The 142,149-nt window shown below is 48.3% G+C and overlaps 5 protein-coding genes across 21 annotated transcripts in view; 3 read left to right on the top strand and 2 right to left on the bottom strand.

Annotated features, from left to right (window-relative positions):
- MYOCD (myocardin) overlaps positions 1–26,594 on the top strand; it is a 238,252-nt gene extending 211,658 nt beyond the window's left edge. For 6 of the 14 annotated variants that reach the window (XM_085077963.1, XM_085077966.1, XM_085077970.1 and 3 more), the window contains 11 exons: positions 3,959–4,014; positions 8,440–8,515; positions 10,723–10,884; positions 14,796–14,971; positions 16,394–16,519; positions 17,040–17,305; positions 17,654–17,807; positions 18,720–19,661; positions 22,273–22,386; positions 23,300–23,357; positions 23,963–26,594. In XM_085077963.1, coding sequence (XP_084934089.1) covers positions 3,959–4,014; positions 8,440–8,515; positions 10,723–10,884; positions 14,796–14,971; positions 16,394–16,519; positions 17,040–17,305; positions 17,654–17,807; positions 18,720–19,661; positions 22,273–22,386; positions 23,300–23,357; positions 23,963–24,531 — 2,699 coding nt within the window. In that variant the 3' untranslated portion in view covers positions 24,532–26,594. The remainder of the gene's footprint in view (positions 1–3,958; positions 4,015–8,439; positions 8,516–10,722; positions 10,885–14,795; positions 14,972–16,393; positions 16,520–17,039; positions 17,306–17,653; positions 17,808–18,719; positions 19,662–22,272; positions 22,387–23,299; positions 23,358–23,962) is intronic. The other 8 variants (XM_085077969.1, XM_085077974.1, XM_085077975.1 and 5 more) reach the window with 5 other exon arrangements.
- A 6,095-nt stretch (positions 26,595–32,689) lies between these two features.
- MAP2K4 (mitogen-activated protein kinase kinase 4) lies at positions 32,690–114,989 on the bottom strand. 2 transcript variants are annotated; one of them, XM_085077978.1, is made up of 12 exons: positions 114,783–114,989; positions 82,063–82,165; positions 69,790–69,885; positions 64,004–64,178; positions 54,415–54,534; positions 46,213–46,332; positions 44,880–44,931; positions 44,357–44,484; positions 37,792–37,869; positions 36,688–36,836; positions 34,615–34,660; positions 32,690–33,639 (listed from the first exon to the last, which is right to left on the bottom strand). In XM_085077978.1, the coding sequence occupies exons 1-12, from the start codon at positions 114,871–114,873 to the stop codon at positions 33,526–33,528; spliced, it is 1,272 nt and encodes a 423-aa protein (XP_084934104.1). In that variant the 5' UTR covers positions 114,874–114,989; the 3' UTR covers positions 32,690–33,525. The 2 variants fall into 2 exon arrangements, with proteins under 2 accessions (XP_084934104.1, XP_084934105.1); XM_085077979.1 differs by lacking the exon at positions 69,790–69,885.
- A 10,270-nt stretch (positions 114,990–125,259) lies between these two features.
- TMEM220 (transmembrane protein 220) lies at positions 125,260–131,117 on the top strand. Of its 3 annotated transcripts, XM_085077961.1 has the most exons (6): positions 125,272–125,375; positions 125,480–125,509; positions 126,392–126,452; positions 128,354–128,477; positions 129,299–129,358; positions 130,418–131,117. In XM_085077961.1, the coding sequence occupies exons 1-6, from the start codon at positions 125,304–125,306 to the stop codon at positions 130,548–130,550; spliced, it is 480 nt and encodes a 159-aa protein (XP_084934087.1). In that variant the 5' UTR covers positions 125,272–125,303; the 3' UTR covers positions 130,551–131,117. The 3 variants fall into 3 exon arrangements, 1 of the variants encoding a protein (XP_084934087.1); XR_014855648.1 differs by lacking the exons at positions 129,299–129,358; positions 130,418–131,117 and having other exon boundaries at positions 125,260–125,375; positions 125,633–126,452; positions 128,354–128,441; XR_014855649.1 differs by lacking the exons at positions 128,354–128,477; positions 129,299–129,358; positions 130,418–131,117 and adding an exon at positions 127,475–127,550 and having other exon boundaries at positions 125,260–125,375; positions 125,633–126,452.
- A 490-nt stretch (positions 131,118–131,607) lies between these two features.
- On the bottom strand, positions 131,608–133,667 carry ADPRM (ADP-ribose/CDP-alcohol diphosphatase, manganese dependent). Its single transcript, XM_085077959.1, has 3 exons — positions 133,115–133,667; positions 132,598–132,714; positions 131,608–132,261 (listed from the first exon to the last, which is right to left on the bottom strand). Exons 1-3 carry the CDS (start codon positions 133,665–133,667, stop codon positions 131,975–131,977), a joined length of 957 nt encoding a protein of 318 aa, XP_084934085.1. The 3' UTR covers positions 131,608–131,974.
- SCO1 (synthesis of cytochrome C oxidase 1) lies at positions 133,624–141,700 on the top strand. Its single transcript, XM_085077960.1, is given in 7 exon segments — positions 133,624–133,686; positions 133,689–133,889; positions 133,975–134,065; positions 134,784–134,981; positions 135,849–135,941; positions 136,055–136,170; positions 140,729–141,700. Coding segments are annotated over 7 exon segments (891 nt in total). The 3' UTR covers positions 140,858–141,700.
- The last annotated feature ends 449 nt before the right edge of the window (positions 141,701–142,149 follow it).

The raw sequence follows: 142,149 nt of genomic DNA, 5'->3' as shown, positions 1-142,149 counted from the left end.
AATTTTCCAGAGGCTGTGTCACTTCTGTCTCTTCTGGTTGCCCTTGAAGACTGTGATGGAGCTCTTGCCTAAACAGCAGAACACCACCTGTCTAAGAGCATGGCTCTAGCACTGCTTGCTGCACCCTGTCCATCCCCCTGCCCCCCTGGAGGACTGTGCCAAGCAACAGGCACCTTCTCAGGACATTCTTGTCAGCATCAACCATTAGGAAAACTCGAGCAGGATGACAAAAATCAGGACATCCAAAATGATCAACAGTTTTAAGATTGATAAATGCATTGTCTTTCCATTTTTCACCTGTGTATTTCTTTAAACATTCAGATTTTATGCTGCCTGCCACCAAAAGGCAGGCATTTTGATCACAAGACTCCAGGTGCTGAAACTTTAAACAAAATACTGTGACATTTGTTAGAGGTCTGCGAGAACTAAGAACACAGTCATTGGCCAAAAATACGTCTAACCTCTTCCAAATTGCAAAGTGCAGCCAGTAAAGGTGGGGACACTGGGACAAAGTACAGGACACCCCACTGCACACACATGGGGCAGCAGTGCCTCCTGAGGGGTTTGTGCACCTGGGGCTGCTCTGAGAGGCTGTGCTGTCACACCCAACATCTCAAACCTTACACATTGCAAAGTATTAAGCCAAATTTATGTGATGACAACTGAAGGGTATTTTCCTGTTACTTACAGCTTCTTTGCACTCTCAACTCCTAAGCTGACATTTTGCAGTCTGGTTTCTGTCCAAGAAGACCATTTTGGGAAACTCGAGCACAGTTCACTCACTGAAAGTAATAGAAGAAAAGGCACTTATGCCATTATAAAAACAAACATACAGAATTTAACTGACGAATTTGACATCAGGAGGAAGTTTCAGATGTTAGCATTTAATACGTGGGAGCCTCAGCCAGTTTCCCCATGGCTTGGGCATGTGCAGACACTCCTTATGGAAAACAAGTCTTTGTTAACCATATCTTCCTATGCCCTGCTGGTTCTGAGGAGCAGCAGGTAAGGTGGGCCCTGGGAGGTGCACCAGGACAGGATGTCACTTCACAGGTATTGCAGGAGAGTAAAAAATGGATCCATATTGCTCTCACAGAGGGGTGGAGAATCTTCTGGAAAGATGGGTGGTCTCCATGGTGAGAGGCAGGTTTGGGCTCAGGCTTGGAGCATGCACTTGGTCTCACATGGCACAGCAGATTTTGCACAAGGATTGATTCCAACGCATTGCATGCACTTTCTGCTCATATAATCCCAGGACAGAGAGACTTTGTTTTTCTAACTCATCCATTTCAGACAGAGACAAGAAAGACAGGTGGAAGGTCAGAGTGACAGAACCACATGTTGGATAAAGAAATTGAGGGTTTGTAGAAACCCTTGTAGAGAGAGAGATTTGCTGAGCACCCACAGAGCCTCCTCATCTGTTCAGCAGTGCAGCTATACACAGTGAGTGGGAAACACGGGAGAGAGTCCTAGAAATCTGGCTGGGTTTTGGTATCCAAGAGAATTGTGCAGGGAGAAGTATCAGTGTTACCTGAGCATAGCGCAGTGAGATGAACGTCCTTACCTCAATCTGTGCTTGATTTGATCGGGAAAGATTAATGTCATTGCATAGCTGAGCTTTGTTCACTCTTCCTTGGATGGTCCTTTAAGAAATGTGAAAGCTCAGGTGGCTCTGTCATTGGAGAAGGCAAGACCTGCCTAAAGGAGGATGCTCAGCAGCAGTGGCACTGCACAAGACTTCAGGTTCAAAGCTGCACTCATGGGCAGAGGTTGTCAGGCTGTAAATTGAACATTAAGCTGGCAAAACAAACAGAACTACTGAAACAGGCTCTACAAATTAAGACAGGCACAGACTGGTAGGCAACAGCAGCCTGTGAATTCGTTCAGCCCTGTGGCACTGGATATGGAGGATCCTCTGAAAGCAAGGGGAGATCCAGGGTTGTTGGGACCCAGCCATGCTCCTGATGCACAGGAGTGCAGGTGAGAGCAGAGCCTGCTCCATTCCTCAGCCTCACTGAGTAGGAGGTTTCCAGTTCATGCACCAACATATGCAGTTGTTTTATCCGAGTGAAACTGCTCCAGACCCAGCAAAAAGCACTGTAAACCAAAACCATGCAAGGTCACCTGCAGAAAGGCAGCTATAGCAATGAGCATGGGTAAATCCTCTTTAGACCTGCCCAGACTGTTGTCCTGGGGCAGATCCACCTCACTTGCCTGAAGGGAAGAGGAGGCAGATTGCAGGATTGAGGATTCACCAATACAAGGTTCCCCAGCTATGATGGGCTGCAAAAATAGTTGTGCTTGAAGGCCCTCCTGCTGTACACAGCCACCACCTCATCCTCTCACTGCAACCTTAAAGCAACTGTCCCATGGTTATCAGTGCCACAGACAGCAGCTCTGCCCCAGTGCTTCCAGACCCTCAGCCATTTCACACTGACATGTCATCCCCTGACGAATCCTCTGAACTAGCACTGTTAGCCATGTCTTTATTTGTTTTGCACACTAATACAAGCTGCAGCACCCACATAATCCCTCCAAAAATCTTGGTAAATTACTAAACTCTGCATCACTTTCCTCTTGAACAGCACGGTGCTTCGTCAGTGCCTGTAGGACACTGCCAACTCAGTACTTCACAGAAGCAGGGCTGGGAAAGTCATCTCTCTTGCTGACTTTATTTTCTCTTGTGCACTATTTGATTTTGCTTCTGATTAAGCCAGCTGTCACCAGTGCTGGTGGCTGCTCACCAGAGCATGGCACAGCAACACCAGCTTGTCTGTCTGTCTGCTTTCCAAATGTCAGGAGTAGGAATATGCCTTCTGTGTTTTTCTGTGATTCACTGGATGTTTCAGGGGTTGCCTGAGTGCTGACCACCAAAAGTCTGTTCAGAGGACTCCCAAACCTTTCCTGTTTCTCCCCAGTCTTCTTTTCATCTTCCTCTAGACTGACAGAGGATAACAAGATCTGCGTGAAAATAGTCTCTGTCTTTATTGGATCCCATTCAGAAGATGGAAAGAGAATTTCAGTTGCCAAACAAAGAGTTGCAGCAGACTGTTTTTGTGGGTCAGGACACCTTCCCCTTCCTTGTCCCAATGGGAACAGTTAGTTTTGTCTGCTTACACAGACAGAAAAGAATTTTTGTAAGATGTGAGAAGTATTGACCCCTTCACCATGCAAATTCTGCCTTGATTTCTACTGAACCACAGTAAACAAGGAAATGTGCAAAGTTCTCCATGACTCCAAAACAGACTGCTCCATGCGACTGGCTTTCACTGGTCCAAGAGCAAGGGATTATTGGCCTTTTTTTTGGGACCACTTCTAGGTTAATGCTCCTTGGAGTCAGGAGATGCTGAGGACATGGTCTGTTGCCTGCCTGCCCAGAGAGGTCCCACACAGCTGCTTCTGAGCAGGGGACAGGACAAATGTCCAGTCAGGGGCAGGGACAGAAGAGGGATAAAGGGTCATCTCACAGTGCCCTCACTGGAGGCTGCACCACAGACCCCAAGAGCTGAGACAGGTATTAGCTTTCCTGCTGACCTCAAATCTGTCACCTGTAGGTTTTACTTTCAGGTGAAATCCCTCACAGGTGTTTGCTCTTCCCAGATCTGTCTTCTGGAGCTGTGGTGCCTTCCATGACCTGCAGGGAAATGACAGGGACAAGATGTGTCTGCTCTCTGAGGTGTCCCACAGAGCACTGTGTTTCCAAGCCTGCACCCCTCCCTGCCCACGTGCCTCCTGCTCTCCCCATGCTCTCCGTCCCCCCTGCTCTCTTGCTGTGGACTGGCTGAGAGCATGGGATTTCCCAGAGCTTTCCTGAGTTATTTTTAGTCAGTGCAATAAAGAGAACAGCTAGTTTGTGTTGCTATTTTTATAGCACTCATTAAAATGCTGTTGCTGAATATCCTGGTAGCTGCTTGCTTCCACTCCTGTGCTGACTGCTCCTCTTTCTTTCCTGTTGCAGCACTGAAAAGCCCATCTGCATTCCATGAACAGCGAAAAAGTCTGGAGCGAGCCAAGGTAACTCCTGCAGCCATCCTGATGAGGGAACACATGGGCTTGCTTTGCATGAGTCACGGGGTTTGAAAGCACCTTCCACCACTGTCCCCTCCTCTGCACCCTCCATGCAGGCCTGGTGGCCAAGGATGATGAGCAGAGTGTCTGCCCTGCTTCCAGACATGCTGAGGCCAAGCCAGGGCTTACAAATGCTCTGGAGCACCCTTCTCCAAGCAGGGAAGGTTTAAAAAAAAGGGCAGAGAGGGCATCTGTGCCCTGAGCTGTGGGGTTTTACAGCAGCCCCAAGTTCTACAAAAGGCCCTGGGCAGGGCATTGTTCAGCATGGCTTTGTCAGTCCTTCCAGTAAACATCCAACCAAACATCCAACCAAAGTGGAATTGCTGCTTCCCCCTCCAGGTCACATCCACAGCCTGCTCCTGCTGCTCTGGCTGCTCTGCACTCCTGTCAGCCAGGCCTGAGGGAACATAGTCAGCAAGTGTGCAGGGGAAATGCAGGTGTCACCTGGAGCAAATCCCCAGGGAACTCACCTTGTCACCAGGCAGGAGCTCTGGCTTTCAGCTCGGCAGTGCAGCTTGACCATTGGGACACAACATCCAAGGGGGAAATGGCCCAGGCTCCCACCCACCCCAGTAACAGGTTTCCCTAAACACTGCCAAAGGCAGTAGCCATTTCCAGAACACATTGAAACTCTGTGATCTGATCACTTTTTGGGAAATCACATTGGTTTTCCAACAGCCCACAGTCCAAGCTGGTGAGATGATCCCAGGAAAGGGAGCAATTAGTCATGCAGGTTTTGCTTGAACACAAGAGTTTGGTTCATTAATCTGCAAAACGTGTTTGGAGTCACATGGGAAAGGACCTTTGCAAGGAAAAATGAATGTGAAATACAGGAAAGTGCTCTTCTGAACTTAAACAAACTCCAAATCACTTGCCCCAAGTCTCCTGTGATAATAAATGGTGAGTGTAAGAAACACAATATGACTCTGAAAAATTAGCATGCTTACAAAATTTCAAGCAATCCAAAGTATCCTTGAAGTGTCATATATTTTACAGTTAAAGTATACATTTGTGTCTCTTTCTTTTCAAAAGCTTTCACTGGCTAGTTGCCTGGAGAAAGGGGAAGGATGGTCTAGTCTATCCCTAACCACAGGCGTTTTTAGTGCTAATGAAGACACTGAGCACAGCCCATAGCAAACATAATTCCCATGCAAAGCTGTCCTCCTTAGACCTGGGACAGGGAAGATCAGCAGATGTTTCCAGTTAATTACTCAAAGGCATTTGCTGTTTAGCTGATATTCCTCCAAGCTGATGTTGTGCAAACAGAAAGCAGATAACTGTTTATACGTTCTGGAAGCTCTTCTGCTTCAGCTGATGTTAAAAAAGCTCCCACGTGAAGTCTTCATCATTTGCACCCCAGAGACACAAATGCAGCTTATTAACAGCCAGGGTCCCAAGGAACTGAAGTCACAGGAGAAACATGAGCAAAGCCACAGCTGTAGGACAGCAACTGGAGCTGAGCCCAATTCAGGACCTGATCTAAGGATTAGTTGGAAATGCATTACGTGAATTTAATTGCACTCAGGTGCAGACACCAGCTTGCTCTGTCCTGGCACAGGAACCAGGCAAACCTACACATGGTCCAAGCACGGGATTGTGTTGGTGGAAATAAGCTGGGAAAAAAAGTAGGGGGAAGGGTGAGGCGTTGTAAAGACTTCAGTAAATAAAATGTCTATTGTTTGTTTAAACATGTCACTGGCTATGTTAGAGGCTGGCATCAGGCCAGTACAGCAGACTTTGAAGTTGATGTCCTATAATAGATTTCTGGGGTGGAGGAAAGAGAGCAGGCTGGCTTTCCTGGGGCTGTCTGGCTCAGCAGGGCTTGAGCACTCACCCAGCACCCCAGCACAGAGGGGCTGCAGGGGTGCCTGTCCTGCCTCTGCCCCAGAGCAGAACAGCCCCACTGGGCCAGTCCTGAGTGATGTGTGAGCAACCACAGACACCCAGTGCCCAAAAACCTGTGAGCACCCACAGCCAGCCAGTGCCCAACAACCTGCTCTGATGTGTGAGCACCCACAGATACCCAGTGCCATGGCCTGCTCTGGTGTTCTGACCTGTGCTGTGAGCCCATGGCCTCTGATTTCCAGCCCAAGCTGTTCTGATGAAGTGCACATGCAGAACTGTGTCTCTTTTTTTCCTGCAGCACTTTTAAAAGCTGTTTTGCATCCTGTGTCCCAATAGCCATCTCACCTCTGGACTAACCAACCTCTCCTCCTCTCCCCTCAGCCCCCATCACCGATCATCACTGATCCCATCTCTGACTCAGTGGTGATGTCTGTAGCTGCCCAGACCCCTCCATGGACCCTTTCAGAACAGAGCCCAGCTGACACCCTGTGCTGTGTCTCTCTTGCTGGTTAGGGGTTGTGGTTCAGCTGCTGATCACTGGATTCTCCACAGCCTACTTTTCCTATGCATAGAGTAACCAATTTCTGCCTAAGGCCCTGTCCAGTGACCACTGCAAGGGCATCTCTGGTGCATTAAGTCTTCATCCAAAGCAGTGCTTAATCAGCTGGTTTAGCTGTGTCTGTGACCTGAGCACAGTCCTTCCCAAATGTCCTTCTGGAAACTGTAGCACATGTATTTCAGATCATCTGTTGCTCCAAATCATGGTGCACTGTAATCTGTTAACCTTGAATGATTCAGAATTAAGGAGTATGTCTTCTATCATTCAAGGCATTGATTCATATATTGGCTAGCAGGAAACATTGCTTTGTGACAGGATTTGTTATATTCTTCTGCTTAGACTGTGAGCCATTTCCAATTCCTCTGGTGATCCACAGCTATGCTTCTTTATTATATTAGTCTTATCCAGACCAAATTTCTCTGGCTTGCATGTGAGAAAGCCATGGGAGATAATGTCAAAATATGCTTTGAGTCAAGCTGCATGACATTCATTGTTTATTCCTGTAGCAGAAAACTGTCATCTCTCCATAGAAGGAATTTCAGTTTGTGTGATGCGATTTGTTCTTGATAAATTCATCTTGGCTGTTGCTCCCCTCCTTGCTATCTTCTAAATCCATTTATATAGATTGTTTGATTACTTGGTCCAATATCTTACTGTCTGCTTTATAATTTCGTGGTTTCTTCTCTCCATCTCTTTTAAAGCAAGAAATCATGCTCTCCTTTGCCCAGTTTCCTGGAGAACCACAGATAGTTGCTATTACTCTAGCCTCGTGTGTCTCAAACTGTTTGGGAACATTTAACTCCTCTGAGTACACTCTAACCTGTTCTCCAACATGATAACTGAAGCTTCTTCTCTTTTGTTGCTGAAGGTTCTTGGTTGAGCCACCAGATTGATAAAGAACCATTTATCTTTTTAGTGAGGATGGTTTTAAAAGGCATTAAATCCTGTTGCCATCTCAGCAGTATGCACAATTATTCCTCCTGTTTATGGAACACAGACAGGACTTTCCATTGCTTGATCCTAGCTGCAGAAGTCCCTATAAGATGTTTTTCTCATGATCCTGTACATTTCGTACTGTAGATTCCCAGTTTTGCTCCAGCTGCTTGCACTATTCTTTTAGAAATCCTTAAGATTTTAACCTCTTTGAACTAAGTTACAATTTTTGTACTATTTCTTCTTGCAGCACAGCTTAGCTAAGAGCCAATAACTTGCCTAAGTTGAGCTCTAATTTTTCTTCACCAGGGGATAAGCTTATATTTGTGTTCTTGAGGTCATCTGCCCTCAAGGCTGACTTTCTTGGCCCTAATGAATGGTGTTCCTGTACCTCTGTGTGCCTCTCTGTTCCTAAAGCCATGAGGGAGTTGGCACAAGGCTCCAGGACCGTGTCCATCACAAGCTCAGCTGCAGTGACTGCAAAGCAGATCTTCCCACCCCCATATCGAAGCTTAGGTGAGGAACCACAGAGCACAGGAACTGCAAGTCTGCAGGAAGGTTAAGCCTTGTGGCTGACCTGGGTGGAGAGTCTGAGTGGCTTCATGACTTGCTCCTCCTGATATCTCACCATGGAATGCTGGGCTTCCCACAGAAGCCACTGCTACCAGGACACTCCAGAGCTGCCTGGGTGCAGCTCTCAAAGGTGACATGGTGTGAAGGCCCACCACTCTCAGAGAATAGGTCTCACCCTTCCTATGAGTTCTCATTTCAGGCATCAGAAGCCCAATAGTGGTTGCAAAGGGTACACAGCAGTGGGTACAGTGAATAGTCAGCAGCCACATGCACACTGCTCCCTTTCTGAAGAACTTCTGCTCAAGAACAAGCCAGTGCCTAAGTGATGAAAAATGTCACTTAGGAGCTTACTCAACCTAGGTTGTTATAAATCCAAAAGAATCATGGGATGGCACAGGGGCAGGTGCTCTCACTACCTCATCACTGCTCTAGCCAGGTAACTTTGCATTTGTGTTCTGCAGACTGAAGATTATCTCAAGCACAAGATCAGAAGCAGGCCTGAGCGGTCAGACCTGGTCAATATGCACATTCTGCAAGGTAAGACTGCTCAAGATTCTCCCATGAACTCCTCGTGTCTCCTGCCCTGGGACTTGTGTTCCTTCAGGAATCTCACTGCTGTTAACTTTGTCCCAGGTGCTCATGGGGGGCAGACTCAACTGGGACATGTTGTATGAAATTCTGTCCAGACCTGATGTTCAGGAAGCAGGACACACATTTATTCCCTGACAGACACAGTCCCTAGGCATCCAGTCTTTCTCCCATCTCTAGCAGTGGGAGAGTGTAAGATGCTCTAGGGAACAGTGGGGTACAGAAAACTGTGAGAGAGAACTCTCTTAGACACTGGTGCTGATGTCTGATCATGAAGAGCAAACCCAGGGCATTTGTTGTCCAGGGTACTAACATTCCTATAGCAGGTCATCGTAACACCTTCCCAAAGCTGGACATGTTCTGTGCTTCTATAATTCTGGATATTCTGTGTGACAGCCCATGCAGTCATTGATCCCAGCACAGCTGTATGAAAAGCCCTGCTATCCATGAGCCACAGTAGCTCTCTCCTCTCCCATCCTGGTGTTCCCTCTCAGCCAGAGAGCTGGCAGGGCTGTATCCCATCACAGACAGCAGAGCACCACAGTGTCCCTCGTTATCTCCAGGGATAAGAAGATCCTTAGAGACAGAGAGGATGCACAGCCTCCCTCCCTCCCTCCCTCCCTCCTTCCCTCCTTGAGTCCTGTCTCTTGCCTGGAAGAAACAGATCACTCTCTGGCAGCTGTGAATGCTGCCCTCTGCTCTCAGCATGGATGCAATCTGTATTTCTCTCTTCCTCTGGCAGGCAGGAGGGCTGAGCCAGGGTCCCATGCTGGATCAGTATTGCTGCTTTGCATTTCCCTTGGGTTTCCATCCCTAAAATAAGCTAGCACCATTGCTTGTTTAGGAGTTGGAGAGCATCTTTCCCTTAGGTTAAATAATAGAAGCAATACGGACTGGAGCTGAGGGGTTGTTACCAGATGTGGAGGCAGCTGCAGTCCCCAAGCATGGACAGGGACAGGCAGAGCCAGCCAGGGGAGAGAGACTGCAGAGAACACAGTGTGCTTGGCTGTGCTCTGAGCAAGACGCACATGCTGCCCCATATTGCCCTTACCTTCAGCCTCTGCTCACACTCTGTCCATCCTGCTCTGCATTTCATGGAGCTGTGTCTTGGCATATCATAGACTTACAAATCCATTTTTTTCATAACAGGACCTAGAGGTGATTGAAACTGGCCAGGTGAGACACTTTGCATCATCCAAGGGTTTCACAGGCACCCCTTCTGTTACTGTTCACCTCAAGGAGCTCATTTGTGTTCACTGGTCTGTACAACCTGAAGGCTAGAAATGGCCCTAGACCAGCTCTCCTCCCCTCCTGCAGAGAATTTTCCACAGTATCAAGCCCTGTAGCTCATGTTGCCTACAGCAGCTCTTCCAGGCAGTGTCCAGTCTTTGAAGCTAGAACAACCTGCATGCAGCTGTTTAGACCCTCAAGGGTATAGAAATGGTCTAGTTTAGAATTCCACTCCCTCAGTACTCACACCTGTGCCAAGAGAGGAGCCAGAAAGCTTTGCTCAGGAAATCTTTCTGTTTAAGTTGCTATTCTTCTGTCACCCCTCAATATCTGGAATCTTCTCAGCTGACTTTCATAGGGCTGTAGTTTCCAGATCTACCTGCCTTTGCTCTTGTCCTCTCCAGCTCATTCTTCCCTGAAGGCATGGAGCACTGAAGTCCACAGCTCAAGACTCAGCAATCTTAATTCCCATGTAAGCCATTTACTCCAGCTGTCAAGCACAGCCAATGATTCTACAGATGTAGGGATCCATCTGCATGAGCCCACAAGGGGCCAGTGTGCTCCTGGCAGGCAGGAGCTGGAGACCCTTTCAGCCCGTTAGTGGCAGCTTGTTAATGAAGTTTCCATCACAGATCACTCCTGGGCGTTGCAGAGAATGGTCCAGCTGCAGGCTGGGTTTGCAAGTCCAGGCTGGTAGACAGAGGCTCTTCCTTGGAATGGAGAAGTTTGGCCTGAGGCTCAAAGAAGGACCCATGTCCCAAACCTCAGCAGCCCCATCCAGTGCAGCAGAGCAGATCCTGATAGTGCTGAGCCATGCTCAGGTGTTGGCCAGAGCCCCCAGAGGCTGTGCTGAAGGGCAGTGTGTTCTCACTGAGTGCTGCACCCACAGGAGCCCCTGGTCCTGATGCTTCTCTTTGGCCTTCTAGACTCGGCTGCAGAGGGATCCATTCAGTCTACTCAAATGAAGCTGAAAAGAGCCCGACTGGCAGATGACCTCAATGAGAAGATTGCACTCAGGCCGGGTCCTTTGGAGCTGGTGGAGAAGAATATAATTCCCGTTGACTCGGCTGTGAAAGAGGCCATAAAAGGTAGTGACAGCGAACGTGTGTGTTGTGTGTGCGTGTGGAACAGTGCAGGGGCTGCTGAGGGGACAAGGAGGTACCACAGTGACTGCAGGAAGGGTCCAGCCTGGATGTCAGAGCTGCATTTATTGCTTAAATTTCATTATTTTCACGGTGACCAGCCCAGTCCTGCACAGCCCGTGAGCACAGAGCTGTCAGCGCAGTGACACTGAAACGCACACAATTGCTCAGCCACATTCCCTCAGAAAGAACCTCCCTTCCTACACCCTTTCCCTCCCCAAGGCTTTGAGCACAGAAGTGATGCAGTTGGAGACAGGACACTCCTTCCTGCAGCATGGGAGAGAACATGAGTGCAGAGGTGTGGTTGTGCGACCAGCCCAGATTCTCCCCCTTGTGCCCTGCCAACCTCTCATATCCCACTAAATGGGCTGATATGGCCCCAGTTCAGCAATGCTGTGGTTCTCTATTTTTTTTTACCACTGGTGCTAGAGGTAAGCAGGACCCAACAGAGCAGGATGCTGCATCCCTGGGGTGTGGAAGCACCCTGGGGTGCTGAGTTGCTGGAGAATATGAGCAGGGCCTGCACCCCAAACAGGGTACACTCCCTTCCAGCTGGGACCCAGCACTTGCCTTATGCCTAAGCTTGGTTTCTCTCCATCACCTTCCCCCACCAGAAGAGGGAGGAAGAATCATCCACAATTATTTCCCCAACACTGCTGCAGGAAAGCTGGTGTGGGAGCCAACACAGAGCAAAAATGGTGACTCAAATTTCACCAGGGCCCAGTGCCAGGACAGGGAGGTCCAAAAGCAGAGGAAGGAGCAGGAAAGCTGGCAGGGTCCTGCAGTGACAGGACAGCAACCCGTATTTTTGAAGCCTGGGGCAACCTCCACATGTCCAAATTGGCACTCAGGTCTCCAATGAGGCACTGAGAGGTGCTCTGCCCCTGGAAGCTGCTTGTTCTGTTGCTCATGGTTCTTCAAGTCATGGATCATTTACATTGGTATAATCCCATTTAAAGGGTGTGTTCTGGAGCTCAGAGCAAGCTGGGGACAATGTCAGGGCTTTGGGACAGAAGGGGTCCTGAAATGATAGGATATGCCAAAAATGAGAGTTGAAACAGGAAGCACTTTGACTTTCATTTCATGTCAGAAACCATCATAAATGACATGAAATATTCCAGGCTCAGGTGCTGCTCTGTCCTGCCCTACAACTGTTCCTGCTCTGGGTTTGGGGGCTGTGAAATGCAGGTCGTGTATGTACAGCAGCTTCTCCAGCCTGGCCCTGGAAGCTGCTCTGTTCCCAGCATGTCGCAGCTCTCCTCTTTGAAGGTGAAATGTTCCAGGACTCTTCCTGAAGAGGAATTTTTAAGGAGAGTTCAAGTAAAATCTCCCCAGCCATTCATTGAAGGAGAGAACTGTGGGGGAAAAAAGTTTATAAAATCTCCCCCCTTTATTATAAACATTTGAGGCAGTTTGAGCATGACTTTATCCCCTGGAGCTGAGGTTTGGAGGCTGGGCAAATGAGCTTGAATCTTGAATAGAACAACTCTCCAGCTGCCTTATCAGGAGCTCGTGGTAAACAGATTTACAGGACCAAACTATTAAAAACAAAAAGTCTGGCTTAGAAATGATTTGTTCAGTTTTAAATTTCTCCCTTTCACAATGCCCTTCTGTCACATTGCTGGGGAAAAACATCTCCTTGTAAGCCAATTTCATCCCATTTAGGGTGAAACACAACAGCACATTAGGGTCCAACATGAAGTTGCTTAGTACCATAGGGTGCCATGAGAAGAAGGTGGTGCAGCTGCACCAGGAATACCATCCCAGCCCTCAGGTCTCTGCAGAAGAAAGGCTCAAGCAGAAGAATCCTCAAGCTCATTTTTGGAGTCAAAGGCACCTCATGATACTCATAGTTTGGGGCAAAGGGCTGAACACGGAGCAGAGATGAGCACTGGCACTTCTGAATGTTAAGCCTTTTGTTTTTGCAATACCAGAAAGATGACAGGGTTTAAAATCTTTTTACTTTAACCTTGGAATCTCAACTGTTTATACAGTGGAAAGTTCAGCTGACGTGTTCCTCTAATCACCTCTGGCAGGGTGAGCAGAAAGTGCCAGACCCCAACCGAAAGCCCAAACGTCCCAGTGACAGGAGCCTGCCAGTGCCCTGCATAGTTGAACAGTGATACAAGAACCCTTTTTTACCAGGTCCTTGTCATCACTTTGTCCAATGCACTCAAGAGGACAATACCCAGTGCATTAGAAACAGCCCAGAGCAAACACCATCCTGCCTGAGATTACAGCAGGGACACGGGATCAAGCAACAATATGCTCAGGCCGGGCTGGGTGAGAGCAGGACAGATAAGGGAAGCATTCCCCATTGGCACAGGCCTGTGGTATCAAGCAGCAGGATGCAGCACATTCCTGTCATGCTCTGGGCTGTTGCTGTGTCCTGAAGGTCCCTTAGGCTCCCAGCTTTGGTACCACTTCTCAACACACACTTCCGTGCCAGCTCAGCAGATCCACAAGCCCCCTTGCCTGGAGTAATTTTTCCCAAGAGGCCATGTCCATGCTGGCCTGCAGGCATGGGAAGCAGCTCCCATGCACCCAGGTGAACCATGCAATGCTGCAGTTCCTCAGGGACATGTTTGGCTGCTGCCTCTGATGGAGAGGATTCCATCAGAGGACGCATGGACACAGGGACGCATGAAGAGAGCAAGTTGGACATGGCTGATCTCACTTCCCCAAGCCCATGTCTGGGCAGCAGCTCAGGCAAGGAGCCAGGGCTCTGTCCTCGCCCAGCCTGGCACCAGCAGCTGCAGGGAGTGGAGATAACCCTTATCTCTCAGATAGGGGCAGGGGTCAGAGAAGGAGGTGCGTGTCAGTGAGAAGGTGCACATTGCTAGACCAGCAGCAGGGACAGGTGGAAGCTTGTTCCCAGGCCCTTCCTATTTCCCCATTTGTCACCTCGCTATCAGTGTGCCAAGCTGCCTGACAAATGCCAGACATGAGCACGAGGAGATTATGAGTGTGGCCACGCTGCTCCTTCCTCTACCCCCACCTGCAGATCTTCCGAGGCTCACATGAGACTTTTTTTTCTCAGCACTTTATTTATCATCAAAACCTCGGGGTCAAGAGCCCTTGCCCATCTGACTAGCAGATAACAGTGCAGGAGCTGTGCAGGCGGAGCAGCCTGGGACTGGCAGGCAGGCAGCAGCTGTGGTTTGAACCATGTCCTGTGGGTGAAACCTGTGGACAGAGACAGGATGTGGGAGCCTCTGTGCACCTGCAGACACATCCACCCTTCTTGGCTCTTGTGCCACGAGCAGGTGGATCACACTCTGAGCTGGTTTCAACCTCAGTCCTTCTGCTGAGGACAGGGTCCCATGTGTGGTGTGGGAGTTCAGCTGGGGTGCTTATCTGAGGGAGGGCAGCTCTCACCCCTGTTGCACCTCAGCCCAGCGGAGGGGCAGGATGGCAGAGCCCCTTCTGCACCTGTCCCACCTGTTTGCCCCAGCGCTGCTGTGCTGGCCAGCCGAGCTCCTCCAAACCCTCCTGTCTCCCTGTCCCAAGGAACACGGTCCATGGTCCTGGCTCCTCACACTGCTCTCCTCTCCCAAGGGACCGCTCTTCTCTCCATGGTCCCGATTCCTCACGCCCTTCATCCCTCCCTGTCCCACAGAACATGGTCCATGGTCTCTACTCCTCATACCCCTCCTCTCTCCCTCTCCCAAACGCCCGTACCCATGGCCCCGTTGCTCTGCCCCAGCCGCGGGGCAGCAGGCCCGGGAGATGGCCGAGCTCCCCGGACACCGCCTGTGCCCCTCGGCCCCGGGCTGGTGCCCCGGGTTGAGCCACCAACCATCCCGCCCCGCCGGCCCTCCCCGCGGGCTCTCACCGTCACCCCTCTGCCCCCGCAGGCACCCAGGGCGGCTTTACCCGCCCGGCCGACGCCTTTGCCTTCGAGGAGGACAGCAGCAACGACGGGCTGTCCCCGGAGCGGCCCCGCAGCCGCGGCTCCCCGGGACCCGCCGAGCCGCCCCCCGGCTCCAAGGCCCCAGAGCCGCCCCCCGCCGCCCCTGCCGGAGCCCCCCAGGTAGGACGAGCAGTCCTGGAGCCGGGGGGGACACGGGGGACAGGGGAGACGCGGGCGAACGGGGGTGGCACAGGGGAGGGAGCACAGGAGGGACAGGAGCGACAGGGGGGCACAGGAGGGACACGCGGGGTCCCGGGCCGAGGAAGCGACTCCTCCTCAATACCTGACACTGGTTAGGCTGCACCTTGTGTGCTGCTCCAGTTCTGGGGCCCCCAGAATTTAGAAAGAATGTGGAGATGCTGGAGCGTGTCCAGAGAAGGGCAACAAGGCTGTGAAGGGTCTGGAACACAAATCCTGTGAGGAGCGGCTGAGGAAACTGGGGGGGCTCAGCCTGGAGAAGAGAAATCTTAGGGGAGACCTCATCACTCTCTACACTCCCCGACAGGAGGGTGCAGCCAGGTGGGGGTTGGTCTTTTCTCCATGGCAGCGAGCAATAGGACAAGAGGACACAGCCTTAAGCTGCTCCAAGGGAGGTTTAGGTTGGACATCAGGAAGAATTTCTTCACACAAAGAGTGATTGGGCATTGGAATGAGCTGCCCAGAGAGGTGGTGGAGTCATTGTCCCTGGAGGTGTTTCAGAACAGACTGGATGTGGCACTCAGTGCCATGGTCTGGGTGACAAGGTGGTGTTGGGTCACAGGTTGGACTCAATGATCTCAAAGGTCTTTTCCAACCTGGTTAATTCTGTAATTCTGTGATTCTCTGTAATTCTGTGGTTCTCTGTGATTTTGTGACCCGCCCTGCGCAGGGCTGGCGCGCCCCCTGCCGGCCGGCACGGGCACTGCAGCGCCGGCAGCGCCGGGCTGGAGCGAGGAACTGGGGAACTGGGGGGACTGGGTGAGAATTGGAGGAACTGGGGGAACTGGAGGAACTGAGGGAGAATTGGGGGAACTGAGGGGAACTGGGGGAGAATTGGGGGAACTGGGGGAGAATTGGGGGAACTGGGGGCAGCTGGGGGAGAATTGGGGGAATGTGGAGGCTGAGGGGAATGAGGGAGCTAGGGGGAACTGGAGTAGACTGAGACAGACTGGGGGGGCTGGGATGGACGGAGGGGAGAGGAAGTGGGGCAGACTGGGGTGGGGGAATCGCAGAGTGATTGTGGCCACCCGCTGGTCACCTGGAGGACTGGGCTAGTCTGGGGGACACTGAGGGTCAAGCAGTGCCTCACGTATCAAGGATACAGGGCTTAGGTGAAACTGGGAGGGCTTGGAAACCAAGGAGGACTGTGGAGACAGAGGACTGGGAAAGGACTGGGATAGCTGGGGTCCGTGGGCGGGAGAGACATGAGGGGACTGGGATGCACTGAGGCATCCGTGGGGACTGGGAACAACATGGAATAAGGAAACAGAGTACCAGGTACCCCTGTCCAGGCTGGGCAGCTCTGGGTCCGGCCCCACAGCCCCTCTCACCTCTCCCTTGCAGGATCGTCCTCCCAGTGCCGATGGCCACGCTCCGGACACTGCCCCGGGGCAGGGCAGCCAGTGTGACAGCCCCAAGCAGACGGCGGGCCAGGAGAGCCCGACGCTCCCGGTGCCTTCCGCCGTGAAGGTAATGCCGGTGCCTCCGGGCTGCCCGGGAGAGGGACCAGCCCTGGGCACCCGGCTGCATCCAAGCCTGAAATGTCCATGTGCTGCACCCCAAATGTGTGGGAGCTCTGGGTGCCTGGCCTTAAAGGCTTTGAATAATGCAGGCAGACAAAGCTTGTGTCAAAAACTGATTTAATTCATTGTGTAATGGTACAGGATAGAGCAGTACAGCTTGCTAGAGGCAATTGCTTGAGTCCTGCACTGAGAACATCCCCTGGGGCCTGGAGCAGGAGGAGAAACAAGGAAACACTGGAATACCTTCCAGGCAGAGAGGGTCATTCTCCATCTCATGTGCTCTCCAGCACAGCTGAGATAGGATGCAGTGCTGAGGGAGTCCTCCACATCCAGGCTCAGCAGCTCTTGGAGCTGGAGTGTCAGGGTGCCAGTATGAGCTGTCCTTGTTCTGTCCCATGCCTCTGAGGTCCCATGGGGGTGGTAGGAGCTCTTCTCACACCTAATTCCTTTCCTTCTTGGACCAACAGTCCAAATCATCCAGTGACAGCAAGAACCGTCACAAAAAGCCCAAAGACACCAAGCCCAAAGTGAAGAAGCTCAAGTACCACCAGTACATCCCGCCAGACCAGAAAGCAGAGAAGTCCCCTCCACCCATGGATTCTGCATATGCCAGACTTCTCCAACAGCAGCAGCTCTTCCTGCAGCTCCAGATCCTCAGCCAGCAGCAGCAGCAGCAGCAGCAACAGCAGCAGCAGCATTTCAGTTACCCTGGGATGCACCAAGGACAGCTAAAGTGAGTGGCACTGTGCTAGCAGCAGTATTTAGTCCTGTCTCTCTCCAAACTTTCCCCCACTGTATCCATTTGTGCCAGAGCAAGGGGATAGAGGCATGCCAGTGAAACAGAAAAGCTTGGGAACAGCATAGACTCCTCCCAAGCCATTCTGACTGTGTGCATTGGCTGGGGCAACTGTGACCTGTTGGTGGGACACCAGCAATCTCCTACAGCCCAGCCTGGTTTTTCTTGGCCATCCTTAAGTCTCATATGGAGACAGCAGCCCCAAGGGAGCAGAGGGATGGGATGCTGGGCACAAAGACCCTGGAGGGACAGACAAGTTACCCCAAATCTCCTTTGTTATTGCAGGCAATCAAATGAGCAAATGGTCAAAAGTTCAAATTCTTCATCAGCTTCTGTCAACAACACCCCTCTTTCTCCAGTGAAAACCACCTTTTCAGGCCAGTCTTGTGTCTCGTCTATCAAGCCAGGCCCTCTGCCATCCAACTTGGATGATCTCAAAGTGAGTGCAAACTTCGTCACTGCAGGAGCAGAATGTCACAGCCTGAGTGCTATGCTGCCTCTGAGTGTGTCAGGGGAGTGCCACAGTCTGGGAGTGACCATGTCACAGATCAGCACACCTGAACCGCTGTGCTCTGAGCCACCCAGGAGTACATTACAGACCCTGGGGCAGGGCTTGGTCACTGTTGAGGGTCTGAACATGAGGGTTTGCTGCTCTGCAGGTGATGAGGGGGTGCACTGCTCCAGCCTGTGTATCAGCAAACCAAAGGTGTAGCCTGGGGAGACTTCAGGTCAGGCTAAAGGGTGATCTGAGCTGCTGCTCCTGCAGCTCCAGACTCCATTGCTCTGTGGTTTTATGGTGGTATTCTTTTATACTTTGCTAATGGACCCTTAGCCATGGGGAAGGCCAAATCCTTCTAGGAACAGAGACTTGTGGCCAGCCCAGAGTTAGAAATAACGAGTTTGCCCCAGCACAGGTGGCTGAATCATGTGCCTAAGCATAGAGCATCCTCCAAGGTATGTGTCACATTCTCTGAGCCATCAGCTGGGTCCTGGTCTGTGTCAAAGTCCTCTGCTCGTGGAGAAACCTACTGCTAGGAAGGGAATCTTGAGTTGCTTCCCTGACCCAAGGACCCCTGCTGGTTCATGGAGAGGAGTCACAGTTCCTGGAGGAAGGAGGAAGGTTTTCCTGTTAGGCAAGGTTGAGATTCTGCAGGATGTGCAGTGGTCAGGCCCGTGCATGGTGACTCTGGTGACTGCAGGTGAGGCAGGGAGCACCTAGGAGGTCAGAGCTTTAAAGCTTGAAACTGCAAGACTGTGATCTGAGACTGCCAGTTGGAAGCACTGGGTTAGAAGCCTTTAGAAAAAGGGCTTATGTGGCAGTGAGACTGATCACGAGTGACTTTCCTTGCAGGTGTCAGAGCTGAGGCAGCAGCTCCGAATACGAGGCCTGCCTGTGTCGGGAACCAAAACAGCGCTGATGGAGCGGCTGCGGCCCTTCCAGGAGTGCAGCAGCAACGCAGTCCCAAACTTCGGCGAGATCACCACTGTCACCTTCCCAGTCACTCCAACAAGCACCCTGTCGAGTTACCAATCACAGTCCTCCAGCAGCATGTTATCCAATGGCTTCTACCACTTTGGCAGCACCAGCTCCACCCCACCCATCTCACCTGCCTCCTCTGACCTCTCTGTGAGCGGCTCTTTGCCAGACACCTTCAACGACGGGCCCATGTCTTCTCCACAGTTTGGTCTCCAGCCATCTCCGGTTCATGGCAGCGCCGAGGAAAGCCTCATGAGCAGCATGAATGGAGGGAGCATCCAGCTGGAACTGGAAGGAATAGACACCGAGAAAGACAAGATGCTGGTGGAGAAGCAGAAGGTCATCAATGAACTGACGTGGAAGCTGCAGCAAGAGCAGAGGCAGGTGGAAGAGCTGCGGATGCAGCTGCAGAAGCGAAAGAGAAGCAATGGCCTTGAGGAGAAGCAGCAGCCTGCTCAGCATTTCTTTGGTGTCCCCATCAAACAAGAAAACACCGTGTCCAGCTGCCCCTTTGCATCCAAACAAATGGCCCTGAAAGGCCAGGCTGGCAGCTCGGATAAGCTGAGTAACTGTGGGGTGCCGCAGGTGCCCCACATTGTAAACAGCCACTGCTTGGAGCCCGCAGGGCAAAGCACCATCACCTCCTCGACATTCCTGAGCCCGCAGTGCTCCCCCCAGCACTCTCCCCTGGGGGCTGCAAAGAGCCCCCAGCACATCAGCCTGCCACCGTCCCCCAACAGCCACTACCTGCTCCCGGTGTCCCCCGAGGGCCGCAGTGGGTCCCCGCCGGGCAGCAGCTGCCTCCGCACAGCTCCGGTGAGTGCCAGCCTGGACCCCGCAGGGTCACACCGACAGGGGGGAGGCCTTTCCTCTTGGCCCGGGGCTGCTGGCACCGGGGTGGGCACCCAGGGGCTGTGGCAGCTTGTGAGGCTGCCTGCAAGGGCAGTGAGTATTCCAGATGGACAGTGGGTTAGCAGCTGGTAGCACTGCAGGGTCCTTTGCAGGGTGTCTCCCGGGGAGCCCTACCACCCGAGCCAGTTGCCCTGGGGGGACACAGAACAGCTCCCGTGCCCCATGGAGCCCTGGCACAGCTCCTGCTGCCCTGGGGAAGCCCTGGCACAGCTCCCCTCTTCCGCAGGGGACCCCAGCACAGGTCTCTCTGCCTCTAGGTGAGCACTGGCAAAGCTCCCGGTGTCATGGGAGAGTCCTGGCAGAGCATCCTCTGCCCTATGGAGTTCTGGCACAGTTCCTTCTGCCCTGGGGAGCCCTGGCACAGTTCCCTCTGCCCTGGGGAGCCCTGGCACAGCTCTCTCTGCCCCATGGAGCCCTGGCACAGCTCCCTCTGCCCATGGAGGGGTCCTGGCACAACTCCTTCTTCCCTGGGGGAGCACTGGCACAGCTGCTTCAGCCCTAAAAGATCCCAAACCCAGCTGCCTCTCCCCTCAGGGGGAGTCCTGGCACAGCTTGTGCTGCACCTGGGGGAGTTCTGGCTCAGCTGCCCATGCCCCATGGAGCCCTGGCACAGCTCTGTGCACACCAGGGAAGCACCAGCATGGATCCTTCAGCTCCTGGGAGAGCCCTGGCATAGTTCCTACACCCCTGGGAGAGCCCACTGCATGGCTGCAGGGTTTTCCAGCATCTTGCCAAGCCATTGTGGCTCCCTGCAGTGTGTGAGGGATTTTCACCACTGAGCTGGCGGAAAGCAGTTGCCCCAGGAAGCCTTTTCTCAGGAAGCTGGAACAGTGCTGGCAGATGGGGTCTGCAGTCAGAGCAAACTTGTGCCTCCCCACCAGGCCACCAGCCCAGCAGAGAGTTGTCTTCAGCAGCCACCACTTCTCACTCAGCCCCCTGGACAGGTGTGAATGTTTGAGGAGGGGGTTGTGCTACCAGAACTAAACAGCACAAGGTTCTGCTGATTGCAGTCCCAGTTCATCCAGTGCCCTCCCAGGGCTCCCCAGCAGCACCTTTCAGGGTGTCCCATGCACAGGGGTGCAAGGCATGCACACAGGGGTGCAGCAGGGGCAGGCTGGGTGTGCAGGGCAGCCAGAGCAGGGCCACTCTGAACCAACCTGTGGTGGCCCCAAGGAGGCACAAAGTGGGGCTCAGTGCTGTGTCCAGAGGACGGTGAGGTAGGTGCCATGAGAAGTTGGCAAACAGCACGGCCAGTGAGGTGGGAAAGGGCAGCAATTTCGGGTGAGGAGGGGCAGATACAGAGCTGCCAGTGGAATGGGCATGGTGGGCAGTGGAGTTGGGGTGAGGGAGGTAGTGGGGCTGGTGCAGGGGTGAGGAAGGTGATGTGAGCACTAGTTTGGATAAGCTGGGCAACGGGGAGCAGTGTCCTGGATGAGCTGGGCAATGGGGAGCAGAGAGCAGGGGATGCAGGGGTGACCCTGGCACTGGGGCTGTGGAGGTGAACTGGGCCCTGGAGCAGAGCTGTGGGTGCAATAGGCAGTGGGACACAGTGATGTGAGGTGATATCCAAGAGAGGCAGCAGGGCTGCTCTGGGCAGCTGGGCAGTGGTCAGTAAGGATCAGGAAGGAGCAGTGACACTGCAGGGGTATCTCCAACTCCTCTCTTGCTGCCCTAGAGCTGGGGTGTACAGAGGGGATGGTCCCATTGTGTCCTGCAGCTCATCCCAAGTCCAGCACCACCCATCCTGGGCATTCCTCTGCTGCCTGCAAGGGACTCCCAGGGGCAAGAGTACTTCTTCAGCAAGAATTCCTTCCCTGTGCCCATGAGCCAGAGGTAGTGTTCCTTCCAGCTGCTCTCCACAGAAAGGTGGCCAGGATGTGCATGGCCAGGCAGAGTGACCTCACAGCTGCCTTGGATCCACTCCTGGATACAGCCCACCTGAACAGGCAAGTGCCTGGTTTTTGTGGGACCAAAAGGCCACAGCCAGGCAGTGGGGAAGGACACACAAGGGCATACAGGTGATGGGGATGGCAGCTGGCAGGCACTGTCCTTCAAATGTGGTACATCCTGGAGGGGGAACCTGGCAAAAAGTTGGCAAAGTTCCGAAGGTGTTTGGCACAGGCAGAGGTTTCCCTCTTTCAGGTGATCTTCCATGGCCTGAGCTCTGTGAGAACCCCCAGGCAGGTGGTGATGGGGAGGGGCTGGGAGGAAGCTGGGGAAGTGACCCATCGTTGGCCAAGCACAGCCAAGCACCAGCAGCCCATCTCTGTCTTCTCTTTGTCCTGCATGTCCACAGCTGACCAAGCATCAGGATGCTCTGTGACACTGGGTCACAGAGCTAGGTCAGGGAGTGGTTTACCTGCCTCTATCCTGCTCAAAGGCCAGGCATTTTGTCTGAGTTTGTTTGACCCACAAAATCGTTATATTCCCTGGCACCACACCAACCTCAACAGGGATGAGAGAGCTGAGCCTCCCACCGTGCATTGACTCCATTTCCCTGTATTTCCCCATGCAGATGGCTGCGCAGTCAGGCCAAAAGTTTTCTATTCCATCCCCAAGTTTTTGTAAGTCAAGCCCAGCCCTGTCAGAGGTAAAGCAGCCTCCACCCTATGAGGATGCAGTGAAGCAGGTAACTGCATGGTTTTTGTTTTCTACAGGGCAAGGGCTGCCCATGATGTCCTTTTGCAGTTAGAGGGACTCAGCTGCAGGAGTTCCAACCCGTTCTGGGGTCTCTGGGTAGGACAGGCCTGTTTCCATGAGGAATGGGCTTTTTTGAAGGGTTCGTTGCTGACTGGCTGCCACAAAGCATCGGATACCCTGCTGGGCAGGATGGTGTCCCCTGTGCACACAGGGGTCCTGACACCCCCCAGGTCCCCTGGGGTGCCAGTGTACTCTCTTTGGATGCTCAGAGCTATGTGAGAAACAGAGCCTTGAGCATTCCCAAGTCACCAGGAAACCTCATCCTGCTCCGTGCCATCTGCCTCCCTGAGCCATACCCTGAGTGCTTTTCCCACAGGGAGGACTGTGCATCGCCCAGGAACACCTTCCTTTCCATGAGAGCCTGGCAGCAGCCTCAGTGCTGGGAGTGATGGTGCCTTTAGGAAAGTGGAATGATGCTGTTGCCAGGGGTGAAAATGGGTTTATGCCATCTTGCAGGAGATCCTTCCAGGTTCCAGTCAGGGAGAGGAGGGAGACTGGGCAGTGCAGGGAGCAGGGAGAGCAGGCAGGCAGGTGCCAGTGTGAGGTGCTGGGGCCAAAATATTGGTGTGTCCTGAGGGCTCTGGGACAGGGCAGGCTGTGGAGGGTTGGCAGCAGGGAAGGGTGCTCTGCTCCTTGGATCCACCATGATTGTCCCATGTCCCTGCAGTGCCCTGAATGCTGCTCCCAGCCCCGTGTTGGTATGGCCTCTCTTCTGCATGGGAGGAAGCCATCTGTGGGGTCTAAAGCCATCTTTTCTGGGGTCTAGAGCCATCTACCTGGCTTGTGGCTGGAGGGACTCTCCTCCTAACGCCCTCTACTCTCCTCTTTGTCGTTTGCTGCAGCAGATGACACGAAGTCAGCAGATGGACGAGCTCCTGGACGTGCTGATTGAGAGTGGAGGTATGCTCTGCTTCCTTGTTCTCCTCCAGGGCTTCCCCTCCAGACCAGCATGGGTCTGTGGGGCTCAGTGCACTCTGTGCACCCCAGCAGAGCTGCCTGAGTTGAGTACAGCTTTCACCTGCCCTCCCCGTGCCAGCAGCCACTGAAATTGAACCCCAAAGCACATTGGCCCTCCTGGAGCCTGCTCCTGCAGGTGCCAGTCCAGAAGGGACAGCAGGGCAGCAGCCCTGTGCACAGCACTGCCAGCCCCCTCCCCACACAGAGCCCCCAGTGTCCCCATTCCCAGTGCTGCCAGTGCCTTCTCCCACACAGAGCACTTCTGGTGACCTCCCCTGTGCCAAGTGCCCTTTCCCAGCCCCTTGGGGACAGCTGCCAGTGCTTGTGCCCTAGGGACTGTGTCTAAACCCAGGGGATCAATGTCAGAAAGCAGGAATGTGTGAGGCTTCCCACAGGGAGGGTGGACAAGCAATGCCAGTGGGATTGGGTGGGGAGCGAGTCTCCTTAGGGATGCCCAAGGGGTCAGCTGGAGGGCTGTGGTGGTGCCCCTGTGCCCAGCAGTGCTGGGCACTCTCAGAGCACCTCAAACCCCTCTTATTCATTGACAGAAATCCCAGCCAATGCCAAGGAAGACCGGTCCTGCCTCCAGAAAGTACCTCAGATAATGGTGTCTACAGGGAACTCCAGCGGCTCTCTGCCCAAGGGCTCTGCCCCGTTCGAGTCGGTGTCCTCAGCAGCTCTGCCCTTCGAGCACTGCCCAGGCAGCAGCGACACTCACCTCGAGGTGCTGCTCAATGCCCACAGCCCCCTGGGCAGGGTCAGTGACATGGCCCTGCTGAAGATGGGGGCAGAGGAGCCCCACTTCGAAGGGATGATGGAGGGCTTCTCTGGCAAAGCCGCAGATGAACTGCTCAACTCCCAGGAGATTTTACAGACTCCCCTGTCGCCCATGGAAACCCAGCTCTCCCCTTCCCCTGCTGAAGGCTCAGGTTTACAAATGAGTTTCACTGAGTCTCCATGGGAAACGATGGAGTGGCTAGACCTCACCCCCCCCAGCTCTGCCACCGGCTTCAGCTCGCTCACCCCTGCAGGCCCCAGCATCTTCAACATCGATTTCCTGGATGTTGCTGACCTCAACCTGAACACCAGCATGGACCTGCACCTGCAGCAGTGGTGAAGGGATGTGCTGGGGCAGGATGCTGTGAGCCTGCAGCAGGCAGTGCAGTGTTTCTGTCGTGCCAGAGAACATGCAGGGCTAACACGCCTCATCCAGGGGAAACTGGAGTCATTTTCCCAGCGTGTAAACTCGTTTGAATTTCCAGTCACTGAAAATTGACAACACAACAACTCTGGTACTTTGGTTTTCCTCCTTTGACACATCCCCACAGAGGGCACCAGTGCCTGAAACACTTTTTTTGATTGACAAGGACTTCAGTTTTCTTTCTTTAATCTTTCACCCCCAGTTTTAGCAGTCACTCTCGTGAGAACTGGAGCAGCTCATGACAAGACTGTATGGTGAGGTGACCTCACCTGGGTGGCAACAGGAAATCATGGAGAGGAGAGCCCACTGTTGCCTCCTCTCCTCTCCCAACTCCTCTCCTCTCCTCTCCTCTCCTCTCCTCTCCTCTCCTCTCCTCTCCTCTCCTCTCCTCTCCTCTCCTCTCCTCTCCTCTCCTCATCCAGTCCTTCAGGCAAACCTGTTGGGCTCATCTTGGCTGTGCCCATGCCAGGGTGAGGAGCGTGGGGCTATGCCCAGCCAGGTGCCAAGCACCCTTCTCTGGACAGCCAGGCTCTTGCTTCCCTCCTCCTGCCCAAAGCTGCATTGCCCCATCCCTGCACAGCTCTGCTCCAAATGGATGAGAGATGGAGATCACCATGTTCATGGTGGCACCATGGCATGTCCTGAGGGGCTGAAAGCCCAGGAGCCATCCTGGCTGCATTCTGAACTGGATCAGGCTGCTGCCTGTGACCTTGGAGCAGAAAGCTCTGGATGTTGGAGGCAGATGTTCAGCATGCAGGCGCAGGAACGGCAGGGATGTGGCATCCCAGTGGAGCAGCTGTGTCCCTGCTAGCATGGTGCACACAAAGAGATGTGGGATGTGTTTTGGCCAAGGCAGGAGCAAGTTGTATGAAAGAACCAGCTGGGCTATGGAGGGGCTGTTCTCTGCACAGCCAGGTCAGGATGATCTCCAGCCCCTTGCATGATCCGAGAGCAGAGGAAGCCAGGCAGGGTCACTCAGCAATCACTCATGGCAGAGCCGAACGGGCTCTGGGTGTGGCTGCAGGTTTGTGTGAGCGCCTGCTTGTGCTGCCATCCTCCCCTCCATCCTTCTGCCCATCCCTCCTCGATCCTCAGCAGCCATCCCTTCCTCCCTGAGTTTCCTCCAGCATCACTGCTCCCTCAGCCCAGAGCAAGGCTACCGGAGAACAGCTGTGAATCACCGAGCCTGGAGGAGCCCGTTCTCCCGAAGCCGGCAGAGAAGGAAGCTCTCCCGCAGTGATGCTCCCGTTTGGAATCACCAGCATTTCTCCTATGAGTCTCTGTGCAATATTCTTCCTCAGGCTCTAGCAAGAAGGAGCCTTTGCTTCTTGGCTTCCACCAAAGAACTTGCTGCAGACTATGCGATGGACACATCTGTTCATTGCAATTCTGGTTTTGCCAAAGTAAATATTGTTGCTGACAAAGATTGTTAAACTATTTACAGACTGAGTGTATTTAATATTTGTGTTACTGGAAGGACAGCACACGGAGAGGAAGCTGCTGGGAGGAGGTCCAGCCTGGCCGTGGCTCCCGTGGCGCTTCCCCAGGGATGCTGGAGCTGTCAGAGGCAGCTCTGCAGCCCCGGCAGTGTCCCCAGTCCCTGGCATTGTTGCATGCTGTATAAAGCACGTGGCAGTAGCTTTCAGGTCACTATTTAAAGCATCACTTTTCTATTGTACAAATGTCACAGGGCACTGCTAGGATAGACAATCACAGGTTGCATTTTTTAAAAAGAATTTCTTTTTCTAAGTGAGAGATTTTTCAAAGCCAGTCCGTGGAGAATAATCAGAGCACTTGAACCAGAGTAGTGTTAGCTGCTCCACTGCGGCCTTGTACAGAGCTTTCCAGGTAACTTTCTCCTCTCAGAAAATGTATTTCCTTATTTAAAGGGATGCTGTCAGCTTCAAACCTGTAAGCAAGCACATTTCCTTACCTATGTTACCAGCAACACCTTCATTATTAAAACCCTTGTCTTGCCACTCTCTCTGCTCATAGTTTGCTGTTTGATTTCACCACTAGGACAGCCACAGTCATCCCAGCTGCCACCAGCTGGTACCAGCTCCATGCCCTGGGACAGCTACAGTCCTTCACGGCCAGAAGTATTTCATTTATGGCAGCAGCTTCTCCTGGAAGATTTCTCAACACACCAGCCAGAGTCTCCTGTTTCTGCTGACTTTTTCTTCTGTTGGCTCTGGGTTTGCTTTGTTTGCCCACAGACCCTGCTCCTTGGGTCAGGTCCCCCTTGAAAGGCAGAGCTGACCCCCTGCCCAAACCCCTTGGTACTTTTGTCAGCACTGGGCTGGTGGCTGCAGGGTGCTAGGTACAGGCAGAGCTCTCCCACTGTCCACAGGTACAGCAGGCTGGGACCTCTCCTTGGGGGACCTTGGATCCTTCTCCACAGCAGCCTTAGTGTCTGTTTCCAGATTTGTCATCTTTCCTTTGATTAGAGAAGGTTCCCTGGGTATTTGCCCACCTGGGTGCAAGGAGGGACTGCCCAGGTGGGCTAAAGGTGAAATGTTCCTGAGACATTGCTCAAGTGAATCTGAAAAGACATGGACAAACAAATAATCAGTTCCTGTGAACATCTTTTAATGTCTAACCCCCACCCTGCAGCCAGGTGAGCTGTGATAAACTGCCTGGGCTGAGCCAGGTCATGGTTACTCAGAGAATGAGGAGACAAACCTCGGCCTAGGATTATTTCAGAAGTATTGATAGACTGGAGCACTCCCCTGCCCCATCTGCTTGCTGAGGAGAGCCTGCCTGTGCCAGGACAAGAGGACACAACTGCCAGTGAGTCACAGCAGGTGTCTGGTGTCTAATGAGATGCTAGGTCACACAAGGCACCTTCTCCAATGGTTTTTAGTGTAGCTCTGATTCTGCATCCACAGGCCCAGCAAGGACACCCCCACAGATACCACAGGCTTTCCCACACAGCACACAGTCCTGCAAGCCAGCAAATCTTCTCAGTGTGAGTAGCTGCCTTCCTATACACAGCAAACCCTCCCAGTCTTCTCAAACCTGTGTGCTTTTGGCTGTTGGCACAGCTACACCTGCAGGGTGACACCCCTGCACCCAGCTCTTCTGGTCACTTGAGCAGGGGTTTGCTCTTTGGACATGCCACGTTCTCCTGATGGGAGGCATGGGATTTATGCCAAGACAAAAGCTGTCTGGCAGGTGCCCCCCAGAGAAGCCCACAGACTGCCCTGCTGCTCTATTTCCCATACAACAGTGCTGTGTGTCTCCAGGAGAGGGAGTTTGTACTTCATCCTGTTCTCCAAGCACTTGCTCAGCTTTAAACCTAAAGGAAAAATACAACAGCTGTTTCCTTTTCTTTTTCCTCAGAGCAGTCACTCCATCTTTCCGTGCGCCCTTACCATACTCATACTAATGGCCACATGTGATTTGTGTCAGGAATCAAAGGGAAAATGGAGTAGTTGTAAAAAGCAGCACCTATGTGTTAACAGAATCATGGAATCATTGAGGTTGGAAAAGACCTTCAAGGCCATTGAGTCCAACCCGTGCTCAATGCCCACCTTGTCCCCAGCCCAGAGCACTGAGTGCCACCTCCAGCCCTTCCTTGGGCACCTCCGGGGATGGGGACTCCAAACCTTCCTGGGCAGCTCCTGCCGAGGCCTGACCACCCTTTCCATGGAGAAATCCCTCTTAATATCTAGTCTCAACCTCCCCTGGCCCAGCCTGAGGCTGTTCCCTCTCCTCCTGTCCCTGTTCCCTGGAGCACAGCCTGACCCCCCGGCTGTCCCCTCCTGTCAGCAGCTGTGCAGAGCCACAAGGTCCCCCTGAGCCTCCTTTGCTCCAGGCTGAGCTCCTTTCCAGCTCCCTCAGCCTCTCCTGGTGCTCGAGCCCCTTCCCAGCTCTGTTCCCTTCCCTGGACATCTCCAGCCCCTCCATGTCTTGCCATGAGGGGCCCAGATGTGTCCCGAAGCCTGGAGGTGCCTCAGCAGTGCCAGCACAGGGGAAACCCCCTGTAACACAGGCCTGAGCCCTTCATTTATACTTACCTGGCCCCCAAAGGAGAGACAGGGCTGGGATGAAGGCCAGGGGAAGACATGCCAGAATATTAATTCTCAGCAATTCTAAGCCCACGCAACTCAAAGTGCTCCTGACAGAACAGGTAATGGTGCACATCTGCCCTCTGCCTGCTTGGGTCCAGGCAGGGATGTGTTTGAGCTCATCCAAACCTCAAAGCTGGTCCTGGAGCTTCCCAGACACATCATAACCATAACAGAACCCAGTGGGATTTTCTGGATGCTGTATGATGCTTGGCAAAGACCTAAGAAGCACCTCGGCCACGCCAGTGAGCACAAAGGTGTGAGGAATTTGTGTGAGGTGCCAGTGTGGGCCACTGAGCACAGACAGTGGCCAATGGCTCCAAGTCTTCTGGGAGGCTCGTCCAAACCTTGGCTTCTGAGCCTTGGCATTGAGCAGGGAAACCAGGGCAGCCTCAGAGCCCATGGGCTGTCAGAGGGAGAGCCAAGATTGAGCCATGAGGACCTGGCTATGATGTCCAAAGGAAAACTCCCAGCCCCAGGGCTGGAGAAAGCCATCACACATCACTCAAACAAAGGAGTGTTGGAATTGTCCAAGGGCTCTCAGGAACAGTAGCAGTGGCACTGTGCAGGAAGAGATCCTGTTGGAGACACCAGCAGCATCTGGGATGTGGTTGGAGTTTTTCTGTGCTGCCTCAGCAGTGACACAGGGATTCCCAGTGAAGGCAGGGAAGTGCCCACAGGCAGGAAAAGAGTCCAGAGGAAGAATGGAGCATGAGTTCAACAAGGAGCAGGTGAGAGGGACTCAAATGTCCACAAATACATTCCCCCATCTGCCACAGTCACAGGGGAACAGAGCTGAGGGATCCTCTCCCTCCTGCAGAGAATGGGACTAATCCAGTGCAGAGATGGGCAGATGGACTCACATGCAGCCACCAGTGCCTGTGAGCTCCTTCAGCTTCCTCAGGGCAAATCCCAGGATGCAAAGGCAGGTGGCAGTGCCAAAGGAACAGAATCCCAGAGCATTCCCTGTTCATGGAACACAGGGCTATAAAGTGAAGAGCTGTGTTCTCTCGTGGCTGCCCAGCCAGGAAGGACCCTCCCTGGTGTGTGCTCAGATTTTGTCTTCTTCCTTCACCAAATGAGGCATCTTGGATTCTGACTGAAGAGTGAGGATAGCAGGCGACCCAAAAAAGTCTGAAGTATTGTGCTGGCAACAAAAAGCTCCAGAAAAGGGCTTGGTGTGGTGGAAACACAGAATTTAGGCACACTGACAGGCTTGAGCTATGCGAACCTTTCACACTGTGGATCTCTTCACAGCATGACCTTCTTCAGCTCCATTTGCCTTCCCTGCCTTCCCTTCTCTCAGATGTCACCCTCCAAGTGATGAGACCCTCCAAGAGCTGGTGTCCAGTCATCCACCCATTCCCAGCTATTTCTGATCCTGAGCTATGCCATGACCAGTGACTCCTGCAGGATGCTCTGGCTCTCCCCTCTCCAGGCTGGGCACTCCTGGCACTGTCCCATGAACCCACTGGAGCAGGACAGGCCCTTTTCCCCACCATTCTCCTTTCCCAGTGGGGCTGCTGGGGTGCAGTTCTGTCCACTTTACTGGGCAGATTCCAAGCCCTCCATGGCTTCCAGGCAGAAGAGAAACATCCCAGCACCAAGCTATAGGAATTACCCAGGACTCTGAGATCATCTGGGTTTTGCAGACCTTGATTGCTCTGGCAAAACTAAAGAGCCATCACAGCTGGGAGCACCAGCTGCCCTTTCCCTGAAGTGTGGGCATGGCCACCTGCCCTCCTCACAGGGACAAGGTGTCCTGAGCCACCAGAGCCTCCCTGTGCTGCAAACAGTGCTCGCCTGAGAGGGACCCAAACACACCGAGGGCCCAGCAGTCTTCCAGAGATAGAAAACACATCCAGGGCTCCCTACATGTCTCATTTGGCACAAGCAGATCTGAAGGTTGCTTTCCTCTTCCACCTGGAGGACAGGCCTGGAACACAGGTATTCCACAGCTCTTAGTGAACCTTCCCATTCATGTCCGACCTTACAAAATGAAAATAACAAGGTCACAGTCGCATCTTAGTTTTATTACAACTGACCTGCAGGCAAAAGGATAGAACTATTACATAAACACTCTGATCCATGTATAATAGCTTAAATAGAGGAGGAAGTCAAACCAGGATACTGGATAAAATATTCGGAAGCTCTTTGAAGCAGTTATGTTCCTGAGCTTCATTTTACAGACAATAAGGCAACATCCCTGCACATCAGCTTTTTGATATTTTTATACATTTTTTCTATGGTACAAGAAAAAAAATAACCAGGATTCACAATGTACAGTTCTTACACTATTTTCACAGCTTCTGAACACTATACACTTTTTTTTTTTTAAATAAAGATACATTGCAATAAATGGTGCACTCATAATAATTTATAATAATCTATGTTGAATAGGCTAAACCTGTCCTGTACAGCCACCCAGACAACAGCAACTTACCCCTGTCTGTCACTGGCAGCTCAAAGCTTTTCATTTCCATTCCCAGCAAACTGGTCCTGCTGCTAGAGATGGGTTCAGCACTATAGCACAGACTCAGTCATCCTGACAGGGCAGAGCAAGGCAGTCGTGTGTTTTGGGAGGATCCATCCGTGCTGGCCCTCTGAAAGGTTTTTGGGTTCCCTGTCACCAGGGAGAAGTGTCAGACTTTAACAAATGAAGGGAGCAGCAGCCCTTCCTGGATCTGGGTCTCTTCAGACCCCCCAGCCAGCACCCCTCATGACCTGGAGCATCTGTGGTCCCAGTCTGGGGGCGGAAGGGTGGAGAGAGGAATCACAGCTCCCTGGGTATTTGCCTGAGAAAGGCCCTCAGGGTGGGGACAGAATGACTGCTTTAGACACACAATGTATGGGTCTAACTGATCCTTCCACAGGATGCACCAGAGCTGTCAGGAACGAGCTGTTACTGCAGAAACCTCTGCCTTGGCTGTTTTGGGAAGGCTTTGGTGGCTGCTGTGCCTGATGAGCAGCCCAACAGGAACACAATCCAGGAAGGGCAGGACCACAGGATCCCATGGGCTCACACCAGTGCCAGCCTTGGTGCCAGCAGAAGCAGCTCTGGCAGCCACCAGGATGTGTCACCTTTGCAGCCAGCAAACCCCAGCTGTGTCCCAGAGCATGGCCTCGGCTCTCCTTCCTGGCTGGACATGCTGGTCTTCAGTGCTCTGCCTTGGTTTGCAGATGGTAGCTTTGGTTGGATGTGGGAAGCCATTTCCTGGGTATCCTGCCAGCACCACAGCATTTTCATTCCCACTGCATCCAGATCCAGGCTTGTGGCCGAGCTCTGGCAGGAGCTGCTCTAACGCTGATGAAATCCTACTGAACACCTAAACCAAACAGCTCAAAATGGAAAGCAGAGACCCTGCAGCCTCCATTTTATCCCTGGTGCGCTACTAAACACCTCAAAACTGCAATATTTGGGGGAAAAAAGTTTTCAGGAAAAATTAATCTTTGAAAAATGTCAGTTAAACAAACAGAAAAGCCTGATGCGCCGTTTCACTTACAACTGGAGCAGAAGATGACAGTTTCCCTGGCTTTGCTGGGCAGGCTGAGAGGAGTTAGATGCTCTTTCATCTCCACCTCATCTCCTTCTGCACCCAACAGTCTCACAGAGGCTTGCTCCAGGTGCAGCACCAGGAGCTATGGAGGCCACAGAAGAGGTTCAATATCCAGGTGGTGGTGAATAATCTCCAGCAAGCTCAGCAGGGCGTGACAGGCACAGAGCCCCGTGGCAGCCAGGGCCACCCCTCCATCCTGCTTGCAGTGGTGACAAGGAAGAGGTTTGACTCGTGAGGGACACGGGGCTGGGAGGGCTGGGCTGGGCCAAAGGCAGGAGCACCAGGGCTGGGGACAGCAGGAACATGAGAAACACTGGCCAGAACTCACAGCCAGTGGCTGGTGGACCATGAATGCAGCAGCAGCCTCTGTGGACGGCACTGGGTGAAGGCAAAGCAAAGCCAGTGGGTGGTGAGCACTGTGCACTATAAACCAGGTCAACAAGCAGGTTAAATTCAATCAAGTAGTTTAATAATTCTTCAGGTCAAAGGTCTTATCTTACCAGGTAACAATTTACAGGACACCTAGTTAAGAGTGAAGAGTGGCTGGCTTGGTAAAAGGAGGAAGAATACATTATGTCCCATCTCAATAGTTTAATGTTAGCCTCTTTCAACACAACATATTTTTGGTAAAGACATATTCACTATATTTAACATGATCTCTCTTTAACAGGAAGTTCAGCTGAGCACACTGTCCCCAGAAAGTACACTGCGACTGTAAAGCAACAGAATTTCATAGCAGTAAATCTATTGCACTTTGTGAAGAATAAAATTCTCCTTTGCCTTTCCAGCTCCAGAAGGCAAAGCATCTTGTTGGTTAAGCAAGTTCTTCTCCCTCCAGGCAAAGTCTCTTAATGTTCAGACAGACAACGCCTAACTTTTGTTTGTTTGCTTTTTATTATTACTTGAAACAACAATTGGAAGAGTTTGAGAGAAAAATCTTTCCAGTAGCTGCTGAGAAGTCTCCAAGTTTTGAGTCTAGAAATGAATTTTAGGTGCTATCCAATCACGGTCAACAAATAAATGTACTTATTTCCACATTTCATGAATATGTCCACAAAAGAGCAAGATGAGGTCTCTCTGTGACCAACACTAACACTGTGTGATCAGGTATTACAAGGATGCACTTTATATGTGACAACAGTATACAGACAGGATGGAAATAACACCAATATTATTGCACATGGTGTCTGGGCGAGCATTAAAAACACTGCAATATGTGATGAAAATCCTTTACAGCTTGTTTTCTCTCAGCCCTTTTTCTAGAGTTTGATGTAGCAGCAGTATCAATCCACGTACATTGGAGAGCTGGGAGTTGCTGGCATTTGATCCAGGATTTTACAAACATAGCATGCAACATCCACTGTGCGTTCCTCATACATCAGGATGAAGGGATGTTTCTGGAATCAGATAAAAAACAGCAAAGTTATGGCCACTCTCCTGGCATGAGCTCGTCAGATAAAAGCTGAGCAGGTGAATTTGCCTAGTGCAAGAACACGGTTTGTGGTGGCTGTAGGACACCAGGACACAGCCTGGTCCATGGCTTTTCCACACTGGGAATCCATCTCTTTAACATGGGGTGGGAGGTTACTGAGGTAGGACAGGAGGCAGTGAGGGTGCAGAATCAGCAGCTCCTCTGTAGCATTGACATTTACTGAAATACTCAAGAGAGTTTTCATCATCAGCCTTGTCACAGTGGGGAGAGTGACAGGGGTGACAGGGGGTGGCTTGCAGAGGTCAAACCCAAGCCCCACTCTCCTGAGCTCTGACCCTCTGCCTTGCCTGGCCAGACCCAAATGAGAGCAGCTGGGATTTAACATCAGGGAGGTTCTGGAGAACACCAGGAAGGTTCCTTTCACATCAGGTGATGTGAAACCCCACCAGACCCAGGGCTGGCTGTGGAACCACAGCCTCTGAAGAGGTGCCTTCCAGGTGCCCAGAACTCCTTGACGGTGCACAGTTGCCACATGTGACTGATCCAAGCCAAAAGCATTGCTGCCCTCTCTCCTTTAGCACCCCCACCAGAGGCAGGCCCTGCTGCTGCCCTACTCGAAGGCTCTGCTCCTTCAGATCTCACTTCTGCCTGAGCCCAGCCCTGTGCAGGCTGTGCTGGAGGCACTGACAGATGACAGTGCTGGCCAGCAACCTGGCAGGGCTCTGGCATGGGATCAGGACCTTGAGTAAAGGGAGAATTTCCATGGTGCCACTGCACCACTGATCCACTGCCACTGGGCACATCCCCTGCTGACTCCCTGCCTTGCTGTACAGACACCCAGAATCTTGGCCATCACCACAGGCCAGCAGCAGTGGCATGGAGGTGGTGCTCCTCCAGCTGTGTGACCAGCAGAGCCACCCAGCCAGTGCTGAGAACTCACCAGAAGCTCTTTGTACTTTGGCCTTTTGGACTCGTCCTTTGTAAGGCTAAAGAAAGCATAAAGAGAATTAGGAGAACGTGGGATCAGGGAAATTGTTACAGACATCAAAAACGAACTGTTAGAGGACATGATCCTGTCACAGTGAGACTCACCACCTTTGGTTTTCTGGAAACCCCATCCCTGCCCTGTGAGTGAGCACAGGAACAACCTCCCTCCCTCCTTCCCTCACAGCCATCCCAGCTGTGCAGGCAGTGGCTGAGGTTGTGCCTGACAGCAGACAGCCAAACCCCTCCTGGCTCATCCCCAGCACTGGTGGCACATCCAGCACCAAACAGGCCAGAGCCATTGGGAAGGAACAGAGAGGTAACATGGCTGCCCAAGGGCAGCTGAAAGTGTCCCCTCCTGTGAGGCTCTGCTGGCACCTGGACACTCACTGATACCTGGCCCAGCACAGTGCAGGGACAGTGAGTGGCAGCAAAGGCCACCAAAGCCCTGTCACAGAGACATGGCAGGGGAGAGGAGACGGGCTGGGCGAGGGTGACACTGCAGCCCCTGCCCCGAGAGCCACTGGGAAGAGAATGGGTGGATGTGGCACCTTTCCCAAACTAGGGGAGATACTCTTATTCCCAACAGCTGCATTTCCATCCCCAGGGGCTCCAGCTGGGTCTTTCTCCAGCTCCAGCACCACCACAGTGTGGCCTCCAGCCATCAGAGCAGCCAAGGTCAGCCCTGCCCATGACCTGCCCACAGAGCCTGCAGGGCAGAGAGAGCACAAACACAGTGACTGGGCACACACAGCCCTCTCCAGGCTTCTGCCACCCAACAGCAACTCCTGATCCCAGTGAGGCTCTCTGGGGGATCCAATCTGCTCCTCCAATGTTCATAAGGCAACTAGGCAGGACTGGAGCTCACAGACAGAGCTCTGCTCTGAAATGCCAATTAATGCCTTCCTAAAACACTACATGCCTGGTGCAGCCACCAGCAGCACCAGAAGCACTACAGCTCCTGTGTAGGAACTCTGGCTCCCAGGATCCTGGTGCTCAGGAGCTCAGGACTGACAGCTGGAGCCAGGCACAGCACTGGAGATTCTGGAGCCTAAAGCTGAACCACTGTAAGCAGCAGCACCAGGAAAGGGACTCCAGAGAAACTTCTAACGTAGGAAGGCAGACTGAAGGGGAAAAATGTTCAACCAAGGCATTCACAGCGCTGAAAGAAATACCAGAAATTTTTTAACATTATTGACATGTTTGAATGTCTCTTGCCCAGAGAAGCTGTGGTGCTCCATCCCTGTAAGTGTCCAAGGCCAGGCTGGACAGGGCTTTGAGCAACCTGGGATAGTGGAAGGTGTCCCTGCCCATGACAGGAATGAGATTTAAGGTCTCTTCCAACCCAAACCAGTCTGTGATTTTGTGACTGCCCTGAGCCCCTTGTGCAGCACCACACACTCTCCACCTGGGGCTGACTGTACTGCAGAGGTCCTGCCTGTGGGAAGCCATCTCCAGCCTTGATCTCAACATATGATTGACACAAGACATGAACCCAACAATTCAGCACAGGTCCTGGAAGTCTCTGTGCTGAGCAGCACTGGGCAAGAAGGCTCCTGGCCTCATCAGGAAAAAGGCAGGACAGTACAGATCCTCTCTGCCCAACCATGGGACAATACTGCCAGGTGTCTCTGGTTTCTGCCTGCAGAAGAAAGGGCAAAGAGCAGGTCTGTTCCAAGCCTGTGTCACATCAAGGAATGGGATGCACAGGCCAGGCCCTTACACAGTCACACAAACTTCCTGCTGTGGAAACCCCCATCCTTACCATGCCTCTGTCTAGCACAGCCTCTCAGAGGTTTTCTTCTAATTCCTCTCCTGAAGAGCAGTTTCCAAGGTCTGCCCTTCAGTCCCAACCCAGACAAAGCCCCCATCACCTCCAGATCACTAAAATGTGAGAGGTCCTCACCATTCTGCTTGTGCACAAATGTGAAAAAAAGCCAGAAGTGCTGGACACATGACCCTTGCTGAATACCACCCAACAAAACAAGCCAACTCCAAATGCTTTCAGCATCACTTTCAGCACGCTTACCACAAGTTGACGAAGTTGATGAAACTTGGGGAAAACTCCCTTTCCTCTGAGTTACTCAGCTGTGGTGGGTCTCCTTTCACTACTTGTGTCAACTGGTCAAATACACTGTTCCACTTGGGGTAGGGGAATCGCCCCGTGGCCAGCTCATACTGCAGGGAGACAGCAACAGCACCAGGCAAGTTTACATCAGGTAAGTTCAGTCAGGGCAAGAAAATGTCTGCAACGACCTTGAACCCCCCAGAAGACTGAGATGAGATTCTTCATCCTGTTCCCTATATGATTCTAAGCAGACAGAAGGTTTTACCCAGCAGTAAGTTCTGCAGCTTGTGTGAGGAGCATGGCGAAATTTACCCTGACCAGGCCACGTTTCCATGCTGGCCATGTCTGCTCCTCCACTGACTATAAAACAAACCAGTGTAAGAGGGTAAAATCCTTCCCAAGCATCCTAACAACCACTAGAGAAAATGGATAATGAGAGTAACAGAAGCATGCAATATCTCAAGTTGGAGAGGACCCTTAAGGATCTCCAAACCCAACTCCCTGCTCCTCACAGGATAATGAAAATTATTTTTTTTTTAAACATCAGTGGTTAAAATAGAAGCTACTGGTTCATACTTATTGCTTCTACTTTCTCTTCTGCTTCACAGCCTGGAGAAAGTAAGAGCTTCTCACTGTAGCAATGTGTGCAGCTAGCACGGCTGTGATTAAGCCAGTGAGGAATCAGAATTCCAGAATCCAGGGTTAACTGAAGTCTCTGTGCAGCCACAGCACAGCAGCTGCCAGGGCTGTCAGAGGCTTATTCACACAGGCAGGTTGCTCTGCTCTGCACCCCTCCTCATCTCAGATTTTGAACACAAAATTAATTTGCAATCCAACTTCATTTACAGCCCTCTTCCCTGCTCACATCTTTGCTCTCTACAAAACCCAGCTGCAGCCAAACCCATCTGCAGGAGCTCAGGACAATCATCTACCTGGAAAGCATTCAGATTGTTGCTGAGCCAGGGAGAGCCACATCAATCACAGCACACAAAGGAGCTGGGCTGTGCTGCCCACGTGTGACACCTCCACACTGCACAGTGCACCCAGGCAAAGCCCCTCACTTACCAATGTAATCCCCAAGCTCCAGACATCTGAGCGAACGTCGTAGCCTTGCCGGGATGCGCTGGGATCTATCCTTTCCGGCTGAAACGGCAACAAGGACCAGTCAAGCTCTGTGCCATGCAAGAAGCAACGAGAAGCATCTGCAAACTTACTAAGAACTCTGAGTCTGTCCTGAGGGGCAGAGCCTGGCACAGCTCCAGAGGCAAACTTGTGGTCAGGGTAACCATCCACCCCAGCAGAGAAACAGCTTGAGGAATCACTTAAAACACTGATTTTACAGAGGTATAGTGTAAAAGGTGATCAGAAATGGCAACTTATCACAGTCCAATGCTTTGAGTTTTTTCCTTTTGCACAAACACCTTGAATAATTATGACTGTCTTATTTATTTAGTTTTGTTCAGCTTTGGGATCTCTTTAACCCAAAGCCTCACTTTCTCTGTTTTCACAGCCAAATTGTTCCTAAGGGATCATAAGAACTGGAATCAACATCTCATCCACCACCCTGGGGAAGTGAGGCTTAGCAGCATCTACCAGAACTGCTCTCCCCAACCAGCTGCTGACTGCCAAACCTAAGAAACTATCAAAAACAATGTGCTTTAACAAAGCTCCTCTTAACAAGGTTTTGGTCATCCCTTGAAGGCAACTATTATGTTACAAGGCTTTAAACCATCCAGAATGTCTTTCATAGAAAGCAATATTGAGCCAGACATGAGTGATTCAAACTTTAGAGCAGGTTATCCAGAGAGGTAAATCAGCAAAAAAAACCAAAAAACATCTTTATGTCTTGCAGGTCATCTTTACGAGAAACCTCAGTCTGCCTTCTTTAGTTAAAAATAAAATAATTAATATGTCAAAAGAAACAGTCTCGTTCAATTTTGACTACAACAATAATAAAGATACCTGAATTACAATAAATTCTAAATTACAGGGAATACTCTGAAAGCTCTGGTTACTTTGTAGGCTACATTTTAATACAATTTCATGGCAGATCAAGCTGGAAAGTGCCATGCAATGAACCTTCAGTGCAGCCTCAGCACTCCAGTGGACCACCACACGGGCAGACTACCACATTCCCAGGATACCTCCCAGTCCCCATGGGAATGCCTCAGGGCATTCCTGGTTATTCTGCCGTGCTACCAGCTCTCCTCCTTGAAAACACCACCCACACGTGGCTGCCCAAGCTGTGGCTGCTTCCAGACCTCTCCTTTTCCCTCAGCCACCAGCACAAGCACCTTCTCCAAGGAAACTTACCCAGGCCATGCCAGGCCTCCACAGACAGCAGGGAGAAGCAGCATCTGCCAAGCTTCAGTGGTTCTGAAGCTTCTCCTAGAGCCTCCCTGTATCCATTACTCAATACATGGGATATCACCTTCCCAGGGACACTAATAAGTTTTACCACACTCACTCTCAGTTAAAATATCTGCTTTGAACCAAGGTGGCTTCCAAGGCCATACCCAGAACATTCTGCCTATCCCACCCTCCTAGCTCTGCCCTTTCCTTTGCTCTTTTATCCTTTGGTTGTGGTTTCCATTCAGCTTAAGCTCACACATTAGTTATTCCTCTCATGACTTGGATGGATGTCTCAATACTTCTGATGGGAGGGGCAAAATAATAAAATTACTAAAATTCAACTCTCTTAAACCTACCATCAGCTCTTCACATGCTCTTTTTGTAACTCAGTCAAAAGCTATTACATCTGTGCTGCTGCCTGCTCCCAGCCAGCTCCTGCCTTCACTGGGCTGTCCAGACTTCCCATACTGGGTACAACAGACTGCCAGAGCAGCTGGGGAGGAAGCAAGAGCTATTAGAGCATCCATGCCTTTATATATTGGGAGCAGAAACACAATGACAACTTCCCCACGACTTTGCAGGAGAATCTGAATGGAAAATGTATATTCCCAGTCCCTGCTACTTGCTTATTTGAAGGAGAGATGATTTGATAAGCAGCAAACACTCAGAATGTGAATGTCCTTGGATGTTCAGATTACTGGTCAACTCAGCAGCCTTGTTTGCCTACAGATTCTCCAACATTCCTGGGATTCAGGACCCAGGTAATGGGGTTCTCTCCCTACCATTCTGCTGGGACTGCAGCCCTGCAACACCCATCCTGCCTCCCCTCAGGGCAGAGCTCTCAGTGCATCCTCTCACCTCCAGGCAGGAGCAGCTCCTCCTGCCTTCCTGGCTCCAGCAGCTCCTGGGTGTGGCACATGAAGCTACTTCTTCCAGCTCTAGGGCCCCAGCACAAGCAGGGTGTGGAGCTGCTGGAGCGAGTCCAGAGAAGGGAACAGAAATTATTCAAGGCCTTGAGCCCCTCAGCTATGGAGACAGAGACCTGGGACTGTTCAGCCTGGAGAAGATTCTGGGGAGAATTTATTCTGGCCTTGCAGTATTTAAAAGGGGCTTATAAGAAAGGCAGAAAGACTGTTCAGCAGGGCCTGGAGTGACAGGACAAAGGGACTGGTGGGATGGGTGGCACCAGTGAGACAGAGCTGCTTTGTCCCAGGCACCCATGAGGGGCACCCTGCTCCTGTGACTGAGCAGAGCAACAGCGATTTGGCCCTAGACCATGGTGGCACAGCTAAAGGGAAAGCAGGACAGACCAAAATAAATCCCATCTAAATACAGAGCAGGAAGAATGCTGAGAATTTTCCATGTAGATGACATGGGAGCAATTAACACCAAGGAAGGAAGAGTCACCATGTCACACTCTGGGGACCTGGAGCGAGGGCTGCAGACAAAGCCTGGCTCAGGCCAGGTGCCCTTCTGATGCCAAGTGAAGCAGGAAAGGAAATGGCTGAAGTGGAGACCCATACCTGGATGTGCTGATGGGGTGAAGAGACAGCCTATGGATGCACCAGAGAAGGGCACAGGCTGCCACAGGGCTTCTCTCTAGTTCAGTGTCTACCTGAGCACCAGTATATTGACTGAAAAATGAGCAGTGGACAGCACAGATCCTCCCTCTCCTCCAGACCCCAGCTACAAACACAGCCAGGGGTGTGACACAAGAGTAACTCTCCGTATGCCTGAGCTGTTTCATGTTGCTAAAGAGCCAAGTGGCATTTCAAAACACCCAATTCTTGCAGCTGAGATCTGAGTTTTCACCAGTTACGTATCAGGCAATTTTACCCCACATGCACCACAAATTCAAAACTGCCCCTACATGGCATTAAAATGTACATAACAAACTCTTATTTGTTACTTAGGTCAATGCATCCCTAAACTAAAAAGAAAGTTTCAGAGGCAAGAGGAAAAAAATGAAATGTCCAACATATAGTAATATTCAGGGGCATCCAAGAGGATGACTTCAAACCCACAGCCTGCCTGTGCAGATAAATAACTGACTGAGCCTGATGAAAGCCTGGACATTGGGTCAGGAATGCAAAGCTCAAACAGGCAGTGGCTCTGCTTGGGAAAAGGAGCCAGAGAACTCCTGTATCCCTATTGCCTTCCCCGCCATGGCTGGGAGAGAGGGATCAGAGCTGTCACTGTCACCTGCCTTAGGAAAATTTCCTTTTCCATACATGGCCTGATCTCTGCCTGAACCATCTGAACAAGAGGACAACCAGTGGGCCTGACACCAATGCCAGCTGTGACTGTCCACCTTCACCAGGAAGAAGGGTTTTGCACCCAGTGGCTCCAAGGTGACCTGGGAAAAGGACCTGAGTGACCAAGGATGCTGGTGACACCCTCACATTCTGATCCTGGAGGCTCTGAAGGAGCGGGGCAGGACATCCATCCTCCCACTGGCTATGTCTGCCCCTCCACCCCTGCCTAAACCAAGCACTTCCAGTCTCACCCTTCCTCTCCCACACAGGCACTGGGTGCACTTGAGCGTTCAGAAGGCAAAATGCAGTCATGTCACAAAGGCCACCAGCTCCAGAGTGGCACACAGAGCGCTCTCTCAGCAGCACCCACACAGCCAGAGGCAAGGTAGGGATCACACAGGGAGGATGCAGGGCTGGCCAGGAGCAACCCCAGCCCACTGCTGGGTGAAAGCTGTGGAACCTCACCTGGAGCAAACCACCAGCACTGGTACCAGCACAGGGCATGGGTCAGGAGGCTCAGAACAGCCTGAGCTGCTCCAGGGGCCAGCAGCTGCCTGGGAACTCAGTCCTGCCTTTCTTTCCTTCAGAGAACATGAGGCACCAACACACAGGTCTTTGCTCACTGTAACAATTGCTGGGGAACTGAAAGCCAAAAGCAAAACAACCTCTCAGCACTGCAGCTCCAAGGCTGAGGCGCCACTCACTGTGACAGCTCCAGAAATCTTGGTTCAAGCACACAGCATTGCTTGGCAGCTGGATGTGGCTCCTGCTGCCTCCTCAGAGCCCTCACAGCCAGACTGGCTGACATCCAGTGTCATTGTCACCAACTGCTATGTGGGGACCAGCCCCAGGGAACAGAGTGTTACAGCTTCCTTCAGGAGGCAAGTGCCATGGGGCTGGTGAGCCATGCAAAACAGGACACTGTCATCAGGGAGAAGCATCCAGCAGCCCTTAGCAGAGCCTCCCTGGCTGAACACAGCTACTATTCTTGGCCTATTTTACACTAAAAAAATACTGTTTTCCTTTTGAGAGGAGTGTGTTGGCCTGACTCCTTCCCAGGTATATCCAGCGTTGATCACAGTATCCCTTCAGACATTTGCCTCTCCTGGCTTAAAGAAATAGCTGGCAGAAGTGCCTGCACACTGGGGGCCTCTCCCCATTTCCCAGGCTTCCTGGTACGTGGAAATGCTCATGTACTTGGAAAGGAGTCACTGAGGCTGGAGAGCAGCAGGGAAGAGGCCAATCGTCTCCCACATCACTTGCCAGCTGCTGGCTGCCCCACAAACCCTGTGCCATGCCAAGGCTCTGAAAAACACAAACTGAACTGCAACACTTTTGCTCACTTAAAAGTCCACCCAAGTCTGGAGCTGCTGATGGAGCTGCACAAATCACAGCGTGCCCGTGGACTGAAACACAGGAAAAAGGAAACCAAGGGGCTGTGGAAGCACTCACCCACCCACATCCCAGGGGAAAGGAAGCACTGCAGCTATCTACACACGTGTCAGAAACTGTCGTGGCATAACTATATCAACAGCCTGAGCAGAGCTAACCACCTACCCACGGCTCAAAGAAAAGGTGGGAACATTAATTCCTGTAATTATCACTCACTGAACTTGAGAGGGGAATAGGTGACAGCCATTTTTCAAGAGCTCTGTTGCCAGACACGACACACACCTCAGAGCACAGGGAACAAGCAAGAACAGCCCTAAGTGCATAGAGTGATGCTATCCCAGTGCCTGTGGCCTGGGGTGCAAACACACAGCCTCAGTCAGACCAGCTCACACTGCTCTGGCTCCCACCCCTCCCCAGCATCCCTCCTGCTGCTGCCCTCAGCATCACCCACCCCATTAACATCCCAAACTGGGCAGCTCTAACCCAGCCTCTTCCCTGCAGGGAGCTCCAAGCACCTGCCAAGAGCACTGAGAGCAGACACATGCCTCTGCCTCCCCTCCAGCCTCACAAGGTCTTTATTTAACAAACTGCCCCATTTCACCATGTTTTGTGGGCCTGGGGCTTGCACAGAACTTCGCTGTACCACAGCACTGGACTGCAAGAACAGATCTCATCCATACTATCCTGTTCAGCTCAGTAAGTAACTACCTCTGCTAGGAGGACAGTGAGAGGAAAAGGTCCAATGCCCTGAAATACAGACTCTATGCTTGCATAGCTCAGAGTCAGGACAGGCAGGTTTTGCCTTTGACACCACAGTCAGACAAAAGCCATCTGAGAGCCATGGCCAGGGCCAGATGGGCACTGTACCTTAAAAGACAGATATTTTCCTTTTTTCTCCTCAGTGGTAGATAAAAAAAGAGTTCAGAAAACAGTGTTTTTCAGCATACAGAGCCATAAATATATAACAAAAATGAAATACAGGCACTAAAGTTATATGAACAGCAGCAGGCACACAGCACAAGGTACCCTCAGTTCACGTGAGAGCAGAGATGCATTTTCCAAGTACTCTGAAGCACTGAAGTGTTTAAAACCCTCAGACGGTTCAAAAATCACCACTACAGCTTTTCTCTCTGGGAGGGGGAGGGCAGCAAACAAGCAGGACAGACTCCCAGGAGCCACAACTCAGCCCCTGCAATTTCCACACAGCTGCTCCGCTACTGCCGCTCTCCAGAATCACATTCTCCTGGAATGAAGTTCTGGCACACTTTGGAATTAGAGTGGTTTACAAAAATCACTATAATTCTGCTCTGCAATAACTCCCGTGACATAATCTTAGCAGAGCAAATGGATTTCTTGCAGACCAAGACAAACCCACACTCTGACAGCCCTGCTTCCCCTGGCGCTGGTTTTTTTTGAGCTTCTGGAAGCCACAGAGCTCCTCTCCAGCACCACAGCCCTGGCAGCAGCAGAGGAACCCAGCAAAAGCAGGAATTCAGTCACTTTGCCACAGCAGCACTCGATCCAGAGTTCAGTTTCACCCGGGAAGGTGGTATTCATCCCACAGGAAACAGGCTGATGACAGCCTGCTGCAGAGGTGAGATCCCACAGAGCCCAGGGCTCATCCCACTCACCGCCATGTACGGCCGGCACCCTGCATCCCGCGTTTTGGCAATGGAGTCCACGAGCTGTCCGCTAATGCCAAAGTCACAGAGTTTAATATTTCCATTTCTGTCCAGAAGAATATTGGAAGGTTTGATGTCTGCAGGGGCAAGAAATGAAAACCAGTAAGTCACGGCTGGAGGTTTCAGTTTCAAGCAGAGCAGCTGCAAGGATTGAGGCCGGCAGTGCCGCGCCGTCGCCGTCACCCCTTGGCACTGGATCCTGCGAGGGAGCACGAGGGGATGGAGCCAGCCCTGGAGATGCCATGTGTCCAAGGGCAGAGGCAGATGCCCAACCGCCCTGAAATGACACTTAGGTGGATAAAGCACAGGCTGAAGGGGCAGCAGAACAGGCACTGGGGACACTTGTTCAAAACCTGCACTCAGACTCATGCTATTTACACTTTGAGTGAAGCAAAGGCCACTAACAGTTCTTGCAATAATTTCAATACATAAGAAGAAGACATGAACTTAAGAAAAGACATGAAGAACTCACCTCTGTGAATGATTTTCAAGTTTTCTTTTAAGTGGTTTAGTGCTTTCACAGTCTAGGAAAGAAATACAGACGACAAATAAGCAGATGTCCTAAGAGTCCTGTGATTTTTAAATACTTGGAACTCCAAGAACATGGGGAAAAAGCATTTAATACACTGAGATATCAATGCTGTAATATACCACATAATAGAAGCACTTTTCTCTGAACCTTTCCTGCAAACAGAAAGTGATGCAAGAGAGGGTATGTGTTTAAGTGGACACACATTCCCTGTGATCTGGAAAGACTATACTCTGGGAGAAAGGAGTAAGAGATGGAGCAAAAGTAATCTCTGATGTTAATTATCCTGACAATAACTTATTTCAAGCCCTATGCTGTATTTTTTTTCAGAAGATCACAACTGTTTCAATTACGTGACTTTTCATTAGGCCAGAACTTCCAGGTTAAATCAAGAAAACATCAGCCAGGTTCTCCAGTGCTTTTGAAAGCCTTTGCACAAGACTGCCAGAAGCTTCTCTGGACTGGAGGGGCCTGGCATCCCCTGCAGAAATCCAGTGGAACTGACAGATTTTTATGGGCAGCAGAAGGAGATTTTTCAGGACTCTTTCAACAGCCCTCCCTCCCCAGACCCAATCCACAAGATTGTTTTGCAGGGCCAGACCTCACCCTTGTGTTGAGCCAACCAAGGGTTCATTTTGGCACATCCAAGGGTAATTTTACAGGGATCTTCAAAGGGAGAAAGTGAACTCAGTGTAGCAGGGCTGCACTTGGATACCCTGGGTGAGATTCCTCTCCCTTCACCACCTCAGGCACCAGGAGGTGGGACCTCAGCCCCCATACAACCTGCTCCCTGTCACTTGAGAGTGGAGGTGGGCAACTCCCTGAAACTGGAGACTGTAGGGTTCACCTGCCCTCGTTATAAATGCCCAATTCCTTGTTCCCTTTAAAACAAGGGAAGGGGAGACAGTTCATCCCTTTTAGGCACCTTCCTTGGGAGGAGACAGGTGACTCCCAGTGATGGCAGCCCCAGCACACGAAGCAATCCCTGCAGAGGGCTGGTGCCCGTGCTGCTGGTGCCCACATTCAAGCAGACAGAGCAGGAAGCTGGACCTGGGGTGTCTTTGTGAACTAATTACTGACCCCAGGACCTCCTTTTACACCATGCAACATACTGCTGAAAAGTCATGAACACCCTTAAGAACTGTTCCCAGTGTGATGCAAACAGCAGCAGCAGTTCTGCTCCACAGACCAACCAGCTTTTCACATGGACTTTGATCTGAACAAGGATTTGAATTTTTCAATTATCTTCAACAAAAAGGCTTAACAAAATACTCACAGCTAAAGTGATTTTGCCTAAGATTTCTTCTGGAATAACATCATCTAATACACTATATACATATTTGTAAAACTTATCAAACGAGGTAGACATGAGCTCCATACAGATCCAACAGTCACCCTGGAAAGAGAAAAGAATCTCTGTTACCATTGAAATAAAAATGAGAAATACAAATCCAGATAGCATACAGAGATCCCTTGAATCCAATGAAATACATTAACAGCAACATACATTTGACAGAAATGATGGAATTCAGCTTTGTGAGTTTTAGCAAACAAAGATTGCTTGCTCCTAACTCCATTCACAGCAGAGGCATCTACCTGCTCAGCTCACACCTGACACTATACTTCAGATGCTTGAACCTAGATGAATCCAAGCCTCACACACTATTTTGCTCTCCAGAGGCTGCAGGCACAGTGGAATACCAGCAGGCACAGTAAGTCTAAAGACACAGTAAGTCCAAAAAAAATCCCTTCAGTTTATGGCAACCCTGCAGAGGACAGAAGACATTCCACACAACATTTGGAGATACCGTGTAGGCAAGAGAAAATGAAAATAAGCCCAAGCATGGGAAAGTTGTTGATTTGCATCTAACAAAGTGCACCTTAAGTGCAAGAAATTGTAAAACATACCAGAATATGTGTTAAACCAAACCAAGCTGAGCTTCCAGAGGAGAATAATGTGCTTTCATCAAACACTCTCCTGAGACCTGTAAATCAACCTGCTCACATGGATTTGCTGGAGATGGCAAATGGATCCCAACAACACAGGAGGACTTCACCTTTTGCTTTAGTGTGTATCTGCCCTATGTGACAGAGAGCCTAGCCATGAACTGATCACAGTTATTTCCATTTTTTTAATATTGTAGCCCCATTGAGGAGAACAGGATACTTTCCATGAGCTATTTCTGTAGACTGTAGTGCACCTGAGGCAATTCTTCATTGCAGAAATACTAAGCCACTAGAACTAGAGCTGCCCTCATCAGAAAGGCCACCCTCACACCTATCTCCTACAGACTACACCACAGGGAGTGTCCAGACTGCATCAGCTGGCAAAATCTATGTGCAGAACAGTCTGGGTACCCCATCTGCCTAAAGAGCACCCACAAAACCACTTTTGAGGAGCAGCAGTGTGCAGGCAGTGCTGCCAAGGGGCTGCTCAGGACATGGGACAATGTGCTGGTTAGGACAACCTGCACACTCCTGTGATAAAAGCAACAAATAGAGGAGAAACTTCCCCAAGTCATTATCCTATTGAAGGCAAAATTTTCCTGGCCCAAGAAAACACAAACCAACCCAACTCTATGTTAATACATGGAAATAAAATTAGGAAAAAATCCCAGGAATTTTTCTGGAGGAGTAGCAGAGGCCCCTGCTGCATCCTGCACATCTAAATGACTTTGGTGGGAAACAAATCTCCTCACTCTCTCAAGTTCAGGAGAGTCAGGAGCAATTCTCCAGTTATATTTAGCTGGTGGAAAAGCTTGTAGAGACACATGTTTTAAGGCCAGAAAAGGCTTTCCTACCACTCAGAATGACCTCCTGTGGAACACACACCAACAAACTGCACCTGCCAAGTTGCTCCAGCCCAAAGGTTTGGGTTAGGGGGAACACAGGTGCTCAGTAAAGGTGTTGCCAAACACCATATGCTGGTGTGGGCAGAGGCAGCGGAGCTCTCCAGCTTAACCTTGGGCTGCTCACACATGTGTAAGGCCCTTTCCAGCAAACCAACAGCAAACTCCAGGAAGGATCCCAAGTGCCACCACTGTCACAAATACCTCCTGTGAGGCTGAGCCACCAGTGGGGCTGTCTGGCTGGGGAAGAAGAATTTGGTTTAGAGTCACAGGCAGCTCCAGTTTACACTGCTCATTTGGCATCAGGCTTTTCATATCAGCTCAAGGCAGAGCAGGAGCTGATGTCATCCACTCAAGGAAAAGGGCTGCTACAAGCCTGAGCCCAGAAAATACTCATTTCACTCCAAAAAAGCAGAAAGGGACTGATGGAATAAGCACTGTGACACACATGGAAGCAGACACATCACAGTGAAAGAGGACAGAGCAGAGCAGCAAGAGAAGGGCATGATGAGCACTTCAGGAGACCCGGAAAAAGGTGAACTTGGGCTTATAGAGAGCTGAGGTTGGCTATGGAGGAAGCTGGCAACGGAACTTTTCAGGTTTAAACTAAAACAGAAATGAAATTGGACAATACACGCAGAAAATTTCTCTTTTTCACACCAGCAACAACGGCAAAGTGCAGTTGAAGCACTTCCACGTGATGAACAGGGGCTCAGAGCAAGCAACATAGCTCCAGGGCCAGTGATGTGCATAAATCAAGTGAGAATAGAAGCCCAACAGAGCGTTACAAGCCATCTGTAGTGAGAGCAGCCTCTCTCTCACGGACTGTTTCTACTGGCCACAGGTTCATTCAAACACTGCTTCTGTTTTGATCAGCTTTTGGGACAGAGCTCTATTCCTGGGCTATTGTACTGAGACTGTGGGGGACTGGACTGGTTCTAGAAAGGCAGAATATCACTGACCACCTGTATTTATGTACAGTTGCACAGTACCATGAGTGGCTTCCATTGCCCAGGTTCCAACAGCTGGTGTTAGGACAGCAAAACAAACCAAGTGAGCAACACTTGAGCAGAGCTGTTATGGTAACAAGGGTTTCACATGTGTACTCTGTGTATCACAGGGTTGCGATGGTATTGAAACCTCAAGTAAGTACAACAAATTGCTACCCTGTGGTAATTTTTCAGTGTAAAAAAACTCCTTTATATAATCAAAAACACCAAGGGAAAGACCTTGCTTACTCATCTCCTGAAGTAGGTGCCATACAGAACTCCTGAATGGGGGCATTTATTGATCTGGTACTATAAAAACCTACCTGACGTACATAAATTCATGTCAGCAAGATCAATGGAAAAAGGTAACAGGCCTTTTCCACTATGCAGCTTCATTAAGGCTGGTGGCAAGATCCAAAACTCTTCCTGGGACTTGGACAGCCTTACCTGTTGGCAAACTGGTGAATTTTAATGGGAAGAAAAAGTAAGACTGTCGGGCAATGGGCACTCAGCCCCCTTCCAGACCAAATGCCAAGAAGTGCTGATGTGCATGGGTAAGTTCTACTCCACTGTGAACTGTGAGGACAAAACCACCCTAATGAAAGTTTCACTTTAAATTTTGCTCTTAGGTCAGGTTGACTTCTGATTGCAAAATGACAAAAGAAGAGCTTTAATTTTCTCTTCCTGTTAGAGCTGTTCTTCTAAAGAACGTATTTTAGTCCTTACTGGGTATTTGATTACCAGATGCTAATGCACATCTGGTAGACATTAAAAAAAAAAAGTCCAGGACATCCTTTGCATTTAATTCAAAATATCCCTGACCAGGACAGACACAAAAGCTACTTCACCAGCAACTGAGATGCTTCAGCTTCTCAATGCAGAGAATTCCAATCGACAAGGGAGCAGATATCATGAAGATGTCATCCATCCAGAGTACTGCTGGCCAGGAAAGGACCTGTGGGTCTAGCTGGATGCTGAGCTGAACATGAGCCAACAATGCATCTTTGCTGAGCAGAAGAATCAGAGCATGAGGCAAAGCATCACCAGCAGGTGGAGGGAAGTGATCCTTCCCCTCTGTCTGGCACTGGTGAGGCCACACCTGGAGTGCTGTGACCAGTGCCGGGCTCCCCAGTGCAAGAGGGATTCCAGCAAAGGGCCACTAAGATGACTGGGGAACAGGAGCATCTTTCCCATGAGAAAGGCTGATAAAGCCAGGACTGTTCAGCCTGGAGAAGGTTCAGGGGAATCTTATCAACATATGTAAGTACCTGAGGGGAAGCTGCACAGGGGATGGAGCCAGGCTCTTCTCAGGGGTGCCAAGAGACACAACCAGGGCACCACCTGACACGCAGGCGGTTCGCTTTTTGGGAGGGTGATTGATCACTGGCACAGGTTACCCCAGGAGACTGTGGAGACCCCATCCCTGGAGATATTCAAAAGCTATTTGGATACAGTCCTGGTCAAGTGGCCCTGCTTGATCATAGGTGGAAAAAGTGACCTCAGAGGTCCCTTCCAACACCCACCACTCTGTGATACAAACGCTGAAGGTTTATCACATCTGCTCACTGCAGGGACAGCCAGCTCTTTATGCAAGTTGCAGCTACACTAGTGAGAGAGACTGATGGATTTGTCACCACCACCACGTATCCCTACATGGCATACAGCACACTTTTCCTACGGACCAGGAATTGACTACAGGGACAGATACGTTGAGAAATGGCACCACAGTCAAGGATTTCCATAGAAACAGGGTGAGATGCATCAACAGCTGAGAGATCGAACAACTGAGAAAGGCTGTGTCAACAATTCACACCTGCACTGTGCTACCAACACATCCATCCCAGCTCTTCTCTCCTGCCAGGAGAAGTTCCCCACGGGCTGATTTACCAAGCTCCCCAGGCATGTTCTGCAACTTGCAATGAATTTTTCATTGACCAATTTTATCAAGTATTGAACTTGTTGGTTTAAACTTGGCTCAGCTACACTTGTACTGTGTAGGAGTCACTCCTGAGATTCCAAGTCAGATAAGGCTTCTTTCCCCTTCCCCTCTCAAAAAGAAAAACAACAGAACAGATACTTTGAAGAGCCACTAGTGTGGTCATGGTAACTACCAAACATTGCCAGCCTTACAGGTACATTTTCAAACCAGAGTGGCTGTAAAGCTTGTAGCAGACATGCAAGAAAAGACTTCTTTTTCTCAGACCTAAAACCTTTCTGAAACAGCTATGCCCAGGGCCAAAGTCTTGGGGTCCCCTGTGCAGCCCTGCGGGTTCAGCCCACAGCTCCTCTCTTCTCACAAGCAAAGACTAAAGTGAAATGTTTGCAGAACCCCTGTTAATAATTTTTTTCTCCCCTCACCTAGCAAGTACAGCCTTGAGAGGAAAGACATGAGCATGAGTGGCCATATCCTCTTCAATCAGATCTCTGATGGCCAATATGGACAGCTGTGTGTGCACTAGCAGGACTCCAGGCTCTCCTGGGTGCTGGTCTCCTGGGGCCAGTGGGAATCTCACAGAGTTCAACAAGTGTAAGATCCTGCACATGGGTCAGTATAAATGATGATGAAATTGAGAGCAGCCCTGAGGAGAAGGGCTGCGGGATATTGGTGGATGAAAAATTGGACACAAGCTGATAACATGTGCTTGCAGCCCAAAAGTCCAACCATGTCATGAGCATAGTGCACTGAAGCCCCTAATTCTGTGCAAAAGCTGAAACAGTGTCTTCTACTTTTTCAGGTTTGTTGTTTCACTGAACAAGCAATTTAAGCTCATCTAGCAAGTGCCAACAAGCTCAAACGAAGTCCTGTAGCTGGCAGTCAGCTCATGGTTTTTGCACTGTTACATGTTCCATCACATGCACAGACATACAGTAACAGAAGATGTCCCTTCTGACTGAAAAACGTGCTATAAACAATACAGGTTCGGGTGCTGCCTGCTGAGGGACAAGCAGGACCCAGAGAGGACTTTCCCTATCACAAAAAGCAGAACAAGCAAGACAAAATGTAACTATAGGGAGAAATATTTGTGCAGTAGTTTCTGCCTTTCCAAATCAAACTTCTAGTACTCAGAGGCCGCCACAGGAACTTGTGTTCACAGCTACTTCCCCGACTGCAAGCTGGGACACTTGTCTGGCTACAAAGTAAGACCTTGCATAGTTTTGTCCAATTTGGTTTAGTATTCCCAAACTGTCAGGATCCCAGAGCTCAGCTCTGCCTCTCCACATCAAACACTCACTGTTGTGGAAAGCTGCCTGCCTTCCCTTCATGCCAGCTGCCCTGCTGCTTCTCCTGGAGCTGCTCGGATCCTGCCAACCCTCTGACTGCACAAGCTGCCTATTCAGCATGTTAAACTCCTTTAAAGAGGCTCACACAGAAGTCTTTCACCTTTCAGGAGCAGGCAAAGAAGATTTCTCATCTGTCGCTCCATCCATACCCAGAGAACCTGAATCCCAGCTCAGAGTAGGTAATCCGAAAAGGATTTCCTTACTTTTCACCCTGAAATGCTGGAACAAAGAGCTTTGTTTAATATAGTTTGCCACAGATTTCCTGAAAGAGTTTTGGTCTTTAACAATGTCCCATGAACTCTTACACCCCAGGGGATGGTGCAGCAGTGACCTGGATCTTTCACAGTTATATGGAAACAAATTTGATAAGCAGTGAGGGCAGGTTAGACAGATCCAAACAGCCTGGTGAAATTCCTTCCTTCCCTTTCTGTGCTTCTCTGCAGTCATACTTTCCTACCTTTAAAAGATTAAAATTCTACTTAATATCGGAACATGTAATTAATAGAACAGACAGAAAACTTCATCCAATCCTCCCATCTTACCCTGTGTACCTGAGGTACATGACTTGGAACATCACCTAGGCAGTGAGGGACCAAGGAGAGGGGAAGGCTGCTTTTATCTCCAAAGCAAACACCACTTATGCTGAATGGGGAAAAGGGGATTTCACTCCAACAATGAAGCCTTTCCCAGACAGAGCATGCAAGGAGCCATGGGAGCCCTGCCTGGCTGCAGGATGATGAGATTTTTGGACAAGACAAAGACTGCAGCCAAGCTGGCATCTGGGTGCTGATTAAGGTAAGTTTTTATACTGTTTATGTATTTACATTTACATCCTGGGATGTGCCCAGAGCTGAAAGAAAGTGACAGGCTTGCACAGCTCTGAACATGTTGCTCATCAGTATCTGGCAAGACACTGTTTTGTCCACAGGCCTTTCCTCACACCAGCTGACAGCCTTGTCACCTACATTTCAGCAAAGCTGCAAATTTCCAGCCAAGCTGAGGGTCCTCACATGGCAGGAGCTTGTATTGTGTGAACGTGGATAATGCCTAGTGGCCCAAAATGGCTCTGTGTTCAAAAACATCAGAAAAAGCAAAGCATGGGAAAAGGAAGGATTATTATGCTTATTTTAGAAAATCAGATTTAAAGCCAGAGGAGTGACCTGGCAAAATTACAGAGGCAGACTCTCTAGAAGCAGGAATTGAACATTCAGACACAGTTTTGGGTTTTAACATTGACATTCTCTCTCTAAAAGCTGCACAGTAAAACCCCACAAGACTCTGCACAAGCTGCTAAACCTGATAATCCCCAAAGACCACCTGCAGGCCTTAGGTATCTATTTTCCTTCTTCCCTTGAGCAGAGGCACTGGATTTGTGCTGAAGTCGTGGCAAACAGGTAAGAGTTCCATGTCTGTCCCCCTATACTGTGGCAGTTTCAATAATGGAGCAATTACAGGAGTAGGGATAATCCAAGCCTGCAGAAGAGCTACAAGGAGGTAGAAGAAGCAGCAATCAGGTTTCAACATTCATCTTCTCCAAAACTCCTGTTCTTGCAAAAGGACCAACCAAATGGCTGCTCAGCAGTGCTCTATGGCTCCTTTCCTGCCTGTACTGAACAGACTCAGCTCAGGGAAGTTCCTCTCAGAGAGAGCCATGGATGCAAAATGTACATGTATTCAAGGGGAAACTGAACACTTTCATGGAAAAGAAATCCAGTAAGAGTCACTGAGCACACAGACAGCACATGTTGATCAGAAGCTTGGTTGCCTATGACTGGAGACTGAGGTGAAGTGTCACATTTCCTTCTGCAAGCAAATCCCAGGAGCCTCTGCCAGAGACAGAAGAGCCAGCCAGGGGTTTGATCAGAGCCAGCACACCTGCCTTTGTTTTCTTACATGTCTGTAGGTACAAACAGGACTTCAAGTCAGATGTGTGTCTGCTGAGAGCCTGACAGCCTGGATAATGAGTACACACACATCCATCAGGGAATGGGTGCTGAGAGTACCATCACAGCAGCCATCCTCCTTCCTGGGGTACAGGCCTTCCCCACAGTGACATCTCACAGCCAGCGACATAACCCACACCTGGGGGAGCCAGGGAGCTCACCAGGAGAGAAGGAAAGTAGGGAAGGAGAGACTGGAATATGCAGAAACACATAACACATGGGAACAGCATGTGTGTGCTCTGCAGCACCTGGGCCACCCAGCTAAATACCCTTGAGTGAAAGTGGAGAACCAAGAAACCTAACATAAATCAATATCTCCTCCGTAGCATGAGTTTGAAACTACAAAGGAAAAACAAAAAAAGGAAAAGGTAAAACCCAAACTCTGCTACAAATGAAGCAAGTTTGGGGTGCCCACCTCTCTGAAGAGCGCGCCATAAAACTGAACAATATACGGGCAGTCACTGCTTCGCATCACTACATCAAGGTCCATCAGAAGCTGCTTCTGTTCCTTTTCATCCACTGTCGACCGAATTCTCTGAAAGAGGAAGAGTGGCAGAGACTTCATCACTTACGTGCCGTTACTGTATCCTCAGCCCTGCTGATGGGGACACACAACAGAGACCCAAACCCAAGCAGAGCAGGCAATCCCCCAGGCATGCCAAAAAACACTCTAGAGAATCAAGCAGTGCTCTCAAATAAGAAATATAACTGGATACTTCTACAGCTGTTTAATTATACTATAAAACCCTCAGTCTTCACAAAAGCATCAACGTTTTCAGATGAAATGTCACAAAGAAATTAAAGAGCTGAAATTTCATTGAAAACTACAGCAAAACACCACATCCAGGCTTTCATTTCAAAACAAATTCCCACACAGTTCTTAGCCATGTTGGACAGGGCTTGAAGGCTGGTTTGAAATTTAACCAAGGAACATTATGTTTAAAATTTCTAAGCACAGAAGCCAAAAAGGCTTCTTCCATAGCCTCCCACCATGGCTGGGGAGAACGGACTGTCACATAATCCAGGGAACACATTTCTGATAATGCTAATGATGGGCAGCAGTCCTGTGAGCTCTTCTCATGAAACTCACAATCTTTTACCTAGTACTGGCCTAGGGCACATTAACACTGTATAAAAGGTATTTTATATATATACCCCATGTGTATATAGAGATACATATGTATACACACACTATACTTTATATATACACTATATATTATGAAAAGTCTCATTTGGGCTTGAAAGAACAATGCACATTTGAAAACAGAAAACTGTACATTTTCAAACATGAAACTGGTTAAATGAAGGATGGAGATGACCATCCAGAGTTTTTCATGTGATTTTACAGCTATATTTAAAATCTTGCAATAATTAATACATTCCCTGGATCACAAGTGGGGAAATCGTGATCCTGAAGCTGTGACTCATGTTGAAAAACCATTAAAAAAAAAAGAAAAAATATTTGGCAAGAAGTCCAAAGCAACACAGGTAGCCAGGACCCTCCTCAAGGACAAAAACTACTATCCAAGAAAGAAAAATTATTCAAGCTCATGGAAAAGATCTACAAGATACCAGCACCCATTTCACCAATACTATGGCGTCATGGGAAATTGCTGGTGCCATCAGGACCACACACATCAGCCAGCACAGGTCAGGTGTATGAAGGTACTTTCAAGGCTGGCCATTCATGTGAATGTGCACCACGAGTGAAACAGTGCACAATTATGTACTTTAGGACTTAATTTGTGATGACCCCCACAAAACAAGGACTGTATCAACACTGTAATTTTCCTTACCTGTAGTGTATCCTGGTATTTTGGTATTTAAGCACTCATTCTTAATGTTTTAGTACCTCTAGTTTGGCCTAGACCAGTAAATGCTATGTTTATATTGCCCTTTTCCCGCCCTGTGAATTCTAGAGTTGTTGAGGACCTGTCAGGAGACTTGTCCAGCACTCACAGTCTGTAATATCCATGATGTGCTGAGCAGATGGGGTTCTGTGTCACCAACAGAGCAGGAAGCAGCTCAGCGGGCCAGGAACAGAACTAAAGCACTTCACCTCCAGGTCACTGGTTCAGGTCTGTTTCACACAAGTTCAGACAGTCACTCTTTCCTAGTCTTGTGCCCTCACCATACAAAGCTCTGCAATCCCCCCAAAGGCCAAGCAGAGCAAATGTCTCTCTCCAGGTGACACACCAGCAGCGCTGTGTGAAATGGAAATGCCACTGCTGTGACCTCCACAGGATGTGATGGATGCAAAAGACATCATAGTGAGACCTACAACCAATAGCTCAGTCTCTCACTGAGACATGACCCACACTGAAAAGGTCACCTCTTCGGTGAGGAACCAAAATTAGCTTTTCTCCATATTGTAAATTGTATCTCCCTGTACCCACTCCATGCCTGTGTCCAAAAAGCCTCTCTCTTGGTCATCTGAGAGCTGTCCCAGCCCAGCTCTACATTCCCCTTGCACATGTACAATCCTGTCACAGCATCCTCCTCAAAGCTCCCAACTTCCCCTGAAAACCTCTTCCCACCTCTGGCATTCCTCCTCTGCTGTTACTTCCCCAACTCCAGAAACCATGTGAAATATATGCTCTATGGTGGAGATGATTTCAATGGCACTCCAGAAAAGCACTGAACCCAAACACTCCTCAAACACAAGCTCCCCAGCAAGAAAGGGCAGGCAGAGGACTCAGAGCACAGACAGGGGGGCAGTTACAGGGCAGAGGTCCAGGCAGACACAGGAGCCAAAGGACACCTTGAGAAGCCAACATGGACACTCCAACAAATACTGCTTCAGGGAGTGAAGGGAATAACGTGATAGAATACTGGGAGGTCTCATACAACAGTACTGGAGACTGGCAGTCAAGAGAAAGGAGAACTCTGAGGAGCAGCATGCAGTACAGCACACAGAGTTAGCCCAGGCTAGACAGGATGGCTCTGGCTAGCTGGAGTGTCCCAGGGAGCCAGCTGCAGCCCAGCACTCCCAGCTCACCAGCAGAACAGGGAAGATGAGTAAAGTCAGCAGCAGTCACTGCTCAAATAGCACATGAGCCATGATACAACCTGTTACCTACATCCAAGGCATAGTGCAAAGCACTGCAGCAGCTCCACCAGACACACTGCCCCAAGAACATGAGACATGGCAGGGAAGAAAGACACAAGGTGAGGGAGCTGCTTGAAGGCAGTATTTCAGACAGGGATGGACAGGGTCTGATGTCACTTCAGGCCTTACAGCACTCTGCCCAGCCACTCTCCTGCAGGTAGTCACTGACAAGTCACTGACAAGAGACCCCGTGGCCAAACAAGCCACGGATGGAAAAAGGGGAATTTGTAGTAGAAGCTTATGAAGCCTTGTTTTTAATAATTCTTTGTTAGTCCCAAATATAAACTGTATCATATCCTCTAGGAGAAAATTCTCCAGCCCTTTTAATTCAAACACAGGTTAGGACAAAGCCTTCCAACACCGGGAAGAAGAGTTCTGAAGCCATGCGCTGAGCAGCATCAACAGCAAAAGGACAGTCTGTGCTGTGGATTGTGACATTCTGAAACCTAAAACCAGGCAGATTCCAGAAACTGGACCCAAAACAGAAGAGACATCATTCAGCCCAATATGCACACAGAAAGATTCAGGTGCAATGTGAAGTGACTTAGAAGGGAAAAAAAAAAGGGAAAATAAGGGAAAAAATAAAGCTGTAAACATCAAACTGAAACTCAACTCCTTGAGCTGTGAGACAGCCCAGCACTGTTCTGAGCACGAAGCTCACCTGTGTCCTCAGCAGAAAGCTCAGCACAGCAGTGCCTGGCAGTGCCACCAAAGAATGTCCCAGTCCCATGGGACAGCAGGGATTTGGGACACCAAACCAGCAGGAAAAGGAGGGCTTCTCCAGCCACTGCTGAGGATGGGAGTATCTATATCCCCATCTGGAACACATTTACTGCTGCTGACTGAAGTAGATCACAACTAGTTTCCCACCTCCTGTGATGAGGTTCTAACTTTCTCTCACTATTTGTTTTCAGCTCTTACTCATCCACTCCCTCCCTAGCTACCCCACCAGCAGGGCTGGGAGCACTGGTTTCCCCAGCTCTCAGCCAGCAGACCCAAATAGATGACTGAAACAAAGTTCTGAAGTTGTTGATTTGTGAGAAGGAACTCAGTTGTGTGAAGAACTACAACAATGGTCTGGCAATAAAACCCCAAGACTTCTCTTCAGAAGTCATATGGGACATGGGAAAGACAGAGAAATTTGCCCCTGGATGGAGCTAAATACACTAATGTGTCATTCTGATGGGCCTTCATGGGCTATCAGGCATCCAGGTAAGGATGGATCATGTATGTTATAAATAAATGTTACATTTCTGCTCTCAGGGATATTTGATACTTAGCAAGCTCCTTCAGCTGTGAGACTGCCATCAAGACACCTGAGAAAGTCAGACAGGAACTTCTGGTTTAAAACTGTGGATGAGAGAACAAGAGCTGACCACAGGCAAAATGATGTACAGGAGACACTGTGTTGAGAAGAAGAAACAGCTCCATGGCTTACTGACATCTCCAGGAAGAACAGGGACCCACGGGTTTGACACCTGCAATTACCCAACTGATCTTGAAAATGCTTCTGATTTCCTTAGGACAAGTTTAGAGCAATAGAACACATCAAAAATATTGCTAAACTAAAGAGAAAACAGGAAACCAGCAACAATGGCTGAGAACACTGACTGGAACTGGAGGCTGGACTAGGCAATACTGCAGAGTGGGACTACACCAGCCAGGCTGAGGATACTGGAAGACATAAAAAATTTTGGCATACAGATGAAAATCACTTTCTTTTGGGGTGGGGGAAAACTGAACACTGTGGACAAAACCACCCTCTCCTCCAGCTGGGTTACTCTCCCAGCTGTAATCATTTCTGACAGAAAAATAATACAACTAAAAAGAAGTGCAAGGTATTTCCATGGGGCCATGATAAGAAGCTTGAAGGTCAACCAAAGCACAAACAGCTCCACTCATCTCTTGGTGATGTATTTCTCAGCCAGTTGAACTGGTTGAAACAAAACTGGCAGAAGCTGCTGATAGTGAACCCCAGATGTCTGAGGTGTTCCCTGCTGCAGGGCAGAAGAGGTGAGGAGCAGGAGGTGAATAGCTCCTGCCTGAGCCTGAGGCTCAGACATCACTGCCAGGAACATGAGTGGAGGCTCAGGACACCACTGCTGACCTGCACAGGAGCCACCCAACACATCAAAGGTTGGCTATTTAAAGTATTTGCTTATTTATTTTATGAACTCTTCGGACTAGCAGTTTTCCCAGACTTCCAGAGGCATTGTGAAGTATCCTGTCTAATAAAATCCACACCATGTACAGTATCTCAGGACAAAACAGAGCATCCTGCTCTACATGGAAGAATGCTCCCCAGCTTTCATTCCAGTTTGGGCTATTTTTTTTCTTGTTCATGTCTTTTTATATACATATTCCAGGGATCTTTTAAAGTATCCTTTTTGTGTGAACTATCACCAGGGCCAGAAAGAAACCTCAGGACAGAAATTACACCCCTCAGCAGCTGGGTAAGCTTCCCAAGAAAGTATTTTATCCAGATAAATGGGGTTTCTCCAATATGTCTCCAGTGTTCCTCCAATTTTCTTCATGGAACAAGGGGCACAGTCCCTGGAGCAGCTGGGACAACACCCTGTAGTGACGTTGGAGGGTAAATACAAAAAGGACTGAAGGATTGCACATACTGTGGAGCCTCTCAGCCAAAGCCAGGAGCAACAGCACTGGAGCAGATCCTGAGGAGGAACCAGGGCTCCCTGCAGAGTGGAGAAGCCCAGGACAATAGTCACAAGTCACTTATGGATGCCACAGACTGGGAAAAACCAGAGCACCACAAAAACAAGAAACCAGAAGCAAAATTAAAGGATAGTGGAAGCCCAACCAGGCAAGATCACAAACAGCTGGTGCAGCAGACAAACACCAGCCAGGAAAAGAGAATTCTTCAAGGAAAATGAGGAGCCAGGAAGAAACCTGATTAGGTGAGGATTTACCATACAAACCAGCCTTGCAATTCTTTGTTTGCATAGCCAGATCTGGCACTGAACAAAATTGGGCTGTTCTCTTCCCCACCTGGAAAAGTCTTGACCTCATATGCCACTAAATCCTCAAGAAAATGAAAAGGGTATTTTCAGTGACAGGAAGACTGACCCATGGCAGCTGAGCCATAGCAAAAAGGTGCATCTCCAGGAAGATCTGAAAGGAAGGGACCTAAAGAATGAAGGGATTATTTTTTATTTGGAAACAAAAATTTGAAAGATTTGGAACATTTTCCAGAGGCAAAATGAGAAAGGTTTGAACACAAATCCTCTTTCTTTCATCCTCTCCCCCTCCTCCTGATAGCTCTAGGAAGAGGCTCTCTATGGCTGAAAGCATAAGGGATGCACAAACAACTGCAGATGGCAGCAACAAGAGCACCAGGTCTGCACCAGGTCCCTGCTCCTGCAGCCCATTCCAGCCTTCAGCTCATTCCCAAAGAGGTACATAATGTCTTTTTGTCATTAAAATAGGTATTCACAGAGAATGACCAAGGCTAAAGGAGAGGGAAAAGCAGGACTCGAGACAAGAGCTCATCATCCCAGCCATGCTCCACCAGCTGAAGCTTTGCTGCAGTGGTTTTAGCCAAGAATACAACAAAGTTCATTTCAGGCTCATTTTCCTCCTTTGCTACTGACTCTGGAGCACAGATGAAAAGCCTCCTCACTCACCCAGGGCCTGGCAGACCTGCCCATGCCAGGAGACTCATTAAAGGTGCCAGGATTGCATCTGCCAGGACCCATGGGCTGATAGACCAAAATGCCTAACATGGAAAAATGAAAGAAAATGATGTCTCCACCTGCAGATCTCAAGCTATTTTGGTGATATTTCAGCCCTCAGGAATTATTTTCATTCAGTGGTAAGAAAAGCTGCCAGGACACACAGCAAAAAAAGGCTGTGCTGGGGGAGCCCTGGGGGCACAGGAGCCCATGCACTGGTGCCACAGACATCAAGCAGGGGAAAGCTTAGGAAGGCTCAAGGAACTGCTCCTTGGACAAAGGCATGACAGGCTACAAAAAGCCAGAGAAAGAAGCTGGGAACAGATTTGAAGACATGCTATGGCAGCCACACCTTTAATGGTCTGAGGGGAGCAGGATGAGTGCCCAGAGGTGCCCAGAGGTGCCCAGCTGGCCCAGCACAGCAGGAGCTGCCTTCAGCCAAAGGAAGACTCCAGCAAGTGGAAAATGAGTGATGTTTCAAGCTGCACACTTGCAGAACAAGGAGTATTTGAATCTCCCTGTGGTAGAATGGGGTGACAAGCCTGGTCACGGTAGCTGCAAACAGGACATGGCCCTTCCAGAAGTGGGGTAGGAATTTCCTGACTGCACTGGGAATTTGTAGCAACAGTAGTGGAAATCTGGGGAGCTGTGGAGAAGGATGGAAAAGCAGCTGGGACAGGCCTCTTATCCAATTTTCTCAGCATCTAGGGAACAGCTCAGAACAGCCAACTTTTGGCTTGCGGTCTCCATGAAGCTGTTTCCTTGTGCTGAATGTCTTTCCAGGGATTCTTGGCTTGTACAGGAGGGACAGCAGCCCAACCAAGCAGGCTTCACAATCCAGCTGTGAAGGGCCGTGCTCCTCATGCCTGCCCCCAGCACAGAGCTGCAGGTGTCACAGAGATCACAGTCAAGACCTCACTAAACTGACACATTTGCACAAAACACCCTTTCCCTTTTCAAACTTCTCTTACAGAACAGCTTCATGCTGAAGGAGAACACACTGCTGAAGGCAACAGTTCCACTGTCAAGAGACCACAGGCATGAGAGAAAGAGAGAGCAGGAGGGGAACAGCCCCCAGCAGAGACAGATTAAGATAGAGGAGGAGCAGGAAGATTAATGCACAACCATGGCTGCCCCAAAAGCATCAGGAGTCTGAGAAAGGAAAGTCTGAAGAGTGTGAGATGAACTAGCCACTAGTCCAAGCTCAGCCCCATCCTGAAACCCCATCTCAAAGAACTGCACCATCTGATCTGGGAATTGCTGCGGCTGCCTTGGAGGTCTCACTGACTGTTCCACCCACAGCTCTTCCTTTGCTCAATTTTGTGTTTTCTCCCCACTGGGACAAACAGAACAGTCTCTTACCAGTAGCATTTTACAGATGATGCTGCTGCCCAAACCCTCCAACCTTCCTTCCCCAGCAGGCCCATGTCCACCCAAAAGAAACAGGGTCAGAGAAAAGAAGATGGTACCAGCCCAGCCCGTAACTTTGACATTTCACAGTTTAGTCACTGTAAACAAATCATATTTACTTGTTTAAAAGTGAGCCCCCAAGCCCAGAATCCCCCTGAGGCTCAGAATACACCTCCTCCCTGGGCAAAGCCAGCTCAGCATGCTGTGCCACATCATCTCCAGCCATGTGCTTCAAGGACACACAACTGGTGCCTTCTGCCTCCCACACAGGAGCTGTACCTGCACCTTGGGCCTTCAACACTGACAAGCTTCACCTACAATGTTGAAAAGCACTTGTGTCAACAGTCTGGGACAAGGGAATCCCTGTGCCAGCAGACACATTTTCTCCACGACATGAACTAATCCAACAAAGTGCCCTTCTCTGCACGGCAGTAGCCACTGCAGAGCTCCAGGTGACAACCACTCAGCCCCTTCACACCCATGGCTACTCTGAGCAAAACTAGATACCCAGGTCATACACCCTGAGTTTGAGAAGATGGAGGTGTCCAGGAATCACTTCACTATACCACCATTTTTCAACCTGTCATCTGCAAACTACATCTATGAGTTCCACCAAAGGCAGCTGAAAGAAACCAACCTTTAGCTACAGGCAACCTCTAGCACCACTGGAGACTTTTAGCGTTGAAACCCAGGTTGAAACAGCACTGCATGGTGATCCAAAACACTCACAAGACCCAAGCAGTGATCCCATCACTGTGAAGAAGTCAGTATTTACTGGAGAAGAGCAAAGGATGGGGATTACTCCAGTAACCTGACACACTAGAAACAGGTATGAATTATATTCAGAGCAGCTGGAGCTGGGGCTGAGACATGAGAGACCAGCAGGGGCAAATGTTTCCAGATTAGATCAGGGAATATTCCAAAGACAGAGACTTGGAAAAGACAGCAACACAGACTCCTACATAACTCACTTCTGCTTTTTCCTGGGAGCCATGAGAGCACTTACAGTTGATATCATCGACAGAGTTGAAAGACAGATGTCATTAGCAACCTGCAGTGAGCAAAGGAAAGGACCAGAGAGAGAGAGAACAGCTGCTGCCCACCTCCATGGACAAGCAGCTCTTCAAAGATGGCCAGTGAGCAGCACTGCTGTGGCAAGACAGAACAGCCTCCTGGGAGAGGAGGCTGCTCCTGGTTCTAAAGTGAGTTCTTGGGTAGCATTAAGTAGAAAATGGGCAATCAAGAAAACTGCTACACTTTCCACCTCTAGGACAGTCTGACATGGTAAGAACAAAGCAGACACTCCATCATACATCAGCCAGAGCACAACATTCCTTAGAAGACATCCACTCCATTCCAGCTCCTGTTGGTGAGGCCACACCATGGCACATGCTGCCATAAATAGCTAATGTGAAGTCATCACCTTATTTCACAAAAGACACCAAGAAGCTATGAGATGTCAAGTTGTGCCTACCACCAGCCTAGGCTGTACCTGAACCAGTGACCCAGAGGTGAAAGGCCCGTGCCCCATCATGAGTCTCCAGAGACGTGTGATCCCCTCAGAACAGCAGGCTCCTGATTGACATTTTGAAAAGGGCACAGCAATTATGAGAACTTCACAAATCACCTGAAAACATGCCCATTATACACTGTATTTTCAGCAAACAGCAGCCTTTACACCAGAAATAAATAGAACAGAGCAGCAGATGGGTGCTAGATGGAAGAACCTTAATTCTCCATCACACTGCATCCCAACAGACTGAAGTACAAATGTAAGGATGGGCATCACCTACTTTAACTGCCATAATTTGCCCACTTGGTTTGTGGACCATTTTGTTGACAGAACCATAAGCGCCTCGTCCAATTTCTCCAAGGTCTTTCAAGTCCTCTGCTGTAAAATCCCAATGTTGTTCAGGGGAAATCTTCAATTTTCCTGATGATTCAATGCTGTGTGTTCTCAGTCTCTCTCTGTCAAAAATATTGGGAAGCAATTTTTCCACATTTTAAATAGTCTGTAAATGTCTCTTTTCAGCACTTGATTAAACATTAGAAGAGAGGGGTGCACAAAACTACAGCAACAATCTGATTCCAGGAAGGATTTTGGTTGGGGTAGGGGGTGGAGGGGTGAGGGAAAATGTTAAATCAAAAATGACATACACTTGCCCACAGCTTCAATTAAAGATAAGTTTCTCCAGCTGCAGCATAAAATTCAATATGTCTCATAGAGTCATTCTAAGCACTCATTTACACAGTTCTTTCTACTTTGCACAAAATACATCAGGCTGTGAGCAGGATCTGGTAACATGCAGCACCAAGAGCCTGAAGAGCACTCCCAGCCCCATCTCCCCAAAGCTCCTGCTGCTCTACACCACCACATCCCAGCACCTGCATCCCCTTCCAGCTGGGATTCTAGCAATATAGGCAAAGCTCTTCTGGCTGAACCAGTGAGACTTTAGGAAAACTTTGCCCTTAATGGAAAACTGCAAGTAAAAAAGAAAATAACCCAAAACACCAAACCCCAATACATTTAAATAAGCATTTAATTTATCCAAAACCACATGAAGAGCCAATCATTTATAAAAACCAAGACAAGTTCTTTGTGACACATGAAAACAAAATCTGTCTAAGTGTGTCTTCACCAAGTACCTAAATTAACTTTCTCAGGCAAACCCTGCTCCCACTGAAGGCACCAGGATTTGCCCAGGTAAGGAGCAGATGAATGTCCAAAATTTGTGAACAGAAGAGTTCAAAGGTGCCTCCAGTGGCTCATTCACACGCAGCAATACTACCACTCTATTAGTAGAAAATGCACAAGTATTTGCAACACTTTTCGTCTTAAAATGCCATACAAAATTTCAGTTTTTCATTAGTTAATTAGCTGATTCACACTTCTTGAGTCAAAGTAAGCCAAAGGCCCAAGTTTTCCACTTTCACAAGGCATTAAGAGCATTGCAGACAGGTCCCACTGCAGAGCACACTGATCTCACACAGATTTTAAAGCACACAAGTACTTGTGACCATTGTGTGTACAGGGGAGATCTATCAAACTCACTGGATATTTGATCTAGCTCCCCCTTACCTGCCCAGGGCCTGGCCCAACGAGAACACACATGGAAGATTCGACCAAACACACAGAACTTAGTGAGTTTATCAGCGAGGAATAAAGAGGTCACGGCTGATTCCACGCTGATAAATCCCGTTGGTCACCAGCAGCTGCAAACGCCACCCAGCTGGGGACCCAACCACAACCAGGTTTTATTGGGATCCCAGGTTCAGTGAGGGCAAAAGGCCAATTGACTGGAGCAGCTACAGCTCAAATGGCTTCCTCTGCTGCGCTTCAGCCTCTCTGCAGGCCTTTGGGTTGGTGCTGCCCACATCTGGAGCAGTTTGACCCATCTGATGAAAGCCTTTGGCAGCAGCTCCTCTCTCCACTGCTGGGCTGTGTCTGCCATGGTGTTTCCCGCTCTATAACCTGCCCAGCTCCAGATTTTGATCTGCTGTTCCCTACAGTGCCCCTAGACTGCGCTTAGGAATAATTTGGGAAACCACCTGACAGTGCTACAACACAGCACAGGTGGGATGGACACAGCATCACAGAGCTTCTGTGCATGATAAACCCTGCATCAAGTGGGGTTCTCCATGGCAGTTGCTTACGGAAAAGCAAGGAATGGAAAAAAAGGCAGCAAAATGACAAAAAAGAAAAGAACAGAGGAAAAAAGAAATTAAAAAAAAATTAAAGTAAACATGACCTCCACACATGCCAAGTGTCTCACAGACAGCTTCTGCTGGGAGCTCCTGAACTGGTTTCTGTCTAACTGCTCCACCATCCTGTTTTGTCAGTGCCATAAAAATAGCTCTTGTTTTGAGGGAGAAGGGGAGGTGAGAAGCACCATGCCAAGGAGGCAGAGGCAAATGGGCATTTCCTGCCTCACCTCCTGCCAGATGGTGGGCTGGCAATCTTTGAGAGCTAAATCCTCTTCATAAAAGCAGAGGAAAAACAACACAGAGGTGAAATTTGACAGAGCGTGAAATTTTGAGTTTTGACTGACTGAGCTCCTTTTCCAGCTCTTGTTTGAAAATAACATTTCCTATCAAACTTCTCAGGGAGTTAAAAATTTTAAACATTGAGGTAATTTATTCAAATAAGCAATTAAACCCTTCTCCTCTCTTCCCCGTTTTTCAGACTAGGAAACTTAGCTTTTCTAACTCTACATCAGAAGAGAAAGCGAATGGGAATTCATTATTTCCTTGTCACACAAGCAGCCTGTGTGTCCCCAGCTGTGGCATGAAAGCAGATCTGTGCCATTGTTCTGCAGCTGCAGGATGGTGCCTCGAGCTGCTGGGAAGAAGGTGGGAGCTCAGGAATATCCCCTGCCCAGGGCTGCACCGAGGGCTCTGCAGCTCTCCAGGGGTTTGGATCGAGACAAACCATTACAATCCTCCCCCAAACCCTCCTGCCTTGGAGCTTGGCTTCATTTCCATTACATATTTATGATGCCATCTGCCTTGTCTCGCAACCACAGCTCCTGCTTAGCTTTTCTCAAATACCCAGGGAAATGGTCAAATAACCAAATTACCAGTTTGACAGAGTGACAGATACTTGAATAGAGGTTTTGCTCACTTAGGTGCTTTGCCATATATAAGCAGGGCAGTTTTCCTTTAAGCAGCATGGCCCACCTCAAGAGCTGTGACTGGAATGCAATGATTGCTTTTAATGTCAGAAAACTACACTTTGTATCAGGAATTTTTCAGTGTAAATCAAAATCTCAAGGCATTCCCATGCCAAGAAAGCAGCTGAGAAATGCAAATCTAGAACACAGACTCTCTGCGTTGATCTAAATTGGGAATTTTTTGATGTAAATCTTGAGTGAGGCAATAAAAACTGAATCGCCAATGAGGGACATCTATCCATATGTTTATACTGCTGCAGATGTATGAGGACATAAATCCACAGGATGGACATGCCTCCAAATGCAAAAAAGCCTGCCTAAACCCTGTGCTACATCTTGGTGCTCTGGATCCCACAGCAGCCTGCTTCAGAGAATAGCAGGACAATCACACAGACCAGGGTCTAGTGAAGGTAAAAGCAGTTAGCACCCAGTCCCTGGGATTAGTGCACATCAGAGTTTGCACAAAAGTGAGCAGACATGTGACTTCTCTTACCATTTTGTTTTTAAGCTGAGCAATCCAACCTTCTCTAAGGCTGGGAATGTAGCGAAAAATTTGACATACATTCTCCAAATGCTCAGGATGTGTAAGATGGACTTGTGGGGCTTCATATACAATTTTAAAAAATAATATAAAGAGCTAAAGTGGGCTGAATAGTCCTCAAACAGTTAAAAGGAGCATTTCCAAAAGCACCTTAGAGTGACTACAGCTCCTGACAACTCATCCAGGGCTTGAGCTTCCAATTCCCCATCTTTCTTTTGAAAATTTTTGAAAAGACAAGAAGAAAGGGGCTGAGGAGGTGGTTGCGATCCCTGCACTTGAAAGGCACCAATGTGTCGGTCTCACTGCAGATGGTTACTATGCTTGTCACAGCAGTTATTCCAGGGATTAGGAGCACCAAGCAAGACAACAACTCCTCCAAACAGTTCTCCTTTGTCAGAGCTGTGTCCAGCTTGGCAGGAGGCAGGCAGGCACTGGCGCCAGGCACCGCCGAGCCCGGCACAGCCACGAGGCTGCTCGCCACAAGCTGCACAGCTGGACATGCACAGGAAGGTCTGCCACAGCTAGAGGACCCCAAAATCTCCTACAGAGACCCACGGAGACCCTGGGAAGCTCCCAGACACACTGTGTAAGTTCCTCGAGCCCTGCTGTTAACACCCAACTGCAGGGAGGCCAAAACTTTTTGAAACAAGCATTTCCTTGGCATGAAAAAGGACTGTTGAGAGAAGCGGAGAAAAGTTGGTGGGTTTTTCAAAGCAAAATTGAAAGCTAATAGACATGAAGCAAGGCCAGAAAGATGCTGCAGGTAGCTACCTATCTTCCTCTTCTACCTATACTCACTTTGTTCAGAGCTCTACAGGATTCAAAAAAGCCCGAAAGTTGGCATAGTTGATGGTACAGCTGACATGAATAAAATCCGCAGAAGCAAAAAGATCCAAGCAAACCAGCTCTGCTTCCCAAGCCTGCCTGGTGCTGGATTCTGCTCAGAAGTCTCTCATTAAAGCTTCTATTTACAGTAGGGTTAGTGAGAGAGTATATTCTACTTCTCCACAGGTTTGGTAAAAGAGCTGGAATTTTAAAAACTGATTCATAGTTCATCAGTCGAAGCTAAAACATAAATCCTAACAAAAACGCTTCCAGGCAAAACTGCAGGGTTCAAATGACACTATGCATCTTCAGAGTATAAACACTGTTTAGGACTATGGCTGACAACGTTCCTAGCAAGACTCTCAGACAGCCTGAAGAGCATCTAGAGAGCTTTGATTCTTCAATCTCAGTGTCTGTGTCACTTCTAAAACTGTTTTCAGACCCTGCAGGCAAATGCTATTACCAATATCAACCCTAGTTTGAATTTCACTGGAAAAAGTCTTCACAAGAAATGTTCCATTTGTTTTTTCTAGAGGGCAGGAAATGTTGGGGCTGTCACAAAATTTTTGCATTCACAAGAGAAGAAATTTTTGCTTTTCATAAACAAATAGCATCATTGCAAGAGGGGCAGAACTAATCTGGGTTTGCTCTGACCCACGTGAGCTGTCCTGAGGTTTCGTTATATTCAGTAACAGATTCCAAGACATAAAGAAGAGTACAAATACATACAGAAAATGTAGCAAAGAAAGGAAATAGTTTTGCACCTGTGACCTACTGAGACTAAAACAAAGCACAATTGCCCCCTTTCCTTGTGACCAAGAGGCTGCAATTCTCCTTAGCACTGCTCTGGCTTTCTATGCTCCTCCAAAACTTTAAAATAAAGATAACAAAAAGTGGGAGATTTTATAGCCCCTCCACAGCCCACATGTCTCAGCCCAGCACATGCTCAAGGCTGCTACGAGTCTCCCTGGCTTCAGTAGGGCTTGGCTGAGGCTCTTAAAATGTCAATATTTTGTATTAAGCTCCCCTGGTAAAGTACTGAGTTACAACGGATTTTAATTAACCCTGCCCTTAATATGGAGGATATTTCCACCCATGGTGGTGAAGACTGAACTGAATTTAACTGAGCACATTGATCTCGAACTCATTTTGACTTGGCCATGAGCCAGACTGCAGCACATTCACTGAACCCACCATAGCTGGGATTTTAAAGCTTACACTGGATTCAAGAATTTCAGGACAATACTGGAAAACCCTGAGCTAATTAAATTAAACAACTGTTCTGAGAGTGCTGATTCTTTTTATTTCCTCTCCTGGGTCATGGGCAGCTCCCTGAGAGAGAACAGCAAACAGAGACACAAGCACAACCATAAGAATAACAAAATAACCTCAATACAGATCATAAATAGTTTGCAAAATCATTATTACACAGCAATCACCCGATGGAATGACACTACTTCTGAGACAAGTTCATTACTTTAAGAGATGCCATTTTTGCGGGATGGAGAAGATTTGACAATGGCTAACAGACAGGAAAGCTTACTGTAGCCTGCTGGAAAGTTTCTGGATGAGGTCCGCTTCTCTCCTTTTGAAACTGAACGGGACAATGTGATTACTACTCAGGGTTGCTTGTGTGTCACTTCAGCGAGGAGAAGTTGTGGAAATGACAGGAAAACATGGTGCTGTTATCACATGACACAGTAACATACAACACAATACTCAGCTAGTCACACTGCCCACTGAGCACTGTCACAGATTAGTGAGCCAGACCTTTTCCTTCCAATTTCCACCTAAGCAACCTCCCCTCCTTGGGGGCAAAGCGACACCTGATGATTTTAATTAATTTTAACATATTAAGTCATAAGCAATTTGTTTTCTTACAGCAATGAGAATTATTTCCAACGGTATTATTACTACGATTAGAAACATGCATTAACTTATTAGCCAAATACCTGAGTGTTAGTGACATGCTACTTCCTCGAGGCACGTTGACCATCCCTGCTCTGCTTTTCTTGTGCTCAGGTAGATCTTACTAACAACTTTTTTTCCTTAAAAAAAATAAAAATCGAGCTTCTATCCTGAATCCACCAATCTAGGACTGGTGGTCTCTCCTAGGTGGGCTTGCCATTCATCAGATCCCCTCTCCCAAATACATTTGAATGAATTGAACAACTACATCCTTACTTATTCCCTCCAGAACCCTACAACTGGCAAGAGTTAACCATCACTCTACACTATAAGATTTCTCTAGGAACAGAAACTGTGTTCTGGATCTCTGAGTCCCTCAAGCTGTCCAGCTCTAGAAATCCTTCTCAACACAAGGATCTGTTATCTCGGAGCAGTTTGAGGAGCTTGGGTGAGATGGGCTCCTGCTAAGCACTGTGTAAAGAGCAAGCTCTGGATACTTGCACCCCTGACCACTGCAGCCACAGACACATCAAAGGTCAGCAAAGGAACTGGGGGCTCTGCTCAGCTCCTGTGGGAACCACCTCAGAGGGGCAGAAAATGAGCACTGCTAGTTCAACTACAAGAAATGGTTTAGTTTCAAATACCCTGAAGAAGTGGTTTTTCTAATTTAAACTTCCGTAGCTCACAAAATTACAACTCTAGTCTGAAAAAGTCTAACATCTCTTTTGGTATTTAAAAAAAATATAACCAAACAATATCCCACAAACCTTGGGCTGCATAACAGCCTGAAATAATCTGAAATTCACTGCCAAGAATGCACCTGGTCATGTATTGCTTTCTGTGGCAGATGAGGACAGATGGGAGACACAGAAAGCACCTGACTCCAAGACAGAGATTGCTTATTCAGAGATGCAGCTACTTCAAATGTAGTGACTAAAAGAGCTTGTAACAAGACCAAGTAGACTCCTCTGTGATGGCTGCTGAGGCACAGTGCTCTCACTGGACCCTCAGAGCCAAGAGCTGGTTAGAGTAAGCTCTCTAAGGATGCTTACAGAAACCTAAGGGTCTTTTAAGGAGTTAGACCAGTGTTCCCAGAGAATCACCTTTCCCCTCTTTCACTGGTATGAACTACCCACCTAGAATCTCAGAGAGAAAACACCACAAGCTGTGTTATAGCAAAGCCCCAATGCTCCTCAGAGAGGACAACCACCTTCACACCACTGGAGCAAGAGATATCAGAAACAATCACTTCCAACTGATCCACACTTGTCTCTGCAAAGGCACCAGTTCCGCCAGGCATGAAGGACCATTTGCTCACCTGGATTTATTCCAAGCATATCCTAGGAAGGAAGGAATTAAAACAGGCTTGATAAACACAATTGTTCAGCGTTGCCATAATCCACTGTAGACTGGTGTGGCCATTTAGGTTTAGCCTGGAGATCAGGAAAAGATTCTTCCCCCAGAGGGTGCTGGGCACTGAAGAGGCTGCCCAGGGAATGGGCACAACCTGAGGCTGCCAGAGGTCTGGGAACATTTGGACACTTCTACACAGAGGGTTGGATTCTTGCAGGGTGCAGGGCCAGGAGACTCAATGATCTTTGTGGGTCCTTTCCAACTCAGTTTATGCTGATTTTATGATTTGCTCTCTCTTTACTGAAGTTTCCCAAAATGGAGAGGTGTTCATGACATGAGGCAAGAACATCCACCTGCTATCATGGATGTCTGTACTTTTCACAGACACAGTACACCACAAACCCAGATAATTTAAGTCCCTTTTCAGAAGTCTGCTCCCCAAACATGCAGAATAACAAAACCAGTTCAGCCCCACAGGCCAACCCCCACCTCCATCACATCCATCCTGTCCACAAGGTACTTTGCATGACCACTTTGTAAAGCAGCTGATTTTCCTGTAGATTTCTTGTGCATCCTGTAGATTCAGACTTCTTGTTCTCCACGGCACACACTGAAGTCACTCATTTGTGCAAAGAATGAGGACGGAAGTTGTCAGCAAAGACCTGTGGGGTCAATGCAGGCTCTGAATCTGAAGACTCTTCTGTCTTTAGTCTCCAATCCTCGAAGCATACAGAAGACAAAAGCAGTAACTGATTCCTTCAGTTTGAATCCACTAAGCAGAAGAGTTCACTCACTTTTCCGTAGCCAGGGGAAAACACAAGACATTTCACTACAAGGTGATGATTAAAGTCTAAAGAGATAAAGGATGTGCCTGTCCTGCTCTGATGAAATGCAGTGAGATCCCAAGTACACAGAGTAGCAACAAGCAGAGTTTATTCTGAAAGCTGCCAATGGCAGCTGTTTATAGCTGTTTCCTGCAGGAATGTGGTCTGCAAGGTTCCCATCTAGAATCAAAGGGTTGAAGTCCAATCACAGATATGAACAGTGGTGGTCCATGTCTGACCCTTTCAGATTAACAGTGACACTGACATGGTCAGAAGCAAACTCCACCAGCTGCACGACACAGCAGAGCCACACAGGCACCAAGCTCAGCTCAATGCATAAGCCATGTTCTACTTTGCTACTGGTAAATAATTATTGAACAAGATATTTATCCAAAAATGGGTAGAGACCAAACCTGTGTGAACACACTAATATATTTATACACACGAATTCAGAGATATCACATAAACATTCTGCTTCATCCCATTTTTCTCTCCAAACACCAGCATGATCAGCATAGGAAGCCAGCAGCTATTGCATTTGCCCAAGGAGAAGGTGGGAACATGGAGATATGGACTCTCTTCAGCCTGAGGACTCCATCCATGTGCCAGGACACCAGATACTCAGACATACAGGATGTAAGGATGGGACAACTATGGCCTCATTGAGCTCAGATCAAAAAAAAAAACAGCTCAGAAAGCAGATTCATTGGGCAAGAAGAAAGGAACTACAGAAAGCCACGAGGGCATGCCATGCTCTCAGGTGGTTTAAAAGGTGAGCAAAAGCATCTCCTGCTCCCTGGAAAAATTTAATGGCAATCAGTTCCATCCAATGGGTTTTCAGAGCCTGCCTTACAAACTGATGAGCTCAGACACAGCGATGCTCAGTGATCCCTCTTGGGCAGGACCAGCAGCAATGCACTCAACTCAAATGATCCCTGGGACACCCTGGGATCATGGAAACACATAGGTGGCTTGGGATCATTTTGATCAAAAAAGTTCAAATCCTCAAGGACTGTTCACAGCAGGAAGGAGAAAGGGAGAAATTTTAGCAACTTCCAGCTGCCAAATGAAACTCATCTGTACTTCTTAACCATAAAGTTACTGGTGAATGTAACCAATCAGACCATTTGAATGCTCAGAGATGGCATCACATCTCACCTTCTCTATGAAGTATGAAATGTGAGTTTTAGAACAGCTTGCGGAAGTTTCCAGATAAAATGGCAAAGGACAAACTCACCAATCTTAAAATAGTCTGAAAATACAGCAGGTTCAGATGTTATTGAAAAGTCCCACACAAACTTATCTGTGGTCTCCAACTTTCTCATGAGCCCTCCAGAGAAGACTGAGGTATTTTGGTGTCCTGGAGGCTTTGAAAATCTCCACACATCAAGACTTACAACCAGTTTGCCTAGAGCATGTACATGGCTGTCCTTGCTGGTGGGTGCAGCACCTCAAAATAAAGGAAAGAAGGGGAGAAAATTTTGCTTCTGGTAACACAACAGCATGAAGGGAAGAGCTGAAAACACCTCTGAAACTACTTCACCCACTTTCCCTGCTTCGACACAAGGACTGCAGTAGTTACATCTTGGTGTGAGTTATGCAGCTGTTCCAGGAGCAGATGTGTCCCCAGGATGTGTGAAAAGGGCTGCAGCTCAGGAGTCCCTGGGGTCTATTGCACACTATGGGACAGTTCTGCTGCTGCCAGACCCAGTGATACTTCAGAACAACTGGGACATAACCAGCAGAGTTACATAAAGCCAAAACTCTTAAACCACACCAAATCCTCTGTAGCCTGAAAACCTGAACTGCTTTGAAAGACAGTGCCATCCTTCATCTCATGTGCAGCAAGGAGAATGGGGGAAATTCCAATTCTTCATGGCCAGGATGACAGACTTCCCTAAATCCTCTTCCTCAGCAGACTACACAACATATTATCAAAGCACTGACCTTGTATTCAGGTTTACAAACTTGTGATTTTGGAACCATGCTGACTAAGCAAGAAAAATCATCACTCCCAGCTCTCCTTCAAGCTCTGGAGCATGACAGCCAGCCCCACAGCAGCAACCTGGTCCTGCACAGGCTGAAAACACTGCGCTTTTGCCATGAGCGTGGGTGAAGGCAAGGATGATGCCTCGTATGTCTCAGGGCCAAGCACAGGTCACCCATGGAGCCATCTTACTGGATAAAGGGAAGGCAACACAGCTCACCAAAAGCCAGGCACGAGAAGGAAAGTCTATAAGAAACTCCTATCCAAGGGAGACATCCCCAGCTTTGCTCTTCTGTCCAGACACTGTGTGTCCCAGTAGGCACCCACACTGAGAGAGATCTCATGGTGAATGAAGTCAAATTCAGTTTGAAAATTAACATTTCCAGCTCATTTCTCTACCTTTCTCATTCCCACTGACCCAGAACGCTTCACCCCCTCCACACCATTCAACTCAGCAGAAAAAATCTGGCAGATAGCTCAGAACCACTGCTCTTCAGGGACTCACCCCAGACATCACCTTAGTGCCCCTGGAAAAGTGAGGACAACACTACTAAAAATACCTTCACAGGTAACACAGCTCTGCCACTACCCCATCCCACCTTCCCTCACCCAACATGCCATGCAAAACAGCCCTGAGGAGGCAGCATGAGCATCTGCCATTGCACCTTGAGTTAGGAACTGCAGGACATGCATGCCTCGGCATGTCAGACATCTGTGTCCCAGCTCAGTGGCCAAGGATAGCTGTGTTCATGTAGGGACCCACAGGCACAGAAGTCTCCAGCTGCTCCTGCCTTGGATAACCCAACCCCTCTGCCACCCCAGCACCCAGCTGCTGTCCCTGCCTGGGCAGTCAGGATAGGTCTCAGTGCTTTGGAAGGTGACTTGCCACCATCACGATCCTCTCACAGCCTCTCACCCATCGTTGCTCTTCCCACCACAGAGCGAACAGGCCTCCCCAGACCCCTGGGCAGGGGCTCCACTACACACCCTACCAAGAGGGTCAAGGCTGCAAGGTCCAAATTCTGCCCCAAAATGAGCAGCTCTGAGCATGGCTGTGTGCACAAGAACCAGGACAGCAGCTCCCAGCCATGCCCAGATGGGACAGGTAACACCTGCAGATCACATACCAGAGATCCCTGCTGAACTTTCTATCACAAGCTTCTGGCCTAACCTTTACCTCTTCCAAAAGACAGTATGTCCCAGCTTCCCATCTGCAGGATGGAGAATGCAGAGATTTGTGCAACAATTTATGATTGCAAAGCTCAATCACCCAGCACTCAGAACCCCATGGGAGTCAGGTCATTACATAACATCAGGCTGGATTTAATTTAGACACCCAAGGGTGGGTCATTAGTTTCCAGAAGTTCTGAGGAGCCCAGATCCCCACAGTGTGGTAGGAAGGCAGGTGCTCAGCACTCTTGAAAAATCCATGTGAATTAGCTGAATGGAGATACACAAGGTCCAAATTTTGGTTCCAGACACAGAAGGCCTAAAGTCAGAAGCACAGTGCTGGAATATCAAACCCTCACAGAAATAACAGTCCTACCATGGCAGTGAAGCTCCAAGGGATGTAGAAGATGCTAGAAAAGTTTAATTTGGGAGCTGGAGACAGCAAAAATCCTTTGCACCTAATATCGTATAGCAAATCTTAGAAAGTTTAGGGGAAAAAAAAAAAAAGACAGACTTCAAGGCAGGACATTCAGTGAACACCTGACACCAACTCTGGCAGCACCTTCTCTGAAGCAGTGACCTACTCAAAGCCAGAGATACTTGAGTGTTTTACAGACCACATCACCTCTTTGTCATCCAGCCCTCAGAAATCACTGGCTAAATGAACTTGGAAGAAAGATTAAGGTTAAATAACAAAGCAAAATTCATCAATTTGCAAAAAATGCTCCCGAAAAAAAATTACAGAAGAAACACTGTTTCAGCACTGAACCAATACTGATGTTTGTATGAAAAGTGAAAGCCTGGTTACCACAGGCTCCCTCAGACACGAAAATATATCTGCTGGGCCCTTGGAGGTTCCATTCTAGTTGTGCTGACTTGAAAATACAAGCAATTCCATCCAGATACTGCAGCTTTCAGGAAATGAGACAGATTCAGTCACAGAACACAATTCAAGTTCTTGGTACCTTTGACTGAATTCTGCCTCCAAGACTTCCAGGCAGCACTTCCTGCCACGGGAAGGCATCACAGCAGAAAGGTAGCAGAAATCAGTAATTATAAAGATGTGAAATGACAGTTACAGAAATAAGGAAGAGACAGAGAAATATGTACAGGAAAATTCACACCAGTAGTAGGGAACATGCCAATTTAGGATATTCCTCTTTGAGATTTAGTTAGTTTGGTTTTGTTTTGTTTTTTAATGGTAGGAACTCTCTCAGGTTACTTCCTGAAGAACTCCACCAGCTACGGGTTCTGCAGCTACAGAGCCTGACACCACATGCCAGAAGGGTATGGAAAAGCCTAAGAGGAGATTAAAAGAGCAACAAACACCTCAGAGAGGCATTGGAACAGCCAGAAAAAAGCCTTTCCAGGAATAATGGTCCCTGAACTACACAGGAAAAAAAAGGAAGCAGGAGAGCCTGATGTGCAACTGGACCTCCATAGGGTTTTGAAGAATCCAGCTCTGATAGTTCACTAGAACATCTAACACACTCTTAGGGCAGCTCCCTGGAAGGTGTGACTCTCCCAGCTCTCACAAGGAGCTCTGGAAGCTTAAGTCCCAGTGAATCCATGAAGACACTCACATGCTATAGGGAGATTGTGAAGTTCAACTGGACACCAGACACTCCAAACATCAAGTCTGAACACTAAGAAAGGTCAATTCACTTTGTCACCTCTCCAGGTGAAACTGCAATGCTCTGGTAATCAGGTTCTCAAGACGTGGCACCTCTGAGAGTCAAGAGACTTCCCAGCCAGCAAACAAAACACTCAAGAAGCAACATGTTGTGAACCAGATGCCAAAAGACCATTCTCTGTGCATGCACATTTCCTAGCAGGTGGATCTAAATCCTCTAAGTCAACATCCAGGCATCACTGCACAAGAATACAAGCCTTTCCAGAAAACCAAAAATCTCATCTACAACCAAATGAACAACTTGGTTTCAAGAGCAATGGGAAGCACAGCCCAGCCAGAAATCCTGCTGTACACAGCCACAGTCACACCTCACCACATCACTCCTGTTAATATGATCTGAACCTCCTTTCAGCAAAGGCCACCAGCTGCAAGCAGCTCTGTAAAGCTTCCATACAGATAACAGAGTAATCTAATTTTGTTTGTGACCTAAATCCTACTTGGACACAGGACAGATGAGGTAAAAGGTGGGATGCTTTCCAGTTGGTATAATGAGTTGGAATTTGAAGAGCTCACTCTAACCATGGCTTGTGTTCTCCAGCCTTTGCAACGTCTGCTGCAGAGAAAACAAAGTTAGCAGCTGTTAATCCAGTCTAAGTGACAAATTCAGCCTGAACTGAGTCGTGGGCTAACCTGGCAGGTCTCCACAGCCTCGAATGCTCCCCAGCCTGCACAGCATGATAATCACAGCCTCACTGACTCTGACCAGGCATCAGCCATCAGTAAAACACATCTTCTCTCTCATCTCCTCTCATTGCATCCTTTCAAGTATGAATTATATTGCCCAACTACTGTCTGTACTTCAGGCTCCATTCAGGCCTTAACCTGTACAGGTCACATGTAAAATTATGTTTACAACTGTGCTTGATGCCCTACAGACAGGCAGGATACATGTCATGCCTAGACAAAAATCTCTTTGCACTTCTTGAGAAGATTTGATGGCAGCAGCTCCAGCTGAACAAAACAAGACACACCTCCCTCCATCACATGCAGTCACAGAACCAGGATGGACCTTTCTTTCAAACCCCTGCCTCACTTCCTGCTGCTCAACACACCATCCCAGGGCTCTGCCCACCTGCCCCACATGATCTGCACATGAAAGCCATTGACAGTGCCTTTTAGTTGGAATAAGGGATGTCTCAGCCCTCACCTCCTCCACAAGGGGACATTTCAGGCAACAACAGCCCAAATTCCAGAACTAGAAACATACCTCCAGTTTCTAATCTCATTCAAAGTCACACTGAGTAGGTCTCCTCTTTTAAGGTCACATGTTCTAATCCAGAAAATGTTTATGGCAAACTCCAAGCGGTACTGGAGATGTAAGGAGTCCTGTCCCTGGCTCCAGTCTGAGCAGCTGTAGTGTCTGCCCATCTCCTCCTTGCTTAGTTTCCTGAATATCTGTGACAAAGATGACTTCTTCCAAGACAACCCAACACAGCTGGTACTAGTAAAGGTGAAGGAGGAACATATCCTGAGGCAGGGGCTCAGGGTGACATGGGCTGGACAGGGATGGGACAGGAGCAGCAAGGCCATACCATCCACTGCCACTTGGCCCTCAGCAGCTCTCAGATCCAATGCCTTCATGGAAATGGCACAGCAAAGCTCAGAGGTCCTGACCACTCACCAACTCCTGCTCCTGCATGTGATGCTGCATTCCTCCATGTGGCTTCTGTATCCTGCCCTGGCTCCCACCTCCTGTGCTCCCTGTGCACAAGTGGCAGAACACTTGTACAGCCTGGAGGGATAAAGCCCCACCTGGACCCAAATGGCAACATAGGGCTCAAAACCTCTGCAAATGGGAAAGAAACAACAAAACAGGGACAGGCAGAAGATTTGGAAACCCATCTACCAACTTTCTACATCCAGTAGCATTGAATCTATACTGTTTTCTCCAGGACAGAGTATTCCAGGGCACAGCCTATGTATTAGCAAAAAGCTTCTACCCACAACAACAGTGAAGCTCTGGAAACAGCCTCCAGGCAGAAGCACAGCAGAAACAGAAGGTCTCTGCACCACAGGAGGCAAGGCAACTGGGAAGCACTGTCACATGAATGTCACATTTCGGAACTGAGATTCCATGGCCTTGAAATTGTTCCTCTAGATAACATGCTATAAAAACAGAGGAACTAGCATGAATGGAGGGAGTCAGAAATCACACAAAGATCACCCCGGAAACCTCCCTGAGCAAACCACAGTTAGTCCTGTCCAGCCTGTGTGTGCATCACCCCTGCTGACTGAAGTCCCCAACTTCTTTTCCAACAGCCCTGAAGATCTTTCAGACTGAGAAACAAACCCTCAAAAGAAAGAACATGCACCTTGGTAAGAAGGTGGGGTCTGCATCCACTTTATCCAAGTACAGCTCCTTGGCACTGAGAAGAAGCCCAGTAGCCTAAAATTTGGAAGGCCACCTGTGGCATGACATGCCTCCCTTCCTCAACAGCCATGTTTCTGCTCCAGGGGGTAGTTTTTACAGAGGTTTCCTCCCTCCTGACACACACACACCAGCATGAGGAGCTGCATTTGCTCCTTTACTTTCTTCCTATGTAGTAAGAAATCACACTCCTACCTGAAAATCCAATCCAGCCTGAGCAGTTTCCCAACAAAAACTTCTACTCAAGTGAAATACAGCTTACAGGCAATTCCCATCTGGCAGCTGCACATCACCCCTGGCTGCCTCCTCTCATGACCAAACCAGAGCTCAGCACAGGCAAGACCTATTTAATGACAGGACCCTCTGCCCTCCTGCAGGCAGAAGCAGCAGGACACCTCTGGATCAGTGGATTCAAGCCACAGAACCCCAAATTTCATGTGAGAAATCAACCTCTCTGTATCTTCAGACCCACTCATCTGGACCAACAGGGCCTGCCCAGGACAATTCCCAGCAGTGTAGAGCCAGCTCATTTCGGGAGGATGCCTGGGCTGTTCCACTCCACCAGGCTGAGGAGAAGTGGCTTGGCGAACACAAATACACTTTGTGTCAGGAACACATCTGGGCCAGGAGGTCTGAAATATCCACTTCAAATCCAAAGTCTAGAAAAGGTTTCTAGCCTACTGAGGAAAAAGTCATTCCAGCATCTCAGGGAAGAAGGCAAGAGACAGAGATACATCAGCTGCAAGACAAAACACTTAACGGAAGCGTGCAATTGGAAGATGCCAACACTGCTTTTGAGGAACAACATCTGCTATGGACACATAAAGGACATGAAGACAATTTGCTGCATCCAAGGTCAGCCAGCCTCACCTTGGAGAAAGCAACCAAACTAGCAGCCTCCATCTCTTTCAAACAGAAATGGCCACTACAGCTTGCAGTCTCCCAAGAATGCCTTAGCAAAGACACATCACCATTCTGGCATTTGAACAGCTATCATATCCAACCCAAAACACTTGCAAGCCCCCAGAGCTAGGAACACCATTAACCAACACAGGGCCCAATCCCTGCCAACAACTGCAACTCCCACAGAGAAAAAGCAGCACCTGTCCTGGACAGTGTTGACAATCACTTGCACAAACATGAAACTTAAGAAGTCACTGACTAACAATGAAAGCTCTTCTATGCTAGACAGGAGCCACTGTGACTTCCAGTAAATCTGAGACAGAAATCCACACAGAAACACAGAAAAGTCAAATCCCTATAGATGGCTGATGGTGAGAACTCACTAGCTGAGACCAAGTGCTTCATTTAATGGACTAACAAGGTCAGAGAGAGCAAAGAGCCCCAGAAGGGATTCTGCAGAAAATCTTTACAAGGGTTTGATGATGTGATGAGACACAAAAAGTGAATATCTAAATGCAAGCTCTACAACAAATAAGAATACTCTATTTCAGAGAGGAAAAGAAAGACAAGGAAAGAGGAGGATTTGCTGGAAAGGTCACTCAAGATTTTAAGAAGAATCATCAGAAGTACTCTATAAAATTTCTCTATGTTGTAATTACCATCAAAAACTCATCAGAAACATGCTCCTAACTCTATAACGGCTTGTTTGAAAATCCCCAGCATAAAGAAGCTCCCAGGAATAGAGCCCAGTAGGTATGTCCTGGGGAAGCAGAAGGCACTGAGCTCCAGGAGAGAGGCGATGATATGCAGAGCCAAGCAGGAGCAGTCTATGACAGGGACACCCCGGAAAGCCCAGGCAGCAGGGAGGCTGCAAGTGCAGTTTCTGAGACTTGACACTGACAAAACTCCTGAGACCTTGGAGAAGAAAAATGGGGGACATCTTTTGCATGTTTGCTGCATCTGCCACAGGGACCAGCTGCAGAACGGCACTGTCCAGCTAGATTGGTGGATCTGAGGATACAAAGCCGATCTTTTTGGTGCTGATGTACCCTGGTATTTACTAGTGTCAGGAACAGCTCTGTGCCATGCTTGCTCTCAGACTTGAGACAGGAATATCCTGAGGCTAAGCTGGCTAGAAAACTCATTGAGACCTAATCTCTGCATAACTCCCTGACATCTCCCTATTGGTAAAATGATAATGCTCAACCTTTGTCTATTTTAGTGCTGAAAACAATTCTATCACAGTTTTGGCTTTCACAAGTAACACAGAAACAAGAAATTCTAACAAAAAGTAATAAGCTGAATAAAGAGATAGGAAAACAACAGTGAATCAATCTGGACATTAATTATGGGTGTATCTACCATTATCAGCTACAATATCTTGAATCAATGAATTCTGGAAGGCATTAGCTCCAGTGTAAACCAGGAAGATCCCAATTTAACCTTTTTTTTTAATTCTGGAAAAAAAAACCACCTACAGTGACTCAAACTGAGAGATTTAAGCAACCCACAAATAACTGGAGTAATCAAACTCCATCTAACTAACACCGGGTGTTGGCTAAATAATTTCAAAATTGTTTCACTAGTTGTGCCATTGACTTTATACTCACATGTGTGGATTTTGGAAAGGAACTCCAGAAGTATTTAGAGTAAATCTTGCTGTGGACTTGAAAGGTGGATTTGCAAAATTTAACTTCAGCGCTTTGCGTTTACCTGGGAGACAACGAACATAAAGTAAACTTTTTGTCAGCACAAAATATTGAGAGCATCTGGAAATAAACAGAAAAAAATAACACATTGTAAGAAAAGGAAAATGCATTTTACAACATTAGCAAATCACAGCTTGTGTCAGGACACGGGGATGCAGACACAGAGTCGGCTCTCATACCAAGGTCTTCCCCAGCTCATTCCAAGGCAGCTGCCAAAGCAAGGCATTCACAGCACCCCTGTGACAGCTGGAGCACCTGGATCACCTGCCAGGGCTCCAGCAGCCACAGCATCTCCACCCCAGGGCTGAGCATCCTCCATGCACACCCACGGGGGCACAGGGGCCCAAGCCACCACAAGACCTGGGGGGATGGCACTGAAGACAGAAAGGGTGCCTTGGGATGTCTTTTATGTGACACTCCAAGCACAGGACAGCTGTTGGGATTCCTGACCATCCTCAGGCTAGCAGCAAAAGGATTGAGGGAGGATGGATATCTGTGCACTCCTTCTGCTAAGTGGGCTGCCAAGCAGAGAGCATCTGAGGGGCGACCAGGTGAGAGATAGCTTTGCAGCCAACTGAGGAAGCAGTAGGAAAAATGAAATAAATAAATAGTAGTGTGAGAGTGATCCTGGTCACGGCACCAGCCACTGGCTCTGTATTTTCCACTGAAGTTGAGATGACCTGCTCAATCAACAGCAGGATGCTCAAACAACAGGGAGCACAAAGGCAGCTGTCCCTTCCCAGGCCTCCCACTGGGGTACAGAAGACCCTGTCTTGTTCCCATTTGCCCACAGGAAACCTGTATTCCTCCCCACCAAAACACCTGAGATGAGCCTTCTTCCACCCCACCCTCCCAGGAGCCTCAGCTTCCCACTACCTTCATGATGACTTAACCACTTGCTGCTGCTCATCCCAGGAGGCAATGGCCACACTAAGTCAGCACACCACCTGGATTCCTCCAACATTACCTTTTTTTGCCTGCACTGTAGCACAGGTGTTGTATTCCCCACCATCCCACAACCCTCCTGGGAAGAGCCAAAAGCATTCCTCTGCCTTGCAAAGAGGTGTTTTGGGTAACTCCAAGACCATAAAACAAGGAGAAGAAAATAGCTTAAAGCATTTAGAGCCATTTCTATGCCATTTATATGCCATTTAGGGCATAAAATACTACAAGGATCAGAGAATAGCAGACTCATTCAGGTTGGAACAGACCAACTGTTCCACCAGCACCGACAAGGCCACCAATAAACCATGTCCCCAAGTGCCACATCCACATCATTCCACGGATGGTGACTCTGCCCTGGGCAAGTCTGTGCCAGGGCTTGACAGCCCTTTAGGTGAAGGAATCTTCCCTACTATCTAACCTACACTTCCCTGGCACATGACAGCATTTCATCTTTCCCATCACTTGCTACTTCACAGAAGAGACTCACCTTGCTAACGGAATCATACAACCATTTATGAGAAAAAGGACTTTTAAGACCACCATGGCAATATACAGCTAAAAGCAGCCTGATAAACCCAACAAACCTCAGAATTACGCATTCCCTCAAAAGCAATACACACACTGTAGCCTGGGAGGCCCAAGAAAGCTTGTGGCCAGCAGACATCCATCCCTGCCCAGCCGAGGCTTCTCAGCACTTGCCACCCCACACCAGCACAGCTGGGACCAAGTGACAGCTCAGGGACATTCATTCTGCCTTGAGGTGTCACTGCAGGAGCATGTGACATGGAGCTCCCCGGCACGGCTCCAGCCACTCCCCTGTTGATTTCCAGAGAGATGACACCTATTTCCTTTATCAATCTTTCACTTTTAAATCACTAATAGATAATTTCAGTTTTGATCCCACTGCAATACAATAATCCAAAAATATCTGCATACACATTGCATTTGCTAAAAATCACCAGATCTGTTACACATAAACACCACACAAGAAATCTGTACAAAATCCAACAGCGTGAAATTTATTATCCAATGCTGTGCATCAACCACCTAAAACAAACAACACATTCCTATTTTCTGGTGACAATTCACCAGCAGACTTCCATACGGTCCCAGTCAGTGATCCTGGCCCTTTCATCACTAATGGGGAAGAACAAAATAAAGGATATCTGGCCTGGGTGCAACTGGGGTGAGGGTAGCTGCATCACAGAACTCAACATTCACAACAGATCCTTTTTGGGTGTGTTACCCAAAAAGAAATGCCACAGTATGCAGCAGGCTACAGCACTAAAAGGAGACAAATATTAAAGTACTTGTTAAAAATCCTGAGCACACTGCAACAAGGTAAACCACAATTGGCTTGCTCCTGTCAAGAGTATAAGGATATATCTGTCCACCAGAATATGGGAAAAGGCCACTGCTGGTGCTGAAAGTTGGCCTGCTTTGGGGTATTTTCACCTTAGTAGAACCTTCATAGTTTGCTTTCTTTTTGTGGGAAAAAATAATGAAAGAAATAATGCATTTAGCAAATAAAATAACGCCCAAAATATCCATTAACCATCTTGCCTGTAAAACAGACTTCCCAGCATGAGGTTTCACCTTATAAATGCATTCTCCAAACTTTTTTTGACCTTTTTCCTATAAAGACACTTTTTTCCACATGTTTATTACACATCAGTCTTCTGAAAAACACCTAGTCGGGGCTGCAGGGTCCCTCTCTCCAGGCACAGCAGAATGGCCTGGTATCTCTCAATCCTGACTGACCTCCATCCCTGCCCTCCACTGAGCCATGCAGCATGAGGAATATCTTATTTATGTTACTTACGTGTACACAAAACAATTCCTCACGTTGTGCCAGATGACTGCATCTATACACACAGCACTATCAGGAGGATAAGCCTGCTCGGACTTTGCCACTCCAAAATCTCCTGAAGTAGGCAGGACAATGGGAAGCCTACAGAGACAGTGAGAGGCAGGCACGGAGGGAGCAACAACACACTGTTCCCAAGACTGACAGGTGAGAGTAACATTTCACTGTCACTTCAAAGAATCACAGAATCATGAAATAGTTTGGGTCGGAATGTTCTTAAAGATCAATTCATTCCAACCCCTGCCATGGGCAGGCACACCTTCTACTAGGTCAGGTTGATCAAAGCCCCATCCAACCTAACCTTGAATGATGAGACCACCACAGCTTCTCTGGGCAGCCTGTGCCTCACCCCTCCCACTGTAACAATCCATTTCAAGCTGACACTAAGGACATTGTCAGCCAGCACGATGCAAAGCACTCCATACCTCATGTTTGTCCCTTGAGCAAAGCATGCAGCTGAGGGCAGGTCTGCAGCTCAAGGGACATTCTGTGAGTGCACAACACCATGCCATTGCCTGAACGACCTCCCACACCTCTTCTGACTGCTTCCCCGAGGGCATCTCCCCCCTCACACAGAGCAAAACCACACGGAGTTCGTGACTGCCAAGGGTCTGGAGGATGTGATCCTTATCCCCGAAACATCCCCCAGTTCATCAGTTCCCCCCAGGTCTGCACAGGCACACGAGGAGGTGCTGGGCAGGAACCTGCAGAGAACAGCCACACAGCCCCTCGCTCACTGGTCCCACCATAGCAGCACAAATCTGTCCTCAGACAGGGTCCAGAGATTTCTTCCATTATCCTTCGACTTTGTTTCATTCACACGCCTGAAACTCCAGCTTTCTGTCACAGCCAATAACATTGTGTTGTAAGATTTTCCCTTTCTCACAGCATTGTTTATACAGCTAAGGAGAACACTGGACTTAAATTGGCCCAACACAAAAATTGATACTATTAACTACAAACCCTGATCAGAAAATCTCCTCACAGACTGCTCCTATTCTTATTATTTGTAAACTTTATACACCAAATTTCCTCCTGTTTTCACACTGGGACAACATTTTTTAACACAGTTAAATGTTGGTCTATTGATTTCTATCTCAGTGGGTTTCTAAGGGTAGTTTCAATTATGTCAATCCACCATCTGGAGCTGGATTTCCTACAAATCCAACCAATAAGGACGCTTAGGCTGCCCCTGGGAAGCAAACAGGATGGTTTGCTTCTGCTCAGCTGATGAACAAGGAACGTGACCAGGAAAAACGAACATCCTGAGAAATGCCAGGAATTTCCATCCAGCACAGATCACATGAAAACATGTACTGTAATTGAAACAACAGACTCAAATGAAGCCAAAGTCTGAGGAGAGCAAAGCAAACTGTGCTCCCCAGCAGCCTTCAGTAGCTTCAGCTGTAGCTTCAGCTGTGGATTCCAAGTCTTGAGTTTCATCCTAATAAAGACTTTTGACTCCATGTCTCTATTCCTTGCAGACACATCATTTTAACTGGAGGCAAAAGATCCTCTTTGGATGCTGGAGTTTTGCTGTGATTTTGCTAGGCACAGGTTCATTACAGACCACCCTGTCTCACTACAACAAAGAGGCCTGGAGCTTATGGTGCTTCTGGAATTCACTAATGCCCATCACCACCAAGGCGTATGACCAAAACCATCTGAAAATGTGCTGCAGAAATATCCACCTTACACAAATTGTCTTTTAAAGGTTCTGCTAATTTAACACATAATTCTAATCAACTGTTATAACATCTTCTCTGCGAACTGTTACTGTAAAGATTATGGGAGAGGAAAATGACTTGGAAAAAAACAAAACCAACTTTGGAACAGATCACTTTTTCACAAATTAGGGTAATCCTCAACACCAGACCTGAGGTTTCTTGATGTATGGTCTTCCCAGTTGTGACTACTGGGTTTGTTCAGCTGCACACTAATGGTTTTACCAAGTCTAGGCTGTATTTGAAAGCAGGATGGCCTGGACTTTGGCCGAGCTGAAGTGGCAAGGGAAGTACTACCTTATGTTTTGAGGGAATCTAAGAAGGATTGTATCCTGTTAGGATGCTCTCCAAGAAGAAAAAACACAGCCAAAAATAGCTTGCTGATTCTTTGTTAATCTACTCATAAGGATGGCAATCTTTATTGCAAATCATCCCAGCCTTAAAGTGATAATGATGGTGATGTCCTCAAAACCATTTTTAAAGGATGTCACCCTTCTACCACCAGGCCTGTGCATGGAACTGAGGTCTGGGAGTGATGCCTTATGTCCCCAAATGCACACCCCTTGGCATTCCACAGACTGCAGCCAAAATGGACGCTGGGAAAAGCACCTACACAACAGCTCCAGAAGAACTTGGGCACACAGCAGCACTTGCTCCTTGCTGCACTGGTGAATGGGTGCTAGGCCAAGGACAGAATTATTTATGTGCTGCTAGCCGTCACCAGAATTAATCCAAGCACTTGGCTCTGCAGTTAAGTTCTCATCACTCCGAGGCCCCTTTACCACCACCACAGCCAACCAGCCTTCATGCAACAAGAAACAGCTGTCAAACAGGTCACATGCAGGCCAGAAGTACTCCTCCAGAGTTAAATTGTGTACTACTATTTTTACTTCACCTAGGGCATTTACTTCACCTAGGACATAGGAAATAGACATTTACAGAATCACAAAATCATTAAGGCTGGAAAGACCTCTAAGATCACCAAGACCAACCGAGGTGCACCACTAAACTGTGTCTTCAAGCACCACATCCACATGTTTTTCACAGTTCCAGGGACGGGACTCCACCACCTCCCTGGGCAGTCCCTTCCAATGCTTGACAGCTGAAGAACTTTTCCTTAATATCTAATCTAAACCTCCCCTGCCCAGCCTGAGGCTGTTCCCTCTCCTCCTGTCCCTGTTCCCTGGGAGCACAGCCTGTCCCCCCAACTGCCCCCTCCTGTCAGCAGTTGTGCAGAGCCACAAGGTCCCCCTGAGCCTCCTTTGCTCCAGGCTGAGCTCCTTTCCCAGCTCCCTCAGCCGTTCATGGTTCTCCAGACTCTTTCCCAGCTCCAGCCCCTCGATGTCCTTCTGGTCATGAGTGATCCAAGGAGCCTTAGCAGTGCCCAGCACAGGGGGATTGTCACTCTGCTGGTCTTGCTGGACACACTGTGGCTGGTACAGGATACCCTTGGCCATTTCTTCAAGCCTCTGAATCATCTCCCATTGGAGAAGACAATTCTAACTTCTTAGAATTTCCACACCTCAACAGCACTGCTGACCATGTTCAGGTTACACAGAACAAAATGCTCCCTTTTCAAGCAGTCGTTTTCAAAATAGCAATAGTTTAATGGATTTTTCCAAGGTTTCTATCGTGCAAGGTACAGATTGATCCCTGTCAAAATGTTTTCCACTTGGTTCAACTCTGCAGGATCAACCTCCTGCTGCCACAGCCTGAGCACATGTCACAGTGTTCAAGTGAGTCGCAGTGCACAGGTAAATATTCTCTCTGGTCAGATGCTGAAGTCACTCTCTGTTCGCAGAGCAATGATACACCAGGAATCAAATCTGCACTCTCTTTCCTTACTCTAGTATAATCAGGCAAAAAATAGATACAACCACAGGAACACAAGCTGTGACAGCAAACAGCAGGAAGGACAGCCAACGGATCTGTAATGAACTGTGCAACCTTTTCTACCTCTCCCTTGTAAAATTAAAACACATCAACAAAAAGAGAAAATGCAGAGGAATGGATTATTTACTTCCATTTGAAAACAGAGCTGAATGCTTGAGGTCATTTTCTTAATAGACAAGTATCAGTTCTGATTTCTTCCAATGTAATTCCAAGCAATGCTACTACAAACTCTACCATGAGACAGAAAACAAAAAAAAAAAGACACAGATCTCTGCTCTTCCAACAGCTTTAAATAACCAAACTGCTGTATCTTGTCTGCTAACAAAATGCCTGCTTTGATGTAGAGACAGCAAAGAACATTTACCTGTGTTCAGAGCTGCAGCCCTGCAGTTGCTGACATCCTGAACACTCCCAGCATTTCCAGCTGGTTATTTCTGCTGCTGCTAGCACAGTTCTGTCTGCCCACAGACCCTTCCAACCTACCACCTCGCAGTTTTATCTCCTTCCCTTCCAGTCTTGTTCATGGATCTACCCCAATACCAGCACAACTAATTTGAGCCTAAAGTAGGTTTCCAGTCTTACCCTCAAGAGAAACTATTTTTCAAGAAAAATCTAGTCAAATTTTGAAACAAAACCTGAAGAACTTCAGCATATCATGCATTCTATTTGAGGAGTGTGGAGAAAGAAGAGGCCTGGGGTTTGACTTACTCATTTTAAGAGCTGCAACTATGGAAATTCACTTTAAAGGGCACAAATCTTTTTGGTGTGTCTGTTACTGACATTTTTAGTCCTTTAATGAAACCTTTAATTTAGTATAATCCAAGAGCCAGCATTCAAATCTGAAATGATGATTTTGCACTGCAGGAGTAAGCTAAGTATGCCCATTTTTAGGAGTCACCTCATTAGAATGAGGACTTATCCATAATTCACCCACAACCCCAAGTGTGCTTCCAACTAAAGAGCATAAAACACCTAAGCCTAGAGCAGCCAGGGCTCTAGAAGGATTACTGGCCTCTGCCTTCATGAAACCACTTCATGGCAAAGCAATTGTATTAAGCGGTATTTTAGCAAGACATCTGCATTATTTGGGGCTGGGAGGTGGCTCACAGCTGCACCAACATGCACTTCCATGACTGGCAATGCAGGATCCAGGCTACATCCAACAGCATTTCCAGCATCTATAAATACCTCTACCACAACACCTGGTAAAGTAGGTTAATCTAAGAGTGCAAGAAATTGCAATCGGATTAAGATTAGTTTCCTCAGACTGGAAACTCCCAGAAGCAAAATGTGAGAAGTCTCTGGACTTTGGAAAACCCGCTGTTAACCTTTAATATTATCCCTCATGCTACCCTGCATGGAAACACCATTTGTATGAATAGGGTAAAAGTTCCCTGCCCAGAAGAGAGTGAAGCACTCAGGTCAGACAGCAGCTTCCAACCCAAACTGGGGTTCAGGCAATTTCTAGCTGGAGAGCAGCTTAACATTTAACACATGGCTCACAATCCCAGTCCAGGGCCAAGCCTGGTGAAACACTGCTGGAGAGGACCTGGAGGGCCCAGCTGCCCACACGGGAGATGCTGCCAGACCAGGAGTCTGAGTCTGCTCTCACAGCAGTACTTTGCTTTACCCAAAATATTCCTGCAACCTGTGCCTGAGGCATCCACCGCATAACCCTGCCAAGCGTGTCGGGGAGCAGCTGTCAGAAACAAAGGGTGACACTGCCCTGGGAAATTTATTGTGCGACACCTGGAGCCTCTCCTAATGAACAACAATAACAAATTATGCAAAGGGCCATGCCAGGTACTTTCTCCTTATGAAACAGCACAGCAACAATTATAAAATGTACTACAGGAAGGAGGACTGGGGAGGGGGTTTGGCTGATTTTATTTCTGTTTAATTTTAGGAGCCTGTACTCAGACTAAAAGCAAGGGAAAAAATCTGCCCTTGAGGCCTTTGCTTAAGGTCAATGGAAAGGATTTCGTTTCTCTGGATAAAGCAACAATCATGTTTCCATCATCCCTCTAGATACCTTAGGCCAGCAAAGTGGCAACATCAATCACAGCCTATATCCCACCAGCTCTGATAAACACCTTGGACCCAGACACAGACCGAATCCTACAGTCACACAATCATAGAATAAGTTGAGTTGAAAGGGACCCATCAGGATCATTAAGTCCAACTCCTGGCCCTGCTCAGGAAACCCCAACAACCCCACCTCATGCATCCCTGAGAGCATTCTCCAAATGCTCCTGGAGCTCTGGCAGCCTTGGGGCCATGACCATTCCCTGGGGAGCCTGATCAGTGCCCAGCAGCCTCTGAAGGAAGAGCCTTTTCCTGATATCCAACCTAAACCTTGCCTCACTCAACTTCATGGATTGGGAAGGATAGGAACCAGAGGACATGGTTCCATTTTCAGGCATAATTCTTTTGGAGGGAACAATCAATTCTATCTACCTTAGCAGTAGTATATTGGGTTCTTTAATTCTGAAGACAAAACAGACTACAAGTGAATCCTGCTGAAAGCAAGAAACAGCATTGAGAGTAAAGAGTTGCTGTCCAAATGTCTTTTGAGAAGATCAAGGTAAGTCCTTGGCCATCAAGCCAGAAGACATCTCCTGACACATCAGCTTGTGATCTCCTAAGTGCAATTGCTGAGAACTCTCTCACAGAAAAAGGTCCACAGGTCACTGATGTCTCAGCAGAGCAAACTTAGACACATTTAATCAAGAAGTTTCTCAGAAAGCCAACAGAAATTAGGGAACATCTGACTCCTTTTCCTGCACACATCTCCCTCTCCTGCTTTGCTCCCAAGAGTGTCACAGGGGGGTGTTCAGCCCTTGGCACACCAGGTTGTCATTCACCGTCTTTCAGGAAGAAACAAGCTGGGAAAAGAACTTCAGTCTCTCCATCCCTGCCTTCTCTCTCCCAGTTCCTTCCACCACTGCAGAACATTTTTCTTGACATCCCCATGGCACAAGAGGCTTCATTTTTGTCTCTCCCTATTGAGCCTGTTAAACTAAATGGGCATTTTTGGAGCCTGCTATCACCTTTGTGGAGGACACCGCCCCACAAAGTGCTGCTTTTCTGCAAGTGGTTTTGGCACAGGATCAGTTTGGCAACACAACCCTGAAAGAGCTTGCTCCCAGGGCACTCTCACATTCCCATCTCCCCTTAAAACAAGCACCTGTAGCCTCTGTGTGACCTGTACAGGTACCAAAGCTCTACCAGGGAGTAAAGCCAGGTCAGCTGCTCTGACGGAAGTCAAACAGCACTGCAGGCAGGACAGGACAAAGCATTGTCCCTGAGCAGAGGCCCAGAGAAATCAAAATCATAGAATCACAGACTTGTTTAGGTTGAAAAAGATCTCAAAGATCATGGCACTTTACCCAGCACTGCCAAGTATCCCACTTGCCCATGTCCCCAAGTGCCACATCCACACACAGAGGACAAGGCAATACCAGCACCATGGGCCCAGCCAAGACTCAGCCTAAGGAGCATCTAAGGATGGCACCACTGCAGCACTCCCTCCTTGCCATGAGAGCAGAGCATACACATTGCCACCGCTGCAATGCTGTCACCTCATTTGAGACTTAAGCCACACACACATATTTAAGAAAATGGATCAAATATTTTGAAGCAATAACCAGTCAAACTGGACAGAAGAGAACATCTCAGAAATCCTCCAAAGTCAGGGGAATAAGAAAAGTTACATGTTGCCTGTCACTGACTAGTTCAATAACTAGAAAGAATGAACAGAGAAAGCGCATCTGTCAAGCTGTACTCATACGCACAAATGAAATGTTGGAAACAACTTGTACTACAGTGAGGAGTCTCATACTGGAGCAGACTTTTAACAGGCTCTGGGAAGGGATAATGCTTGGACCCAAGCATTGGGCTGCTTTGTCGCTTCACCACTATTTCCACAAGAAATAATCCTTTGCACAACACAAGCACAGCAGATCTTCATGTCTGCATCCAAAACTTGGTGATATATAGGGTTTTTTTTTTTTCAAATACTACCAGCCTGACATCTATGAGTAGCTAAAAATACACCAAGCCAATTTTTCAAGTTTGGATCTGCTTCACACGAACTGGTCTCTTGCTTGTGAGTGCCCATATGTGCTGTTCTCCCAAACATCTGACCACTGTCTGTAAAGACTTAGAAAGGAGCTGAGCCTTTCTGAAAATCTGGTCTCACCTTCAAGGTTCTTCCTGCACTGTTACACTGGGAAAGATTTTGATCTGGATCTTAGGAACACATGGTTCCAACAGGCATTTTTGCTTAGTTCTTCTGAATTATAATGGAGGTGTGTACAGTTGCTTAAGCAAGAAATCAAATCTCGAATCTACAGGGTATATAAAGCTTTAAGTGGTCTTTGAAAGCACTCAGTTGGAGAACTTTTAGACACTAAATCCAAGGCAATTTTGTGCTAAGCTTTAGAAGTGGTATCTGTAGACGGATTCATCTGATCTATTTTTGTACTTCTCCAATCTGGATTTCAGAAAAAGATGCTCCAATTCCAGAGGTAAGGGATAGATCCAAAGACAAAGAGCATAAGAACAGCTGCAGCAGTTCATCCAGCACAACATCTTGCCCTCCACCACAGCCCTGAGATGCCAATGAAAAGAGCAATAACCAAAGCCAAAACATCCTTCCTTCAGACATTTTTTCATCCTCCAACCACTTCTAGCTCAGGGCTCTACTCAGTCAGCCAGGGTATCTCTGTATAATAATTAATAACTGTGGCTGGGTTTCACTTCCCCAATCATATCCCATCCTCTCATCACCTTGTGAGCACCAGACCCCATCATGCCAGGCTGGCAAGAGCTCACAACTCAACCCAACACTTGATTGGTGCCCTCAGACTCAAAGTCAGGTGGAACAACAAAAGCCCAACCCAGCAGCTCAGCTATGTGCAGGCTCTCAGAATAGACAGGACCTGTCACCTGTGCCCAATGCCCTGTCATCACCCACCCTCTCCCCTTGTCACACAGAACCTGCCCTGGCAATTGCATTTGAGACACAACCCGAGTGTCTTGAATTTCTGCAATTCCATACAGTGCAGCAGCAGCACAGACCTTCCCATGGCCACACAACAGGTCTGGGTGCTCCCACTGGATTCACTCCCTGTCTGCAGGACAGCAGATCCTCGATGCCACAATGGATGTACACAACCCAGCACCAGGGTTTGCCCAGCACACCTGCACTATAGCCAGCAGGGCTCTGCTGCCATGCCACAGCTCATCTCCCAGCACTTGAATTACTTTGCTTTCCAAGGAACTGAAGAGGGAAAAATGAAGGAAAATTCACACAGCAAGGAATTAAAAAAAAAAGGCAAAAAAGCCTTAAACATACTTAAATGAGCTTTGGTTCACTTCCATTACTTTGTTCAAACCTTTCCTCATGCTGAAATGCAGCAGAAACACCCAAAGGCAGCTCTAAATCCAGTTATTTCTCAACACCAAAAGAACTTAATGAACACTCAGAGGCTTTGCTAAACATCACAACACAGCTCTGTGAACATCAGCCTTTGGGCTGATGTTTTTCTTACAAAAAGAAAAAAATGTATCTTGTGCACTCATAAAAATTCTGGCTTTGTACTGTCTTGTGAGACATTCAGTAAGAATTAGCAATACCCCGTAGTAGGACAAGCACAGGAAGGAGCCCCTGATTCCCACTGCCGACACATGTCAGGCATTGTCTAATGACTGATGTTTCCAACAGAATTTGCAACTTTAATAGCTTGGCAGCATCAAACCCTCTTCAGAAAGACACACAGTGATGGCACTCTTGCCCAACACTGTCCTTCAAGTGACAAAACACTCAGAATGCCAGGAATGAGCTGCTGCTGTGCTGGAAGGAGTGAAGGCAGCAGGTACCAAACCCCTTCCACACCTCAGCTGAAGGCTGGAGTCAACCAGGGATATGGGCACAGGGCTGCTGCCTTCAGGAGCTTGGCAGATTGCTGAAACTACCTCCAACAGCCAACAGCTGGCTGTTCTCAACAGCACTGTGAATATTTAGTTATGTAACAGAAATCTTCACTTTCTTGTTAGCAAAGATACTGATTGAAGTGTTACAACATCTAAACTTCTTCCTGAAGGAAGAACTACACAGCAACTCTGACTCTAAACCAACAGCCAAGGGATCTGCAGCAAGACACCCCTGCAGCAGTGAACAACAGACTGTGGCTTTGGTACATCACCTGATGCAACTTGAAATAAAGACCATGCACCTTGTCAGTGAAGAGAGAACAGATCTAAAAAGACATACAAATTTTTAAATAAAAACTTTAATACAGCCATTCCTAATGTAAGCAAGCACTGTGCAGAAAATGAGAGTAGAGGAATGAGGAGCTGCAATCATGTTACCTGCAGAGAAGGAAGCTGAGGGTTTTGTGGTTTTCCTTTTCTGTGTGGCTCCAGACGAGTAAAACCCCAGTGTTCCCAGCCAGGACAAACCCAAGCCTCTACAGAGCTTGGCTCCAGCACATGGATCGCAGTAGGGAGATGAAACTTCTCTGGAGAGCTCTGGTCTCCTTCCACCACCCAGCTCAAAGCATTCTGCTCCCTCGAAGGACACACAAACCCTCTCCACAGTGCAGGAACTCCTGATGCCTTTTTATTGCTAGAGTTTTCATAACTAAAAAATATGTGCTTTTTAATACTTTGCATTTATCTTGCAGCACTATTTACAGGCCCTGACCATAGGACTGGTTTCTTGCTGTAATGTCACACTGAAGGGAGACCTGCCATCACAGAGAACCAGCACAGCAGGATCTCCAAGTCACTTCACTCCAGGGGTACCCCACAAACAGCAGCCCTGTCTTCTCACACAGGTGCTCAACCCTGCCTTTTTTCCCTGGTTAGTTTTAACCCACACTGCTGCCTCGACCACCCTTGTGCCTGCTGTTCTCACAGGAAGGGTGAGAAAGGCACCACTGCCTCCTTCAGCAATGCTGCAATTTTTCCATCACCCTGAACCAAGGCATCAAATCGGATGCAGACCGAAAGCCATAACCCACCAAACTAGCTGCCTCTGCAAAATCTTTCACTTTGCCATTCTTTTAAGACTTGTTTTCCCCCTTGAATTTCCCTAATGCTGGTCTGCCCTGGGCACTGGAGCACTCAGGGATCACACAGCCTATGAGCCTGGAAGCTCACTGCTACATGAACTGCTCAGTGTGAAAAACATACTCAGTTTGGTTTTGGTGAACTGCACAAACACAACCACCCATTCCCAGACTGTCCTGAACTGGCCAGGATGTCCCTTTGATTCCCATGACCTTTGAGAGAACCCAGGGCAGCAGGTATGGCAAGGGGAAGTGCAGTGCTACTACTCAGCACCCATAACCCCAACTGCTCAGAGGTGAAAGGGTTCAGCATTCCTGGAGAAACAAAACGGTTCTGGAGTTACAGCTCCCTCCGGCTGGTAATTCCCAGGGCTTCCCTCTCCAGCAGAGCAAAACTTGCTAGAAATGATACGAATGCTATGTTCATATGCTGTTCCTGAATTTGTATTTACCTACAAGTCCCGTGACCAATAAATCCATGAAGGATCAAACTGCCATTCTCCTCTTCCTGGTGTAATCAGGATTTTGCACTCCTGGGAGGGGCAGGAGTACAAAACCTGCCTGGAGTTGAAGATCCATTCAAATTTTTATTCCTTTCTTTTGAACATCTCACAAGAAGCAACCAGTGCCTGTCAGGAGTAACATTTACTTGTGCAAGTCACAGCCACTTCTGGTCATCCTCTCTCTACTGAAACTGTTTGCTTCAAATGTGTTTGGACAGGGAAACAGAGTTTGAACAAGAAGAGCTACAAATCACAGAAAATAATTCAAATTTTGAATTTATGGACAAATGCTGGTATTAATCACATCAGCTTTATTCTGCTGCTGCTTGAGAAAATCCGAGACACATCTGCAACGAACTGATTCTAATTTTCAGGTGGTCCTTTTAACATGAGACATCCAACAGAGACTGTTCAGGCTTTGCCTCCAGCTAGCTAGCAGCTTCAGTCCCTGTGACATCCACAAACCAACCATGTAATATTGCAAAATGCTGTTTTCCCTAAATATATATATATTCCTGTTACTCCTGACACCTCTGAACATCAAGAGAAAGAAGCTATTTAACTAAAGGAGTCCTGGTTTCTTCTCAGCAGAAGGGCCAGAGATGTGAATCCATGCCTGCTCTGGAGCAGAACCCCCTGCGAGCTCAGTGCCAACCCCTGACCACAGCCCTGCCAAAGGCAGCCCTAGGAAGAGGCACCTGACCAACATCTAGCCATTCTTGTGCCAAGGCCCTTTCCTTTACCCTGCTCTATTTTCCTGGGAGCAGGCTACCCTCCTCTTTTATTCCAAATACTCTCAAACAACACATCCATCACCCACTGAACCCTCAAATACAGCCTGCCAAGTACAGCATGGATGTGAGCTGTATTCTGCACTCACTTTCGTTACTTAACAATAAAACATAATGTTTTATCATGTTTAGGTCTCACATGTCCCTTAAATGGCACTTTGTACCAACACCATGGGTACAATACCTGGGTCAGAAACATTAGCAAGTGGGTATGCCAGAGCACAAAAAGTGACACAAAGTTGATTCATTATCAAAACAAAACCAGAGAAAAAAGCTGAAGGGAAGCCTAAGATAAGCCCAGCCCTTGCTGCCATGGAAATACAACAGCTGTCACTCCTTGAAGTGTCACTGCACACGTGCCCAGATTTTTTCCTAAAAAGTAGCCAAAGCACTGGAAGAGCAGGCCTATGAAAATGCACTTGTTCATGTGTTCTTGGTGTTCCTTTAAAAATATACAACTTCTTAGGAGGAGAAATTAAATTACATAGGGAAGGGATATTCACATCAAAGCCTAGGAAATGCATTTCTAACAGTTTTGACGTCTGCAAACCAGATAGAAACAGAAAAAAAGAGTCCCTAACCCTTTAATTTTCTTTATACGGACTTGCCAGTAAAACATAAACGGGAAGGAACTACCCCTGGGAACAGCCATCCCCCCACAGACAAGGCAGAGCTGGGCACAGGCAGGAGCCCAACACACGAAAACAGAGAATGGCTTGAGCTGTTGCCTGGGCAAGGAATGCCACAGGACAGGGACCTGAGCCACGGAGAGTTCAGTGCTGCATCCTGCTGCTCCACAGAGCTGCATCCCATGCACAGCAGAAGCTGCAAGCTAAAAGCTGCTCTCCTCACACCAGCAGGAAGACAGTTCCATTGTATATTTTCCCCCTCATTTCACAGTTTATTAATACACTGACTGCTTACTGTCAGGGTCTCCCAAATTCAGGTTAACAGAACACCAACACATCTCATGTCTCACCTGACAGCACAGTTTTGCCAAATTATTCACCAAGGCAAAGCTGCCATCCTGAACTGAGACTTACTGCTATTTTCCCATGAAAGGGTTGTAGAGCACTGGGGATCAAATCCTGCCACTTCTCAATGGCTTACAAGAGAAATTCAGACACCTGTGTTACATTCCTTTCATTTACAAAAAGCAGAGGATCTGCAAAGCATCTCTCTCCAGTAAAATCTTTGATCTTCCAGCATGGAGAACAGCAACTGCCTTTTTTTCTCAGCACAAAATAACCCCCACCTTCAAATTGAAGATGTTTTTCTGGAAGAAAAGAAGTGGATGCACAGTAGAAACCATCACTTGATGGGAGAAGACAACAGGTATGTGCAAGCATGTGCCAGGTCCAGCCAGACTACTCCTGCCCATGGTAAGTGGCGCAAGTTTCATCATCAACAATTACTGAGTGCTGACCAAGGACTTGAAAAAATTAATTAACACCCAAGAGCTCCCATCATTCTCATTAATTGCTGGTAAGCACAACCTACAGAAACTGCATACAAAACAAAAAGCTGTTAAATGGGTAAAGGCATTCATGCTCCTGTCATCCCATCCTTCAAAATAGATGTGACATTTGCAAGGAACATGCACAAAATCAGCAAATACACTCCCAGGACTTTAACACTACAATTAAAATATACTCTGGGGGTAATTAAAGCAAACACACTGTCACTATTTAGCAGTTAGCAGTATTTTTAATTGAAAATACTCAACATCAAAGTCTCTCTTTGCTGTAAACCACTTCTGCCAGGAACAAATGGGGTTTGTTCTGTCAAAGTAATCTTCTTGAGTGCTTTTTTAGTAGCCCACTTCTTTATTTATGTGGTTAAAATCTAAAGGGGAAACAAGCCAGGGGCACCTCTCAGCAGCTCTCTGGGCTGATGCACAGTGCCCTTCCCACAGCATAGAACTCCCCAGCAGCAAGAGCATCGTGGGCACAACCCTGTATTTTCAACTATTCTTGTGTACCTTCTGCATTTTTAAGGCAAACTGTGATGCATTGGCAAAGAGGTGCTGAAGTATTGGTTTAAGGCTTTTTCTTAATGCCTTTCAGCCTCCTGGGTCTGACCTACCTGCATTCCTGCCTCCAGGTGTAGCAGTCAGCAAAGTGATTTTAATGGAAGCATTTTACAGCCTTACCCGCTGTGCAGGAAGCTCACAGCACGGTGGGTGAGAAATCACCAGCACATCACTGCTTGCAGGACAAAGTGCACTGAAGATTCCAGAGCTAGAAGCGCCTATTTTCACTCCAAAACAGTCAAGGTCAGAAAGCCACAGTGATGCTGGAGGGATTTTTGTCACCTACTCTCTGGAAGCCCTTCGGCAGCAGCCCGGCCACGCTCTGCCAGCAGCTGTGCTACCACCAGCAAAGCAGCTCCCATGTTTTCCTACACTTCCAGACAGCCAACATAGTGAACAGGGCTGGGCAGAAAGGATTTGCTGGTTATCAGTCCTCAGCCCGCAGCAGCCTTGGAACCCCTTGACTCTTGCAAAGGCATAACAACAAATTCCCTTCCCTAAGATCCCAATCATCACCAGTTTGCTGCAGGGGCTACCTACCAATTAGACCCAGCTGCTGAGCTCTGGAAAACCTCATTATATTGCAAAACCCTCTGATGATAAAGCCCTTTTTATTTCCTTTTTTTCTGTGAAATATCTTCTAGTCAAGATTTTTTGTTTTGTAGCAGACTTCAACCCTTCTAACACTCGATCCCTGACAGAAGATCCCAGCTTCAGCTGAAAAGCACTGCTGGGGAAGTAACTAAACTCCTGCAGAAGCATTTACAGTCTTAACATACCAGGCAACTGTGAGTTGGCAGAAAGTCTGACACAAAAGCAAGCCATTGTCCTTAATAAATATTAATCAACCTTCTTGGGCTGCCATAGTTCATATGAACCATTGGGTGCCAGCTCTTCCCAGCAAGTCCCATCTCTAACTCAGTCTCACCTGCAGTGCCATTAACACAGCTCCATCACACAGTCACCAGCAGTGACTGCTCCCTTGTGCCCACAGGCCATTTCTCCTCATCCAGACACCTTCAGGCCACGGCTCCCTGGGGCAGACACTTCCCTTCCACCTCTTTTCACACCTCAGCCAATGTCCTCTCCGGTATTCACCAGAAAGGTCTATAAATCTACCTCAATTTCTGCCACACAGCTCTAGCTTTCATAAGAGGTTTGAAATTCCTGCTCCAAACACCAAGTTTCCTAAATATCTGTATATCCTGAGCTAATAGAAAGCTATTAAAAAATAAATAGGTACTTTCCAACTCTGTCCTAGGGGAGTAATTCTGGCACACAGGCTCACTCTGTGCTGGAACACTGAAGCATAGGTTGCTCTCAGCTTTTCCAAGACAGAAAAATAACAGTGTGTGAAAAGGAATGGACAACAAAGGATTTTCTATATACAGTATCACAGAAGAAATGTCTCTGAACTGCAGTCACAAAACATACTAGATAAAACCCAAAGACACCAACTGTTTAAAAAACATTAACAATTATCTCTTCAGATATTAGAATTGCTGCAACAAATCTCCATACTGAGCAAAAATAAAAAATCCCTATATAAATTGAAAGAAATGCAAAGGCACAAGACTTCTACAATTCAGATTTAAAAAGTAAACCAAAAACTGAAAAAATCCCATGCAGAGCCTTGGCTCCTAATAAGCTCCCACCTTAGTGCAGCAGGGATTTGACTCAGTGTCTAAGCAACGCACAGCCTAAGGAAATGACAGAAACCAAGAAACTAGAGGTGCACCCTCCAGAGCTCCCTGAGTCCCATGGGCTGCTCAGCTACCTGTGGGAATAACATCTCCACGCTCTTTGCCTGCTGTCACCCCTTACAAAGGGGCAGGACCAGAAGGGACCCATGAGAGGATTCAGTGTCCATGCTTTGGATTATTCACCTGTAAACTGAGCATGGATACTCTCACCACCATGTAAACACACCTGGCCTTCACTCAGCAGGAGCTTTAACAAACACAAACCAAATGCCCATTGAAACAGCTGGTGTTTGATAGCTGTTCAGTAGGCAGCTCCAGCCACTCCAGCCACAGGGACTGCATCTGTACATCCACACCATGCTACTCTCATGTCACAGGCAAAGCAGAAGGCACACACGCACCTCAACAATTGGTGACCTTTCAGGAAGTCTTAACTGAGCTCTTGCTGCACTAGCACTGTGAGAAATGGTGGCTCTCTCAGGATTGGACTACTGTATGTAGCTAGTTGGAAAGAAAAAGCAAATTCTCAGTACCAATATTGATTAAAAAGGAAGGATGATGATAAAAAAAGGCATAGTTTTCTCTCTTTGCACTTTTTCACAGAAGCTTATCTGAAAGGCTAAAGCAAGAGACCATTTCTCATTCATTCACTCAAAGGAGAGCATCACCATTAAGAATCTCCTTTTATCTTTCAGTATTTACTCTAAAATCATAAATAAAATGGATTTTTTAGAACAAACTTTAGACTGCACTGCTTTGAATACAGAGCGCTCCCATCATCAGGATCCAGGGAACAAACACTGCCATCTGACAGAAAAGGAGCAGACCAGGGTACCATATGAAGTAACAAACTTTGAGACTGAAGAGATTGTTTTGTTCCCAGAAAGCTGAAGGTTTGCAGTAAATCTGCCGATATTAAGCAACAGTTTAAACAGATGGTCCAGCTGCTTGTGCCCCAGCAGTTTCCCACAGAAGCCCAGCTCACCAGCACTGCCACCACAGCTTAAGACCAGTCCTAGTCAGGCACAACATTCCACACCTCCATCAAAGACACCTACCCAGAGAAGGGAGGACATGTGCAATGGCTTTTTGCAGTATTGCCCCACAGGTGCTGCTAATGACAGTTCACCCATACAACAATAATACAGGCAAGCAGCACTGCCAGCAGCCCCCTCTTTGCCCTTGCCAGCAGCCAAGTCAGTCTCACAGAATCCCAGAATGGTTTGGGTGGGAAGAGACCTTAAAGACTATCTCATTCCACCCCCTGCCATGGGCAGGGACACCTCCCATTAGACCAGGTTGCGCCGAGCTCCATCCAGCCTGGCCTTGGACACTTCCAGGGATCCAGGGGCAGCCAGAGCTTCTCTTGGTGACCTGTGCCAGGGCCTCATCACCCTCACAGGGAACAATTTCTGCCCAAGCAAAGAATTTCTTCCTAATCACACAGAGATCACAGCAGATAACCACACTACAGACCTGGGGGCAGATCCTTTGCTTGATATAAGGGGCAGGTCACAGCAAAGCTCCAGCTCCTTGAGCAGTGACAACAACCCAACCTGCCAACACTTGGAAGGGGCAGGTGTGATCCAGCAAGCTCTGGGATGCAGGCACTACAGCAATGTGCATGAGGAATTTAGCACCACTGCACTCTCAGGAAGCAGCAACCTTGCTGTTTACCCTTTTGCTAGGGTAAATAACTAGGGGCAAACAAAATTTCTCTGCTAAAGAAATAAGCACCATAAAGTCTCTCAATAAAAATTCCCCAAGTGCACTGGATTTTGAAAGTCTGTGGAAAAAGGCTCTACTGCTGTGCAGAGGGCAGGCGGGCCCTCAGTACGGAAGGAGCCTGAGAGTCTGCCCAGCTAATCCCCATGGGCTCACGCTGGGTAACAGAAGACTGTTGCAAAAATATCAGCCAGTAGCCCCAACTCGGATCCAGTTATCTTCTTCCCTTGCCCTTGTCCCCATTAACTCCTTCTCCCTCCAGGCTTCCATTAAAAGAAAAAGCCCTGCATACAAACTGACTACCCCACACAAAAGCATGCAGGGTCCCCCGTGGCTCCCGCAAGGTGTTCCAGCACCACAAAGAAGCTTTCCACGTTTGCAGCCACCTAAGTGCAGCCCATGGCCAGAGCCAGTGCTGATGCCTACCTGGCCCATGCTCGCCCCAGAGCAAGCTGACCCACAATGCCTTGGTTTACAATGCTGCAATTTCTCCACTACTGCAGGGCTCCCAATTTTTGGATGAGAAAGTGAGAGCTGCATGACATTGTATGAGTGATTGCAAGAGTCTTCCCTGCATGTTGGCACCAGCATAGCTCAGGTCTGCTCCTGGTGCTGCTGCCCTCAGAGGCACCTGAGGGAGACGGAAGCTGAGATATCAACCTGGCCCTGCTGCCCACGTTTTCTGCTCCATACAAGACTGTCAGCAAACTCCAGAGACATGAACATAAACTCCAAAGATACTGCAAATAACATCCCATCAGTGGGAACAGGGCACCCGTGTGCTGGAAAGGGGAGAGGAGGCTGGCTCCTTGCCAAGCCCAAAGCACAACAGGGCACAAATACCATCACACCCTAAAACACCACCAAGACACACGCATTACAGAGGGAGTAACACATGCATGTTGAAGATGCCACATCAACAGCTACAAAGGTGCCATGAAATCACCATGGTCTGGCAACAGAAAGAATACACCAGCTAATGATAGAAATTGTCTACTGAAAGGCAAGAGTCCTAACCATTTTTAAAGAAGAGTATGATATGCTTATGCATGAGGTAGAAAGGGTAATTAGTAGAGACAAAATATTAAATTTGTCATAGGATTCCCTGGGCACCCAGCTTGCCAGTTCCCCATTAAGTGAGGAGTAAGGGCATTAGCAGGGTTCTGGCTGATCCCAGCAGAATGTGTGCGTACATTCAGTGCAGACATAATTCTTTCACTGTGTTGCTATATGTGATTCTGTAACTTCTCTTTTCAAAGAGATTTCCAAGGGTCTTTGCACTTCTTTGAGTCCTAACATGGATCAAATAATACCAAACCCACAGTCATCTGGAATAACTGCCATACTTGGGACTGAAATCACCAAGGCTGGAAGAGCAGTCACTTTTCTCCTGGCACAGAAGTCCATGTTCCTGCTGGGCAGTAAAGCAGCAGCAACTCCTGCCAACTTGGAAGAAGGTGACCCAAACTTCCCCTTCACCAGCTCAGCTTGCCATGAAGCAACCTGTGTTGGCTGCTAACCCCACAACTCTTGAACACAATGCCTGAATGGACAGCAAGATGTTGACCCCAGTATTATTACACCCTCCATTTCTGCATTGCTTAACAGCATGAACATCAACCTGCTGAAGAATGTTGTCACAGAGCATTATCTCTGTTTGGTTTGGGTATGAAAGAGTCCGGACATGCCAGCGCAGGATTATTCTGAGAACACTGGGCAGTCAGAGCTCTGCTGCTGAAGTCAAAGTATCACTCAGCTCTGAGAGGGAAACCCAGCACAAACCTTCCCAGAAAGCTGCTATTTACTACATGGAAACAACACTGTGGACAAGGGGCTCCTGGACTGTGTCCCAGGTACTGCGAGAGCTGCACAGTGCCCTGGCATGGGGCAGGGTGCAGCTCACACCTTTGGCAGCTCAGTGACAAAGCAGGGTCCCTGCTGCCAGTTCAGTTCCAGGCTCCTATTCAAGTCAGCCCTGACTAAGGTCTGTCTATATTAAAGCAAATGACCAGACCTAGAAACATTGCAGGGCTTCATTGAAATAAACTGTGCACTCACACATTCTTCATTTCCCGTATTTCTGTAGGACAGGAAAAAAACAGCCATACTGAAAATCAGACTGGGAATTTCTTCAAGTCACAGAAGATTCCAAATCATGTCCCTGATGGGGAAGCCAGACAAACCCGGACGCCAGCTCCCACCACTCCTCAATCGTTGCCACTTTCACATTTGCTGAGAAGATCTTTCTCCCATTTGCTCAGCTGCAGTCCTCATGAGCAGTATCATCAGGGATGAAACCACAGAAACAGGCCAGAGAGTAAATTCTTGTTCCTAGCCCCAAAGACATCTAGCACTGATGCACAGTGACAAAGCTTCACCCATAGGAAGCCTATCTGGCCATGACCCCAGCATAACCAGCTGGGCAGATAAGCTCCAGGATATTACTCCAATTCTTCTCAAAAAGAAATAAATTAATTAGAAATATATTTTAAAGTATTTTGCATTTTCAGGAGAATGATGGCAGGCTTGTTCAGATATTCCACAGCATGTGGATCCAGTGCAGAAAGAACTCAACTGCTAAACTGCTGCCTAAAGCAGCACATACCTAAACCTTTGCATCCAACCCTTTCTTCTTCCAACACAAGTCTGAGCTCATTCACAACTCCTCTATGTAAACCTGCATACTAACTTACACCATAGTGTCACACTTTCTAGTGACAATAGGTGGGCCATATCAGATCAGAAAGCAGAGAGCTGACCTCTACTTTTCCCCAAATCACGAAGGAAACCAGATTTAAAAGCTGACATGCAAACACCCCACTTTTACCCCAAGGCTAAAAGGACCTTGAAGAGCATCTCCTCAGCTCTGGGCCACAGGTCTTGGCCAGCATTGTACAAAGCCATTCTGACCATCCTCCCCCCTTCCTATTTTCTGCCCATGCAGGTTTCTGAGTGGGACAAGAGGAGAGAAGAGGATATCAGAGGTAGCACAAGGTTTCCAGAGTTTGGCATGAGACCAAGTCCTGAACTGACAGTGTTCAGGAAAGGAACTGGTCTTTACAGGAAAACCCGGACATGGTCCCACTGCTCCCCAGAAGAGATTTCCAAATGCAATGCTTTTATCTTAGTCCACAACCCCTCCCAGGTCAAACAACACAGCCATATGTTTTTAAAGAAAACTGTTTCATCTCTGTCCACAAACCTCTTCAAAGTACAAACACTTTGTTTTCTGGTCCAAAAGCAAAGTGATAGCTAATTCAGTTCAGAGAACCACTTCCAGAGAATTAGGTCCAGAACAAATCACACAACCCTTTTGGTCCACAGAAAAAAAATAAGCCTAGACAAAAACAGATAAAGAATAAACTCCCATTCGGTTCAGCTGTCTGCTCCCAACAGCTGTCCTCCTTACACCACAGGGCATCTCCTGAAGCACCTCAGAAAGATCAGATAAATTATTCAAAACACAGACTAATTCCTGGCGCTTGGACTCTTTGTTCTCTCCAGGACCAGCAGAGCTGTCTGCTTCCTGGAGGGCTCGCCCTGCCTCCAGTAAAGGGCAAACACAAAGGCTTTGATTTGCAGAAGAGGAAATCAATTTAGCAGCTAATAAATACACAATTTGTGCAATACAGTACTCCCAGCTCCCTTGATGCTCATACGGAAGTTAATGGGCCATATCCGCTAAACTGTCACTGCACCGCCCATGTGCACAGAGTTCAGCTCACCTGAGAGGAGAACCAGGAGGGAGATGGGCAGCAACACTTGGCAACACTGCGTTGTACTTCCTCACTAACAGCAATAGCAGAGATCTCACCACGGATGGTTATAGACTGAGGAGTCAAGGTCACACATTTTGGAAGATGCTCTGCAGCATCACATTATACTCCTGATGCAAATCCACACCAGTGATACCTCACTCGCCCTGCAAAGTATCTGGGCAGGCATAGAACAGGCACCCAACAGGGCTGCAGAGAGACTGGGACTGGGACCATGCTTTAACAAACCTATGACATCTGATAAAAATCACGTTTGCACCTTTCTACCTAACCATGAGGAGACACAGACATGTTGCACCTGCATGAACTGCAGGACTGATCTTGAAGAAACAGCCACCTAAGCAGACCAGGAAACGCACATCATGGGGACCTTCAAGATCTAAAGCTTCCCCTAAAACAAATGGAAACCCAGTAAGATTGCAGATACCCGTAAGAACCAGACTAATGTAACATAAAATAAAGTGGAATGAGAAGTTTAGAACCAAAGTCAGCGCCACAGCCTGTCCAGAACCCCAGCTCCTGAATGCAGATTATTCAGGCTGACAAAGCTTCCCTGCTGAGGCAGCTCAACTGCTGAGGCAAAGCAAGTTTTCCACCTTCTCTTCCCCCCATTATCATTATTTCCAAATGTATTTGGCTGCCAAAGTTTAGTAGTCTTCTTTTACATCCTTTGGTTTAAAACACATCCCTACTGTCCTCTGGGTGCTCCGAGGTTATCATACTAAACGACGGGAATTAGTTCAAGTCTCTCCTACTGCAAATCTCCCTGCAGTCTATCCTTCCCTTCAGCTTCAAGAAAGGTCTCAAGAAAAAGGCCAGTTCACTCAGACACAGTTCCCAAGAGGTGAAAACACTGGGACTGAAGGCAAGGAAGCTAATGAGCCCCAATATGGCACTCGTCTACTTCTAAAGGTCACTGTACACCAGAGTGCTGCTTCTTACACTCTCAGCTTCCCAGCCCAATGCAACTGGGGAAATCTGCTTGATCCCTGAAAAGCCAAAACACACACACACACAAAAAACCAAAAACCAAACAAAAACAGAAGCCAGATGAACTACTCAAGCCAACCACCACACAAAAGATGGAAAAACAGCATCTGGGGAGGCCGTGCACATGATTTTGGCAGCAGCACAGCGGCTCCTCAGTGAGTCAGAAGCATCGGGCTGTCCCAGCAGCACACACCTCTGCCCCAGCAGCACTGCCAGCTGCAAGGGCTGGCTGACACAGTGTCAGCACCTCAGGGAGCCTGCAAGGGGACCAACTGACTCGGGCTTAGATTAGCTTAGTGGGCACAAGACTTAGGGCAAGCATATGCTCCTCAAACATACTGACGCAGTTTGACGAGTGATGGAGCCAAGCCACCACGTTCTCCACTTCCTCCAGGAAGGTGGGTTTCCACCCTCCTGCCACCCCCAACAGCACCACCCTACTACCTCCCCACTCTGCAGCTCAGGGAGCTCTATCCCTGCAAGGGGAGGCAGATCCTGAGCTGGGACCACTCACGAGGCAAGGGAACAAACATGGGCCAACATGGGAAATGCCTACAAGCTGAACAACCAGAGGGGCTGTGTATGTCAAAGGCACATGTATATAAAAAGTACATTCACATCAGCTCTTGCAGTCAGTTCAACGCTGTTAGCACAGGACCACACCTCTGAGAGGCTGCCACATGAGGCATCACCTGCAGTGGCATTTTTCCAAGCGTCTCGTACACAGTTTGTGTAAGTCCATCTAGCAAACCTCAGCAAGAGACCTGTAACAGAGATAACTCGTCCAACAATCCAGCAGCAGTACAAGGAGGTGGGTGGGGGAAGAAAATAGGGTGCAGAGTCACAGCAAAAATTATTTTGTCTTGTTCAGGCACTAAAAGAACCACGAGTAAAAACCAAAGCACCAAGGCTGCACAAATCCTTTCTGCAATCCTGTCCCAGGAGAACAAGATGAAACCCACACTCCCTGCATCTCACACTTTATGAACAATGGCTTAACCCCTCAGCGCCTTCAGGACAACTCTGAGCACTTTCCTTCTCGTTGATTTTGATAATCAAGTATTTCAGTATTTTGACAGCACCTTAAACACCCAAGTCCATGAGCCTCACACTCATGTTCCAGACATGCTCCAAACCAGAGGGACATGCGCAGATGGAGGGATAATGAACATGCAATAGCTGTTCCATTCTCAGCCTAGCAGAGACACAGTATTCTAGTTATCTATGAGCTGAACTGAAGAAACACAGGTGAAGTGTCTCTCTCCAGGGATTTACCATGAGTTACTACTGCACATTAACTAATCCAGCAATAGTAACACACCTCTTTGAAAGGAAGACATTTTTCCGTGCTCAACAAGCACTGCACTGGCATTTTCCCACTGCTCACACATCCCTTCTACAATCAAACAAGTCCATAACATGAAAAGAAACCTAAGTATCCAGAAGACAGACAAAAGCCCTTTGCAGGGGACACCAGCAGTCTGGAATAAAACACTGGAAGATTCACATTACTGAAGGCATTGGCCAAGGGAGCAGGGCCAGAACTGCACAGGGAGAACCAGAAACCAACAAAACCAATATAAGAACAATTTTAAAATGCAGTAACTCCTAGGCAAATAGACAAAGACACTGATTCTTTTGAACTAGTGCCAGAGGGATTCAGTTTCTCATTGCAGAAGAGATGTTACAGCGCAGCAACCATAAATGACCAGGATCAACAAAGGAATCCCCAAAACATTTGTTTATCTCTCCGAAGCCAGCAGACAACACTGTACAATAATACTAATAAACCATCCTGACCAGAATATCCATGAAAAAGCCCATATCCTAAGGTGACACCTCTTGAACCACAATGAAAATGTTCAACTGCCAGTAGCAGGTAGGTTTTTCTCACTCTGCTGCTGCAGCATAGCAATCCTCACCTTCCTGAGTGGATGATGCTGTCTTAGCACAAGGCAGAAGGGCAGGACACACATCCACATCTAAGGAGGCATTTAATATAAAGAAGCCCATTTTAAATGAGGCACATGAGGGCTGGGAACATCACCAGCACCCTTCCAACACTGGTCCAGATCAGTGCACTCCAGCCTTTGTGAGGATGCCAGAAGCATCACATCCATTCACACATTTTTATAACCTTCTTTATAAACATCACTTCAGTGAGGCCTGGATGGATATTTGCTGCCAGTTCCTGCCCGCGAGGCAGAGCTCTACACAACCACCCTGCACAGCTTCTTCCCTTCACACTTTTCCTCTCCAGTCTCCACTGACTTCAATGGGTAGCCTGCTTCCTCCACCAGGAAGCAGACCTCCACATTTTCTTTCACATAAAATCCTATCAAACCTAAATCCAACAGAAGACATCCAGCTTCAAAGCTGTATGATGCTAACAAGCTGATTATGTGTTTGATACATGCAGAGCTTGATGTGGTTACATGAGATTCCTGTAAGCAATGCTTGACTGCATACACACAAATTTAATTTCGGGGACTCCTCAACAACATGAAGTTTGGAAAGTACACATTTTGGCTTTTTTTGCTTCCTCACAAAACTCATCTTTCTCTTGCAGGATGACCTTCATTTTGATGGGCAACAGCGTGACTTCCGTGCCTCTTGGCTTCCTCAAATCAGCATTAAAAAAAAACTGAAAAGGCCTCCCAGCATCTGAGGAGACAAGCTAGTATTTCTGGGCTGTCCCTTTACCAGGAAAACGGACATATTAAAAATATCAGTTGATTATAAGTAAATCAAAATAGAAAGCCAAAATGCAAAAATATATGCCCACATACCAATACAATCCTACATATTTAAGTGTATGCCAAGACTCAAACACAAAGCAGACATGGCCGTCAGGCCTATGCAAGAAACACACTGAGGGCATAAATGAACTAAAATACTCTAGTTTGGTGGTTTGCTCACCACACAACTTTTGTCTTTCTTAAGAAATGCAAATATGTCCAAGTAGACATACACCCATTAATCTGCCAGTGTCAGCCTGCATCAGTGGTGTCTGCTAACACACACAGGTTTAATAATTCCACCGAGGGCAAGAGGAAGTGCAGGCACCTTCTGACTGTATTCAATTAGATCCCACCTGCTCACTTGGCCTATATTAGCATAAGAATGGGCAATTAAATACACAGGGACAGATACCACTTATTTATTACCTACTGAGGACAGGCATTGGTTCTCCCTCCCAGTCCCCTCTTACCTTGTTCTTTTCTATCTTCCTTGCTCTTATATCTACATCGTATGTTTCATTTACCTGGCCATTCTATACACTGCTTCATACCTAAACTGCTGCTCCTTCACAACTCCTACATCTCCCCACTGACTCTTGCTACCCAAATTCCCCTCAGATTCCCTAAGCAAACTGCCATGTTTACACTGCTAACCCACTTTCTCTGCCCACCATGCCCCTCTGCTCAGAGTGTTAAGTCCTCCCCACCTGCCTTCTCACAGTGCCCATTCTGTTCCAGCAGATCCAACATCTCATTCCTCTCCTCCTGCCAGATCTGGGTCCAGGAGTACCTTCCACAGCGGGGAGGTGAGCTGCTCCTGTCACTCCATGCACTCACCAAGGCAGCAAGCAACAGAGGACACAGGAATCATGCCATCTCTTACTGAATTCCCACACAAAGGATCACTCTGGTTGCAGTGATGTCCACAAATGGTTTGAAGTAATATTCTGCTTCTGCTAGTGCTATGTGCAGGAGCCATGTCTACCACACTGACACATTATACATTAGACATCCCCGACAATTCACCTGACTGCAGGGAAAGAGAAAGGTACAGGACAGAGCTTCCTTGTAAATAGGAACTGATCACCCAACTTCAGTAAGCCACTGATGTCATGAATGGCACCCAAAGGTGACAGAGGGACTCTAGTTCGTCTCCTCATGCACTCAGATATGTCTTAAAAACCTCCCTGTCCAGGCTCCTTGCCTCATACCCACAAAGGACTCTCTCACCAATCACAGACTGCCTCTGATTTTTGCTAAAATGTCTGGAGTCAGGTGAAGAGGGCAAAGACATCAATGAGGGAGCAAACAGGACCACACACACATGTGAAGGGAACTGAGAATCCTGAATTCCAGTTGCACCAGTCAGGAATTCCCACTCAACACATCTGAGCCATCATGTACACTCTGAGAAGATATATACAGTAGCTCTGCTTTGCTTTTTAAAGACACCAGAGCATACCAGGCAGCAAGTATTTGGAGAAGTCCCAGTTGCCTCTGGTCTTCCTGAATGCCCAATGCAGCTGAGCTGATTCCATAACAATCAGTTATAAGCGGTTCCAGTTCCTGTTTTGCACTGTAGTTAGGATGAGTGACTCCACAGGTTGTAATTAGAATCAAAATTCTTCCTATGCCTTGGAATTGACTACATTTCTAGATTTCATTCCATAATTCTTCAAATGATTATTTTCTGAATAATGTTAGCAGTAATGACTATTACTAATTTTGGCAATGAGAGAAACACAAAATTGCTCCAACTATAGTTTGGGTACCGTTTTTTTCTTAAATCACTGTCAAAGTTATCCTGCTTCCCACAGAATCTGTTTTCTCCACAAAACATCCAGGGCACTAAATATTCAGGGCTGTTACTGAACTCTAACATTACACCTAAGTAAGAAGGACAACAGCTCTTGACACCAGCAGTCACCAGCATCCTGACAGACTTCAGTGTGCACGCAACAGATATTTTAAAAGTTACGGAATAGGATCTATTTTAATACTTAGAATTCCAGCTCTCCTTTGTCTCCAAGCTGTGCCTTGAACACAGCACCATGAACTGCACTAGCCAGGAGACCCTTTGGGAAGAAAAGAAGCTCCAAGTCCTTCGGCATGGGCAGCTGATCCAGGCAGCCAAGAGAAGACAGGAGCATGAAGCTGGAGCACACAGAACAATAAAGGTAGAAAGGCCTAAAGCAACCCTTTGCTTGATTGCAAGGCTTGAGGGCCATGGCTGCACAGTGAGCCCAGCACGAGGACAGGGCAGTGTCCCTTCATCTCTGTCCTGTCACCTGGAGGACTTTAGTCTGTGTGCATCAAAAATGGCGTAGGATATAGAATTTAAAACAAAACTGGGTGGCCTATAGAGACCTTCTGGACCTGCTGCTCTTGCCCCAGACATAAATGTGATGGACCTCAAGTTCCCTGAAGACTTCTCCCCTGTACCACCATCCTCACAACTCTTCCCTACCCCCAGGCCCCGATGAATGCCCTGACAGCAGACACTCCTTATAAAACTGCCAGCCCTGACACCAAAACAGAAACCCCATGTGAGGGACTCTCACCTCAGGCGAGCTTACCCATGCACCTGGCCTCTGTTCTCCACAAGCACCAGTCTGCTGTCCAGGGGAGCCCTGTCACAGTCCCTTGGCATGGGAGTTGTTCCACCTTTTCCTACTCCCACCTCCCTCCCAGCAGCAGCTGCACAAGCCAGGTCAGAGTGCTTCTGGCTGAAAATTAACTGAGCAAAACTTTTTTTTTTAATATAATTACTTGTTTCCAGCTTAACGACTTCCCTGATCCACCTTGCCATGCTGTTTAAGCCAATTAAATCAACACTGACAAAGTCCTACCTACTCTTCTCCCCACCCAGCAATGCATTCCTGCACCTCCCTTGATCCACTGCCTGCCCAGCCACACTACAAGCACAAGCTGGGCATCCCAACTGCAGAACTCTCAACACTTTTGTGGGTTTTTCTTTGTTCAGCTCAGCTTGCCTTGGCATCAGCAGGAGCACATGTTGCGGGCAAGGCCACTGTGCATCTCGGAGAGCAGCCAGAGCTGCCCCAGCAGCTTGTACACCACATACAGCCACATCCAGACCCTTCCCATCCCACCCAGAGCCCACACAGGTGGAGTGGCAGCACAGGGATCTCTGTCCTCCGGGGACAGAGTTTCTTGCAGGTTCCAGGAACCACCACCACCACAGCAACCTGCTGCTCCAAAGCCCACACAGGATCCCACACTCAGCTCCTCCTGGGGCACCAAAACACTCATCTGTCACCTTAGGAAAAACCACCAGGTGCTGGGCATCATCACACTGCCCCATAGTCCTGAATCCATATTTTAACAGCCACTTTAAACCAGCTACAACAGAACCAACTGCCCTTCCTCCACCTGGAGGGAGCATGCAGATCCTGTATCACCACAAGCTCCCAGGGCATCACAGGTGCCAAGGTGCAAAACCAAATCTCAGCCTTGGAGATACAGGTAATTCAGATGAACGACTCAAATATGAAAAACGTGTCAGGTGCAAATACAAGGGGCAACATGGAGGGTTGTATCTGTACTATAAGGGTAGTTCTTATTTAATCACAACTGCTTTGGCAAATCATGGTAAAGTTTTTAACCCGTGCATTTAATTCACAAGGTCAGAGATTCTGTTTTTCAAAAGATGGATAATACTACCTTGACAAGGCCCAAAACATACCCAATCCTTCATGCAGGGGAAGCTACAAGGAGCCAAAATTCACCTTTTCACTCCAAGTATACCAAACTCTTGAGTTTAATCATCAGTTCTCTGCCCAAACAAGTCCCCACCAGTCTCAGGAGAGTCCCTATGAGGAGGGTAGAACACAGAATCCAGCAAACAACTGTGACAAACATTATTTCACGATAGTACCTCCACTTCTGCCACACAGAGAGCAACCCTTCCTTTTTCGTGGTCCCAAACCAGGGCAAACTGCTTCTTTAATCTTACCATTCCTGTATTCAATTAGAAAAAAAGAAAACAAACAAACCAGCACTGTGTCACCTCAGCCTAACAAGGCCTAAAATATTGCTCAGAGAGTATTCCTCAGTGGTCTAACTTTAAAGGAGAAACTCAAAAGGTTTGCTGAGGCCTTTCTGAAAAATAAATATCCCCCGTTTTTGCAAGGCTGCTCAACCATCAACAAGTGCCGGTGGGAACCAACACGACCCGCTGCAGCACTGTAAATTTCCATCGGAACGGAACGAAACTGAACCGCAAGTTCGCGTTGAAATGATTTTACTTAAATGTTTATCTTGAGCAAAGCACACACCGGAGGCGGAGGCCCGGAGGAGGTCCCGGTGGCCCGGGCAGTGCCGTCGTGCCGCAGCCCCGGCCCGGCCGCACCGCGGGGCTGCTGTGGCCCGGGCCGCCCCCGCCGCACATCGCTCCCGCCGGGCCCCCCGGGATGCTGCTACAGCCGCGGCCTACACCGGCCTCCCGCAGCGGCCGCAGAACCGTCCCCGGCCGGGAGAGGCCGGAGCCGCGTCCAGCCCGGCCTTTGTCCCGGCGGCCGGGGCCGAGTTCGGGGCCGAGCTCCGGGCAGGCCCTGCGCCCCGGCAGCCCCACAGGCAGGGCCAGGGCCGCGCTTCCTCCCGCCGAGCGCGCCGGGCGCGGCCGGGCCGCCAGCGGGGCAGGCCCGGAGCTGGGCCGCCGGGGCCGGGCAGAGCCGGGGCTTTCCGCGGGCTGCGCCGCTCCACAGCCGCGGCCCAGCGCGGGGGGCGCGGGCCGGCAGCGCCCGGGGGTCCCCACGGCCCGGGCAGGGCGAGATCTGCGGCGGCTCCGGCCCGACCGGCGAGGCCCGGCGCTGCCCGGGCCGGCGGTGCTTACCCTGCATGCTGCTGCTGCTGCTGCTGGCGGCGCCCGGCCCGGGCCCGCTCCCGCTCCCCCCGGAGCCGCCGCTGGGGCTGGGAGTCGCCATTGTGCGCGGAGCGGGAGCAGCGGCGGCGGCGCTGCGCAGGGCCCTCCCCGGCAGGGCAGGACACACGGCCCCGCCGCCCGTCCGCCCCCGGCTGGGGCCGCGAAACCCCTCCCCGCCGGGGCCCCGCGCCTGCGGCACCGCAGCGGCGGGGCGGGGGCGGCGCTGCCTCCCGCGGGGGGACGGGGCATCCGTGGGCCGGGCTGCTGCGGCTCCGCTCCCGCTCCCTGGGGCCGGGGGGCATCGCTCGCAGCTCGTCAGGGGACCCCGCACGGCGCTCGGCCTCGGCAGCCCTCAGCCTGGGGCGCCCGGACATCTGCTGTCCTGTCTCACATCCCCGTGGCCGGGGAGGCCCCTCGGGGACCGGCAGTCGGCCCGAGTAGCTTTATCGCATTTCTCATCTTCACCCTAGGGTTAGGACTTCTCCCCCACAGGCAGCCCATTGCAAACTTCTCCTGACTACCCCGAGACCACAGGGTACAACTCCCTGCCGTGATTTCCCGGGCACCCAGGGCATCAGCCCTTTCCTGCCACCTTCAGCCAGCCTACCCCTCATTTTCTTCCTTTTCTTGGCCACTGCTGTTCATGCCAGCACATGGTTTCTGACCCTTCCTCTCAACTCCAGCAAACCTATGCTCCTAGTCGTAGGGCAGCACATACTGTTGTGAGGAAAATTAATCCACAAATACCAGAGGTTTATGTCCAAAAAGGAGACAGAGGAGTCCTGTAACTTTATTCATTAATAAATTGAGAGGTCATGGGCATTTCCCATAGGGTCTCTCAAATTGCTAGAGGACTTAGCCTCCTTTTTATCCTAATTTCCCGGCGGCATTTCCCTCTCTCTTTCCCCTTTGGCTGAGGTACTTGAGAGGTACAGACTTCCCAAATTGCTTAATACAGACCTCCTTCTAATGTACATCCCCCCACACTTTTTGTTTTCTTTGTGATTTAGGGTAAAATAGAAATTACTAATGTAAAAGAGCTAGAAGCTGGATAATAGTAATAATAATTTTTTTTAAGCTGATTCAGAGAGCCAGAGATTGTATAATGATTTACTAAGATATGCCAGCTGTGGTTCATTTATTATTTTCTTAATGAATATGTGCCTACTTGGTACCGGGGAGGATGAAGAGAGGAGAGCCAAGTGTAACCGAGCATCCTGCCCTTGGACCCCAGGACTGGTACGAGTCGGTTCTCAGGCTTGGACTAGAACCAAGGACCAAGGGAGCATGTGCAAGGGAACAGGGTGAACAGTTCATCGTGATGAAGAGGAGGGAATCTGTCATAATTAATCATCGGGACCCTTCCCCACAATTAATTTGAAGACACTGCGCTTGCGCGAGCATATTTAAATGAACTTTGAACTCATTATAATACGAAGCGGGGATAAGTAATGAATATGTATACGAGCTTTGTCTAACTTTATGCATATGTAATCTGTAACCTAATATAAACTTAGTGAAGTGCCGCTGAGGGTGTGCATGTCTTTGGAGGGGCTACCCCCCATGCACCCCAGCTGGAATAAACACATACCTACTTCATAACTATCTGAGTTGTGGAGTCAATTCCGTGCTTCATTTGTGTCTCTGTTCTTTAAGTCCAGGGATTTAGCATGGCCTTGGGTGAGTAACAGTCTGTGTCAATTAATGGAATTCCTATGGAATTTACGGTTCCTGCCATTGCTTCTTTCACCTATCAGTATCTGGCCTTATCTACCAGCAGCCCTCACAGTTTGTTTGTAAAGACATCTCCGTCTTGTTCCTTTCACTGTGAATTGGAGCAGTGAAATGGTTGCCCCAGAACCATGGGCTCTCTCCAGCCTGCTGCATAACGGGCCAGTCCTTTCCCCTACAGGAGGCCTTGTGTCCTCATCTTTGTGATAGACGTAGTACTGACCCCCTTTATGAATGGAGATAGGCTAAGGAAACAGCCGGACATCCACATGTTAGAAGTATGAGGACTCTTCCCCTGTTCCTCCGTTGCCCAGGCCACCATGGAGGTGAATAATACAGAATAATACAGAAAACACCTCAAGCCCTGAACACACCCTGCTAGTCCCTCCAGGAACTACAAACCATCACCTTGGCCTCTGCCCTCTCTGGGAACATTGCTGACCCTTCCAAAGCTGCTTCCAGTTTGGCCCATTCACCACTTTGGTAAAGAGAGGAATGGGAGTCACTTGTACCCAGCGCTTCAACGAGAAACAGCCCTTCCTGGGTGTGGTGTGTGTGAGTGCCATGGGTGGCAACCATCAGTGCTAGCACCTGGAGGAGTCTGTAACAAAGATCACAGACACAGGGCAGTCAGCACACATGTCCAGGTGAAGGAGTGCCCTTATCCTCTCCTCCCATATTTCCACATGGGACACCTCACTGCCTAGCACAAGCAGGATCCTAACCTTACATCTTCACCTACACAACACTGGGGAGAACCAGGGATGGCTGCTCTGTGAGAGAAGTGGAGCATAACAGGGTGGATGGACAGTGGCCTCCCCAGCCAGAGGCCCCACCTGAACCAGGTGAGCAGCACAGTCCCATGGCAGTGACCACGCTCAGTCTGGATTCCAGACAAGTCTTCAGCAATAGGCAGGGCTGATGTTAAGTCAAGTCCCCAGCCCAGGGTCTGGCTCACAGCCCCAGGACAGGGCTATACACAGCAGCAACACAGCTGTAATGAAGCCTAGGTGGGAACCAAAGTAAGAGCTTTGGCTAAAAAGAGCTCCCAGGTGAGTAAGTTAAGAGTGGCTCATATAAACACACATACACATACACACACACACACACACACACACACACATACATATATATATACCCATACATATATATATGTACATACATATATACACATACACATCCCCCAGACTTCTTCCATTTTTTTTCAAAATGCTCCAAAGCCACCTGATGGTGAATAAACCACTTGCTCTTACCAGCAAACTGTTTAAATGTTGAGAGTTAAACTTCAGTGGGGGAGGCAGGGGGAGAGGGTGCAATTGAAGTCCTGACACAAAAAACATTCCCCTCCTTAATTCCGTGTCTTTCCTTTCTCTGGCCTGTTTTGCTTAACCCTTCTCTTCTGCATTAACCCCTGAGTGCAGGTCCAAGGTTGGCACCTTGCAGGCTGTGATGCAGAAACCCAATGCCTACTGGCAAACATTAGCACAAAGCTGACAGCTGGCTTCCACCTCTGCTTTGTGCCACCTGACCTGCCTGTGGTTTGCTTACAATTAGGTAAAGTCACTTTTCCCTCACTGCAAATGTTAGAGGATCAAAAATACCTGTTCTGACATGTTTGTGAAACCTTTCCCTAAAGACCTCCAGTGATGGAGATTGTGCCATTCCCTAACAATCTGTTCTGGCACACATCCTAACATTCTCCAAAAGCCTAACTTCAGGGTTTTTTTTTTTAATTTGAAATGTTTATATCCTGCCCTGTTCACTGTGGTCATGGCCTTCTTCAAATTGACCCCTTGGGCTCTTGATGATGTGCAATGATGAACTGCAGTGTTTCCCTTCCTGTCCTTGCCTCAGCTTTCTTTTCTACACATTACATCAATTCATTTCCTTCTGCCTTTTTTCATGTTTTCTCAGCCTCCCAGCATCCTCACTGACCTCCTTTGATGTTTTTTCTGTCCATCTGCATTTTTTGAAGTACAGCATCCCTAGCTAGGCATAGTACCCCAGCTTGCCTTGGGGGCTACAGCTCACATGCTCCTGCATGGCATTTGCCTTTCCCATTGCTGGTGTTCAGTTTGCTCTCCATGGACTAATTTTTTTCTTTTTTTTTTTTGGAGGGGGGTAGAGTTTGAGTTGGGTTTTTGTGGTGGTTTATGTGGTTATTGTTTTGTTTGTTTGTTTGTAAAACTGCATCCACCTAGTTCCCTCACCTGAACCCGTGTTGCTCACTGCTCACAAAAGTAATGCTGGAAGTTGTACTTATTGAATATTGCCCTGTAGATTGCAGGCCATTTCTCCATCTAGTGCTGAGTCCTGTTGTCTTTGCTGTCCTCAACAGCTTGGAGTAATTAGCAGGTTTAATAAGGCAGTCATGGGTGTTAATCATCCAGGTTGTTAACTGAAGTAATTAAAGAGATCTGGCATCAGAATGGACCCCTGCAAAAATCCTCTGAATATGTCCTTCCATTTTGACAAACATTGATAATTAGCACCTGAGGTACAATGATCTCACCGCTTTTACACTCACCATGGCCTTCTATCTTTTTAAGAAGGGATCAGAACAGCCAGTGTTAAAAACCTCCCTAAAGTCAACATATATGATATCTGTTACTTTTCACTTTATGCCTAAAAAATAGTGCCACACGAGGACATGAGAGTGGTTTTTCAACATTTTTTCCTGGTGTGCCCTTCTCTCTGCAGCCAGGATATCATCCACCCCTTATTCTGTACCATTTACATCATGTTCGGATCTTATACTTTCCAACTATGTTATATACATATATTCATATAACTCTACACAAGCACAGGTATTATTTCAGTAGTCCTGAAGTCTACTGAGTCCAGTCTAGATGGCTGTCCCCATCAAGATGTCTGTTGAGTTCATTTAGTGGATGATTGGTGTATCTAGAGCAGTCCATACTCATTGTTCATGATAGCTATGACATACAGTGGCACATTGGTTGTTGTTGTCATTCGACAACCAATATTACATATGTAATTCAGCATTACAGACTGTTCTCCCCCAAAATCAAATCCCCTTGAGGTACATATCATGTTTCCCTGTCCCTCTGCATTACCCACCTGGTGCACCCAGATCCTCGAGCAAAAGCAATCCCAGGGATGGGCTTGCCTTTGCTTGAGGCAGGACTGATCCAGACTCTCTTCCCTAGCACATTTCTCATATGCACCATGGGGACTTTATCCCCTTCTGTGGTATGTGGATGTTGTGATTGGGCAGGGCCAGCTTGGGTGTTAAGTAACCAGGTGGCCTTTGCTAAATGTAGATCCCAAGGTTTGGAGGTCCCACAACCCATTGCTTTCAATGTGGTTTTTAGCAGGCCGGTGGCTAGCACAGGTTTTTCCCACGAGAATTCTTCTTGTGTTTTATAAATAAAGATAAAGTTTGGATGTTATTGGAACAGTGTCCCAGAACTTGGACAGTGAAGGCCTGGCCAATCAGGCCTGGGGGAAGGCTTCTGACTGACCAATCTGGGTGACTTTGAGAACTCTATATATGTGATGAAATCAAAACAATAAAGGTCATTCCTTCTTGCCACTGAGAACTGGTGTTTTCATTACTCTGCTAGCTGCTCAACAGCGACACAGGCCATTGTACTGTTCAGCTTTCCCAGGGCTGGTGCATGACAGGGAATATGAAATACTCACTCAGAGCAATCCACTTACTCCACATAGCATCAGTGGGATGACGTGTGGCAGGGACATTCCCTTTGAACATCCAGCCCAGCACTGATAGTCACGGTGCCAGAAGAATCTGTGCTTCAGTGCCAATCACTTCAGTAGCAGCTCAAACCCCTTCAGTTTATATTGAAGTTTCAGCATGTCTGGCACAGCAGCACTCAGTGATGGTGTAACTTCATTCAGGCCACCATAGTCCACTGTCAGTCTCCACTCTCTCTTAGACTTAGGTACAGGCCATATGGGGCTACTGAAGGGTGAGTGAGTCTTGCTGAGCACTCCCTGGGCTCTGCAGTTCATGGATCATCCCATGGATGGGAATCATGCAGACCTGGTTGGTGTGGTATTGCTGACAATGCACTATTGTGGTAGCAATCAGTACCTGTTATTCTTCCACCCTCAGCAGTCTTACAGCAGAAGGCTCTTCTGAGAGGCCAGGCAAGATATTCAACTGTCTAATTCCCTTCATCTCCACAACAGCTATCCTGAAAGCCCAGCAATGCCCCTTTGGGTCCTTGAAATAACCTCTCCTGAGATAATCTATGCCAAGGATACATGGACTTGGACTTGGACAAGGATACTCTGGGCCAGTTGCAGTGGGGCATTTCTGCCACTCATCCCCAGGCAGGCTCACTTCAGCTTCCAGTAAAATCACTGTTGGGATATCCCTGTCACCCCAGAAATAGAGATGGATCCTGCCTCTACATATCTTGCTGGCATCAGGGTACATTTTGTGCTGGTGCCAACTAAAGGCTTACACTGTTGTGGATCCCCAGACGTAGCAGCCAAGGCCAGGACAGATGAACAACACTGAAGACACATGCAATGAGTGACTATGGCAGTGTTTTAGTAACATCTCTGATACAGGCTCTTGGGAAACATCCTGGCTCTCAATATCACAGCTTGGCTGCAGGGCCCATCCCTGCTGCCTTTGTTCTTTACAGGTGGAGTCGCCAAAGTGAAGATCAGCTTGGGACTGCTATGAGGTAAGTAGCAGATCCAAAGAGTCATAAGGGGGGAAACGTTTTGCCTAATACTGAGGAACAAGTAGCTCAAAGATACTAAAGGTTCTTGGCCTCCCTCTCATGGGAGAAGTCAGTATTGCCTTCTGCCGACAAAGTCTCCTGTGTCCCTGGAGCGGATGGTTAGAGGAAGTGCTCGGGAGATTTGGTAAAGCTTTAAGGTGAACAGCCTCGACCTTTTCTTTGCAGTAAGCACACCCAACACTGAAAGACCTTTTTATTTCTAAGGCATGTTACAGCCTGATTGCTTTTGAATTCCATTTAACTTAGCTGGCCAGAGCATGATGCTAATAACATGAAGGTTGTGGGTTTGATCCCCATATGGGCCATTCACTCAAGAGGTTGACTTCATGATCCTTATGGGTCTCTTTCAGCTCAGAATATTCTATGGTTCTTTGAATTAGAGCAGTAAAGAATGCCACAGTTAGTAAACTAATCCCTCTTCCCCACCCTACCCTCAGGAGAGACAGAGCAGCCTTTTGCCCTCCCCTGCTCTTGTGTCACTGAACTTTGCTCACTCACAGGATTGCCAAACCTTCCACACCATGCCTCCCAAGTGCCCATTAGAAGCTGCTTTCTGCCATCCCAGCCTCCCCTTCCCCTCAGCAGAATCCTGTCCCATCCCAGGCAGGGCTCTGGATGTATCTGTCCAGCTGTTTCTCTGCTTCCTTCCCAGTTTCTATCACTTTCTCCCATCTACTCTCTTCCCTCCTGACCGTGCAGCCCATGAGATGTCAAGGAGCAGCCCAACCATGACAGAAACTAGGTGGGCTGTGCAAATTTGCACAACAATTTATGATCATACAAATTAAAGAGCCAAAGACTTCATGACAGATTAATTTTCATTTTGAAGATCAGCTAGTATGGTTGGAAAAAATGGGCAGTGAGTCATCATTTTGTTTCCCACACAAAGAAGAGTTGATGTGCCTGAAAAGCTTGTCTGCTTTTATTTTCCTATCATATAAATTATGCTAATGAAAGACATGCTGTCTTTTACATTCTTCTTACTCTTTTTATCACCAGTCTTACTTTGTAATCCTTGACATTTCCATTTTCTAGCCCAAGATTACTTCCCCTCTGTTATAAAATACATTCAAGAGCCTATCCTTGAGCTGGAAACAAGGCACGAAGGTGATTCATTACTAGAGCTCTCCTTCTTTTGAGGTAAGGGGTATGGACTGGGGAAGGGGCCACACAAGAAAGACAAACATCAATGAGTGCTCTTCAGTGAGCTTCTGTGTCATTAAAAAGCCCAAGCCAGGGGTTTTGTGTATGGAGTTCGTGGTGCCTCAGTGAGGGACTCAGCCCCAGAGGGACTTCCTGAGAAACTGCAGGGACCTTTGGACTGTTGCTAATCCATATGTCAAGCTGGGTTTGGGAAGAGGAGAACAGAATGTGAAGTGTCATTCTCCAGCTTTCCTTTAAGCACTTGTAGTTCCTTCCTGGAGTGTTTGTGAAGAGGGAAGATGAACCCCTAAGGCTGCCTGTAGAGACTGGTTTAATTTTCCTGGGCTTCAGGCTGGGAATGTGAATCAACTTAAATGTTGGGAGGGATTTAGTTATAGTGAACATAGCCTGCTGTTCTGCCTGCGGCTGCCAGACATTGTTTAATGTACAGAATAACACATTTATTTTGAATATAAAGCCTGCTCAGTGTAGCTGTAATATTGGCAGCCACTTACAAAGACAATTCTTACTTCTCTGTGTCTTTATCTGTAGTAATTTCATCTCTTGTAACTTACTCAAGGAAAGACTCAGTTAAAAATGAGAATTAATCCTCCCCACAAATGGGAAAATATTCACATGTCCTCTAAATAACAATTCAGCAAGACCTGATTCTTGGGTGCTGAAGGAACTGTATGACGCTGATACTGAAATCAGTGGGAGATACAATTTCACAGAGGCTCAGTCTTGGCAAACGGATATTGTAGATTTAACATTTCTAAAGGACCCACTTTCAATGAATCACTTATCATCATTTTTTGTCATAAATGATCAGCAAATGATGACACAGTGCTGTTCTTCTGAGCAATATCCTTTTTGGTTCTCCAGACTACACAAAATGACTGAATCTCTTAAATACAAAACTAATTCTGAAGCATGACAAAAATTTCTATTTAAATCCTGCTCTCTTGGCAAGGAAAAAAATAACATCTCATCTTATTCCAGACTCACTATTCCTTCCCTACACTAATGTTCTTCAGCATCACTAAATTTCCAAGCCCATCCCACCACCCTGGTGCAAGGCAAGCAGGGCAGACCAGGGACTGCAGCTGGCTCTAACTGAGAGCCCAGGTTATCAGCCCAGTTCATGATGACCGTGCAAGCCTGAGGTTGAGCTTGGAAGTCAACCTATGGGTCAGGATCAGGATCAGCCCCAAGGGGTGTAACCAGCATCAGACACAGCCCAGTGATGGCTGGTGAGGTCTCTGGTGGTGAGATCAAGCTGGAAAGTCACCTCATGGGTTAAGGGCTGGATCAACAGCTCCAGGGCAAACCCAGGCAAAGCTGTGGCTGAGCTGGAGCTGGCTGCTCTGTCAGAGCTCAGGGTCTCTCTCTGGGGGTTTATACTTCTGCATAACTACTCACCTGTTTTACTGCACAAGATTGTTCTCGTGTATTCACCAAGACAAAGATCTAATTCTCTTTCAAGTACATGAGCTTTCACAGAAACACTAAAATGTGGCTGTGAAGGCACAGCTAAAGTTCATGAGTCCAAGGGAAACAAGGCTGTCACAACATCAGATTAGGTGAGCCATGGCTTTGTCTATGTAAGCCCTGGAAATGTTCAGGGATGGAGGTCACACAGACTGTCTCAGTTACCTGTTGCAGGCTGCATGACTCTCCTGATGAAAATGTTTCCCTAATATCCAGTCAAAGCCTTGCAAGTCATCATTTGTTCTTACTGCTCCATGCTGCATCATCTGGTGCCAGCAGGGAAAATACGGCTTTGCCACTCCTGCAGCCACCTCACACATTATAGTTGTTTTTTGGTTGTTTGTGTTTGGTGTTTTTTTTGTTTTGTGTTGTTTTGTTTTGTTTGGGTTTGTTTTGGGTTTGTGGGTTTGTTGTTTTTTGGGTGGTTGTGTGTTGGGGTTTGTTGGGTGGTTTTGGGGGTGGTTGGTGGGGGTGTGGGGGGTGGGGGGGGTGGGTTTGTGTTTGTTTGGGGGGTGTTGGTGTGGGGGGTGGGGGGTGTGTTGGTGTTTGTTGTTTTTTTTTTTGGTTGTTTTGTTGGTTTTTGGTTTTGTCACACATTATTGTCACACATTATTACTGGATTTTGTATCCTTTTTGCCCACTTTTGCTCAAAGACCACATTATCTGGGTTCCTGACCATCCTGGGTGCTATCCATAGGACTCCAGTCTTGGTCTTCCACATCCATTTCTACTGGGGACCCTGGACAGGGCCAAAAGTTGTAGATACACCAGGAATAGCAGGAATAGTAAGTGCAACGTGCTACTCACAGTTCTCTTTATGGAGCCCAGGACATTCTTGGATTTATTTGCTACAGAGGCCTGTTAAGGGATGACCAAGTATTTGTGGCTCGTAGTCAGTGGTACAAGCAGTGAAAGGCAGGAGAGCCTTGGCTTTTGTGTAATTCCTGGGATATGCACACTGTGCCCAGCACTGTGCGGCTCTAAATTGGGCTTGAGTTGGAGCACAAGCATTTTCCAATTCCCCCCACAAATCATTAGCGATGAATGACAGAACGGTTTGCATTGGAAGCCACGTTAAAAATCATCTTGTTCCACCCCCTGCCATGGTAGGGCTACCTTCCACTGTCCCAGGTTGCTCCAAGCCCTGTCCAACCTGGCCTTGGACACTGCCAGGGATCCAGGGGCAGCACAGCTTCTCTGGGCACCCTGTGCCAGGGCCTCCCCTCCCATTATCGCCGTGCTGACCGGCCCGTCCCAGGCGGCCCCGCTGGGAGGGACCGCGATAGGACCGGGATGGGGATGGGCATGGGGCTCTGGATCACCGCCGGGGCCGGGTCCCGCCCGGATCCCGCCCCTCTGTCCCCGCCTCGGGCCCGCCCCAGTCATGGCGGCGCGGCTGTGGCGCTTCTGCAACCTGCTGATGGCCGCCTTCTTCGGGCTGGCAGCCGCCGTGCAGGTGAGGCCGCGGCTCCTCTCCCGTCCCCTCCGCTCCCCTCCCGCGGAGCGCGGCCCCGGCCGGGCCGGCGGCTGCGGGCTCTCAGTGTTCGCCTTCCGCTGCAGGTGAACGACCCCGACGCGGGGCTGTGGATGGTGAGTACGGGCCGCCCTGCCCTTCCCTCCCCTTCCCCTGCGGCTCCTCCTGCCCCGGAGGTCCCGGCGGCCCCATCCCGCTCCGCTTGCGCCCGTCCGATCCGGCCTGCTCCCGGCTTCCAGCTGAAGAGCGGGCAGACGCCGGAAAAACGGTGCTGTGACGGCTGGAATCCGACCGCGATTCCAGGATCTGCCTTATTTCACCCCAGATCTGCACCTGCCCCTGCAGACATCGCGTCCCTGTGCAGAGCACCCCGCGCTGCTGCCGCTCCTCCTTGCCCGGCGCCTCTATGTCCCCATCGCCCGGTGCTTGAGTCACCAGCCGGACTCGCCTTCTGCCGCTCAGCTGGGCCTCGGGGGGAAATGGGGAGCGAGCCTCCTTGTGTGAGCCCCGAGCGCCGGGCTGCGAGCTGCGGGCAGACGGGGACAGCCTGTGTGCCACCAACTGCTGCGTGGGCAGGGGCTGTCCCTGCGTGCCCCGGGGTGCTAGAGCCCCTCTGACAGCAGCACCAAAGTGGCCCCAGCGCAGCTGGACGGCTGGGGGAGCCCAGGGCCGGGGAGGACCCTGTTCCATCAGTGCTTTCCCTGGAGAATCAGGGTTCAGGGAAGGGGCTCTGCAGTGGTTGGTCAGACAGACAGTATTCTGTAACCCAGGAGCTGAGGAACAAGGGCTGGCTCCCAGGTGATGGCCCGGCACTTTGGGTGGTGATGGTGGAGATGACCACTAGCAGTGCCAGGGCATGCCGGATGGCAAGGGGCTGGGATCTGCACTGTGCCTCTGATAAACTGCTGTGAAGGGGAGAAGTGCTGCTGTGGGTGGGCACTGCTGCTTCCTGACCTCGCTAAGTTTTGCTACCAGGTAGGTTTATGTGTCATTTACAGGTTGTCTACTTAGTGCCAGCTGCCCTGACACTGCTCGTCAGCATCAACCCTTCAATAACAGGTATGATACTGGTGTGGAAAACAGTCTTTGCTCAAATTTTGCCCCTAAAAGGTTGTTGTTTTTCTTTTTTTTTTTTTTTAATTGAAACACAGATTAAAAGCAGGCTAAGTGGAAACACCTCCTACCACCTTCTGAGGGCAAAAAAGCTGCAGGATCTATTTCTACAAAAGCTGGTCATTGCTTTAGTGCTGGTGGCTGGACAAGCTGCAGGTGACACGAGGAGCCCTGCACAGAAAGCCCAGCTGCTGGGATGGGCCTGCCTTTGCACCCCAATTCTAGCTCAAAGCCCCACTGGAGCAGAAGCCTGGGATCATGCTCTGAACCTGGCTCTGTGTTCAGAGAGCTAACTTAGAACATTAGTTCACTTCGTTTTGTTGTTGTAAATCTGTGGTTTTGCTTATCTACCTCATGCAAGAGCAGTTGAGCTTTGCACAGTCCTGTGTAAGTGCTAAAGGTTGTATTCAGTGCCAGGTACTGCAGCAGTGCCCCACAGAGCAATGGGCAACAGTAGGAACATTTGAGGGCTGTGTTTACTAGAGTGTGTGCTGTGGGGGCTAACAGCAATTCAAAGAATCATTCAGATAAGATTTGTTTCAGGACTTCAGAACACTGTTAAAATTTTTGTATTTTAATTCAGTAGAAATAATTTTAAATAAAGCCATTTTATATACACAAAGTGTCTGCATTTGTTATGGGTGAATATTTATGTTGAATAAACTAAAATCACACTTAAAAAAGAAAACCTTTAGGAGTGCATTATCCCAAATGACACCATTGCAGTCAATTGGTATTCTGGCTACCTTAAGCATATAAAGTGTCAGCATTCATAAGTCCAGAACCCATGAGGTTTGGTTGCTTGTGGTTTTGAACATTTCAAGGCGAGGTTTACATGTGTGATAGGTGGCATAATGGCATTTGGCTGGTCAAAGAATCTGCACGTTAAACTCACAATTGGGGTTTTACTTGTGCCAAGATCTGTGGAAAATAAAGATTATAATAGCACAACTTTTGTAAAACTGCAGGTTTATGTAAATTCACCAAGGGGTATTTTCCATTCAGGTCTGTGGAGGACCCAGATTCTGCCTCTGCAGAGTGTTCAGTAAGTTCAGTAAAACAGGGAATTGATTATAGTGTTGTGTCACACTGAGCTCTTGAATTGTTGGCACATCATCCCATTTAATACTTGCCTGGAAGAGTCAATGCCCTGAAAAAACTGCTTTTAAGTTTAGTTTTTTTGCTGTTGACACAGCTGAAGCCAGGGAGAACTGCCAGTGTCATTTCTTACCTTCCCTTTGTTAGATCCTGAGAATGGACATGGAAAACCCCAAGAACCTGTGAGCCCATTGAGACATTTCATAGCATCTGTATTTCTGTGTTTAAAAACATGAGTCCCCAGGCAGAGATGTCATCAGCGTGGCTTATCATCACAGGCAACACCTAATGGATGTTGCCTGTGATGATAAGCCTGAAGTCTCCTCAGGCAGATGCTCAGTGATACTGCCTGGGGTTTGGGACTCCCCTGGGCTGCACTGGGCTTCTGGAGTCATGCTGAGCACCTGGTTTTGGCTCTGAGTGCCAGAAAGGCTGTTCCTCCTGCTCAAGAAAATATCCATTGCTAATATGCCTTATGATTTTCTTTTTTCCACGTGCGTTGAACGCCTGTTGTATTTGCTGCGGAGAGCAGGGTAGTTTCCACAGAAGATCTGCTGCCAAGAGGTTGCATTCCTAGGAAAGCAAGGCCCAAGTCCAACAGTATTTATTTTGCACAGCACTTTTTAGCAGATTGCCCTGGTCTTAAAGATGCTGGCAATAATGACATCTTCCTGCCTAAGATGTGTGTTGCTTAGGATTTACTTCATGCTTTATGATAGTTGGTGAGAGGTTTTTCTTTTTTTCCTCAGATAATGGTGTTTGGAGGAGTCTCTGTGACCTTCATTCTGTTGGCTGTGTTGTTGGAACCATTGCCTTGGCTTGCTCTTTGTTTGCTTACGCTCAAGGAAACATTTTTCATGAAGAGGAAGGCAGGTAAGCAGTGGTTTTTATTTGCCACTGCCTGAATCCAGCTCACCAGGCCATCCCCTCCTGGTGTCACCTTCCGAAACTTTGTTTCCTGGGCTGTTGCAGTGAGTGCTGTTGGTCCAGAGGAATCAGACCAAGGAGGAGGAACCATAATGCTCCAAACCGAGTGACTCCTTGGACACACGGAGTCATTGCTTCCCTGACTGTGGCAGTTAGATTTACTGGCTTTCAGAGACCAGGGCACAGGCACAGTGAGACAGCTCTGTGCTCTTTTCCTGGAGCTGTAGGAGTGGTAATTAATGTTTTAAAAACATGCATGGTTATACCAAATGCATGTTTATCTGCCGTGGGCTGGTGAGTCCTCCAAACGGACAGAGATTGAGGAGGAGGGAGAATTTCTTACCTGGACTTTCAGGAGTTGCCTAAAAAGTAGGTGCTGGCAAAGTACTGAGGTGAGGCCCTGGAAGCTACTTCTGTGCCTAATCACAGTGTGGAAAACTGAGATGCTGCCTTGCTCTATGTTAATGAGAGAAATTTGCCTGCTTTGCCTGTGTTAATTAGAGAAATGTGCTATGGAATGTCAGTCTAGCAGTAGAACAAAAAGTGGAGGCAGAAATTTCTGCAGCTGTTTAGCTGTCATGTCTGTAGATTTGTGGTGTGAAGCAAAGTCATTCCTTGTGAATACCTTTATAATTATAATCCTAGTAAAATATATTGAGCTTCTCCAAACGAGCAGCCACCACTGCTTTGGAGGCAAAATTTATATTCTCTGAATGTAGACATCTGTTTGTATTATTTTCTGATCTGTTTTTTGTTTTGCTTTTTAGAGAGTTGTTTGGTCTGGTGATTATTACCGTATGGATGAGTCTTTGTCGCAGTTCAGCGAAGTAAGTTTTATTTTCTCCCTTTTTATAATCCATTCCAATGTTCACATTTAATGACTAGCTCCTTGAAAACACATAGTTGATTTTGGCAGCTTGTTTTTCTGTTTCATGTCACCCTCTGAACCTTCCAGATGCCCAAGCAGTAGCAGCTGGTGCTACAGCCTTGCACAGGATAAAAGTCGGGGCCGGGAGAATGTAAGGCTACTTGACACATTTTTTTCTGTCCCTGTGCCATTATGGGGACATTTTCCCTTTGCATAAGGTGCTTTTTTTCTTTATTCCAACTAGTTTCTGTAGCCTGAGTTGTCAGAAAATTCTTTGTGCCTCTCCAGTAAAGGACTCTGACGATGCATCCACAGGAGCTACAATTAAGTGGCCAAAGGCTCCGCTGTCTCTCCAGCTGCAGGCACATGCAAATGTTATGTGGTAGTTCTAGGGGTGCCCAAGAAAGCCAAGGGCATCCTGGCCTGAATCAGCCATGGTGTGGTCAGCAGGACGAGAGCAGTGTCCATCCCCTGTGCTGGCACTGCTGAGGCACTTCCAGTCCTGGGGACAGGCTTGGGCACCTCACTTCAAGGACATTGAGGGGCTGGAGCATGTCCAGGGAAGGGAACAGAACTGGGGAAGGGTTTGGGGCACCAGGAGTCACCAAGGGAGCTGGAGTGGTTCAGTCTGAAGAAAAGGAGGCTCGGGGGGAACCTTTTCGCTCTCTACAACTCCCTGACAGGATGGTGCAGCCAGGTGGGGGTCAGGCTATGCTCCAGGGGACAAGGGACAGGACCAGAGGGAATGGCCTCAAGCTGTGCCAGAGGAGGTTTAAATTATATCATAGGAAAAATTCTTTTACTGTAAGAGTGGTCAAGCATTGGCACAGGCTTCCCAGGGAGGTGGTGGAGTCACCATTCCTGGGAGTGTTAAAAATACTGGGCATGGCACTGCACTATAGGGTTTAGTGGACATGGTGGTATGCAGTTCAAGGTTGGACTTGGTGATCGTGGAGGCCTTTTTCAGCTTAAAGATTCAGTGATTTGAAGTAGATCTGTTGCATTTGTTCTATTACAGGAGTCCCCTGGGAGGAGTTCGCTTGGTTGCTGCAGTCATGCTTGCCCTCTCCCCCTTTGTTTCATGGTTGTACATTTATGTGAACAAAGACATGCGAGAGTCTTGGCCAACACACTGCAAAACAGTGATTTAATTGGGCGGGAGAAAGTCTACTGTAACTATGCTGACCCTACTTGCCTTTGCTTTTGGTGCTTAATGAATGGTTAGTGTCAGTTTGATAAGACCCAAGAATACCTGGCTGCTTCCAGCAGTGCCATTTGAGATTTAGTAAAATGTTGATGAACATTGTCAATTCTGAGTGGGGAATATTCTCTGGAAACTCCTGTTCAGCTGGCTGCTTCTTACAGTTTCCAAACATCATTGATCTAATGTGTGTTCTAACGGTATATTCAAGATATCATGGCATCCCTGGATCACTCTCCAATCACCTGGTACTTTGAGAAATCTACTGTTCTATAACATAAAGGACAAGTAAAGCAAACACTGTTTCAATAAATGACTATTTGCAGCCACAGAACTTTCAAATATGTGCCTGGATAATCCATTTCAGACTAAATGGAAAACTGAGCAGTCTCTATTTCTGTTTCTGTCCTAAAATCATTTATAGAATATATCTGAAAAATTATTTTTGCTATTAACTGAAAATCACTGGTTTGAGTAAAACAGAGTAATAAACACTATTTTTCTAAAGAAAATGAAAGCCTCTGTATCTTTTATTTTGTGAGATATGCATATTCAAGCCTGCCACCAGCAGATGTGGGCACTGTCACAACTCTGCCGCTCACCTAATTTTTCTTGGAAAGCAGGACCCACACAGCAGCCCTGCAGCAGTAAGCATCTCCCATTACTCATCCTGGAGAAGGAAGCACAGGTGAATACACTGGACTCAGGAGCTGGCTGGGACAGAGCCAGGACAGCTCCAGGTGCAGCACACAACACCCTTTAAATTGGTGTCAGGGCTCACTCTCAGCACTGCTGCAGGTGACGCCAGCTGTGCACACACAGCACAGCCCATCTGAGCATTCCATGGTGCAGCACAGGTTGTCTCCATTCCCCTTATGCTTAGCTTTTTCTGAGGATTACTTTAGTCTTCTAAAGAAATGTTGGAAGAGGTTACAGGGTGGATATATTCTGCCAGACATGAGACATTACTGTGATGTTCACAGAAAATAAATAAAGTGAGACGTGGCTGGGCAGGTACAACTCTGCATGCTTTAATGCTCACTGAGAGAATAACAGTGGGCTTTTTTTGAGCAATATTCATAGTATGGTTTGCATCTTTTCACAGTAACAATCCAATCTGGATTGGGTGTTTCAAATCAACACTCTGCATCTGAATACATTTATTTCAGTTACTGGCCTTCTCTATTCCCCACAAAGAAATCAGGTGCTTTCTTAAAGAATGTAAGTTCTAAAATTCTGTATCCAAGAGCAAAATGTCTGCGCTAAAGCAATAGGAATGAGCCATGCACACCTTTCTAAAAGCAAACAGCTGAATCTGCTACATTTTTGTCCGAGTCCTTCCTGAAGAAGAGCAATCTGTATTTTCCTGGTATTTCAGAAATGCATAACTCTGTCTGCAATTCTGCCCCTTCCCTTTAGTATCATTTTATCTTCATAGACATAAATAGTTCCAAAAGCATTGCTGTCTGGTGGCGTTTCGATCACCCCGTCCAAGGTCAGGTGGTGAACTCTGTGAGAGTCCAGGCAGTAGGCGCTGTCGTGCAGGTGCCCTGCGAGGACACAGACCACGCACCGGTGCGAGTGTATGACTGACAGCGCAGCCTCGTAATTCCAGGCCAGGCAAACCCCGTTCGAAGCATAAGGATGAATGGGCAGATGACCTGCAGTCCAGAGGGAAAGAAATGGGAGAGTTAAACTGTAATAAAGCTGCCTCATTGCTGGGACGTTCACCCATCTGACTGAGTACAGAAAGCTCACTCCAGTGTGAGGCACGGTTGCTGTTCTGCTCGTTCACAGGTTCCATCTGTACCTCCCTAGAGCCACAGAGCTGCTACATGTTTTCTGTAGCTAACATACACAGGCTAGCTAACTTTTTCATATATTTCTATGGGAGTTTATACCCATCAAACATATGGGTTGGAACTAGATTAGCTTTAAGGACCCTTCCAACACAAACCATTCTGATTCTCTATATATCCCCCCCAACATCCACCTACCCATAACTACAACTTTTTCTTGGTTTTCATCAGAGGACTTAAGGACTTCATCGAACCAGTCCAGCTGGGCTTGGCTAAATCCTCCATTAAATGCTACAAAGTGAGGTTCTTTGAGCCCTGCAACGAAGAAGAAGGTTAGACACAAGTGCATACACCTCCCCTGGCTCGTCTGTTTGCCTTACATAAATCTGTTACAGTTGGTTAACTCTCAGAACCTTTGGGGTTTCTGTGCATTTCCTGGATCAAATCTCCAGCCTCCGTGCACAAAGAAGATTATTTGTTAGTATTTCCGGGGAGTTTTGGTCACACTACACAAACAGGGTTTCCGCTGTTGGGTGTCCCCTGGCATGGGATAGGTGGGCACAGCTCAGTGCTCTGCTACAGCCGCTGCACTGACGGCAGGGAGGCGGCGGAGCTGGGCAGCAATGGGGCACACGCCTGAGCATCCCGCCGGCAGCACCGGCAGCTCCGGACACCGAAGGTTCGGCCGCCCGCGCCCCTGCCAAGCCGGAGGTACCTGCGGGGCTGTTGGGGTCATCGTTGGGGTTCTTCTCCCGCAGCAGCCGCAGGGACTCCTGGTAGCGGGGGCTGTCGGGGTCCCTGCCCAGGGTGCTCAGGTCATAGGCATCGAGCACGACGAGGCGGAGCCCCGCGGCCAGGCTGCAGTGATAGGCCTGGCAGTCCGTGTCCGGCGGCCCGTCCGAGCCCCCCGCGGGGCGGCTGTACAGCCCGGTGTGCACCAGCTGGGCCCGGCTGAAGTTGTAGAGCTCGTGATTGCCCCACGCGTGGTGCACCGGAACCGGCAGCTGCCCCAGGACCGCCAGCACCTGCCGCAAGGCGCTCTCGGCCTCACCGCGCCGGGCGTTCAGCCCGTCGATGCTGTCGCCCAGCTGCAGCACGAAGTCTATCGGTGGGCTCTCGTCGGCCCACGCCTGCACCGCCTCCCACAGCAGACGCAGGCTGTGCCGGTAGTAGCGCCGCCGAGTGCCGCCGAAGTCGTGCCCGTCCTCCGCGTCCGCGAACTGGATGTCGGCGATAACCCCGAAGGCGAGGCGCGGCGCCCCTTCCATGGCGGCCGCGGGCGGGGCGGAAGGGGCGGTGCGGGCAGCGGGAACATGGCGGGGGCGGCGCGGCTGTGGCGGCTCCGGGCGGCAGCGCCGTGGGCCCGCGGGGGGCTGTGCCCGCTGCCCGGCCCGGCCGTTCGGGGCTGGGCGCTGCTGCCCGCCGCCCGCAGCCGCTCGGTGTCGCAGCTGCCGCCGGGCCGCGGACCGCGGGCGGGCGCCCAGAGGCGGGTGAGTGAGGGGCGGAGGGGGCGCGGGCGGCGGGCCGGGCTGTCCCCCTGCCCCGTGCGGTCACCAAACCCCTTGTCCCCCGCAGCTCGTGTCCTGGCGGTCGCTGGCGGCCACCGTGGTGCTGGGCGGGGGGCTGCTGGCCGGCATGAAGGTGGTGAAGCGGCGCAAGGAGGAGGGTGAGTGCGGGCCGAGGGAGGAGCGGCGGGATAGTCGCATTTTTCGTGTTCAGACGAAGCGTTTTTCGTGTTCCGATGATGTGGGTTTTGCATTCAGGTGTATTTTATCTGTTTGGGCATCGTCACTGTATCACAGCTTTGCACAGCGCCACTTCGTGCCTGTGTATACGGAAGTGCCGCAGAAAAATCTCAAAAATTAACAGCAATTCAAGATTCAGCGTTTTAAAGTTCTTAGGTTGAAATAGTTGTGTTTGGCTGGACGTTGTGCAGCGCAGACACGGAGCTGGGTGTTGTGGGCATGTTGGGTTCCTGCCCTGTAGCACCTGAGCTCTGCCCCCTCCTGCAGGAGCTGCCCATACCTTTCCTTGTCATGGATTTATTGTTGCAAACAGAGATATTGCAGCCTTTAGGGTATGTTCAGTTTCCCCGTGTCACACCAGGCCAGATATCTGTCTTTATTTTTCCGTTTCTTTTCAAACAAAAATGCAGTCAAATATCAGTGAAAGATAATGTCAGGTTTCAAGGGAGTTTAGGATATTTGATTTTGTCCAAAAGGAATGTTTTCTGGAAGGCATGAGAACATCAGGTTTCCACGTGACGGGTGTTGGTGTATCTTGACATAACTGTGCAGTGTCTGACTCGGCTGCTCCCAAGGCTGGCCTGGGAAGCATTATGGATTGTGGTGTGGATGTGTTTGATCCCTCCTTGTGTTTTGTAGAACTGGAGAAGGAGAGAAACCGAGGCATTGGGAAGCCGCTGCTAGGAGGGCCCTTCTCGCTCGTCAGCCATGAGGGACAGCCCAGGACCAGCAAGGACTACATTGGCCAGTGGGTGCTGATCTACTTTGGCTTCACTCACTGCCCTGACATCTGTCCTGATGAGCTGGAGAAAATGATTGCAGTGGTAGATGAAATTGGTATGGGAATTCAGTTGGCACGGGGTCCATAAACAGTGGTTTTGGATGAGTCAGGTTTATTCTGATGAAATACTACAAATGGTGGTAACTGGTAATATTTTTTTTAAATGCTGCTGGCTATTATTCAATAGTTGAATTAATTGCTAAGTGATGCGCAGACCAATCTGGATGTCACTAGACATGACAGCACTGGTCTTTCCACAGCAGGGGACTTGGGAATAAAAAGATGGTGGCAGGTTACAGGAAATACATTGCATTGTATTTTTGCTAAGAAGTGACTATGAGGTATTTTAGGGTTTTTTTCTCCTCTATTTTATTAATCTCTATGAGATTCTCTCCTGAAGCAGAGTGGCTGTGTTGTGGAATGGAGGGAGGGGGAAGGCTCTGTGTTACGGGTGTTTTTTTAACCTGTAGGCCCTGAACAATTACTGAGCAGGGATAATAGTAAGCCAGCATGGAGCAATTCAGACCAAAGTGAAGGCTTTGGCTGGAGCATGATGGAAAGAATCCAGATTGTGTCTTCATGTTTCCTCCTGCTCCACCATCCTGGTGTGCTTTCCTTGTGTCAACCAGTGTTCCAACACATGCATCACACCACAGCATCTTCTGCAGCAGAGCCAGTCTGTCATCCCTCCTGAGCAGGGCAGAGCCTCTGGCTGGGGCACTGGAAGCTCCCAGCACAGACGCAGAGCATCGCATCTCATGGCATTTACCTCCTTCATGAATTACATAAAGCTGCACAAAACGGGTTTTTTTTGGTACTTGGGGTGGGCTTGGATTGATGTTACTTGGCTAGGAGCTTGTTTGAAGGGAGATGAGAGATGATTTCTGGCTTTCTAAAATAAATAATAATCGTTAATGTGACAGATCGGATTCCATCTTTGCCTAATCTTACCCCACTCTTCATCACCATCGATCCTGAGAGGGACAACCAAGAAGCCATTGCCAGATATGTTAAAGGTATTACCACTTTCTTCCTCCATGTCTCATAGCATGTAATGCAGAGCACTGAAAAGAAGCCTCTTGAAGAGATTCTTTTCACTAAAATGCATAAATGTTTTCTTTCTATCTAGAATTTTCTCCTAAGCTGGTTGGGCTGACTGGTACGAAGGCACAGATTGACCAAGTGGCTAAAGCATACCGTGTGTACTACAGCGAAGGCCCCAAGGATGAGGACAATGATTACATAGTGAGTAAAAGGAGCTTTCTGAAAAGACTGTGGATAAGAGGAGCTTTCTGAAAGACTGTGGATAAGAGCAGCATATACATCTTAAAACTAGCTATTGGATCTTTGCTGAAGGCCCATGTGCACTGTTAAGCTGTCAAAACCACTGTGCCCTCTTGCAAGCTTAGAACCTTACCAAAGTGTGTTCTAAACAAACACAGAAATGCAGATGGTAGCACAAGAACTAGCAAGCCTGGCAATAGTCAGACTTCTTTCTGATGTTTCTTCCTGTGTGCTCTGAACTGAAAATGGGACTGGGAAATTAAGGCATTAGGGAGAGAGAGAAATGAGACTTAAAAGTGAGTGAGAATTCATTCCCTGCCAAACTGACACCAAGGAGCAGGGTCTTGCTGGCAAGAGATTTGGATATCTGCCTACAGGTACTATGGGGATCTTCTTGTGTCAAACGACCTGCAAGAGAGAGCATGTTAATGCTAAATTAAGCGGCAATAAAATACATAGAGTAATAGTGTGAAGGAGGAAAAGGTGGTTTAGGTTAGCTGAACTCAGTTGTCAAAATTTTACCCTCTGGAAGTGATTGGACTGCTTGTAAGAGCTCTGAGCTGCTGCCATGGCCTTCCTGCCCTGCCACATTCTGAGCAGGCTGGAAAAGTAAAGCTGGAACATGTGGTAGGGTGAGTGAGGATACACATTATATGATATTCAGGTATTTCTTCTTTGCAAGAACTAAGGGCATCAGAGGAAATGTAAACCAGGTTCAAAGGAAAGGTGATGGTTCTTGTTGCATGGGGCATATGAGGAGTGGAATCCCTCGCTACAGATACAAATGGTAGAAGCCTGTGAGAGTCCACAAGGAAACCTTTTCTTGGTCTTCAGAAAAAACAATCTGTTGAGGTTATGAAATGCACAGAAATCTTGCCTAGTTCAGGAAGTGTGCGAGCTGAAAGTGTTTGGAAACTGGGAGGTAATAGAGGAAAGTAGTATATTTTTGGTGCTTGTTTTATATTTTTCCTTAAAACAACTGGTGTTGGCTGCTGTTTGAGGTGTGTGCTGTGTTTGCTCTAATCCAGTACTGTCAATTCTGAATTTGCTTTAAAAAATCTGGATAAAACCACCTGACTCCTGCAAATAAATTATCCACGTGGATGAAAAGATTGTGGGAGTGAAAAACGTGGTGCATAGAAAGAAGGAGCAAGAGCAGCACATCATCTCAGTGAGGGAAGATGGAATCACTGGTGATGGGCACTGCTCTGCATCACTAAAGGGGTGTGATGTGGGAGATCCAGAACTTGTGTTCACTTGAAGTGGCAACTCAATAACTACAGATGTCTGTGACTAAGATACTGTATTTGAATGGAGAGACTAAAGGCAAATTTAAATCAATTTGGCATCCATCTGAAATATACTGCCTAATTTTTAAAGAGTTTTAAAAGGGGGCTGGTGGGAATGCAAGAATAGGTTATAGGAACAGGATTGGCAAAGGATACCTGCTCAGGAGATGGAAAAAAACTCCACAGAACCTGTTACTAAATGAGTGAACTGAAGTTGAGAGCTGATGGAAGGAGGCTGGAAAAGCTAAAGCAGTGCCACTCCCGAGTGAACATGGATTCTAGTGAAGCACACCTGGATTCTGGCATGGCCATGAAGGGACAGTACAGGGGTTTGGCCAAGGAAAATAGTACTGTGAATGACAGCAGCCTTCTGGAAGGAAGCTGGAGGGTGACACTGGGCATAGGGGAAGGAATTCAGGATCCAGGGAGGGAAGCACTGCTGTGTGCTAGGGTTGTAAGTCTGAGGGGAGGGAAGGGCACCAAGGAAGAAAGGCCCATGAATTTGGAGCAGGACAGCAGCATGGGAGCTCCAGCTGTGGTGCCAAGAAGGAAGAGTGTACATGCATCTCCTCAGGATTTGTCACAGGGTCTTGGGTTTGGAGGCTGTGAGTTCTGCTTGCTCAGGGCAGAGGGGACATGGCTCTGGTCTTGTGCCTGCTTCATCCAAGTAATTGCTGTTCTGTCCATTCTTCCAGTGAGGTTATTTTACATCCTTATGTCTTGCCTGGACCTGTGCTCCCAGCTGGCAGCTGAGACTGACACTTGTGCCAGGAGAGTGGGCTCTGCTTTCTCTGCTATGAGGTGGGGAGGAGGAACAAGTCCACTACAGTCTTTGCTGCTGTTTTGACTTGAAAAGAACATTGAGATGAGCACTTAAAAAAATTCAAACAGATGTTTAGAAAATTTAATTTCAAGTATTATTTGAATATTACTAGTTCTTATTTAAAAATATCAGTTTCATAATTTTCAATATTAGAATGTCCAATTTACTTGTTTTATTCTGGTGGTTTATCAGATTGTTTTGAAACTCAAATTATGGTCTTTGGAACATGCAGTGGGAACAGTGCAGACTTCAAGCAGACACAGCTTGAAAAACTGTGTTTTGCGCCCAAACTACCTCTATCCTGACTGTATTTAATTCTCATAGCCCAGGGAATTAAGATGTTCTGAGCAGGAAAACTGAGTTTTTGATTTTTTTTATATTAGTTTCCAGTTGAAGGATCTAAATTGTGGTTCAGCTTGCTTAGGAATTGTCTCCCATGGCTTAATTTTGTGATCTTATCTTGAAAATTTGAAACTAGAGGAAAATACCTGAATTAAAACCACTTCAGTAAAATTTTGAGAATCATTATTTCATTGGTGGAAATGCCATCAAATGTAATGCATCCTTTTGGCTTGTGGTCCTGGAAATGTCACTGTGATTTCTCATTTCAAATGCAGCTGAGCTCAGCGCAGGTGTATTTCAGTCCTGATCAATCACGGCTTCCAACGGCAGCACTTTGTGTCCAGAAAGGTGTTGTCACAGTTCGATGCAGACAGCACTTGGAGCAACATTTAAATAAATTTGCAGTGGAGTTATTTTTGATATAAATCCAATTGGAATATCCGGGATGTCAATGGATGAGGCTGTTTCAGTGTGCCGGCAGGGGGCGCCCCCGGCCCGCATTTCCTGTATCCCACTGCTCGTCCCAGTCCCAGTTGTGCACTTCCTGTATCCCACTGCCGGTGCTGCTCCCGATACTGTATTTCCCTGTATCCCACTACTGATCCCGATTCCACATTTGCCTGCATCCCACTGCTGGTCCCAGTCCCAGTTGCACATTTCCCTGTATCCCACTGCTGGTCCCAGTCCCTATCCTGCATTTCTGTGTATCCCACTGCTGGTCCCAATCCTGCATTTCCCTGTATCCCGCTGCTGGTCCCGTTCCCGATCATGCATCTCCATGGATCCCACTGCTTCTCACAGCTCTGCATTTCCGTGTATCCCACTGCCACCCCTCTTCTCGCATTTCCATGTATCCCACTGCTGCTCCTGTCCTGCATTTCCTGTATCCCACTGCTGCACCCACTGTGCATTTCTGTATATTCCACGCTGCTGCTTCTGGCTCCCATACCCTCATTTCCACATATCCCACTGCCTCACCTGCTCCCAGACCCACATTTCCATGTATCCCACTGTCACTCCAGCTCCACTTTCTGCCCTGCATTTCCTTGTATTCCACTCCTCCCATCCCACGTTTCTGTGTATCCCACTGCTGGTCCTGCTTTTCTGTGTACCTCACTGCTGCTCCTGGCCCCACATCCTGGCCCTGTTCCTGGCTCTATGTGTGCATTCCAGCAAGCTGCTCAGTCCTGCTGTTTGTGCTGACAGTGAGCTTGGTGTAATGAGATATCTCTGTTTATATTTTATTCACATCCTGTTAGCAGCATCAGCCTGAATACTTTGTGGGCATCCTGGAGTATCAGGTGAAATAGAGGGAAGCTGGGAAAGTTGAGGGGGAAGACTTCAATTAGCCCCTGGGTTTGTGGGAAGGGGCCAGCAGCTTAGGGAACACTTATCTCCTGAAAGTATTTCTTCACACATTCTGAGCGTGCAATGAATTTTCTCTGGTTTTTTTTCTTGAGTAAGACTGGCAGAGGTCACTGAGGTGATCATAGAATCATGGAATATCGTGTACTGAAAGGCACCCATAAGGATCATGGAGTCCTACTCCTGGCCCTGTACAGGACATCCCAGCAATCCCACCCTGTGCCTGAGAGAAGCAGTGGTGCTGAGATTTTCCTTGTCTTCAGCTTTAGCTTCTTGGGGACAAGTTGTCAGCTGCGAAGGGTTGGACTGGACACTGTTGCTGCTGACAGAGATGTGCAGGATGTTCCAGTATTTAAAGGGAGGCTGGAAAAGAAGATGGAAGCTCCCTTTTTATAGGGAGTCACATGGAAAAGATGAGGTGTAGCAGCTATAAGTTACTCCTGGGAAGATTCCAGTTGGACACAAGAGGAAAATGTTTCACAATGAGAACTATCAGCCATTGGAAAAATCTCTCTAGGGAAGTGGCAGTTTTCCCAACATTGGATACATTTAAAATTTGGTTGGACAGGGTCCCAGGCCATCTTGTCAAGGGTGTATTTTTGTCAGGAAAGGTTAGAGCAGATTATCCATGAGGTCCCTTCTGAGCTGGCATTCTGTGATTTTGTGGTCTCTTACCAAGCCATGATGTGCTCTCTTGCAGGTGGATCACACAATAATTATGTACCTCCTTGGACCTGATGGTGGCTTTGTGGATTACTATGGCCAGAATAAGAGAAGCACTGAGATTTCAGCTTCTATTGCTGCACACATGAGAAAATACAGATCCTAAAACACAAGGACTTCAAAGATAGCTGTGAACGTAACCTGTGGGTTTGGACATTTGAGTTAAAGCAGAAGCACACAAGTGTAACATCCTGTCAAGCAGGCCTCCTTTCTTCCAAATAAGAAAGGAAACCAATATTTCTGCAAATTCCCATTACCAAAAATCTCTGCAGAGCCTTCCCCATGGATATTATTTCCAGCAAGATCTAGGGTACAGAATTAAATTTGTGACTTCTCTGAAACATTGTTGGGATCAAAGAATGGAAAGCACTTTTCATTTGGGAAGAATGTATGTATTGCTGGTGAAATACTGCTGGTTAAAAAATGGCTGGTCTGAGAAGACATCAGCAAGGACAATGGTCACTGTAGGAGGATTACTTGATGAAAAGCCATGGGGCCATGGCATTCTCAGAGGAACTCTTCTCTCTGGTTTCTCTGTACTGCTTTGCCTTCTGGGAGAGGCAGTTGCACTATTATAAGCAGAGGAGCTTTAAGAGTGCTGCTTTATCCAGGTTAAGAAAGTGAAGAGCACTGAGAGCACCGGCAGCTTCCATGCCTGGGACCAGCCCTGTAGCGAGTCTGATCTTTTCATCTGAATGCAGAAATGAAATGCTTTTTTTCTGGTGATTTTTCCAGGTGAACACTGTTCACTTACGAGGAAAAGAGAATTGGGTTGCAAATAGGTTTTTCTTTTGGTGTAAATGATGGCGTGCATAGTGGCTCTGCTTGTGCTGTGCTGAGTGGGGAAGTGGGGAGGGTGGAGTGGTACTGTGTCTGTGCACAGGGCTGGCAATCTGATACATTTAATGCAGTGCAGCTTTTGAAAATAAAGATGACTTTGTATAGGCAATATATATTTTTCTTTCCTTAGGTTTAACTAGAATGTCATCAGAACTTTGTATACTGATCAAGCTTCATATTCTTGCTCAGTTGTCCTTCTTAGAAAGCAGTATTCATTTCTAATCAAGCACATCAGGAGGTGAATGTGCATTTTTAAGGCAGCTGAACCTCAGAGAATAGCCCACAGGACACAAACCAGAGCAGTTCTTGGTGTGAGTTCCAGAGTCTTAGACTGAACACAAGTGTTCCTGCAGGTACCACAGGTGTTCTCCTGAGTGTGGGGGTTGGAAGAGAATGTTCCTGTCCAAGGGAAGGTGCAAAGCCTATGGAAAATTTCTGCCTTTCCAAAATTGTGAAGAACAGTAAACTTCACCGATTCCAGAGCAGTTGTAAAACATGATAGAGTAGTGCAGGCCCACATAAACTACTTTGTACTGTGATGCCTCTGAGGATGTTGGT

This window comes from Lichenostomus cassidix, chromosome 18, assembly GCF_008360975.1.
Source record: "Lichenostomus cassidix isolate B80296 chromosome 18, HeHo_3.0, whole genome shotgun sequence".
NCBI lineage: Eukaryota > Metazoa > Chordata > Aves > Passeriformes > Meliphagidae > Lichenostomus > Lichenostomus cassidix.
Note: the sequence above shows the minus strand (reverse complement) of the source record. Positions and strands in the feature narration are given on the sequence as shown.

Excerpts from the sequence above, each read along its gene's own strand:
- ADPRM (XM_085077959.1), bottom strand. The coding sequence starts at position 133,667 with ATGGAAGGGGCGCCGCGCCTCGCCTTCGGGGTTATCGCCGACATCCAG. Across the intron at positions 132,715-133,114 it reads TGACCCCAACAGCCCCGCAG|GGCTCAAAGAACCTCACTTT; the intron begins GTACCTCCGGCT and ends TCTTCGTTGCAG. Across the intron at positions 132,262-132,597 it reads AGAAAAAGTTGTAGTTATGG|GTCATCTGCCCATTCATCCT; the intron begins GTAGGTGGATGT and ends TCTGGACTGCAG.
- MAP2K4 (XM_085077978.1), bottom strand. The coding sequence starts at position 114,873 with ATGGCGACTCCCAGCCCCAGCGGCGGCTCCGGGGGGAGCGGGAGCGGG. Across the intron at positions 44,485-44,879 it reads CTTGAAAATCATTCACAGAG|ACATCAAACCTTCCAATATT; the intron begins GTGAGTTCTTCA and ends TTGCCCCTGCAG. Across the intron at positions 36,837-37,791 it reads GGAGCTTGGGGATTACATTG|TATGAGCTGGCCACGGGGCG; the intron begins GTAAGTGAGGGG and ends GTCTCCCTGCAG.
- TMEM220 (XM_085077961.1), top strand. The coding sequence starts at position 125,304 with ATGGCGGCGCGGCTGTGGCGCTTCTGCAACCTGCTGATGGCCGCCTTC. Across the intron at positions 125,510-126,391 it reads CCGACGCGGGGCTGTGGATG|GTTGTCTACTTAGTGCCAGC; the intron begins GTGAGTACGGGC and ends TGTCATTTACAG. Across the intron at positions 129,359-130,417 it reads CTTTGTCGCAGTTCAGCGAA|GAGTCCCCTGGGAGGAGTTC; the intron begins GTAAGTTTTATT and ends GTTCTATTACAG.